Genomic DNA, 121896 nt, shown 5'->3' on the forward strand with positions numbered 1-121896 from the left:
GTGATCGACTGTCATCTGCTCAACCTCATGCACCCTGCCCCTAGTTGCCTTCACAGTTTCTGTCAAAGTCCCAATACTCTTTGAGATATCAGCCAACCTTGTGTCCACCTTCTTGCTTAGTGAGTTTATAGCAGCCAGTAGGTCACTTTGAGTAGCTTCTGTGGGGAACTCTTGGGAGCCAGCATCTTCAGCTAACTCATGGGTCGGTGATGTTGAAATTGGTTCGTTGTCTATCACATTCAAATGATCTTGTTTAGCGCCCCCTTTTTTGGTGCCTTTTCTCTTTGTCATATTGCCAGACATTGTTTCATGTTCTAGGTTGTGAGAGGTTAAGATAAATATTAATTTGTTTCAAAATTGAGCGGAGCTCTAGCAAAGCACGTCTACTACATACCACGCTCTCTAGCGCGGTAATATGTACATGTAGATTATTAAAGTGACTATGCAGAGATGATAACAACAGAGAGTAGCAGCGGTGTAAAAGAGTCGGAGGGGCAATGCAAATCATCTTGGCAGCCATTTGATTAGATGTTCAGGAGTCTTATGGCTTGGGGGTAGAAGCTGTTTAGAAGCCCCTTAGACAAATACTTGGTGCTCTGGTATTGCTTGCCGTGCAGTAGCAGAGAGAACAGTCTATTACTAGGGTGGCTGGAGTCTTTGACAATTTTTAAGGCCTTCCTCTGACATCGCCTGGTATAGAGGTCCTGGATGGCAGGAAGCTTGGACCCAGTGATATACTGGGCCGTAAGCACTACCCTATGTAGTGCGTTGCGGTCGGAGGCCGAGCAATTGCCATACCAGGCAGTGATGCAACCAGTCAGGATACTCTCAATTGTGCAGCTGAGAACCTTTTCAGTCACCTGACGGGGAATAGGTTTTGTTGTGCCCTCTTCACAACTGTTTTGGTGTCCTGGCACCACACGGCCAGGTCTCTGACCTCCTCCCTATAGGCTGTCTCGTCGTTGTCGGTGATCAGGCCTACCACCGTTGTGTCATCAGCAACCTCCGTGATGGTGTTGGAGTCATGCCTGGCCATGCAGTCATGAGTGAAGAGGGAATACAGGAGGAGACTGAGCACGCACTCCTGAGGTGCCCATGTGTTGAGGATCAGCGTGGCGGATGTGTTGTTACCTACCTTTACCACCTGGTGGCAGCTTGTTAGGAAGTCCAGGATCCAGTTTCAGAGTCAGGTGTTTAGTCCCAGGGTCCTTAGTGTATTGATGAGCTTTGAGGGCACTATGGTGTTGAATGCTGAGCTGTAGTCAATGAATAGCATTCTCTCATAGGTATTCCTTTTGTCCTGGTGGGAAAGGGCAGTGTGGAGTGCAATAGAGATTGCATCATCTGTGGATCTGTTAGGGCGGTATGCAAATTGGAGTGGGTCTAGGCTTTCTGGGATAATGGTGTTGATGTGAGCCATGACCAGCCTTTCAAAGCACTTCATGGCTACAGACGTGAGTGCTACTGGTTGGTAGTCATATAAGCAGGCTACCTTAGTGTTCTTGGGCACAGGAACTATGGTGGTCTGCTTAACCAGTTGCATCTCTAGGGGCGCTATTTCATTTTTGGATAAAAAACGTTCCCGTTTTAAGCGCGATATTTTGTCACGAAAAGATGCTTGACTATGCATATTCTTTTGGAAAGAAAACACTCTGAAGTTTCAGAATCTGCAAAGATTTTGTCTGTAAGTGCCCCAGAACTCATTCTACAGGCGAAACCAAGATGATACGTCAAACAGGAAATGAGCAGAATTTCTGAAGCTCTGTTTTCTAATGTCTCCTTATATGGCTGTGAATGCGACAGGAATAAGCTTAGACCTTCTGCCGTTTCCCCAAGATGTCGGCAGCATTGTGACGTATTTGTAGGCATATCATTGGAAGATTGACCAGAAGACCACATTTTCCAAGTGTCCGCCTGGTGTCCTGCGTCGAAACTGGTGCGCAAAGCCATGTGCAAGTATTTTTCCATTTGATTGAGAGGAGAAACCATGCTTCCACGAACGATATATCATCGAAGAGATGTGTGAAAAACACCTTGAGGATTGATTCTAAACAACGTTTGCCATGTTTTCAGTCGATATTATGGAGTTAATTTGGAAAAAAGTTCGCGTTTTGAGGACTGAATTTTCGGGTTTTTTTTGTAGCCAAATGTGATGTACAAAACGGAGCTATTTCTAATACACAAAGAATCTTTTTGGAAAAACTGAGCATTTGCTATCTAACTGAGTCTCCTCATTGAAAACATCCGAAGTTCTTCAAAGGTAAATTCTTTTATTTGAAGGCTTTTATGTTTTTGTTGAAATGTTGCGTGCTGGATGCTAACGCTCAATGCTAACGCTAAATGCTACGCTAGCTAGCTACTTTTACACAAATGATTGTTTTCCTATGGTTGAGAAGCATATTTTGAAAATCTGAGATGACAGTGTTGTTTACAAAAGGCTAAGCTTGAGAGATGGCATATTTATTTCATTTCATTTGCGATTTTCATGAATAGTTAACGTTGCATTATGGTAATGAGCTTGAGTCTGCATTCACGATCCCGGATCTGGGATGGGGAGATCAGAAAGGTGGTAAAACATGTTGGTATTACAGACTCGGACAGGGAGAGGTTGAAAATGTCAGTGAAGACACTTAGCCAGTTGGTCAGTGCATGCTCGCAGTACACATCCTGGTAATCCGTCTGGCCCTCAGCATTGTGAATGTTGACCTGTTTAAACATCTTACTCATATCGGATGTGGAGAGCGTGATCACAAAATCTTCCGGAACAGGTGCTCTCATGCATGTTTCAGTGTTATTTGCAACGAAGCGAGCATAGAAGTAGTTTAGCTCATCTGGTAGGCTCGTGCCACTGGATAGCTCTCGGCTGTGCTTCCCTTTGTAGTCTGTAATGGTTTGCAAGCTCTGCCACATCAGACGAGCGCCAGAGCCGGTGTAGCACGATTCGATCTTAGTACAGTATTGATGCTTTGCCTGTTTGAGCGCTGGGCATAGCGGGGTATCTTATAAGCTTCCGGGTTAGAGTCTCGCTCCTTGAAAGAGGCAGCTCTAGCCAGTATATCCAGCCAGCTGTATGTTGATAATGTCGTCGTTCAGCCACGACTCTGTGAAGCATAAGATATTACAGTTTTGAATGTCTTGTTGGTAGTTTAATCTTCCGCGTAGGTCATCGGTTTTATTTTCAAAAGATTGCACGTTTGCTAGCAGAATAGAGGGGTTTATTAAATCGCCTACAAATTCTCAGAAGGCAGCCCGCCCTCTGGCCCCTTTTTCTCCACCTTCTCTTCACGTAAATGTCGGGGATCTGGGCCTGTTCCCGGGAAAGCAGTATATCATTCCCCTCGCCGGACTCGTTAAAATTAATAAAGGAAAAAAAGGATACTGCCAGCCCGTGGTGAGTAATCGCAGTTCTGACGTCCAGAAGTTATTTTCGGTCATAAGAGATGGTAGCAGAAACAGTATGTGCAAAATAGGTTAAAAAATAAGTTACAAACAACGCAAAGAAACTAACAAAAAACACAATTGGTTAGAATATGTAAAACATCAGCCTTGTTCTCCTGGCGCCAACTTGTCAACTGCTCAATATATGATCGCAGTGCTACTGAAACACATGTAACTCTGCATAAATGATTATGTTTATTTCATAACCAACTCATTTTTACACAACATGATTAAGTTGGCAAGCAACACTGAGATATTTGTTTCTCATATCATGTTCCTCAAGGCAGCTGGTCTATGAAATAACTTTATGACATTTCACTTCAGATGGCTTTTTTTTTTTAAAGCTACAGGATTTGCAGGCTTTGGTTCTAGCCCAGCATTATCCAACACTATACAAAACCGGACTCCACAAATCACTAACCGGGACCAGGGTTGAAGACCTGACCACTGCTTAAGATGTTGCAATCCCCTGACCTTTTCATCCAGCATTCAGCAGACTGGAAAGAGCATTGGGGTAAGCATCTGTCTGGCTGTCACATCACAACAACTGCTCCTATCCTGTAACACATTATATTAGATGGACAGCAACAATATCCAGTAGTAGATTTAGTACTTGTTATTTGTTTGTTGTATTTAACCAGACTAAGGACACTTAGTTAATTAGAGGAAATGTATTTACAATGACTGCCTGGCAAAACTGAAATGGAAAGCTATAAACATTGCCCCGACCACATTTTAAGATCCTCCAAAAATACCTAATCTAGAACCAAAACAACTGACAACAGCAAGCATAGCAACACCTTGGGCATTATTAACAAGGAATGCATCCCTGATTCAGGAAATAAATACCAACACCGACAATGGCACAAGCAACAATCACTCCATGCTCCCACTCACAGTGGTACAATCTGCACGTCCTCACAGATAGTCCCTAGTTAACCTTCTCACCCATGACTGGCCAGACCAAGACCCACACTGCAACCTGGACCAGTCATACCTAACGGGAAATCATACTGCACCATGAGGGAGCCCAGAAGAAGACTCTTTAGCCAACCTCTTGAAATATGTGGTTTAATAGATAACAATTCTATCATAGTATACAATTCTGTCATGGGGTACGAATTGGGGTCCTGGGAAACCAGCGATCCAGTCACAAAATGTTTCTAACTTCATCTGAGCCCAGTGACACAGTACTTATAATGGGAATGTAAATATCAAAATGGATTGTTTACTTGACAAGCGACTGAGAGCCACCTCTGAGCCAGATGGGGAGTTAGGGGCCAGTAGAGTCTACCAAGTATTCCCCTCTCTAAGGAGGATCTCATTTACTAAACAGAGCTTAAACTAATCAGTGCTATGTCTAAATAAGGCTAAATGTTTACTGTTTGACATCAAATCATGCTGTTTTTGGACGCACCAGCCATTTGGTATACACGCTCTAATGCCAATGACGTTGGATTCAAAGGGGATTTTGTTACATTTGCAATTTCTCATGAACCTGTTTGATAAGAATCTAATGCAATGGAAAAAAAAGATGAGAAATTATTTTGAAATGGGATGTTGGCATAATAAAGTTGAAACATATGCAGTTCGTGATAGTTAGTGTGTGTGTGTGTGTTTGTGCGTGCGTGTGTGTTTCTGTGTACCTACGCATACATGTATACATTCGTGCATATATGCGTTTAAATCTAATCCTAAACCAATTGAATACGGTGCAGACAGTACAGGATAGCAAATGTGCGTGTAAATCTAATCCTAAACCAATTACTAAGGTTCAGACAGTACAGTATTGCATATGTGTGTGTACATCTAATACTAAACCAATTTAATAAGGTAAAGACAGTACAGTATCCGACGAGCATCAGAGCTGGTGTAGTAGGATTCAATCTTAGTCCTGTATTGATGCTTTGCCTGTTCGATCCTCCATCTGAGGGCATAGATTTCTTATAAGCGTCCGGATTAGTGTCCTGCTCCTTGAAAGCGGAAGCTCTAGCGTTTAGCTCGGTGTGACTGTTGCCTGTAATCCATGGCTTCTGGTTGGGAAATGTACGTACGGTCACTGTGGGAATGATGTCGTCAATGCATTTATTGATGAAGCCGGTGACTAAGGTGATATACTCCTCAATGCCATTGGATGAATCATAGAACATATTCCAGTCTGTGCTAGCAAAACAGTCCTATAGCGTAGCATCCGCGTCATCTGACAACTTCTGTATTGAGCGAGTCACTGGGGCTTCCTGCTTTAGTTTTGCTTGTAAGCAGGAATCAGTAGAATAGAATTATGGTAAGATTTTCCAAAAGGAGGGCGAGGGAGAGCCGCAAGAGCTCCGGAACACTGTGGAAAGTAGACGGATCGGAAGCTGTTTGAAGTAACATGAGTATTCCAGCTATCTGACAAGCCCATCCTCAGATAACAGCATGAATCAGCAGAGATAAGTCACATTTAGTCTGAGATGAACTATTCAGGGCTGTCTGAACCAGCATACGCGTGTGGTGCAGATTGCCTATGAAGGGGAAACAGTGATTTGGTTTACTTTGACACTTTCTGCATGATCATATCCTGGATCATTTTTGGTCTACATTTCTGAAAACACATTTGTCAAATTAACTGATAACTTGTCGGATGTGGAATGCTATTATAGATGCAGATGGAACATTCCGAGAAAAGAACAACCAATATTGCCAGTGTCCTTGCCCAAGGCTGCATACATTACCTTGTAGTGTTGTATTGGACATTTAATGACCCTTGTGACTATTGCTTTATAGTAAAAACAGAACATGTCCTTTAACCTTTCATGACAACGGAAATTGCATCTTCTATTTCTCCCCATCCCCTGAGACAAAACCAGTTCAGTCCAGTTCCCAGTCCAGAAAATATCAAAACAAATACAATCAATCTCCCACAAAGTAGCAGTGGATCCCACATGCCATACAAGCCTATCGAGAGCACCAAATGTTCTATTTCTTAATCACTGCAGTGGCTCTGAGACCTGAGACTGAGATTTTGGACAGCCGGTGGAGAGCACAGAGGGAAATTAAGACAAATAGCTTGAATGGGATCAAATTCTGCATTCTATGTCATTATACTATTTGCCCCCAAGGCCTGAAACAGAATCTGGATTATTCCAGTGTGTGCTGTACATGCACAATGAGGGTGTGCACTTCATTCCCAATCTACGTTAATGTTGCTGCTGCAGGAAATACATTTGTGTGCCGACATCCAAATCCACTTTTTTAGACCTATTCAGTCGATACTCCAATATCCTCCAGTCTACTGGACAAGGCCACACAGGTCTGTGAGAATACAGTCTTCTTTAATGATCTCATATCAGTGCCTCTTCTATGAGAGAAGTGATTATATTCAATGGTATATAGAGTGACTTTGTAGAGTACAACATTATTTCATAAATCGAAATATATGCAATTGAACTAGTACACATTCACAGTTTATGCTCAACGTGCAGGGTTAGGTCGAAAAGGGATTATGTCTGTCAGTCATTTATGATCATGCTCTTCATATCAAATTGATGGACTAAGAAATGACTCAAAGGAAAGCAAATAGGCATATTTCCTTTGACTTCTGTTGTTTATTATCTGTACACTTTTCAAGGCTATGACACGGGCTTCGATTCACTTCAAATCGAATCAGCAGAGAAGGTAATATCCCTGAAATCCTCACAAGATTGGAGATAGATATGTGAGCTACTGTATGTTGTAAATCTGGAATTCCAGAGGTATTAATCATTGGATTGTTCCTGAAAGCATCTGGTAAAAAGGTGCTAGCATGGTGCTTGTTAAATGGACCCAAAAACATCTGGTACAATGGGGAGCACACTCAATTATTTCCTCGTTATGAGCCTCAGTGTTTGGCATATGATGTGATTATGATTCCGACAGCCTTCCAACCTCCCAATCGTAATTAGTTTTACTCCAAATTAAAAATAAAAATATACATTAAAGAAAAGTATAAAAGCAAACATGTAAAGTGTTGGTGCCATGTTTCATGAGCTGAAATAAAAGATCCCAGAAATGTTTCATACGCACAAAAAGCATATTTCTCTCAAATTTTGTGCAGAATTTTTCAGGTACTTCTACACCTGCATTGCTTGCAGTTTGGGGTAGTAGGCTGGGTTTCTGCACAGCACTTTGTGACATCAGCTGATGTAAGAAGGGCTTTATGAATGCATTTGATTGATTGATTTAACTCCTCATATCAAGCAAACCAGACAGAATGATTTTTATTTTATTTTTTATTAGCAGATAGCCAGGGGACACTTCCAACACTCACAGGCTGACTACACGTTGCAAAATAAATGTAGAAATCTGTTAGCCCTTGGCAATGAGCATCTGCGTTGCCATTGCTAAAATAGAAATCAGTTCTATTTCTGACGGATTTCTGGCAGATCGCGCTGCAAATCCTGCCTCTCCCATTTCCTCATTTGTTTATTGAAGCAGGTACACACATGCCATCTCCTCAGTGGTTATACCCACGTGGGTGACTGAAAGACGAAGGAGGTCAGTGGCGGTAATGCACCTAATTTATGAAAGTTGACAATCGCAATATAAAGTCAAGAGAACAAAAAGCCTGGAAGGAAGAGAGATGACTAGAAACGATTCGGTTGACTGTTTTATGTGTGGATTAATTGGCGGAGTAGAGGACCTTGTGCATTTCAGGTAAAATAACAACTCAATGTTTATATCCCAGGACAAATTAGCTAGCAACAGCAAGCTAGCTAAATAGGACAAATTAGCTAGCAAGTGCAAGCTAACTAGCTAAATTGACATAAATGTTTAAAGCTTTTCAACCTGTCCCCAAATTAATTGAATTGGTTCAGAGTTTGTGATATTTTAACCTGCGTGTTGTAATCGCGTTTGGTGTGTGGGGACAAAATAAATGTATGCACAATGGCGCACGCGTGCAGCCGGTTTGGGTTCTCTGTTAGACATAATTTACAGTACAAACAAAGCATTTGTGTTTAGTGAGTCTGCCAGATCAGCGTCAGTAGATCTGTATAGTATATTTCCCCATAGGAAACAATGGGAATACCACAGAGTTCAATATATTTTTGTTGTTGTTTGCATTTTAACTAAAAAACAAGGTGAGCAGGTCTCATTGCCAACAAAAGCGAAGCAGGCATTGTGACATTGAACAATAAACTGTGAATAGAACGTTCTGAAGGCGAGTTGGTGCCACGGTGCGCAATAGAACTAATAGAGGCTGGCAGGGTGAAAAATGCCCTAAAATAAGGCAGCTGGGAAATATTGTCATATTATGAAACTGGGCTCCACGGCGGATTCAATGAACTAGTTATCAGAAAAGAACGTTGTTAAAAATGTCATGTGTCAAATCAAAGTTTGTCACGTGCGCCGAATACAACAGGTGAAATGCTTACTTACGTCCAGCCTACTATCTACACGGATTTCAGAGCACTCTCGTCTAAGTGTACCAGAGCACAGAATAATACATTTACAAGCGCTCAACACCCTTTGAATATGGCCGGTGTCAGTAAACATTGGGAAAAAAGTGTATTTAAATTGTTTCCAGCAGCACATTTACAGTCACCAACACTCTGGTTAACACAAAACTGGCCTTGCCAGCTCTGCTAGGGCAAGTAAAATGGTCAATTTGTGTCTGGAAGCATCTAGCAAGCTAGCAAATGTTAGCTTGGGTGCTTGACTGCTGTTGTAAGGCCAGAATGCTCAAATCAACCCTACTCCTCTGCCAGAACATCCAGTGTGCGCTCCGAGAGCGAAACGGTCTGAATTTACAAACTGACAATCTGACAATGCTCTGAATTTATGAGTGTCACGTTGTACAGCTCCATATTTTCTGTTCCATCCTAACGGAAACCCAGAGGGTTTTTAATTTTTCATGGAATAGAAACACCATAATATTACTCAAATGAATTAAGCAAGTACCAGTCAAAAGTTTGGACACAACTACTCATTCCATGATTTTTCTTTATTTTTACTATTTTTATAATAGTAAAGACATCACAACTATGAAATAACCCCGGTCTCCCGTGTGCCCTGCATTCTGTAGTACAGACATGACCTGCTCTCCCTTATGTAAGGAATTAGTCACTTTCCCATGTTTACTACAGTAACTATAGTTACTACAGGATGAACTTCCGGCGCCGACAGAGATGGCCGCCTCGCTTCGCGTTCCTAGGAAACTATGCAGTATTTTGTTTTATTACGTGTTATTTCTTACATTGGTACCCCAGGTAATCTTAGGTTTTAGTACATATAGTCAAGAGGAACTACTGGATAGAAGAGCAACGTCAACTCACCATGATTACGACCAGGAATACGACTTTCCCGAAGCAGATCCTGTGTTTTGCCCACCACCCAGGACAATGGATCGGATCCCAGCCGGCGAACCAAAACAATGTCACCGTATAAGGGACAGATGAAGTGGTCTTCTGGTCAGGCTCCGGAGACTGGCACATCGCGCACTGCTCCCGAGCATTCTACTCGCCAATGCCCAGTCTCTTGACAACAAGGTTGATGAAATCCAAGCACGGCTAGCATTCCAGAGAGACATAAGAGACTGTAACGTTCTTTGCTTCACGGAAACATGGCTCACTCGAGACACGCTATTGGAGTCAGTACAGCCAGCTGGTTTCTTCACACATCGCGCCGACAGAAACAAGCATCTTTCTGGTAAGAAGAGGGGCGGGGGGGGGGGTGCCTTATGATTAACGAGACGTGGTGTGATCATAACATACAGGAACTCAAGTCCTTCTGTTCACCTGACTTAGAATTCCTCACAATCAAATGTCGACCGCATTATCTACCAAGAGAATTCTCTTCAATTATAATCACAGCCGCATATATTCCCCCCCAAGCAGACACATCGACGGTTCTGAACAAACTTTATGTGACTCTATGTAAACTGGAAACCACATATCCTGAGGCTGCATTCATTGTAGCTGGGGATTTTAACAAGGCTAATCTGAAAACAAGACTCACTAAATTCTATCAGCATATTGATTGTGCTACCAGGGCTGGTAAAACCCTGGATCTCAAAAGGATATTCAATGTCTGCTTTGTTAATTTTTACCATCTACTAATAGGTCCTTTGCAAACTATTGGAACACCTCACTGGTCTTTGTGGTTGAATCTGTGTTTGATATTCCCTGCTCAACTGAGGGACTTTCTACAGGTAATTGTATGTGTGGGGTACATAGATGAGGTAGTCATTCCAAAATCATGTTAAACACTATTATTGCACACAGAGTTTGTCCTCGCAGCTGAGTATTGTCACGGATCCCCCGGTACTGCAGCTCATTCTATTCACCTACTCCGGAGGTCTACTGTACGTCACCAGCCTTCTAGGCATCACTGAATTGGATTCATTAACCACCAACCCCGGACTGTCTTGTCTCATTACTCATACCTGGTTCCCATTCCCCCTGATTAGTATGTTATACATGTGCCCTCTGTTCCCCATTGTCCTTGTTGGTTATTATTACCATATGGGGGTGGCCCTGTGAGTACCTGTGCTGTTGTATCGGCTTCCATAAAACGTGTTATTATACATTGTTTTATGGGTCTCGTCCCGTGTATTATTTAGAGGTTTTTACTCCTCGCTCTTTTGTTTGGCTGGAGAAAATAAAACCCCCTATTAGGTATTTCTGCTCATGTCTCCTATCATTTTACCGTGTGACAATTATGTGGCTTGTTAAGCAAATGTTTACTCCTGAACTTATTTAGGCTTGCCATAACAAAGGGGTTGAATAATAATTGACAACACTTTTCAGCATTTCATTTTGAATTAATTTGTAAAAATGTGCAAACATGCAGTAATTCCACTTTGACATTATGGGGTGTTGTGTGTAGGCCAGTGACACAATCTCTATTTAATCCATTTTAATTGAGGCTGTGAATACTTTTTGAAGGCACTTTTTGAAGGCATATACCTTTTATCCCTCCAGAGGGGTGCTGATTCAATGGGCCCTGTCACATAAATAAAGTGCTTTGTGAGCCATCAATTTACATAATGTCCTTTTTGATGTTGGGTGCTCTTGAGATGCTCTTTCTAATGGTCTCGTGAGTGGTATACCTACTAGCTTGCTGCTTAACTGCTTTATATTATTGAAAGAAAACAGTTAATTCTCCTTCCCTGCCTATGTAGTTGTCAGACTCTGGCATTATTACGGAGGAAAATTGGATAAGTGGGGCTTTTAATCAGCGTTTATCTCGGCATGCTTCTTATTTAAAATGAAGTGTTTTAATTTACCCTGGTCAGTCGTCTGCTCTTCCCTCTCCAGTTGGCTCGATGGAAGATCAGTCAACTTCCAGTGAATCTTTGTTTTGCGGTATGCTAGATGCCTTAAGATTGTTGTAAAAAAAATAAAAAGAATCTTGCTGCAGCTTTGTGCTCCCCTGAGTGTCACTCATGGTGTGATTGAAACAACGTACAAAAACGGAAGACCCTTTGCTCTCCTGGTCTGGAATACCTCACCATCAAATGCCGACTCGACAAGAGAATTCACATTGGTTATTGTCATGGCCGTTATCCCCCCTCAAGCCGACACCACGGCGGCACTCAAGGAACTATATGGGACTTTGAGCAAACTAGAGACCGCACATCATGAGTTTTCATCTGTTGCAGTGACTAGGTACTACAGGAACATTTATATTGCTCCACTAGAGACGGATCATGGGTAATGGGTTTGAGTCGGGCTGCCAGTTGCTATGGAAATGAGTGTCCAGATATTACCTTTACTGAAGGTTCCGGAACAAACGCCGGAGGGACAGTTCTGTCTGCTCTGCTTTCTGGGAGAAAATAATACTCTGTAACATAACAGAAGGGAACTAACCGCAACAGTCAGAGGCTTCCAAAATTACAATTGAAAATGTTTATAGTCTAATATTGAGGTTCAGTAAAGAGACATTAGGATATACTTTTTTCAATTACATGTACAGAATTCAGTTGAACAAAAGTCTTGTAGTTGACATGTTACATTTGAAATAAGCCTGTTAAACCATGAATACACTGACAGCTTGGAATGTCTTCTGCCTCAGCAACAAGTGTCCTTTCTCTTTGATCACCTGAACCACATGAAAAACACATGAACACTTCCTGTCTTAGGGTAAGAATTTACCACAGCGGACTCAAAGACATTGCAGTGTCTATCCATCACCTCATTGTACTGCTGCTGCTGAAGGTAGCCCACATGTTCCCATGCACTTAAAGATCTGCATAGAAGTACTGTAGTGATGGAGCCTTCTGGATGTTTCCATGCGTGTCCTCTTCCAGAACCTCTCTGCTTTGTTCCCTTCATCTCCTGAAAGACGCCTGCTCCTGAAAGACATTTCACCACAATGGCGTTAGGATTAGCATTGGATGCTTAATTTAGTGTGCCAGGACAGGAGGGAAATCGAGCTTAAAATATCACCTATTCAACACTGTCTTTCTCCATCTGATTGCAGCGTGAAAAAAAAATGTTGTTAGCTACTGACTAACTACAGTCTTGACTGTGTTAAGAGAACAAGTAAAACGTGTAGAATTACAGAAAGTATCAATATTATTAGCAAGGTATCAGTGAAGCTACAATCCTCTTCGACTGAAAACAGTGTTGCTGTCCTCTGTTACGCTTCTGCTACTACACACAGAGTTGCTGCAATCCCACACATACAATATCCTCATGGGAAGACATAGTGTCAGGTAGAAGGAATTAAATGTAGTGAAAATCAGGGGTCTCAAAATGGTATGTCATCTTTAATTGTAGGTAAGAGACCGGCAACACACATTCCTTTTCTTCACGTCCTCCATGCACAAATCTGTTTAGCATAGACTCCTTTCAATATAGCCCATTATACACTGCCAAGTTGTTGAGACAATATTGCCATGCAATTTTGCAGGCTACAGGGTATGAGACACTTGCACGATGCTGGGCAACAGGCAACATGGAGACACAATGTAGTAAGAGGCAAAGGCTCTGATCTCATCCTACCAAGACGGCAACTCAACACGTGTGTTTCATGCGCTTCTGTTTGTTGGTGTTTTTTTGTTATAATCATTCCAAATACTCTGTAATGGTAAGGTATGTGTGTCTACCTCTATATTGTGTTTATGGTGTGTATGTCTGTTATGGTATGTCTAATATCTGCTGTCTTGATTGGACCAGGTCTCTCTTGAAAATTTTTTTTTTGCTCAATAAAATATTTTTGCTCAATAAAACGAACATAAATGTTAAATAAAAATATGCATTTCAAAAAAACGTGCACATGTATTCGTCTCATATGGCTTATTGCCTGTTGACTGGCACATCTGTACTGAAATTGACTATCTAAAAATAGGACTCTGTTATGTTCTGCAAGTACACAAACTTCTGGCAGGCTAACCAACAATGGCAATGCAGACACAACAGCACAACTGGCTTAATTCTATAGCAGTGGAGGCTATGGAAAGCCAATACCACGAGCCCACCCAGCTATTACCACGGGGCCATCCTCCCCAATTTAGGTGCCACCAACCTCCTGTGTTCTATAGCTAGAGGACTCCTGATATCTCCAGGAGTTATGAGTATATCTCTTTTTTTTTCATCTGTTGTTGTCTAGTACTGTCTTTTTGCTAGCTAGGGCCATCTACTTTAAGTGCTGCCTGTGTTCCCAGTAGCTTACCTGGTGTGTGAGCTGACTGCTCATAACTTGCAGAAGGTTGTACTTAACACATCAACCAGGATTAAGGGGCAAGGCAATTTGTGACTGTTGTTTTTGTAATCAGTGGCTGTACTGGTGGGGGAGGGGTTTCTCCTCTCCCAGGCAATCAGCAATTACTTCCGGGAGGTAGGCTCTTCACCTCTGCAAGGCAATTAGTATGAGTTCTTCAGTCTTCCCCTGTTTTCTCAGTGGCGGCTGTGTCAGCGGCGGTCTTGTAGCAAAACTGAGACAGTTCTGTTGAGTTGTTCTGCCGAGTTATTAGAGTAAGGAAAGAGAGGAAGGCCCCACGCCACTCTCTCACTTCAGTATCTTACCTAGTTATTTTCAGATCATCTAATTAATCTCTTTTGTAGCTTTGGCAACTATGTGTGTGTTTTCTATAAATATTTTCTCCATCCCTGTAGGCTTTAGAGACACTCCCACCCCTTGGATGCAGCAACCCTTCTAATTTAGTGTACACAAACCATATAGAATTGCTGGTCTCTGGCAGCCTATGCTGCCCTTCAGCCTGGTCGTCTCAGTGGTGGCACAGGGCTACTCATTTCTTCTAAGTGGAGATGTTTTATTTCCTCCCTCATTCGCCTCATTTGAATTCCAAGTTGTCACTGTCATTTTTCCACTCAAGCGTAGCATTGTTGTCATCCATCACCCACCAGGTTCCCTTAGAGTTCCTCAATGAGCTTGACACATTGATTAGCTCATTTCCTGAGGATGGCTCACTCCTCTTCATACGTCGACTTAAACTTCCCGACGTCTGTCTTTGATTAATTTCTTTCCAACTATTTTTTTTCTCCTCCCTCCTTGTCTCTTTTGACCTCACCTTTTCCCAATCCTCTTCCACTCACAAGGAAGGCAATACGCTTGACCTCACCTTTTCCCAATCCTGTTCCACTCACAACGAAGGCAATATGCTTGACCTCACCTTTTCCCAATCCTCTTCCATTCACAAGGAAGGCAATACGTTTGACCTCACCTTTTCCCAATCCTCTTCCACTCACAAGGAAGGCAATACGCTTGACCTCACCTTTTCCCAATCCTCTTCCACTCACAACGAAGGCAATATGCTTGACCTCACCTTTTCCCAATCCTCTTCCATTCACAAGGAAGGCAATACGTTTGACCTCACCTTTTCCCAATCCTCTTCCACTCACAAGGAAGGCAATACGCTTGGTCTCACCTTTTCCCAATCCTCTTCCACTCACAAGGAATGCAATACGCTTGACCTCACCTTTTCCCAATCCTCTTCCACTCACAAGGAAGGCAATACGCTTGACCTCATCTTTACTAGAGGCTGTTCTTCTACTAATCAAACTGTAACCCCCCCTCCCTCCAGGTCTTTGATCACTATTTTGTTTATTTTTCTGTCTTCCTCTCCTCCAACCCTAGCTAGTCCTCCAACCCGAGCTAAACCCTTCTCCAACCACCTGATTCTGCCTCTACGACCCTACTCTCCTCTATCTTCCTCTGTATCCACTGCTAAAGCCACTTTCTATCACCATCAAGATTTCAAGTTTCTGTTTCTGACCCTAGTAAACAATTTCCTCCCTCTCTGTGGACAACTTTGTCAACCACTTAGAAAAGAGGGTTAACGACATCCACTCCTCATTCACTCAGCCTTTTGACTCCACTGGTCCCACTCAGACAGAACTACCCTACATGTTACCTCTTTCTCCCCTCTCCTCCAGATTAAATCCTGAAACTAGTGAGGTCCGGCTACCGGATAACCTGTCCATTCGACCCAATCCCCTCCTCCCTTCTCCAAACCATCTCTGTGGACCTTCTCCCATTCCTCACTTCCCTCATTGTCATGCCTGACCACTGGCTGTGTCCCCTCTTACTTCAAAATGGACCGAGTCACTCCCCTCCTCTAGAAACCAACACTAGACTCCTCTGCCATCAAACTACCGACCAGTATCCTTTCTTTTGTTTCTTTCTAAAACACATGAGCATGCTGTCTCTGACCTGGCTATCTCTCTGAGAGTAATCTTATTGACCTTAACTAGTCAGGCTTCAAGACGGGTCACTCAACCGAGACTGCTTTTCTTACGGAGGCTCTCCACACTGCCAAAGCTGACTCAATCTCTCTCTCCTCTCCTCCCAAATCTATCCGCTGCCTTTGACACCGTGAGCCATCAGATCCTCCTCTTCACCCTCTCTGGGCTGGGTGTCTGAGGCTCTGCACATTCTTGTAATGCATCCTAGCTGGCAGGCTGCTCGTACAGTACCAGGTGACGTGGAGAGGATAGGTCTCTGCCCACTCCAATACCTTTCCACCATGGTTGACAACTCCACTGTGTCCTCCTCCCAATTGTTGTTGGCTGGGCTCCCCACTTGTGCCATCAAACCCCTGCAAATTATCCAGAATGCTGCAGCCCGACTGGTGTTCAACATTCCCAAGTTTTCCCATGTCATGCAGCTACACTGGCTTCCAGTTGAAGCTCGCATCCACTACAAGACCATGGCACTTGCCTACGGAGCAGCAAGAGGAACTGTCCTTCCCTACTTTCAGGCTATGCTCAAACCCTACACCTCTAGTCTCTTGGCCCTCCCACCCCGCTCACCATGTCCAAGCTCTTCTCTGTCCTGGCACCCCAATGGTGGAACCAGCTTGCCCCTGGAGCATTAAACTTATCTTATAAAAAACAATCAATCAATCATAATCACTAGTTAACTACACATGGTTGATGATATTACTAGTTTATCTAGCGTGTCCTGCGTTGCATATACTTGATGCGGTGCGTATTCGCGAAAAAGTACTGTCGTTGCTCCAACATGTACCTAATCATAAACATCAATGCTTTTCTTAAAATCAATACACAAGTATATATTTTTAAACTTGCATATTTAGTTAATATTGCCTACTAACATGAATTTCTTTTAACAAGGGAAATTGTCACTTCTCTTGCGTTCTGTGCAACAGAGTCAGGGTATATGCAGCATTTGGGCTGCCTGGCTCGTTGCGAACTGTGTGAAGACTATTTCTTTCTAACAAAGACAGCCAACTTTGCCAAACGGGGGATGATTTAACAAAAGCGCATTTGCAAAAATAGCACAATCGTTGCACAACTGTACCTAACCATATACATCAATGACTTTCTTAAAATCAATACACAGAAGTATATATTTTAAACCTGCATATTTACCTAAAAGAAATCCAGGTTAGCAGGCAACATTAACCAGGTGAAATTGTATCACTTCTCTTGCGTTCATTGCACGCAGAGTCAGGGTATATGCAACAGTTTGGGCCGCCTAGCTCGTTGCGAACTAATTTGCCTGAATTTTACATAATTATGACATAACATTGAAGGTTGTACAATGTAACAGCAATATTTAGGGATGCCAACCGTTAGATAAAATAAGGAACGGTTCCGTATTTCACCGAAATAATAAATGTTTTGTTTCTGAAATTATAGTTTCCGGATTCTACCATATTAATGACCAAAGGCTCATACTTCTGTGTGTTATTATGTTATTATTGAGTATATGATTTGATATTTGATAGAGCAGTCTGACTGAGCGATGGTAGGCAGCAGCAGGCTCGTACGCATTCATTCATACAGCACTTTCGTGCGTTTTGCCAGCAGCTCTTCGCAATGCTTCAAGCATTGAGCTGTTTATGACTTCAAGCCTATCAACTCCCGAGATTAGGCTGGTGTAACCGATGTGAAATGGCTAGCTAGATAACGGGGAGCGTGCTAATAGCGTTTCAATCGGTGACTTCACTCGCTCTGAGACTTGAAGTCATTGTTCCCCTTGCTCTGCAAGGGCCACGGCTTTTGTGGAGGGATGGGTAACGATGCTTCGGGGGTGGCTGTTGTTGATGTGTTCCTGGTTCGAGCCCAGGTGTGGGCGAGGAGAGGTACGGAAGCTATACTGTTACACTGGCAATACTAAAGTGCCTATAAGAACATCCAATAGTCAAAAGGTATATGAAATACAAATGGTGTAGAGAGAAATAGTCCTATAATTCCTATAATAACTACAACCTAAAACTTCTTACCGGGGAATATTGAAGACTCATGTTAAAAGGAACCACCAGCTTTCATATGTTCTCATGTTGTGAGCAAGGAACTTAAACGTTAGCTTTCTTACATGGCGCATATTGCACTTTTACTTTCTTCTCCAACACTTTGTTTTTGCATTATTTAAACCAAATTGAACGTTTCATTATTTATTTGAGACTAAATTGATTTTATTGATGTATTATATTAAGTTAAAATAAGTGTTCATACAGTATTGTTGTAATTGTCATTATTACAAATACATTTTAAAAATCGGCCGATTTGAATCGGTATCTGCTTTTTTTGGTCTTCCGATAATTGGTATCGGTATCGGAGTTGAAAAATCATAATCGGTCGACCTCTAGTTACAGCCTTATTCTAAAATAGATTAAAATAATGTTTTTCCTCATCAATCTACACACAATACCCCATACTGAATGAGCGAAAACAGGTTTATGGATGTTGCCAAATGTATTAAAAACAGAACTACCTTAATTACATAAGTATTCAGACCCTTTGCTATGAGACTCTAAATTGAGCTCAGGTGCATCTTGTTTTTATTGATCATCCTTGAGATGTTTCTACAACTTGATTGGAGTCCACCTGTGGTAAATTAAATTGATTGGACATGATTTGGAAAGGCACACACCTGTCTATATAAGGTCCCACTGTTGACAGTGCATGTCAGAGCAAAAACCCTGCCATGAAGTCGAAGGGAATGTCCGTAGAGCTCCGAGACAGGATTGTGTTGAGGCACAGATATGGGGAAAGGTACCAACAAATTTCTGCAGCATTGAAAGTCCTGAAGAACACAGTGGCCTTCATCATTCTTAAATGGAAGAAGTCTGGAACCACCAAGGTTCTTCTTGGCCAAACTGAGGAATCGGGGGAGAACGGCCTTGGTCATGGAGGTGAACCTGATGGTCACTCTGACAGAGCTCCAGAATAAGGCTGTATTGTAACAAAATGTGGAAAAATGAAGGGGTATGAATACTTTCTGATTGCACTGTTGATGAGAATGACATTCAAATCGATAGCCAGGTAGTTAATCTCTCTGGAACCAGTGTGACGGTAGCGTCCCACCTCGACAACAGCCAGTGTAATTGCAGGGCGCCAAATTCCAAACAACAGAAATCCCAAAATTAAAATTCCTCAAACATACAAGTATTTTACACCATTTTAAAGATAAACTTGTTGTAAATCCAGCCACAGTGTCCGATTTCAAAAAGGCTTTACAGCGAAAGCATACCAAACGAGTATCTTAGGTCAGCACCTAGTCACAGAAAAACACAGCCATTTTTCCAGCCAAAGAGAGTAGTCACAAAAAGCAGAAAGAGATGAAATGAATCACTAACCTTTGATGATCTTCATCAGATGACACTCATAGGACTTCATGTTACACAATACATGTATATTTTGTTCGATAAAGTTCATATTTATATCCACAAATCTCAGGTTACATTGTGTTATGTTCAGTAGTTTCAAAACATCTGGTGATTTTGCAGAGAGCCACATAAATTTACAGAAATACTCATAATAAACATTGATAAAAAATGCAACTGTTATGCATGGAATTTTAGATCCACTTCTCCTTAATGCAACCGCTGTGTCAGATTTTTTTTTAAATTACGGAAAAAGCACACCATGCAATAATCTGAGGACAGCGCTCAGACACAAAAACAAGCCATATAGATATCCGTCATGTTGTGTCAACAGTCAACAGAAGTCAGAAATAGCATTATAAATATTCACTTACCTTTGATCTTCATCAGAATGCACTTCCAGGAATCTCAGTTCCACAATTTTTGTTTTGTTTTGTTCGATAAAGTCCATAATATATGTCCAAATACCTCCTTTTTGTTCGCGCATTTAGCCCAGTAATCCAAATTCATGAGGCGCGATCACTAGGTCCAGATGAAAAGTCAAAAAGTTCCGTTACAGTCCGTAGAAACATGTCAAACGATGTATAGAATCAATCTTTAGGATGTTTTTAACATGAATCTTCAATAATGTTCCAACCGGAGAATTCCTTTGTCTTCAGAAATGCAATGGAATGCAGGTCGATCTCACGTGTGCACGCGTGATCAGCTCATGCCACTCTGGCAGAGCCCTTACTCAATCAGCTCTCATTCCCCCCTCCTTCACAGTAGAAGCCTCAAACAAGGTTCTAAAGACTGTTGACATCTAGTGGAAGCCTTAGGGAGTGCAATATGACCCCATAGACACTGTATATTCGATAGGCATTGACTTGAAAAACTACAAACCTCAGATTTCCCACTTCCTGGTTGGATTTTTTCTCAGGTTTTTGCATGCCATATGAGTTCTGTTATACTCACAGACATCATTCAAACAGTTTTAGAAACGCCAGAGTGTTTTCTATCCAAATCTAATCTAATCTATCCATAATAATTATATGCATATCCTAGCTTCTCGGCCTGAGTAGTAGGCAGTTTAAATTGGGCACACTTTTCATCCAAAATTCCGATGATGAACCCCATCAAATGGGGTTTTCAAGCTTTTTTTGAATGGGACTTTGAAGCTTCTGAATCTGCCGGGTAGATGCTACCAGTAGATGGCGATGTTTCAGGAAGGCCTAGCTTGTGCATCACTATCACTAGCTATCACTAGCTAACAGGGAAGAAATTTGAGGGCGAGCGACAGAGCGTGACTGGGCCAAACTAGAGCAGTTTTTGAAGTTGCTGGAGCCGTTTGTGATCCACACCGACCAACTTGCTGACCAGTGAGTGGGCCAAGCCAGAGCATCTTGTGGAGTGTGTGTGCAAAGTTTCAGATGAATCCAGTGGAGCATTGCAATACTGGACAATATTTTTTGATACATTTTCAAGTACATAACTATAGAGAACATACAACATTTAAGTTTACACACTTCCAGGAATGTCATACATGATGGACCATTAGCTTATACACTAACTTTCAAACATCTAGATGTTGGGGCTGGGTGGGTATGGAGCCAGAGACAGCAGGGGTTCAAACTGTAGAATCCAGTGCCTACATTTTAATATAAAAATTGATTTTATCAAACAAAACTATGCTACATTTTATCTCTGGGACCCCCAGGAAGACAAATTAGAGCAATATTACTGGATGTAAGTACATTGTTTACATTCAGAGGTGAATGTATCAAACCAGTTGCCAGGATAAAAGGTTTTGTTGTTGTGCACTCTCCTCAAACAATAGCATTGTATTTTTTTCACTGTAATAGTTACTGTAAATTAGACAGTGCAGTTAGTTAGATTAACACGAATGTAAGCTTTCTGCCCATATAAGACATGTATATGTTCTGGAAAGTTTGCTGTTACTTACAACGTCATGCTAATCACTTTAGCGCACGTTAGCTCAACCATCACAGTATAGGGACACCGATCCCGTAGAAGCTCACTAAGTAAGTGAAACTGAAAGGGAAAAAAAATTACTTGCCTTTCCTTCATTTTGGAAGAAATTAATTTGTTCAAAACTATTCAACTATTATCTTTCTCTCTCTTTGAGTCAACTACTCACCACCTTTATTGCACTGCAGTGTTAGCTAGCTGTAGTTTATGCTTTCAGTACCAGATTCATTCTCTGATCCTTTGATTGGGTGGACAACATGTCAGTTCATGCTGCAAGAGCTCTGATAGGTTGGAGGATGTCCTCTGGAAGTTGTCATAATTACTGTGCTAGTCTATGGAAGTGGGTGATAACCATGAGCCTCCTAGGTTTTGTATTGAAGTCAGTGTACCCAGAGGAGGACAGAAGCTAGCTGTCCTTCGGCTACACCATGGTGCTACCCTACAGAGTGCCGTTGGGGCTACTGTAGACCTTCATTGCAAAATCGTGTGTTTTAATCAGTTATTTGGTGGCATGATTATATTTAGTATAGTTTTATCTAAAAAAGAATAACTTTAATGTTTTACCATTTTTATTTTTATGAAATTCACTGAGGATGGTCCTCTCCTCTGAGGAGGAGGAGCCTCCACTGATGCACGCACACGCTGAGACACAAGCTGGTTGTGAACTGATAGAGGTTTTTGCTGTTGTTCAAGCTGTTTAACACTCTAGTCTGAATCCTCTGGGTCATCATTATTAGTCAAATACAGAGGGTGTGAGTTGAAGGTGTATGTGCTTGCACTGAATGTGCATGGAGTGGAAGATACAGTATGGAGAATGTGCTAGTGTATAAGCTAATCATTAGTCTTAGCTCATACTCGTCACATTCTCCAATGTAATATATTAGTATAGGAAGGAAACAGCACTTTTATCATCAGTCTTCTCCAGTAATATCAGCCGACAGAGGAGCCAGGGTTTAATTTGCTGTGCGTTTGATGCAGAGTGAAATAATTCATAATTCATAATTGGTGGATGAAGAGTATGGATGGAGGGACACATCCAGGTTAAAGGTGATTCATCTTTATACCTCAAAGTGAATCCAACAGCGTTTTAGCAACATGAAATCTCATTCAAATCTGTTCATATACAACCCCAGGAAAAATATAACACATCCATTTTCTGACAAGCGAGCACTAAAGATATGGCCGTTTTCATCAATTCATAGAATGTTTGAGAATGACATATAGTAAGGCATTTGTGAAAATTCTATAGCAATATAGAGTGAGAAAGCGCCTGTGCATTTGGACAATTAATAGAAACTGCAGTAAATAAAACCTAATAAAAACATCTTGTCCAGGACCGGAGTCTAGTCAATCAGAGCTACAGTAGGCCAATATATGCAAATAAGCCATTTGCCACATGGGCCTGCCATCATTCAGTTTGAACTGGACTGTGTGTTTACAGGCAGTAGCAACAGCACGACTTTAGATCACCTAAATGTATTTGCAAAGAGCCACAAAATACACCTGAATGGATTTCTGCAAATACCACTGGAGTTCTCTTACATTTGGGAACTTTACAGTTCTACTGATGAAACAACCATGAAAAGGTAGGCTCTCTCTCACTCAGTTGTTTATGCACATCAACAACAACAAGATCAACAACTAATGCTAGCCAGAGCAAGATGAGCTCAAATCTAACGAGGGAACATTAGATACACCTTCTCAAACTTTTTCAGCTAGTAGGCCTTCTGCAGCTTGCCTCCCAATACATGCTTGTCCCAACCCGCATTTTTCAACTGAATGGAAACTTGCCAGCCTACCCGCCCAATTGATCAATGCCAAATACATTTGATTGTCAACTAAGATATATGCTAAGTGTGGATAGCAGTCATTCAAGTTAAGCATAGCTAGCTAGCCAGCAAAATGATTCACATTTCTTGCTATCTAACCAAATGACACCTGCACCTCCAGCTGTAGCCACCGAAAAATGATGAGGGTAAAAAGTCACCCACTCCTCCAATGACATAACAGGCTCCAAGTTTTTCCCTGCTAAATAAATAGCAAGCTACATAAATAGATACGCTAGCTCAGGAGTGTCAAACTCAATCAGCGCATGGGCCATATTGAAAAAAACAATGAATTCGTGGGCCAGACATAGCCTATTTGATTTTACAAAAAAAACTTGCAACTGTGACCCAAACGTGCCATTGTTTTATTTGAAATTGTCCCTTTATAACGTTTACTTCTGTACATAGGTTGCTGTATATAGCATTTCAACTAATTGAAACAAAAGAAGAGAGAAATAATGTGTCCAGCTTTTGCTGCTTGCAGATGTACATAATATGCTGTGACTCTAAACAAAAAGTATTTAATAACTCTAAATTTAAAAAAAGTAGCTATTGGTTTTGTAACATTTTATACACGTTTTACTTCTTTTTTTGCAGTGCATGGATCACTGGTGCGGTTGAATGCATCATTGCTGTATGGTCCACTCAAAATGTATTGTTGTTGAGTATCCAGCCGAGGCTACTGCTCAGATGTATTGTTGTTGAGTAGCCAGCCGAGGCTACTGCTCAGATGTATTGTTGTTGAGTAGCCAGCCGAGGCTACTGCTCAGATGTATTGTAGTTGAGTATCCAGCCGAGGCTACTGCTCAGATGTATTGTTGTTGAGTAGCCAGCCGAGGCTACTGCTCAGATGTATTGTAGTTGAGTAGCCAGCCGAGGCTACTGCTCAGATGTATTGTAGTTGAGTATCCAGCCGAGGCTACTGCTCAGATGTATTGTTGTTGAGTAGCCAGCCGAGGCTACTGCTCAGATGTATTGTAGTTGAGTATCCAGCCGAGGCTACTGCTCAGATGTATTGTTGTTGAGTAGCCAGACGAGGCTACTGCTCAGATGTATTGTTGTTGAGTAGCCAGCCGAGGCTACTGCTCAGATGTATTGTTGTTGAGTATCCAGCCGAGGCTACTGCTCAGATGTATTGTAGTTGAGTAGCCAGCCGAGGCTACTGCTCAGATGTATTGTTGTTGAGTAGCCAGCCGAGGCTACTGCTCAGATGTATTGTTGTTGAGTAGCCAGCCGAGGCTACTGCTCAGATGTATTGTAGTTGGGTAGCCAGCCGAGGCTACTGCTCAGATGTATTGTAGTTGAGTAGCCAGCCGAGGCTACTGCTCAGATGTATTGTAGTTGAGTAGCCAGCCGAGGCTACTGCTCAGATGTTGCTGCATTAGGCCTACATGTTTCTCCTTTGCATGATGTTTTGTTGCATGTTTTGTTTTTTGGTTATTAATGTCAAGCTTTAAAAGCCCAAGCCAGACTGCAACATTTTAGTAGCCTAGCTAGGACTGTGGCATGTGTCTGTGTACACTATCCGCCGCACGCTGTAAACGGGACACACAAAAGCAGCGCAATTGAAGTTTAATTAATTGATGCGAGTGCGTCAGGCTGTAATTTCATGAAGTAGATGACCCATCTGTTGACTTATTTGTACTCGCTTGTGTGTCCTATATGGATCGCTGGCCTTGTTTGACACATGTGCGCTAGCCCATTAGCCACGTTATGACTGACTTGTGATCATTGCCCTTGCTAGTTTGAGTGTATAGGCATTCCTAGCCTTAGTTGTATGTACCAGTGTACTAGGCCAGCTGTGATTTACAACACGATATACATTTTTGGGGGGACTATCAAGAAATGCATTGATTAATTATATTATTCATGCATTCATCTATTCTGCCAACAATGCCTTACTGTATGACATTGAATTTTGAATCAAATATAACCTATTTTTAAAACCTTTTATAAAGTTGTTTTAAATCATAAACTGTGAATTTGATATTTTTGACTGATATTATGATTGACTGTTTGTTTCATATCTGCCAAGTAGTTAAAACGCTCTCATTTCCACTTTAATGACTTGTGTGGTGTTCTCAGCACCCACAATTAAATCTCGGTCACAAAAGACTGGAGGTTATGTCCCAAATGGCACCCTATACCCTTATATTGCACTACTTTCCCATAGGGCTCTGGTCAAAAGTAGCGCACAGCAAATATATAGAGAATAGGGTGCCATTTTGGACTTAGCCTTTAACATTATACATTGTGGAAAAATGTGATGAAACGCTCCTGCTAAATGCTGTCTTTTAGTTTCATCTCAGCTAACTAAAATTGTTGACTGTAGTTTCTCACCACGTTACTGTGCAAACCAATTTCAAGGTGAGAAAAGATAGAACTAAATCTGTGTTTCTATCCATTCAGACAAAGGGATGGAAGTAGAAAGCACAGTAGGAAAGAGAGGGAAGACGGTGCATCATCTTTAGAAGAAAACCGAGAACATCAGATCTCCGATACATAGAGAAGGTAGGTGAAGGAGATGCTGTGCTTTTGGGAATCAATCTGTTTTTATATTTTTTTATGTTTTCATATAATCATTTTCAATTGAACCACTTTTATTTTGCTTTAGGTATTCTACAAATAGATGCAGTATTCGTATTCGTTCTTCTCCCCAGAATGACTGGAGTTATATTTCAAATGAATATTTCTCACACGCTTAATACAAATAAAAATAAAGCCAGAAATAATTCATTATAATCTATTTATTCCAATATAATGAGGTCAGGGCTGACTAGATATCACAAACAGAGATACAGTATCAATCTCAAAGTGACTTCCCTGGCTAAATAAACTATAAAAGCAATGAATAAACAAAGGGAAGGATGGCAACACACCGTTGGGAGAGTAACTGAATGGCAACTGGTTCGAATCACTGAGCTGACTAGGTGAAAAATCTTTCGATGTGCCATTGAGCAAGGCACTTAACCCTAATTGCTCTTGTAAACCACTGTGGATAAGATCATCTGCTAAATAAATGACAAATGTAAATGTAAATGAATCACTGGACTCTGTTAAGGATGCGTGACAGGAGGAAAAGATAACTGTTAATAATTGTTTCATCTTTCAGATAATGAACATAACACTGTTTTTGGTGCAAGCGGGAGGAAAATGCCAGAACAGCCAAGGTTGGGTCTAACAAAATATTTCAGAATTTGTCATTTCTGTCCATTCTGTGGCAACTTTATTGATTTTGATTGTTGACAACTGTCTGGTAACCACTACCATTACAATCAAGCATTCCCGATAAGTGGGATCCTGTTGAATATCAGTTGGCCTATCAAGATAAAATAACGTGTGTTCAACACAAGGGTAACACTGATTCTCGTGGGAATGACCACTCAGAGCCTTACATGACACCTGATTGCAGGGGTTCACGTTTGAAGGTAATTTCCGATTGAGGCGACATATGCAGTGTTTACCGTAAATGCAGTCTCTGCGACCCCGGGAACATTGCCTTTAATTGTCAGTCGCACTATAAAGTGGATTAAATTGAGCCTGAGGTCAATCGGACTTTCACTGTCATGCGACGTCTTGTAATCCGGCATCAATAATAGCTGAAAATGAGATCAATTCATCAGGCCCTCTCAACTAGCTCTACAAACCTTTGAGTCCCCTCTGAATAGCTCCCTCTGAGTTCGACACATTTAGTCACACTGTTTCTGTAGGGCAAGGCAGATGAGGTTTCTCCCCTCGCTATGTGACTATTGGTGCGTATTCTCACAGCAGAAGAGGGGATTCGGATTGTAACTGGATTGGCTGTTAGTCAACTTAACAAGCCACTGTTATTCCGGCAATAACACGTTGTCCAAATTGTTGTGTTTCTAACTGTAGTTGGCTTGGCTATGCCTTTAGTTTTTTTCCCATAGGTTTGTGCTGCATAGTGTTTACGACGTTGTTATGTTACCTTAGCCTCTTTGTTTTTGCTTATAACTGTGAGTGTAACGAATGCGATGTGAGTCGGGATGCAAGTACAGGGAGTAAGTGTTTAATAAATAAACGGGAACAGAAAACAAAGAACACAAAAAAACGTACCGACATGGAACAGAGTCAATAACACCTGAGGAAAGAACCAAGGGGAGTGACAAATATAGGAAAGCTAATCAAGGAGGTGATAGAGTCCAGGTGAGAGTCATGAAGCGCTGGTGTGCGTGATGGTGACAGGTGTGCGAAATGATCAGCAGCCTGGTGACCTAGAGGCCAGAGAGGGATTATCCATGACAGTACCCCCTCCCTGATGCGCTGCTCCATCTGCAGGATGCTGACAAAAGAGAGGATCCCGGGGATCAGGAGCGGACCGGTCACCTCTGCTGAAGCGCGGGAACCTGTCAAGCCGGCTGGTGCGCGGGAACCTGGCGACCTTGAGTGCCGAAGGACCAGACGAAACAGTACCCCCACTCCGACGTGCAACTCCAGTCACAGGACGCCGACCAAAGGGACGATCCCGAGGATCAGGAGCAGACCAGTCGCCTCCACCGAGGTACAGGAACCTGACGAGCAGCCTGGAAAGCTGGAGCCTGTTGAGCCAGCTGTGGCATGGGAGCCTACCGAGCCCACCGAATCTTGAGAACCTGAAGAGCTAGCTGAGGCATCCTCGGTAAGACGCTTGACCCGCCAACCGAGTCTTGACACCCCGAGGTACTGGCTAAGGCATGAAAGCCTGGTGAGTCGGCTGAGGCATCCTCGGTTGCTCCGGCCGCAGAACCTAGACCCGACGTCACCTTCAAATACAAAAAGCCCTCCCTGATGCTTCCCTTTGGTGAGGTGTTGATCTGTAACGAATGCGCTGTGAGTCGGGATGCAAGTACAGGGAGTGAGTGTTTAATTAATAAACGGACCAGAAAACAAGGAACACGAACAACGCACAGACATGGAATGGAGCCAATAACACCTGAGGAAAGAACCAAGGGGAGTGACAGATATAGGGAAGGTAATCAAGGAGGTGATGGAGTGCAGGTGAGTGTCATGAAGCGCTGGTGCGCGTGACGATGGTGACAGGTGTGCGAAATTATCAGCAGTCTGGTGACCTAGAGGTCGGAGAGGGAGTATACATGACAGTGAGACTTTCCCATCATCTCTGTCCGCTATTTCCTGTATTCCTTTGGTAATCGCCTTACACTTTGTAACACTGCCGACATCATGGTATTCCTATTTGATTTTTTTAATATATCGAGGCATTGTTGAGAATGTAAGGGCTATTAGTCAAGGGCCATGACCTTTTCATGCTGTACCAGTGGAGATAAACCCTTGGTGGGCACATGTGGAGCATTGGGGAATCGTGTAACATAATACAACATACAGGTTACCTGTACACCTCAGTTGTCATCGAAAGAAAATGCCACGTCATGCCATAAGTTCAACATTCTAAATATGTCTGAACAGAACATACGTTTGAGCTGGTACACCTGGTGTTTGACTGAGAGCTTTCCTCTCTTTATTTCCTTTAGGGACTGCTTGTCTCCTATAGAAACAGCTCTGCTCTATCTCATGTTGCTCTCCACCTCTCCACATATTGGTTATTACCCCTCACACACACACACACACACACACACACACACTGTGGAACCCTATCATGACTATGTCCATGGAACATTAGGAACACCAGTGCTGCGCGTAACCTTGATCGATACGTAGGCAGAGCTTCAGCACACGCATTATCACATGAACACATGTGGAGACCTGGTGAAGAGTACGAAGACACAGATTTCAAAGATATGAACGCACTCACATCCTTGCCGCTGCAGCAATGCTAACCTAACCTCTCCAGAGCGGATTTATATGAGAGCAAATAGGACCTGAAACATTACTCTCTGATTTTTTCTGGGTTTTGGAACAGCTTTAGGGGCCAAGCGGTATTAGCAGCATGTGGTTGAACACATGGAGACTGACAGTCTCTCGTTAAGACTAGTTGGTCCAGCAGCAGTGAGAGCGGAACACAGGCTGAGGAGATGTGTGGGTCTTATTACCGTCAGGGGGAAAGCTAGTCCATGTCTTGTCTGCCAATTATTTGTAATAAAGCTGAAGGAGCCTTGTCCAATGTGTGGTGGTGCCACTGAGGAGAGAGAAGAAGAAGAGGGTCAGTCTCATAATATAGTGCATTCGGAAAGTATTCAGACCCCTTCACTTTTTCTATGTTTTGTTACGTTACAGCCGTATTCTAAAATGGAACAAATGTATGTTTTCCTCATCAATCTAAACACAATACCAACATAATGACAAAGTGAAAACAGGTTTGTGGAAATGTTTGCAAATACCTTATTTGCCTTGTGGGCATCCCGGAAGGGAGAGTAGCAGTATTCAAGTGTTTTACAGTCAATGTGTTGATAGAATTTTGGTAGCGTTTTCCTCAAATGTACTTTGTTAAAATCCCCAGCTACAATAAATGCGGCCTCAGGTTATGTGGTTTCCAGTTTACATAAAGTCTAGTGTAGTTCCTTTAGGGCCGTTGTGGTAATGGCTTGAGGGGGAACAGCCCTTGAGGGGCTGTGATTATAACCAAAGAGAATTCTCTTGGGAGATAATATGGTCGGCATTTGATTGATAGCTATTCTAAGTCAGGTGAACAAAAGGACATGAGTTTCTGTATGTTATCACAATCACACCATGGGTAGTTAATCATGAAACATACAACACCGCCTTTCTTCTTCCCGGAGAGTTCTTTATTCCTGTCTGTGCGATGTACTGCGAACCCAGCTGGCTGTATGGACGGGGACAGTATATCCATAGAGAGCCATGATTCCATGAAACAGAGTACTGTATGTTACAGTCCCTGATGTCTTTCTGGAAGGAGATCCTCGCCCTGAGCTTGTCTACTTTATTGTCCAGAGACTGAACATTAGCGAGTAATATGCTCAGAAGCAGTGGATAGTGTCTCCTGAGTTGGACTAGAAGTCCACTCCAAATGTTTCTTCTCCGCTGGCGGTGTCTTGGAGCAGCCTTTGGGATCAGATCAATTGCTCTGGTGGGTACAAACAAAGTCGTATTCCTGGTCGTAATGCAGGGAGTTAATGCCGCTCTGGTATCAAAAAGTTATTTCCAGCTGTATGCAATAACAAAAAAAACATTCTGAGCTAATAATGTACATAACACACAAAAAAACGAAATACTGCAAAGTTGCTTAGGAGCTAGAAGTAGAGCTGCCATGTCGGTCGGCGCCAACTTGCCATCTTCTGTAGATCAATGGAAACAGGATGCACCTGATGCTCAATTTCGAGTCTCACAGCAAAATGTCTGAATACTTATGTAAGTGAGGTAATTCTGTTTTTGTTTTTAATACATTTGCAAAAAAATCTAAAAACCTGTTTTCACTTTGTCACTATGGGGTATTGTGTGTAGATTGATTCTATTTTTTAATCAATTTTCGAATAAGGCTGTAACGTAACAAAATGTGGAAAAATTCAAAGGGTCTGAATACTTTCCGAATGCACTGTATACACTGTCAAGTCCAAAAGGATTGGCACCCTTCATAAAGATGGGAAAAAAATATTGGCACCCCTGTTTTGAATGCTCCAGCACCCTCTCCAATCGAGAATAATGACACTGATTATTTTTTCTAAAACGTTTTTTGAGATTGGAGAACATATTGGGAGGGATCTTAGACCAGTCCTCCATACAGAATCCTTCCAGATCTTTGATATCCTTCATCTGTACTTATGGACTGTCCTCTTCAATTCAAACCACAGGTTTTCAACAGTGTTCAAGTCCAGAGACTGAGATGGTCAATAGAAATTCCTTTGTGGATTTGATGTGTGCTTGGCGTTATTGTCTTGCTGGAAGATCGACTTGTGGCCGAGTTTCAGCCTCCTAGCAGAGGCAACCAGGTTTTGGGCTAAAATGTCTTGGTACTTGGTCAAGTTCATGACACCATTGACCTTAACAAGGGCCCCAGGACCAGCGGAAGCAAAATAGCACCATAACATCATAGATCCATCACCATATTTGAGAGTATTTTACACCAGTGGTAGGTTTGGTGTGGGAAGAAAGATGCAGAAAATATCCAATAGTGTTACTGTAATATTTGTTTGACCATAAAACAACAGTACAGTGCATAATTGTAATCTTATTTTGGTAATTGTAACGAATGGATGAATTAAACTCAATAAGGGCAGATGGGGTTTGTATTTTACAGTATTTTACCGTAATTGCGTGGGATTCGTGAAAGTATGTTGGCTGCTAGGTAATGTGTTTACATATTACAGAATATCAATGAATGCCGGTTTGGAAGCCTTGCTAAGGCCTCTGAAAGTGCAAGTGCTATAAAATACCACCTTTTGATATTCCAAACTGGAGGTGACCACAGGGCAAAGGACATGGCAAATACTGTACTCAACCATTAAAGGTTTGAGACTTGCTGCCACTTCAATCTGTCCCCAATACACATTTAATTGTTGTGGTACTACTACCATACATATATCAGTTAAATTGGTAGAGAACTCTCACTAATGGGTAGCACAAATGTAGCTTATTTCTGGCTTGTAGCTTCTTTCTGTAGCTTCTTTCTGGCTTAAAATAGGTTAATGAGCCAGAAACAACAACACCATGCAACCACGAAATAACTTGTTATAGCCACAAAATAACTTATCTTAAACCAATTTCTTTGTAATTAACGGTAACATACTGTAAAAAAAAAAAAAAAATGTTTTAATTAAATACAGTAACTTACAGAACTGGTTGCCAATAAGTTACCGTAAAAACTAGTTACAGTTTTTACAGTGTGGTCAAATGGTTTTTGGCGCTACAAAAATATGGTACAGTATTGTATTCTGTGGGGTGGAATTAAATTACCCTTTTGTAATACAGCAATTATTTCCCTGCCCACATTTTCCCACAATGCACCATAATTTACAGTATGCTGGAGTGTAGTGCTTCACAGTATTTACTGTTAATAAATGTAAAAATGTACCATGTAGATCACAGTTTTCCATTAGTGTAATGTTCAGACATCTTTCAATCCTATCACTCAGAACTGTTTGAAAAGTTGCCAGTTGCCAATCCAACAATGCTGTGCAGTTACAGTAATGTACTGTTAAACCAAAGTTTCTTTGGAATTTAAAGTATAATTTACTGTTTACGCCTAAAATCACCCAGAGTGCATTGTCATTTATGGCAATTTGCTGAAAATAATGAATATGATACATTACTGTTAGTTTTATTGTATAATACTAAACAACAAGACAGTTTTACAGTGTGGTGAGAGAGAGGTGGTGCAGGAGGAAGGGTTGGGGGAAGTGTTGCACTTTGCATGTAAATGGTTGTAAAGACTGCTGCAGGGACCTGTATAGAGCCTGAAAGAGAACAACGAAGATGACATTTAAACGCAATTGGAAAGAGAGTTGAGGACACAGAGGTAATCAAGGACAACCATTTGGCGTACTGTGGCCTGGAATGATGTATGATCCGATCTATGACGTGTCAGACAAAGAAGAAAAGGGTTTATTTCTGTTGGGAGGTGATGAGAGCACTTTGTACACCCCACCAAGACCTAAAGTGAGAGGATTATTTAACCCTGTCAGTCCCGAGACCCCAGCAAAAAACACATTTATGTTCAGCCCTTATATTTAAACTCACAATTAAATGTTTTACCATTTTCTTTTCAGGACAACCAGGGCTACAAGTAGAACACACAACTATTTGACATAAACCGTCACAACAGCCCCTGATAAAAAAGGAATTGATGAACGCTGTAAGTACAGAAATGGTTTGCTCAGTGGGAAATGAATATCCAACTAGTCAGTGACAACTGTATTGAGTTTGGAGTTTGTGACAGCAACAATGTAAGCTTATTACAGTATTAAAGATACTATGTCCTGGGATTTACAATTATCTTCTATATAGAAGTGTCCTAGAGCAAACATGTGAGTGTTCGTGAGAGTCTCAGCCTTTTCATAGATTTTAGACCTTAGACCTCATAGACCTTTTATAGTTTTTAGCTCAAATCATTCAGACACTATATACTAAATAAAAAGAACTGTCCCCGGGCCCCTTTGGGCGTCCTCCCTCGTCTCACAAACACCGCTTTAGCTCAGCCCCTGTTTCATCACACAGACTAATGGTACCAACAGATGCGGAAGAAACAGACAAATCAAATGTTACAACCCAGAAGTCTGCTCAAACGCACAAGGTTTAAAAGGAGTTAGAAGTCCAAAACGCGCTGGCGTCGTGGTGTGACTCATTGGGTTAAGGACACTTTAATGATTTATTTAACCTTTATTTAACTAGGCAAGTTAGTTAAGAACAAATTCTTATTTACAATGATGGCCTACCCTGGCCAACCCCTAACCCGGACGACGCTGGGCCATTTGTGCGCCTCCCTATGGGACTCCCAATCACGGCCGGTTGTGATACAGCCTGGAATCTAAACAGGGTCTGTAGCAACACCTCTAGCACTGAGATGCAGTGCCTTTGACTGTTGCGTCACTCAGGATCTCAATGCAGCGTCTGAACATATTCCTGTAATCTGAGGTTTGCCAGTGCAATAAAAAGGTATTTGGTGAAGCAGAAAGAAAGTTCATCAACAGAAGGTGCTATCAAAAGGTTTCCAGACAAATCTGTCTGTTGTTTAATAGTTGGATTTAAATTCTCATCATTTGGATACAAAAGAGTGACAGACTCTAATGTCTCATCAAGATGACTCAATCGATTTTGTGCCACAATCATGAGATTACCTTTCTCAAGCAAAAACCCATCAGGACTTCAAATTTGTTCGGTTTTCCTGAAATTCAGAACATCAATCAATTTTCTGTGAAATGAGTCTGATGCCTCATTTTAAAAGGTCACCATTGTAATTGTCTTTGTGATTGACTGAACACGACTATAACACAAGATATCACACATCATGCAAAAGACAACTTTGTTAGGATAAACTTCACATGGCTTCTGATAAATTATATTTTATATTGTTGGGACAAACTTCATATTGCTTCTGATAAATTATATTTGATTTTGTTGGGACCAACTTCACATGGCTTCTGATAAATTATATTTTATATTGTTGGGACAAACTTCACATGGCTTCTGATAAATTCTATTTTATATTGTATTTTTTAAAGAGAGATACTATAAATACAACATTTTATTTAAATAATAAATGACGAATGAAAAACTTTAAAATGTCACTTGAATAGATAGTTACCTCTGTTTGGTTTCCATGTCTGTAGTCCGCCCAGAGCATCTTAGCATGCTTCATATTCCAGTTAGTTCTGTTGGGTTTCCATGTCTGTATTCCACCCGGAGCATCTAATGAAATATGTTCACAGCATATGCCATGTCCAGAGAAGGCATCAGGAGGCCGGGGAGTCAGAATAAGTTAATTAAACGCTGAGGTGGTAACTAGGCATGGCATTGGGCTGCCCTTCGGCTATTAGACAAAGTCACTCATACTACAATGCTCGCGCACGCTCTGGTGAGAAAACAAACCTCAACCCGGACCAGTAGAGGCCAAAGAACACCCATGTGGCCATTAGTTTTTTAGGATTTGGTTTTAGATTACATTAGAAAACTTTATTATCCTCTTATTTCCCTCTATGGGTTGAAATGTCACATTTTGTCGTTCTCAAATAATTCTGAAGTGTCATTAAAAATTCCCTGTGAGTCAATGTATTCCTGACTGTTCTCATCCGTCCCTGTCAGTAATTTAGTGGCCGATCTTCAGTGCCTACTGCATAAAAGCCAGACATGACCAGTATCTCTCTTTGGGGTTGGAACATGGTTTGCCAATCACACATAGAGACTTTGGTGTGAGCCCAGGGGAATACTGGATGAATACTGGATGTGAAAAGACAGAGGACTTTGACATCTCTTCTGTTTCCTCTTTGGCTTCTAACCAGCCTTGCCTAGATTCTGTCTTAAGGTCCTAGAGGGCAGAGGGTGATTTAGTTAGAGTAGACCTTTCATGCAGACATACAGTATGTAGGCTATGTCTTATGAGTCTATGAAGTTTATGATGGAAGTGATTTGTTTTCGATAGACGTTTGTGCCATTTAGGATGAAAGCTTGTGACAGAGGCCTAGGGATCATTGTAGAAATAGTTCTGTCTGATGAGACAAGACAGAACCATCATATCCACTTTCGCGTTTCCTCATCTCACATGTCAATAAGCAACACTGATCGTTGCTGATTATTCTCCAGTGTCATGTGACCACGTTGCCTGCGGCTTCAGGGAGGTGCTTTCATCAGCTCCTGCCTGTCCTTTGTGGATTATGATGATGCATAGGAACCATCTATCTGGACCATCATAAACTCCACACTTCTTCAATTTGAGCTATTGTCATTTTTCGAAGTGAAAGAAACTAGAGGAGCTGGGATCATATGAAAAGATCTGTTTTTATATCTGCAGGCATCCTCAACCGTGGAGGGGTTCGAGAGAAAATGACTCGCATCCCGCTGAGGTAGATGATCTGTCAATGGAGCTCCAACTGTAGTTTTTACTTCATAGCATGTGGTGCAGAGAGGAAGTGCTTAGGCTGTTAGCAAGCTGTGCTGGAATCAAACAAGCCTTGAATGACATACAGTTGAGGTCGGAAGTTTACATACACCTCAGCCAAATACATTTAAACTCCGTTTTTCACAATTCCTGACATTTAATCCTAGTTGAAATTTCCTGTCTTAGGGCAGTTAGGATCACCAATTTATTTTAAGAATGTGAAATGTCAGAATAATAGTAGAGAGAATGATTTATTTCAGCTTGTATTTCTTTCATCCCATTCCCAGTGGGTCACCAGTTTACATACACTCAATTAATATTTGGTAGCATTGCCTTTAAATTGTTTAACTTGGGTCAAATGTTTTGGGTGGCCTTCCATGAGCTTCCCACAATAAGTTGGGTGAATTTTGGCCATTCCTCCTGACAGAGCTGGTGTAACTGAGTCAGGTTTGTAGGCCTCCTTGCTTGCACACGCATTTTCAGTTCTGCCCACAAATGTTCTATGGGATTGAGGTCAGGGCTTTGTGATGGCCACTCCAATACCTTGACTTTGTTGTCCTTAAGCCATTTTGTCACAAATTTGGAAGTATGCTTGGGGTCATTGTCCATTTGGAAGACCCATTTGCGACCCAGCTTTAACTCTTTTGATCTATTTTGTGAAGTGCACCAGTCCCTCCTGCAGCAAAGCATCCCCACAACATGATGCTGCCACCCCCGTGCTTCACGGTTGCGATGGTGTTCTTCGGCTTGTCACGGCTCTTCTAAAGCCATGACATCATTTTCTGGAATTTTCCAAGCTGTTTAAAGGCACAGTCAACTTAGTGTATGTAAATTTCTGACCCACTGGGATTGTGATACAGTTAATTATAAGTGAAATAATCTGTCTGTAAACAATTGTTGGAAAAATGACTTCTGTCATGCACAAAATAGATGTCCTAACTTGACTGCCAAAACTATAGTTTAACAAGAAATTTGTGGAGTGGTTGAAAAACGAGTTTTAATGATTCCAACCTAAGTGTATATAAACTTCCGACTTCAACTGTACAGTTTCAAACACATCTACATTGACTGAACCTGGGAACTACTTCCATCATCCTTGATAGAAAAAATGTATACCGGTATTCTATTTTTATAAATTGCAGGAAGCATGTCAGTGACACTCGCAGTTATATTGTCTTTAATTAGTGCATCATAAAAATGTGTGTGTGTGTGTGTGTCTCGGTGTATCTCTTTGTGTGTGTGTGTGGCATCAGTTCCATCAACACTAATCAACTTAGTTAAAGTAAAGATTCACCCATTTTGAATGATATATCGTATTTGTGCATCTTTGAGCTATTCACCATGCAAGCAGGCAGGAATACAGCCAGTATGATGCGTCATACCGGCTGTATTTCTGCCTGCTTGAACGGCGAAGCACTCAGATGCACATGAAAATATGAAGTGACCCCGGGAATCGATAGAACACATATACGATATGACATTCCGTTATCCACCACGTTTCTATTGTATCGGCCCACTGCTTCTCCAATCTCATCCCCCAAATCTATAATATGATGGACCCCCCCCCCCCGAGATCTACGGCTCTGAAAGAGCATTTGTCCTCGGATGGGGCCACAGTGTCTCCTGACCCCTCCTGTCTCAGCCTCCAGTATTTATGCTGCAGTAGTTTATGTGTCGGGGGGCTAGGGTCAGTTTGTTAAATCTGGAGTACTTCTCCTGTCCTATTCGGTGTCCTGTGTGAATTTAAGTGTGCTCTCTCTAATTCTCTCTTTCTTTCTCTCTCTCGGAGGACCTGAGCCCTAGGACCATGCCTCAGGACTACCTGACATGATGACTCCTTGCTGTCCCCAGTCCACCTGGCCGTGCTGCTGCTCCAGTTTCCACTGCCTTATTATTATTGGACCATGCTGGTCATTTATGAACATTTGAACATCTTGGCCATGTTCTGTTATAATCTCCACCCGGCACAGCCAGAAGAGGACTGGCCACCCCACATAGCCTGGTTCCTCTCTAGGTTTCTTCCTAGGTTTTGGCCTTTCTAGGGAGTTTTTCCTAGCCACCGTGCTTCTACACCTGCATTGCTTGCTGTTTGGGGTTTTAGGCTGGGTTTCTGTACAGCACTTTGAGATATCAGCTGATGTACGAAGGGCTATATAAATACATTTGATTTGATTTGGTCTAATGAACTGAAACTGCCATGTAGAAGCTATGTTGTGCTGATAGGCTGAGCGGTTTGCTGTGGTGTATAGTGTCCCAGAGGCATGCATTCATGGCCGTTGATTGAATGATAGTCAACATTACATTTTTTTAAAGCGATAATCCTTAGTTTAGCTTTAAAACAATATATTCTCCCTGATGTCGCTCATTCTTTTATAGCAGGTTTCCAGGTGCATTCTCTCTAATTCTGGTGTCACGTCTACTCCCGATTCCCCCCCTTCAGCGCCCGACGTTGCGGTCTACTAACCACCGGTCCTGGCAACCAGAATTGCGCACACCTGGCAACCAAAATTGTGCACACCTGCTCCCCATCGTTACACACACCTGGACTTCATCACCACCCTGATTACTCTCCCTTCATATAGCCCTCAGTAAGTCTCATTCATCAGGCAGTATTGGTTTTTGGTTCCTGTTTGGTATTAACTTCATGATTACTATTAAACACACCTTCTGTGCCTGTTTCCCTGCATATATGTTACATCTGGTCCTGGTAGTGGGTACCCACAGGGATGAATTTTAACCCAGCACTAACATACTAGATTCAACTAACCAACAAGCCCCTTGATTAGCTGAATCAGGTGTGTTGGCTGCACAGGATTAACAAGTGTGTATGCTTCAGTTTGCCATGTACTATGTATTTAAATACTGTATTCTCGACAAAGCTCATTGTAATTTCTACTACTGTACATTGCATTGTAGTTACACTGTTTATACTGCACGTATAGATTGCATTTGGATTACTGTTACAGTGCTATTTAGGACATTTCTAAGTGACCCCAAACTTTTGAACAGTAGTGTACATTACTATTCAAGTCTATGACAGATCAACTTGTTTGTGTTATAAATTAGAGGCAGGAAATCTAACTGGCTGCGATAAGGCTGATATGTGTGAAATAGAAAGATGGGAAACTGTGATGTCGCTATTCTCAGAGGAAATATTCTGGCATCTGTCCGTATGGTGAGGCGGACAGAGCAGGGAGCAACCTCCCTGGTGTAGTGTTGACAGAGACGTAGTTTTGACAAGATGGTACACAGCTTATTTCAGAAATGACTTTCGTTGTAGATTAGGAGAATTTATGAGATGTACAGGAAGCTAGGGATATGAAAGCAATAACATACCGCTCAGTCCATACTGCTGTTTGTCTACAAAGTCTTGCCCCCCCCTACAGATTTGTTGTGTGTGTGTGTGTGTGTGTGTGTGTGTGTGTGTGTGTGTGTGTGTGTGTGTGTGTGTGTGTGTGTGTGTGTGTGTGTGTGTGTACAGCAACTGCAAAAATCAATAGTTCACTACAAGACTTTGTCATATCTGTACGAGAGTATGGACATGAACAAATCACTGACAGATATTCCATTGTGCTTCAGAGTGGAACATTTATCATCCACTGTTGCTAGTTTCTGACTGTCGACAGTTGTATAAGGCAGCCCTATCACAGAGAGCAGCTCAAACACAACACACTTTATTTACACAGTAGTGGCAGAAACCTTCCCAATCAGTCAGTGCTATCTGGGACCCTTGAGACGTCCCTACTCTGATTTGAACACAATGAAGTTGACATTTCAAATGGTTATGGGTTAGGTAAGGGTTAAGGTTAGGGTTTAGGGTAGGGACATCCCAAGGATCCAAAACACCACTAACTTTTCCCAATCATACAGAAAATCAATTTCAGCGGGACAAACCACAGGTTAGAAGGGATAGCACTCACAACCTAGTTTCTCTCCTCTTTTAACCTCCGTATTTTTCTTCCATTAAACTGTTGACTGTGGTTGGTGTTGCTGTCCCCCTCCTTTGCCTTTATTTCACCATGATGGTTTGCTTTTCCGCATCAGTTTAAGGATCGATTGGCATCCAATCTACAGGCTGGTTGAGGTACTGCCACCACACACTGGACACAACATGTACAAGAGTCATGAATTATTAAAGGTTTTGACTGTCTTTTATTTAGTTATTCAGACAGATCAACCCAATGCATTGTGGTCCCATCACAGCGTGTACATCAGAAGGTCTCAATCTCCCAGACAGCAAAGGATAAAATGTAGAGACAGTGAAACCCAATCCATAGTCTGGGACAGGCATGTCTTAGCTCCATTTATTGCATTACAGAGAAGGCTACATTACTGTATGTGTGCAGAATAGCATCAGAGGGATAAGTCGCAGAAGAGGGAAGCATTCATGTGATTGGGACAGTTCAGCGATTTTACAAAACAACATATTTGTTTCCTTACTTTGAAGTCGTCTAAGGGAACACATATCTTGCTATGTAAAATCTCAGAACTCTCTCTTTAAGCTCGTGTGATTGTTATGTTGAGACAGAGAAACTGAGTAAATCACAGCTGGCCAATTAATAGTAGTCATAATTGACATTGGCGCCGTGTCTGTAGGAACCGGGGTCCTGGGGCCCGATGGGGGCGTTCTCGTCATAATGGTGCTGGCGACCTTGGTCTGACGACCGGGCCAGGTCCATCCAGTAGGACAGGTCAGTCTCAAGCCTCTGTGGGATGGATGTACAACAAGAGATAAAACGTTAACGGAATCAAGCTAGAAGACTCGTGAACTTGTTTGAATGAGAGTGATTAGAGACAAGTTGTTAGACGACACAGTGTGTGTGTTTGTGTGACAGCTGCAGTTGGAGAGATCCAACTCGAGGACAACTGGAGATGCAATGAAATAACATCATAGCAGATGCTTTGATCCAAGGTGACTTGCAGTACATTGAGTGCATACATTTTTGTTGTTGTATGTAATGTATGACCCCAGCGGGAGATCAACTTAAAGCAGTGTAAACATGTCTGAATTAGGTGAAGTCTTGGAAGGGACGGTGTGTCAGAGTTAGAGTATGACTGGCGTTAGTGGGCAGCCGTACGTTTGTGCATGCTTTGTCTTGAACAATTAACTGACACGTTTTCTATTAGGCTTCATGTGACGAGAAGGTTTGGACAGGTCCGCCGCTGTTGGACGATGGACGCAGATGTGAGGGAAATATTACGGCCCCTCGTCGACTGATGTCGGAGCTGGGGTGAACTGACACACACACAGGGGACAGCTGCGGAGCCCGGGTAAGAGACATGTGTTACAGATACCGGCATTAATCCAATCACACAGCCTCGCCGGCTGCCACATAAATATCAACACACACCGTATAATAGAGCTGTCTAGACGGCGGAGAGTGGTTGCGTTGTGTTGCTAAGACATTGCTGTAGACGGGAAGTCATGTCTCTGTACAGCCTGGATGAGTCTGAAGCAAACACAAAAGACTGACCTTTTCATATGTTCACCGATCATTCCTGTAAATGCCACCATGGGACTTATACAAGGATGGAGATATAGTCAGAGGTTCTATAACCATATTAAAGGGAAAGAATTCAGATTAGATGAATGGTGTAAGGAACATAACTAGGAACATAATAGGAATGTGCTGGTGCTGTGCTGTACATTCTTCCTGTAAGCCAGTTGTTTGTAATGTTACATGGATTTGTATATTTAAGAAATAAGGCATGAGGGGGTGTGGCATATGGCCAATACACCATGGATAATAGCTGTTCTTGCATTGTGCCTGGATACAGCCCTTAGCCGTGGTATATCGGTCATAAACCACAAACAACCGAGGTGCCTTATTGCTATTATAAACTGATTACCATCATAATTAGAGCAGTAAAAATAAATATTTTGTCATACCTGTGGTATACCATCTGAAATAACACGGCTGTCAGCCAATCAGCATTCAGGGCTCAAACCACCCACTTTATAATACATGATAGTATATGATGCAGTTGTAGTTTACCAGATCGGATCACTCTCAGGACTGTAGGAATGCTTCACTGACCAATGGGTAAAGCGTCTGTGTGTGCAGAGTGCAGTGCATTGTGAAGGGTGCAGTGCACCTACCGCCTCGTCATACCCCATGTGCATGAACTGCATGATCCATTGCTGCACATCTGGCCTGCTGCGGTCCCAGATGTTCCTCTTGGGCCTCCGTAGGGAGGTCAGGAACTCTTTGGCCTTGGAGGGGGCCACCGCCACCCCCGCAGGCTTCGTACCTCCGCCCACTAAGGAAATACAGGTAAGGAGAGGTCATGGGTCAAGGTGTGGCTGTAAAGAAGTTTATAAGCACACCTGTTTACCCACAGCAGGGTCGGAGGCAGGGGGAAGTGTGTAGGGAGCAGGGGACCTGTCAGTGACTGAGAGACAGAGTGGTTCTGACCGACCAGCAGCAGCCAGGAAAGACAGGAGAGGAGCCTAAAGGCTACATCAGCGACACTATAAATATCAACGGGTGTTTTTAGATTATTAATAAGACTCATGAAGCCATCATCATCTGAGACTGTCACTTATCAGTCCAGGCACTCATCCCACAGAGGACTGCGTGTGTTGCGTGCCATGGAGGTCTGTCTGAACATGACAGGGCTATTCAAAGCTAGACAAGTGTGAAAAGTTTACCGCCTGAGGTGGATTTGTCGATAAAGTTATTTATTTTTATTGAACCTTTTATTTAACTAGGCAAGGGAAAGGTGAATTGTTTTCCTGACATTAATGATGCAGACATGCGGATGTAGTTGTAATGAATACGATTGGAGACAAGAGTGCTGGTTTAAAGCGCAGGGCGCAGCAAGTGTTTGTTAGCGACCACAGGAGGAGGCAGGTAGCTGGGTCCAGGGACAGGCAGAAGGTCATACACAGGGGGGTCCAAAAAGGTAACAGTACACACAGGGAAAAGGCTAATAACGTAGTCAGGGAGATCAGGCAAGAGGTTGACGACAGGAAATCTGACAGGCAGAAGTACAGGCAGGGAATAGGCAAAAAGGTGTCGTTAGTGAGGATGGCCAAAAACTATGATACACAGGAGGACTAATATGGAACTAAACAGAGCTCCGAATAGAATGTGTATCAAAACAAACAATACCTCACAATGATGGGGTGCAATGAACTGAACTAAATAGTGTGTGTAAATGACATACAGGTGTGTGAACAGGTGATCAGAATTCAAGTGATTAGGATCTGGAGAGTGAACTGCGTTCAGGGGGATCTATGTGTTTGAGAGCGCGAGCTGGAAGCAGACGTTACAGTAGCGTGGCTCAGTGTAGTCAGTGTGTGTGTAGTCTCAGCTGTGAGATGTTTCTCATGAGAAACAGCCATAATCCATATTACCATCTCTTTTCTTCAGTAGTCTGTGGAGCTTGTTCTCCCCTGCGCCATCTGTTGGAGACGCACAGACAAAAGAGGTTAAATAAAGACAAATCAGATATATTCTACTTGATTTTAACATTACATCAGTTTGTATCAACTGTTATATCATTACTATGAAAGACGTACAGTGAGTGAACAACATGTTTGTATTAAGTTGCACCCCCTTTTGCCCTCAGAACTGCCTCAAATCGCCGGAGCATTTACTCTACAAGGTGCTGGCCCATGTTGACTCCTATGCTTTCCACAGTTGGGTCAAGTTAGCTGGATGCTTTTGGGTGGTGGACCATTCTAGATACACACGGGAAACGTTGCAGTTCTTGACACACTGCGCCTGGAACCTACTACCATACCCTGTTCAAAGGCACTTAAATCGTTTTGTCTTGCCCATTCACCCTCTGAATGGCACACACACACAATCCATGTCTCAATTGTCGCAGGGCTTAAAAATCCTTCTTTAACCTGGTTTAACAAGTGACATCAATAAGGGATTCTAGCTTTCACCTGGATTCACCTGGTCAGTCTACTCTATGTCATGGAAAGAGCAGGTGTTTTGTACACTCAGTGTGTATCGTTGTTATGCCCTATGACAGAGAGAGAGTTCATGTAAGGAGTGTCTAAGAAATCTAATTGTGAAACATTCAAGTGTTACAATTCTCCTATTAAGACGCCAAACCAATGCAGTATACAAAAAACCTAGTATATCCCTCCCTTCATACCCATCCACCATGTCAATACTTGAAAAACACTCGGAAGTTAATCGAAGTGTTACCAAAGCAGGGATGGCAGGGGCGCAGGGTTGTGTTCCAAATGAAAGAACTGCAAGTATGCTTGCTGTAGTTCCTCAACGGCACAGCTAGGAGCGCAAAAAAAAAAAAAAAAAAACATAATTGAAGACTCTTCTTTTAGTCATAAAAGTGCATTGACATTGCTTAGGAACTGTGCACACTTTGGAGAGGTGTGTGACCACTTGGAGACACCAGTTAGTCCTCTCACTCAAACCACTTCAAATGTTTTTGTTGCACCTACCCCACATTCTCCAGAAATATTATCGTCACGTTACAGAATATATCCAGAGTATTTTCAGATTTTGTTTTCAACAAATGTGGCGAAAAGTACAGTAAAATGCACATAAAATCAACAGTGTAATGTTTGGATTCAGTCTTGTGTCAGGTGTGCCCAACTTTGGTCTAATCACCTCCCCATTATCTCCAAAACGGTTCCCTTTCAATTGTTACCATGATTATGCATATGCTTTTCATATTTATTCTGTAAGAAACATTTCCATGTAGCCCTATCCATACAGGCCCATTCCCACAAGTGTAAAGGGTAACGGATGTGTTGTGTCAATGTGGTTATTTGATTGTAGTCTGGTTTGATGTTAGACGGCCGGTTCGAGAGGTAGAGAACGGAGACCTTCCTCTAGCTAGCAGACAGTAGACAGTAGGAGGGTGATATTCACGGACAAACAATGTGACACGAGGGTGTGAAATCCTCCCTCCAGGAGCTGTGGTTTGGTTTGACCTCCTTTTGTCCTCCACACACAAATACTTCAATCCACCCTCCCTTATTTTTTTACTCTCCCTCCCTCTTGCTATTCTCTTGGTTTTACCTCTCCTTTTTTTTCTCCCTCTCTCTCTCTCTCTCTCTTAACCATTATTCTTTCTCCCGGTGAACTTCAAAAATCAAAGCTTCCGACAGAGCATCCAAGATGGTGGCTACAGGGCGGATAGAATAGCCACGGAACTCTTTCAAAATCAGATGTCACACTGTCCTCGAGAAGAATGAAAAAATCCAGTCTCTGCTGATCTCAGCAATTAAACATTTAAAAAAAAGAGAGATGGGAAAATGTATCGAGACAGGCGTGCAGGCACCCTTTTCCAAATCTCTGTTCTCTGTAACAGTTTTTTTCACGTGGCAACATACTATGACATATGAATGCATCAACCTGCAAATGTACAGTATAAATGTGATGGGACAGTGAGTACACTCAATCACAAATGTACAGTATAAATGTGATGGGACAGTGAGTACACTCAATCACAAATGTACAGTATAAATGTGATGGGTCAGTGAGTACACTCAATCACAAATGTACAGTATAAATGTGATGGGACAGTGAGTACACTCAATCACAAATGTACAGTATAAATGTGATGGGACAGTGAGTACACTCAATCACAAATGTACAGTATAAATGTGATGGGTCAGTGAGTACACTCAATCACAAATGTACAGTATAAATGTGATGGGACAGTGAGTACACTCAATCACAAATGTACAGTATAAATGTGATGGGTCAGTGAGTACACTCAATCACAAATGTACAGTATAAATGTGATGGGTCAGTGAGTACACTCAATCACAAATGTACAGTATAAATGTGATGGGTCAGTGAGTACACTCAATCACAAATGTACAGTATAAATGTGATGGGTCAGTGAGTACACTCAATCACAAATGTACAGTATAAATGTGATGGGTCAGTGAGTACACTCAATCACAAATGTACAGTATAAATGTGATGGGTCAGTGAGTACACTCAATCACAAATGTACAGTATAAATGTGATGGGTCAGTGAGTACACTCAATCACAAATGTACAATATGGATGTGAGTGACGGAAGGGTTTTTACCTGAGTGAGCGCAGTAGGAGAGGAAGGCCGTTAGCAGTAGAACCTGCAGACAGAGGTTGTGGAAAGCCATGGTCTTCGTCTCTGTCCCAGGCGTCTCTCTGAGTCTCAGGAAGCAGTGGGTAGAGGAAGCAGGAGGAGAATCAGGAGCAGTGGAAGCAGGAGTCTCCCCACAGGCCCAGAGAACAAACATTCCTTCCTAGAGGAAAACCTGCTTGTGCCGGTTCAGGAATGTCGGAAAAGGAAGACCCAGCCAAACAGAAGCACTCGGTCATTCTCTCTCGTTTAATGTGTAGGTGATATGTTTGTTGGATGGGTAACACTTTCTTTGGATAGTCCATCTGTAGATACTCTACAGACCATCTACAAGCTATCAGTAACACTTCAACTAACCATAACCTAACCATAACATAACCATAACCTTATTATGTCAAACAACTGTCAAGCCTGACCAATGATGTCATAGAAACACTGAGAACAGAAACATTTCCTCAAAGACAACACAGAAAACCTCCATATCATATTTCCTCCACACAGTCAGCAGTAAATTATCATTTTCCTGTGTGCGTTTTTCCGACCAAGTAGTAACTTAACAAATAGCATCATGATGCTGCAATCAACAAATCCGGGACCATGTTTATGGAACACCACTTAAGGAAGTTTTCCCCTGGGGCATGTTTCCATGCAGAAAGAGCAAAATATCTCAAGGGAAGTACAGATGTTTCTGAACATGAAAAAACACATCCCCACAGAGAAAAAAAAACGTTTGAAATAAATTTAATTTCCTTACTTTTCTTTGAAGTTTGTCAGAGCCCCAATATCATGGAGACTAGTCCTCTCTACACAGGTAGGAGGCAGTAGATTTGATTTGAAATTGTCCCAATTCTGCACCCTTTTACCAGTACCAGTGAAAAGCTTGAACACACCTACTCATTCAAGGCTTTTTCTTTATTTGTACTATTTTCTACAGTGTAGAATAATAGTGAAGACATCAAAACTATGAAATAACACATATGGAAACACGTAGTAACCAAAAAAGTGCTAAACAAATCTAAATATTATATACAGTATTTGAGATTATTCACAGTAGCCACCCTTTGCCTTTGCACACTCTTGGAATTCTCTCTACCAGCTTCATGAGGTAGTCAATGCGTTTCAATTAACAGGTGTACCTTGTTTAAAGTTAATTTGTGGAATTTCTTTCCTTTTTAATGCATTTGAGCCAAATCAGGTGTGTTGTGACAAAGTAGGGGTGGTATACAGAAGATAGCCCTATTTTGTAAAAAAAAAAAAGTCCACATTATGGCAAGAACATCTCAAATAAGCAAAGAGAAACGACAATCCTTCATTACTTTAAGTCATGAAGGGTAGTCAATGTGGAAAATGTCAAGTACTTTGAAAGTTTCTTCAAGTGCAATCGCAAAAGTGCTATGATGAAACTGGCTGTTATGAGGACCACCACAGGAAATAAAGACTCAGAACTACCTCTGCTGCAGAGGACAAGTTCATTAGTTACCAGCCTCAGATCACAGCCCAAATAAATGCTTCAGTGTTCAAGTAACAGACCAGTGGCGACCCGTCATTCAGGGCCCCACATTTTTAGGCTTGCCTGTTTTGCTTGTTATTTTGACATTAATACGTGTCACATATCAGTTTGCAAACAATATAAAAAAAATAATTTCTTTTCATTAATAAAATCATACAAACATGGTCTCTTTTTTGCTTTCTTGAGTAAGGCAGCTCCAAAATGCAGGTGTTTCAGCCTAGCTCAGTGCTTTCTGTGGTGGTGGGGCGAGCCAGCAGAAAATACAGAGCGTTGCGCCTGATTGGCTCAGTTTTCTGTCACTCATGGGACAGTACGTCACCCCCAAGTCTAAGGTTAGAGCTCGAAAATGTTTGCCCCTTGGGTTCTGCCATAGAGTTATATTAGAAGTGCCCATCCAAGAAGGCTTAAGGTCATTGACCACAGATAGAATTACATCAGATCACGTTATATCTACAGTAGCTTTGATTGGACTGATCATGTCAACATCTTACTTTCAAAGTCTTAGCTAGCTGTCATCATCATGAATCAAGTCGACAATCTACTGGCAAATCCTTTTTAATCCTTGTCATGTGAAGAGAAATAATGAATAGAAATTATACATAAAATGCCTCGGTGTTCATCTGCCATTGGACATAAAGATTACACAACAAATTCAACAATGAGTCATTTGGAAGGAATCAGTGGCTAACTGCAAGCAGTGCAAAGCAATCAGTAACAGTAGCCTGCTATTCAATGGAGTGGCTGTGTGTGTTTTTTTCTGAGTTACCACCAGAGAATGCCAGACTTTGATGACAAAACCGCCGCGCCACCTTCATGTTTAAGTGAACACATCACAAGCCAAGGAGCGAGTCGAAAAATGTACTGTATGCAGCTGCATAAATGATGTACGGTAGCTAAGAAAGTAATACTAAGTGTATGTTGTGTAGTAAGCTGTTAGTAGCCAATGTGCCTCACCCTAATAATTTGGTCTATTTTCACCTCTCAGTTTCGTCTAACATTACTGTTCTGACTCATGTAGCCTATAACCTGTTTTTGAGAAATGCCATCATCTAATATCGTAAGAGATTTTAATGTCTGCTTATATGCTCCCCTTATCTGACTTGGTGTACAGGGAAAATACTGTAAGTGTCATGTATTGTCATGTTGTGTCCTGTTCCTGTTCTTTCTCTTCACCCTGTCTCCCTCTGCTGGTCGTATTAGGTTACCTTTTCTTCCCCTCTTTCCCCCAGCTGTTCCTTGTCTTCTCTAACTACCTCGTTCACCCCTTTTCCCACCTGTTCCCTTTTTCCCTCTGATTAGGTCTCTATATCTCTCTCTGTTTCTGCTTCTGTCTTTGTCGGATTCTCGTTTGTGTTTCTCATGCCTGAACCAGACTATCGTCGTGTTTGCTGCAACCTTGTCCTGTCCTGTCGGAATCTGCCTGTTCATCTAACCTTGTCCTGTCCTGTCGGAATCTGCCTGTCCATCTGAGCCTACGTGTGTTTCGTCATTAAAGAAACTCTGTTTTGTTAATTCGCTTTTGGGTCCTCATTCACGCACCTGACAGTAAGAGTGGCCCTTGTTCTGCATTCTGTCGCTGTACATTTCAAAAGTGCTGAACCTACACTGTAGTTATATTGCCTACGTCCGTCGTCGCTCGCTCATTAATGTCTTAATCGAAATGACAGAATGCCTCTTATCCTCTCATTGTTCCCTTATGCCATGGTTTGTACATCTCAATTGTCAGTAGAAACCACATTTGTTTAGGCAAGTCAGTCAGCTATGTTTTTTTTTAAGGCAGTAAACGAGGCTGAATGAACTGTTTCGCTGCCAGACAAGGCTCCGCTGATAGCCAGGTGTAGCGGTGGTAAGGATTCACTCCGTGGTGCTGGAAGGAAAGGCCTGCTGTTGGGACAGCTTTAACAGTTTGTGGGCACCGCTTGTCGCTTATAAAGTGCAATTCATGTATTGTTTAGAGTTGTATTGTTTAGTGTTGTGTTGTGTAGTGTCTTTGCTGGCATGCATCAAAAAAATGTACATGCTAAAATCACCACTGTAACAGACATCTCAACATCAACTGTTCAGAGGAGACTGTGTGAACCAGGCCTTCATGATAGAATTGCTGCAAAGAAACCACTACTAAAGGACACCAATAAGAAGAAGAGCCTTGTTTGGGCCAAGAAACACAAGCAATGGACATTAGACCGATGGAAATCTGTCCTTTGGTCTGATGAGTCCAAATTTGAGATGTTTGGCTTCAATTGCCCTGTCTTTGTGAGACACAGAGTAGGTGAACGGAGGATCTCCTCATGTGTGGTTCCCACCGTGAAGCATGGAGGAGGAGTGATGGTGTGGGGGTGCTTTTATGGTGACACTGTCTGTGATTAATTTAGAATTCAAGTCACACTTAACCAGCAAGGCTACCACAGCATTCTGCAGCCATACGCCATCCCATCTGGTTTGGGCTTAGTGGGACTATCATTTGTTTTTCAACAGGACAATCACCCTAAACACACTTCCAGGCAGAGTAAGGGCTGGGCTATTTGACCAAGAAGGAGATTGATGATGATGCATCAGATGACCTGGCCTCCACAATCACCTGACCTCAACCCAATTGAGATGGTTTAGGATGAGTTGGACCACAGAGTGAAGGAAAAGCAGCCAACAAGTGCTCAGCATATGTGGGAACTCCTTCAAGGCTGTTGGAAAAGCATTCCTAATGAAGCTGGTTGAGAGAATGCCCAGAGTTTGCAAAGCTGTCATCAAGGCAAAAGGATGCTACTTTGAAGAATCTAAAATATATTTGTTTAACGCTTTTTTGATTACAACATGATTCCATATGTGTTATTTCGTAGTTTGACGTCTTCACTATTATTATACAATGTAGAAAATAGTCAAAATAAAGAGAAACCCTTGGATGAGTAGGTGTGTCCAAACTTCTGACGAGTACTGTGTATATTTCCCTACTTTTGATTTCTGTCAACCAAGACATTCTGCAACCTCCTTGTTCCTTGTCCGCTCAATGAAGGTAGGAGAGGTGTTAAAAGGCATTATATGTGAAATCAATAATTGGATATTTACCATCGGTTCTCTTTCTCTTCATTGCTGATGGAGACAGGAGGCAAGGCAACAATGTGCCCTCTTTTGTTGTGTTGAATACCTCATTGATCCTCTCTGCTGCTTGCAAATCAAGGACTGCTGTGTTTGTTAGTGTGGCATTGTGAAAAAGTATACGTGTCTATTCCAGATTATGGACAGACCATCTTTGTCCTTGTCCTTAGGAGAGATGGTACAGTTGCTGGTCTATTTCTTATTGTGGTGTACAGACAGTATATCAATAGTAAATAAAAAAAACACAGGACACAACTTAAAAACAGAACAAGACTCACCTCTAGGCCTGTTGTCTGTCTCAATCCCAATATGTATTTATATACTGAATATATACCATACGTCGGTGAAACACACTAATTGGCTACCAGTCTGTTGTTGGTAAATACAGTTGAAGTCAGAAGTTTCCATACACCTCGGTTGGAGTCATTAAAACTTGTTTTTCAACCACTCAAACAAATTTCTTGTTAACAAGCTATAGTTTTGGCAAGTCGGTTAGGACATCTACTTTGTGTATGACACAAGTAATTTTTCCAACAATTGTTTACAGACAGATTATTTCACTTATAATTCACTGTATCACAATTCCAGTGGGTCAGAAGTTTACATACACTAAGTTGACTGTGCCTTTAAACAGCTTGGAAAATTCCAGAAAATTATGTCATGGCTTTAGAAGCTTCTGATAGGCTAATTGACATAATTTGAGTCAATTGGAGATATACCTGTGTATGTATTTCAAGGCCCACCTTCAAACTCAGTGCCTCTTTGCTTGACATCATGGGAAAATCAAAAGAAATCAGCCATGACCTCAGAAATTTTTTTGTAGACCTCCAAAAGTCTGGTTCATCCTTTTCCAAGCAATTTCCAAACACCTGAAGGTACCACACTCATCTGTACAAACAATAGTATGCGAGTATAAACACCATGGGACCACGCAGCCGCAGATATATTGAAGCAACACCTCAAGACATCAGTCAGGAAGTTAAAGCTTGGTCGCAAATGGGTCTTCCAAATTGACAATGACCCCAAGCATACTTCCGAATTTGTGGCAAAATGGCTGAAGTACAACAAAGTCAAGGTATTGGAGTGGCCATCACAAAGCCCTGACCTCAATCCTATAGAACATTTGTGGGCAGAACTGAAAAAACATGTGTGAGCAAGGAGGCCTACAAACCTGACTCAGTTACAAAATTCACCCAACTTATTGTGGGAAGCTTGTAGAAGACTACACGAAACATTTGACCCAAGTTAAACAATTTAAAGGCAATGCTACCAAATACTAATTCAGTTTATGTAAACTTCTGACCCACTGGGAATGTGATGAAAGAAATAAAAGCTGAAATAAATCATTCTCTCTACTATTATTCTGACATTTCACCTTCTTAAAATAAAGTGGTGATCCTAACTGACCTAAGACAGGGAATTTTTACTGAAATTAAATGTCAGGAATTGTGAAAAACTGAGTTTTAATGTATTTGGCTGAGGTGCATGTAAACTTCCGACTTCAACTGTATATATTATTGTCTATGGGATCAAATATTTCTCTTTACCTTGTTAGTAAATATGATCTAATACATTTACCAACGCAAGCATTTGATAACATTCATTTGTTTACTAGGGCAAGATAAAATGAAGGAAAGTATTTCCCTGTGCTTCAAAGCAAGCCATCCTTGAGCGGGCGATGTTCAGTTAATGGTCGATTAGGCTTTCAGGAAGCCACTGCTTCACCAACCAACAGAGGACGATATGGCAAACATCTGTCAGCGTGCAAACTGACTCTTCCTCAAGAGTCAAGACACACAGAGATCTCAGCTGCTGTGGCTTGCATGGGAGTCACACGACAGACCCCTCTGTCTGTAAGGCACATACACACAGGGGAGATTCCCCTTGTGATAATCTGTGAATAGCATTATAAACTGTGATGGAACACACCTTAACCTTGGGGTTTGAATGGTTTGCCTGGCACGTACCCTGAAAGTGAGAGGCTCAGTCTGCATTCCTGACTGTGCTCCTGGGAGAGGAAGGAACACCTGCACTCAGCTCAGGGCAGGTCTCTAGTGTGAAACAGGGTTCAAAGAGAAGTCACAGAGATGGGCAAAAAAGCGCTCTTTCACTCTCTCACACACACACACTGGGGGAATAACTAACACTTAAGCTGGGTAGATTCGAAGAAATAGGAGAAAGGTCACGCTTCATGAGATTTGTACACAACACAGAGCTTCTCAATGCTCCTTTTGTGCGTGATTTCTTAGAACCGGCAGCCGTAGATAAGTGTTTAGGTGTATTGTGTATCTATGGCTATAAGGATGATACACACCATCTTAACCTGACGTCATCCCCTTGGGTCTGGGGCCCATCCTTTATAACCACTCTACATCCACCTATCCTATGCCCTCCGTCCACCTGTTACCATGGCAACTGGGGGAGAGCTTCTTCTTTAAAGTGTGTGTTATTAAGGAAAAAGTTTCCCCCCATGTTGCGTGATCACTCCGCACACCACTACACAGCATGCCCTGTTCCCTGCCACTACACGCCGCTACACAGCATGCCCTGTTCCCTGCCACTGCACGCTGCTACACAGCATGCCCTGTTCCCTGCCACTGCAAGGCACTACACAGCATGCCCTGTTCCCTGCCACTGCACACCACTACACAGCATGCCCTGTTCCCTGCCACTGCACACCACTACACAGCATTCCCTGTTCCCTGCCACTGCACACCACTACACAGCATTCCCTGTTCCCTGCCACTGCACACCGCTCCACAGCATGTCCTGTTCCCTGCCACTGCACACCGCTCCACAGCATGCCCTGTTCCTTGCCACTGCACACCGCTCCACAGCATTCCCTGTTCCCTGCCACTGCACACCGCTCCACAGCATGCCCTGTTCCCTGCCACTGCACACCGCTCCACAGCATGCCCTGTTCCCTGCCACTGCACACCACTACACAGCATGCCCTGTTCCCTGCCACTGCACACCACTACACAGCATTCCCTGTTCCCTGCCACTGCACACCACTACACAGCATTCCCTGTTCCCTGCCACTGCACACCACTACACAGCATGCCCTGTTCCCTGCCACTGCACACCGCTACACAGCATGCCCTGTTCCCTGCCACTGCACACCACTACACAGCATGCCCTGTTCCCTGCCACTGCACACCACTACACGGCATGTCATATTCACTGCCTCTCTCTGATCTCTCTCAACATGCAGTAGCTGCCTGCCAGGGGAAAGAACACACATATGAAGAGATAAAAAAATGAATTCTTGGCGTATTCAAACACGCCCACATCACTGCTCTTTGAATCACTCAATAGTTACAGACATCTCTGGTATGTGGATTTGCATAGGGTTGATTACATGGATTAAGCCTAGTAAGCAAGTTATTTTTAGTCCAAAAATAAACCAAATCTGTGTTCGGGAAACTAGACCCGAGTAGTAGTTTCAAGCGAGCCAGGATTCTGACAAACATGTTGATAGCTGCTGCACGATTGTACTTTTCCATGAATCAATTGTTTAACAACTTTAACTTCTGCGCCACGCACATCTTTTGGGAGGAGAGCTTAGCATGCAGCGGCTGTTCAAGACAAGTTTAAAGAAACAGACTATTCACAAGAATTAAATCTCCAGGGCCCTGGGAGTTTAATTGGGTCGTGGAAAAGCAGTTTCACACACAGAACGCAGGCAGATTTATTGTTCTTGGACACAAAACAAGTCAAGTGTATGAGAGGCCTGATCTGGTGTCAGCGTGTGTTCTCTGTCTATCCCACGTACAGTACTGAGCATCACATGACCTCCATGCAGACATTCCATCCATCCTTTTCTCCTCTTTGGTGAGTGTCAATGCATGTCTTTTCCAGGGTCCTCTGAGGACATAGAGTAGGCCTCTATATTCTACACTACTTGCATGCAGTAGAGAGATGTTGGTTCTAGTTCTGGTCCTGTAATCATAAAGCGTCTCAGAGAAGGAGTGCTGATCTAGGATCAGTTTCTTTATTTTAGATCACAATTCATCAGATTACATGGACAGTGGGGCCTGATCTTAGATCAGCATTCCTACTCTGTCCCCCTGTCCATATACACTTATTATTTTAGATCTAAAAAAGGCTAAACTGATCCTTCACCAGTTTTTATATTTGTGGTTGTGGTCACTCCTCGTCAGGGTCGGACAGCTCATAGCCCAGGCGGCTGGCGGATGGGAAGTGTGCCCAGAAGGTTCTGGACAGGTCTTCAATCTTCTCATAACCAGCGTACTCGCGCAGAGCCTCCACCCAGCCGAAGAAGTCAGAGGAGGTCAGAGCCCAGTTGGGCATGCTGCGCTTCTCACGCCCCAAATCTGCTGCTGGGAACCAATGAGAGCACAAGAAGAGAAGAGGACGTCAAAAGGGAACCAATCAGAGGCTGAGTGAATGATACTGCACTTCACTAAGACTGGTCACATGACACAACTTGACATGGAGTTATAGCCGTTTACTACATACATTATTTTCAGTATAATACACAATCAACACACAATCTGTATTCATTGATTATACATGTGTGTGACAGTGATAGAACCACTGTACGGAACCTTTGCTGAAGGGCAGTCTGCCTCACCAATGGGAAAATCTACTCTGCCAATTTTCCCACTTCCCAGCCTTCCTCCCTGCTACACCAACCATAGCAGCCTCGTTCATTTCTCTGTGTTCACCTCTCTGTCACCCCTTCACTACAACCTGAGCTTAAGCCGCATTCCTTTAACCAAAGTCAATATAATACCTTGTAAAAAAACGTCTCGTCTTCGAATTGAAACCAAATCCCCCGTTGAGCATCTCAGGCTTATGGTTGATTAAAGACCAGTCAGGGGCGAGTGGCGCCGGACATCCCCTAAGCCCAGAGACAGGCCTCTCACTGTGGGGTGGTGGGAGAGAGGGCCTGGTCCACGTTGGGAAAGCAGGCTGGGACAACAACACTCCACAGCTCCCAACTCAAACATAACACAACGGTGTGAGTGACTGTAGGAATATGATAAGGAACAACACCATGTAGTGTGGAGGCACCAAGGAAGTCTTCTCTCACATCTGTCCCTCTGACCTCTCTCACAGCTGTCCCTCTGACCTCTCTCACGTCTCTCCCTCTGACCTCTCTCACGTCTCTCCCTCTGACCTCTCTCACGTCTGTCCCTCTGACCTCCCTCACGTCTGTCCCTCTGACCTCTCTCACGTCTGTCCCTCTGACCTCCCTCACGTCTGTCCCTCTGACCTCCCTCACATCTGTCCCTCTGACCTCCCTCACATCTGTCCCTCTGACCTCCCTCACATCTGTCCCTCTGACCTCTCTCACATCTGTCCCTCTGACCTCTCTCACATCTGTCCCTCTGACCTCTCTCATGGTCTCTTGCTGTGTGTGTACATACACTGAATGCACAAGACATTAAGAACACCTTCCTAATATTGAGTTGCGCACCCCCACCCCATTCCTTTGCCCTCAGAACAGCCTCAATTCATCAAGGCAATGACTCTAGAAGGTGTTCCACAGGGATGCTTGGCCCATGTTGCCTCCAATGCTTCCCACAGTTGTGTCAAGTTGGCTGGATGTCCTTTGAGCGGTGAACCATTCTTAATACACACGGGAAACTGATGAGTGTGAAAAACAGCAGCGTGGCAGTTCTTGACCAACTGAAACCTGTGCACCTGGCACCTACTACCATACCCCGTTCAAAGCCACTTAAATATTTTGTCTGGCGCATTCACCCTCTGAATGGCACACATACACAATACATCCATGTCTCAATGGTCTCAAGGCTTAAAAATCCTTCTTTAACTTGTCTCATCCCCTTCATCTACACTGATTGAAGTGGATTTAACAAGTAACATCGATAAGGGATCATAGCTTTCACCTGGAATCAGTTGGTCAGTCTGTCATGGAAAGAGCAGGTGTTCCTAATGTTTTGTCCACTCAGTGTATGTCTTCAAGCTATAGTTGCACAACTCAAAATATTGAATCAACATCTCTAGGGCTGGTTTGATTGAATCCAACCCCATCTTGGTAACCCCTGGTTACCCAGTCTCCCACACTCACCTTTGCCTTCTTCTCCTGCTGTTTCCTCAGCCCCTGAGTTCGAGGGAGAAAAGACAGGAATTATTCAGACCGAAGGCACCATATGGGTCTTCATGGTGACTCACACAGCCCTGTTGATGGGTGACTTGATACAAAACAGAGATAGTGAATAAGTCTAACTGAGGAGTGCTTTTTTTTTTATTAATCTCTGTCTATCAACTCTCTCTCCCTCCTTGTCTCTATCTCTGACATTGCCCAACATGCTGGGCAGGCAGCAGCAGATTAGCAGACGGGGGTGTTGCGGACAGAGAGAGGGAGACAGAGGCAGTGGGGTGTAAGACAGGGGATGAAGAGGATATGGAGCGGCTGACTGCTAAGTGCCATGTGCTGCGCCTGGCCCTGGACTGCTCTGACATTCAGACATTCACAGCCTTTATTAAATCTCCTCAGAGGATAGGAAGGTCGCGGCAGATCAAAGAAGAAGGTAAAGCCCAGTGGAGAGAAACAGACCTGGGTTCAAACACTATTTGAATACATTTCAACATGGTTTATCTGGGCTTAATTGAGCTTGCCTGGCACAGTAGAACCAATAGAATAGTCTGAAAAATACAAACCCTGCCCATCTGGCACTCCAGGCAGACCGAAGCAAACGCTAAACGTGTTAGAAAAATCTTGAATAGTATTTGGACCCAGGTCTGGGAAGATACATAGGGGAGGGGAAAGATAAACGCTCAGCTTGGTCAACAGAGACTAGAGAGAGCTAAGCAAGGTAGGCACACAGTGTAATACTTCTACCGTCTCAATGAAAACAAAAGAGGGAGAAAGCAAAAGAAGGGAATGAACTGCGACTGGTCTATTCTGACCCACAACCAGACGCTTTTCATCAAAACAACGTCATTTCCACTCAATCAAATATCTTGGAGGGATGTTGTGACAAAAGATCTATGTCTCTGAATAGCCAATACTGCACATGCATTGTGTTGGCAAGCAGGAAGAAGCGCTGCTCAATTAAATATACAGTATTGTGGTGTGCTGTTGAAGAAATGGTACCAACTGTCCTCATACCAATATAAAGAACACACGTATATCATGGGAGGGCATCCGTTTCATTTGAAAGAAAAACCTTCAAAACTTTCTCCTCACATTCCACAGTAAAATCCAAGTTGACAGACAAAATGTGCGGCTATAAACAATGTAAAGAGACATGTTGAGGACTAAACTTCACAGCGGATGCAGTGAGACAGAACCCAGTAAAAACACTATAATCAATACCGTTCTTTTATCTGCTGCTGTTGACTGTACCGGCTGTTGAAATGTCAGAGTAGTTTGTCAGAAGGTTACATTCCTAGTGAACTAATGGACAAGATTCCCTCCAGGGAAACAAATTGACTGACTGTCCGGCTGCATCTCCGAGGTAATTAGTTCCAGTTGACGGTTTCCGAGAGATGCTCCAGACTGCGGTAAGAGACAACAGCGGGCCAATAACAGTCTCCTTCAGATGTAACATTCAACATCTCAATCGTGGAGGATTCCTCTCTCCATCTCCTCTTATCCATCTACAGCACACGGAGCCGAGAACCCAGGAGAGAGCTAGTGAACTTTTCTCCGTTCTTTCACACCAGGCCCACAGAGATATTGGAGAGATGAATTGAAGAGAGGAGGCCACCACCACTTCAGACTTGAGTTTTATCCAAGTACACATCACAATCCAATACTACCCTTATGCGCAAAATAGGTTAAAATGACACTGAAGAGATTTTGGATTGGGTGCCTTCCATTATCACTGAAAATGAAAATGGCACAGGCTCGGAGGCTCTCCGCTCTGTAGAGGGCTAACAGGCTGACTTACCTATTAGAGAGAGGAGACCCAGCAGGACGACCCAGAGCAGCATTGAGACACAAAGACGAGGCATGGTTTTGCACTGTGGTAGGCCGCACAAAGACAGAAACACAACCACAAACTGTGAGAAATTGTCACAGCTTTTACCGCCGCATGGTTTTGCTTGTTCTGTAACATCTTAAGGTTTCTCTCGGGGAGAGGAGTTGTGTCAGAGGACAAAGAAGGTTTGAATCAAGTAAGAAGACTAAGAGCTACATATAACATTTGAAGGTACATTTCAGATTTTGTAGCAGGTGCAATGTTGGCACCCCCCCCCCCAGTAAACAGATAAAAAACACCCAAAACAAAATCAATAAACAATCTTCATTTACACTGATACAGGTACCTGGTGCTGGATCCGGGCTCTTGGTCCTCTTGCTCTGGGCGAGTGTGTGTGTGTGTGTGTAGCGTGTGTATGTCCAGATATACCCAGAACCTGGATGGGAGGACAGATACAGTTAACAGAGCTGTCCAGGATATGTTGGTCCTTCACACTTCAGATCCACATGCCATACCTTACATCCGAACCCACCGCCCTCTCTTTCCTACCCAGTCTCCACTTCTCACACCTGAGGCAGACATGTCAACGGACTGAAAGGCTTCCTTTGTGGACGAAGGGGAGAGGGGGGAGAGGGGGAGCAGGGGAATGTCAACACTCTCTTACCCCTCACCAACTAGGTCCGATGCAGACAAATTGTACCCGTCTAGATAACTTGCCATTGCTTATGCTCCCGAGCATGGCAATATTATGGCTGTGAAAATGTGTCCATTCATTTAATGAAACACAATCATCAATCATCCTTTCATGTACAGCAAAATGTTCGATCAATACCTGCACATCTTGATCTTGAAAGTGACAAAAGTTCATGACCTACATTGTTTTTGTAACCCCCATATTAAAATGTATGCAATTTGTGACGTTGGATAAAAGTGTCTGCTAAATGGCTAGATACATTATAATATTCTAAAAGACAAACTATACAAACCCTACATGGTCTTTCACATATTGTATCTGGGAGCCAAGGATTGTGTTCTCTCTTGGTTCCCCTTTATGTAGGTCTCCACTGCCTCAACCACAGACGACCACAACGGGGGCCTCAAATACAGTCCACATTTACCTCCGTTTGTCCCTGAGGAGCTGTACAGGAGCATTACGCCTCGGCAACACCTGTACTGGATCTGGCTAGCTAAACTCAGCAAAAAAAGAAACGTCCCTTTTTCAGGACCCTGTCTTTCAAAGATAATTCGAAAAAATCAAAATAACTTCAGAGATCTTCATTGTAAAGGGTGGAACGGTCGTTAAGATCTTAACAGCTTACAGACGGTAGGCAATTAAGGTCAGAGTTATGAAAACTTAGGACACTAAAGAGGCCTTTCTACTGACTCTGAAACACACCAAAAGAAAGATGCCCAGAGTCCCTGCTCATCTGCGTGAACGTGCCTTAGTCATGCTGCAAGGAGGCATGAGGACTGCAGATGTAGCCAGGGCAATAAACTGCAATGTCCGTTCTGTGAGATGCCTAAGACAGCGCTGCAGGGAGACAGAACGTACAGCCCGTTGTCCTCGCAGTGGCAGACCACGTGTAACAACACATGCACAGGATCGGTACATCCGAACATCACACCTGCAGGACAGGTACAGGATGGCAACAACAACTGCCCGATTTACACTGGGAACGCACAATCCCTCCATCAGTGCTCAGACTGTCCGCAATAGGCTGAGAGAGGCTGGAATGAGGGCTTGTAGGCCTGTTGTAAGGCAGGTCCTCACCAGACATCACCGGCAACAAAGTCGCCTATGGGCACAAACCCACTGTCGCTAGACCAGACAGGACTGGCAAAAAGTGCTCTTCACTGACGAGTCGCGGTTTTGTCTCACCAGGTGTGATGGTCGGATTCGCGTTTATCGTTGAAGGAATGAGCATTACACCGAGGCCTACACTCTGGAGCAGGATCGATTTGGAGATGGAGGGTCCGTCATGGTCTGGGGCGGTGTGTAACAGCATCATCGGACTGAGCTTGTTGTCATTGCAGGCAATCTCAACGCCATGCGTTACAGGGAAGACATCCTCCTCCCTCAGGGAACCACAGTTCCCTTCCTGCAGGCTCATCCTGACACGACCCTCCAGCATGACAATGCCACCAGCCATACTGCTCGTTCTGTGCGTGATTTCCTGCAAGACAGGAATGCCAGTGTTCTGCTATGGCCAGTGAAGAGCCCGGATCTCATTCCCATTGAGCACGTCTGGTACCTGTTTCCTCCCAGAAATATCCGGGAACTTACAGGTGCCTTGATGGAAGAGTGGGGTAACATCTCACAGCAAGAACTGGCAAATCTGGTGCAGTCCATGACTCAATGCAGATGGCGGCCACACCAGATACTGACTGTTGCTTTTGATTTTGCCCCCCCCCCCCCCCCCTTTGTTCAGGGACACATTATTCAATTTCTGTTAGTCACATGTCTGTGGAACTTGTTCAGTTTATGTCTCAGTTATTGAATCTTGATATATTCATACAAATATTTACACATGTTAAGTTTGCTGAAAATAAATGCAGTTGACAGTGAGAGGACATTTATTTTTTTGCTGAGTTTATATCTACACTCATTTATCTCTCGGAAAGAGACAACGTGGCTACCATGGGTTAGTTTGTATGGTATCAGAAGCAGTGTCTGCTTCCCAAATGACATCCTACTACCTAAATAATCCACCACTTTTGACCAGGGCCCATAGGGTGCCATTTGAGAAAAACAATACACCCCCCCCCCCCCCCAGATCTCATGCCGTATCAGGATTAAGGAGACACATTCCAAACGATCTGGCAAGACGTAAAGGAAGCAAGCACTTTTGTGGTTACCGAAAGCTCTTGCATCAGGATGGGCCTTCAGGTCCTGAAATGATGAAATCCTACCTGCAGTAACATTGCCATCTGTTGGTGGAAGAGGGTAAATACAGAAACGCTATTTGAATGTTCAATCGTGTTCAATTAGAATACAATCTTTTAAAAAGGTGAAAGGGAATAAAATGACACACGGCAGACAAATGCAACCAGAAAACTTCTTTTGGAAAACCTTTTAATTGAACAAAAGTATTTCATTCCTCAGTCACCACACCGTCTTGGAGTACAGTACCTTTTAGCTGTATCTAAATTCATATAATATTCACCTTATTCTTCTTTTTAAATATACATACAGAGCTGAAAACAAGATTTAAATAACAGTGCTCAGTAACATTAAGACAGTTTTTCTTTTTTAAAAGCAGGAAACAAAATGTTGAACAGACTTTCACTGGCAAACAGACAACCCACAAAACGTTTTCTTATCGCTCTTGAATCTCCGTCCTCGGTCAGCGACGTTTTCACCCGGACGCTGAGGAGAGATTCGAAGAGAACGTTCGGGGGGAACATTTGAGCAGTAGGAGGGTGTGGCTGGTACACATCCACGGACATTCCACAATACACCTACAGAGGGCGTCCTTTCCTCATCTGGTTAATGCAGTGCCAGTTGTGGTGCCTTTCTTTCTGGTACAACAGTCTTTATGGAAACGTAATACTACTTTCTGCAAACGACGGGTCGCTCGATAACGACAGACAAAGCAACAACACCTACTGGAGACAAGCAAAAAGAGAAGAGCTGTTTCTCTACTCCCGTTTGTCCCGCCCCCCCCCCCAAAAAAAATCCAAAAGGTCTCCAGTGATAATGTGATGTCAATGTCAACACATTAAATATTCACGTTCATGGTGTATGTAGCTGTTGTGAAGGAACCATTGACTGTAAATCCCCATCCGTGCTCACTCCTAAAACCTAGGAGGCTCCGGCAGGGCTTTACTAGGAGGTGGAGTTGTCAGCCAAGGCCGAGAGCAGATGCTTACAGACGATGCCTTAGTGAAGGCGTTCTCTGGACACTTCTGGACAGGACTCCATGTCACTATTCTGACAGGAATCTGAGCTACGGTGGCCAACATGTTCCATTTGAGTCTCTCTCTGTGCTAACTGTTGTATTGAAGGGGCATGGGCAGAGCAGTGGATTTTGCTGTGCTCAGATCAGTCAGTGGCAAGTCCAGTAATAAGGCTTGTTGTTAGGCCAGGCCGAGCACCGGGGTCCGGATTGTGTGTGTGTGTGTGTGTGTGTGTGTGTGTGTGTGTGTGTGTGTGTGTGTGTGTGGTCACAGCAGCGGTTTGACCAGGTAGAGTTTGTCTCCATGTTCGCTGGTGAAGATCGGGGCTTTTTTGTAATGCTCCACCAGTTCGTCCATGCTGCTGAAGCGTCTCTGGCCGATACAGTAGACCCCCTCCGCCAGCGCAACCTTGAAGTGCTTGTTCTTTCCCATCGCCTTGAGGGACACGGAGAAATCACTGGGCTGGGAGAGAGAGAGAGAGCGAGAGATAAGAAATGGATGATTATTGCCACGGAGTTTCATTCTTAAGCCACTAGAGGGGGATATAAATCTACTGTAAAGTCCACCCATCCCACTGAATTAATGCAGTTTCCCTCAAGAAAGCTTTCCCAATAAAAACAGCTCAAAACACAGTATGATAAGGCTATTGTAAACCATAGAGTACATCATTATATACATAATCAGGAACACAAATCAACTGTTCTTCCCCCATTTCCACCAATCACAATTCTCTCTCGACCACTCACCGATGATTCGCTGTCTCTGACCAGGAAGTCTCCCTGACCTCCTCTCTCGTTGAGCGCACACTCTGCCTGATGCCTGGTCACTCCCCCATAGTACCAGTCCTTCCCGGCAAACTTTCCTACGCGGGCCGGCCCTGTGTAGTTGATCTGGGGCGAGTGGGGGCCCGAGCCCATCCCACCCCCGGGGGCCGGATCGTCGCTAAGTATAACCACATAGTTCTTTGGCACCAGGCCCACCTGTCCACGGGCGTTCCGACACCGCCACCACTCAGGGTCGTTCTCCGGTTTCTCCAGCACCTCCATCACTTCGCCCTTTTCAAAGTTTAGCTCCTCGTCTGTCACAGAGCTGAAAGGGTACAGCGTCTGGACAGTGTGGAGCGCCCTGGTGGTCCCGTTGATAACCCCTGCCGACCCTGCCCCCTGCCCTGGGTAACCTCCGCTTAGGTCCCCCGAGACGGCCTCCTCCTCTCCCTCCTCCAGGACATAGTTAGAGGGGAACCAACCTACCCGACCTTCAGAACTCCCTCGCCACCAGCCGTCGCTACACTTCTCCATGACAATGACCCTTGACCCCTTCACCAGTGTCAGCTCGTCTTCCCGCTCCGCCGCGTAGGCGAACTTGACCAGGGCTGAGATGCTGAGGTCGTAGATACGCTCGGCGCTGCTACCTCCGCCACCATTGGACGGGTACTCTGCGTCCGTGCTGGGCGTTGGCGAGGCATCGCGGGCACTCGTCTTCCTCTTCGTCTTCCCCAGGCCTTAGAGAGGGAGAGAGAGAAATAACTATTTATACCACAAATTGAAGATCTCAGCAGTAGTTCCACAACAGAGCAGAATAACATAGTAAAAAGTCTCCCTTCGACATATTAGGTTAAAAGTCCTGAGGCTAGAGTGTAGTACATCTAGAGAAAATGGCTCCAAACAGAAAGCCCTACGTGGTCATTGAGATTGAGCAGGCAGCTACGCTACTCAAAAAACAGCCTGCAACTGAAGTGCAGCAGCAAGCTGAGTTAATTAGCTCCTAGTACTGCTGGTAGAGGACGGTCCGGGGTTAGGAGGTCACCACCTCTCTCTGAGGCTACAGCCAAGGAGGCAAACACTTCAGAGTTAAGGGGGAGAGAGGGGTTCTGGGTAATTAGTGCTGGAAGGAAACTGGAGGTAAGGCCAGAGGAGAGACAAGGGGGGTTCTGGGTATTGACAGGCGATGTTAATTCCTCTCAGGCAGCTAATGACCAGACCACTGTGCAGGAAGGTTGTTTAGGAGACAGGAAACGCAGATCGGATGACACTGAGGTGGTCGGAAGGGTGGACGTTGATTGCATCCAAAATGGCACCCTATTCCCTAAATAGTGCACTACTTCTGACCAGAGCCCTATGGGCCTCGGTCAAAACACAGGGCTCTGGTCAAAGGTATTGCAATATGTAGGGAATAGGGTACCATTTGGAATAGGGTGCCATTTGTTCGGTTGGCTCTCTTGCTGGAAAATATTAACCTTTAACCTCTTTTAATAACAACCCCCCAAACCGGTCCCCCACTGTAAACTACTCCCGGAAAATTAGACTACTCCTTTCACTTCAGACTCTCAATCCCTCTAACTCGCTCTCTGAACATTTACACATTTATTTAAGACAATATAGAGAATCACTAATGCAAGCAGAAGGAAGAGAATCCTTGCCATTTAAAGCCTAGTGTCGGAGAGAATTAACCTCAACCCTCTCAGCCAGGTAGGGGAGCACTCCGAAAGGTCACAAACAACCCCTTTCCTCCATCTCCCCCATCTCTTCCTCCACTCCCCATCTCATGCATGAAACAACGAGGCTTTCTGACCTTCTGTGTTCTTGACGCTTAACTGGCCTTCTGCTCTGACGGAGCACGCAGCCAACCAAGGAGGGTCTTTGTTGTGAGTGAACAGCAACACTCCGTTCTTAGCAGACATACAAGAGCACGCAAACCTGGAGATGAGATGGGCTGCACGCACACAGAGACATACACTTGTATTGAAATGTGGAACTCATCTCACAATTACAAACACACCTGCTCACGGGAAGCATCACATAGCTTACACATGACCAGTTACACGCAACACAGATAACATGATGACACAAAGCCGGTGGGACCAGAAAAACATGATTAAATCATAGACCTCCTCCCGGGTCTCCTGTAATAGTACTACCCTCATGGAAAAGAGGAGTCGATGTAAATGACGAGATCTCCTCTCTGCCCAGAAAGTTACCATTCACACGGTCTGCAAGCGCTAGAATGTTAAAATACATGTCACTCACTAAATACGGTTTGCCTGCAACTATTGTCATTTACTGCCGTTACGCCCGGTATGTACTTCCAAAGAACTAAATAAACATTTCAATGTATTGTTTTGGTCCGGAAGAGGATCCTTTGCCCAGATACTGGTTCAATCATAGGCTAGCCTAGATCATCATACTGAGAAACACACACACACACACAAACACACACACACACACACAGCATGGAGACGAACAGCATAACGGACCAACTGAGTCAAATAAGACCCACAACAAACAGAATAATACACCCTCAGAGTTGAAATGACGAGAAGACAGCCCTCGTCTCCATGAATCAGCCTCCATCATGACACAGCAAGGCCAGTGGCAGCGTCACAGGGAAAACTGGGGTAAGAAGCTGCTTCCGTTTCAGTGACCTTGAGAGGTGGGAGGGGAGGGGGGGGGGTGAAATACCATCACTTAGCCCCTGTCACAACTATCCCCCATCAACAGGCCATTCCACCCCTCACACAACAATCTGTGAGGAGGAGGCACAGTCACTATTTATAGCTTTCACAGAAATAAAGGAAATAGCTAACATTCGCTTTACATACTGGAGCGTACTGGGCTGTTGTTTTACATGGTAGGGCCGATGGCATTTCAAGGGTTGTAGATCAAGTGGCAGGCAGGGAGATTGGCATTTACACACACATGCTTGTCTATGAACACACACAACTTTTCTAAGCGATGACACACCTTCCTTCCTTAGCAAACTGACATCTGATCCATGACTTTCATGCTCATTCCTCTGCAGCATGCAACAACAAACAAGGTACTCTGTGTTGCGCTCACACACCACAACAGTAACGACACACTAAATCACAGTCGCCCCCACTAAGCAACACAGTGACAGTGACAATACTAATTAGACAACAACAAGCGCTAATTGGAACCTGAAAGATTTTTTTTTTAATTAAGTAGGCATAAATCGTGAGGAAATGCCTTGAGAGCCTAAAGCACAATTGTAAAGCACAATTGGCCCAGCGTCGTCCGGGTTAGGGGAGGGTTGGCCGGGGGGAGGGGCTTTACTATGCTCATCGTGCTCTAGCGACTCCTTGTGGCGGGCTGGGTGCCTGCACGCTGACCTCGGTTGTCAGGTGAACGATGTTTCCTCCGATACATTGGTGCGGCTGGCTTCTGGGTTAAGCGGGCGGGTTAAGGAACGCGGCGGTTTGGTGGGTCTTGTTTCGGAGGACGCATGACTCGACCTTCGCCTCCCGAGCCAGTTGGAGTTGCAGCGATGAGAAAAGATTGAAATTGGGGGTAAAATACAAAAAAATAAAGAGTGGGCCCACACCAAGTCATCCATTCAACTGGGCCCAATCCAAGTCATCCATTCAACTGGGCCCAATCCAAGTCATCCATTCAACTGGGCCCACACCAAGTCATCCATTCTACTGGGCCCACACCAAGTCATCCATTCAACTGGGCCCAATCCAAGTCATCCATTCAACTGGGCCCAATCCAAGTCATCCATTCAACTGGGCCCACACCAAGTCATCCATTCTACTGGGCCCACACCAAGTCATCCATTCAACTGGGCCCAATCCAAGTCATCCATTCAACTGGGCCCACACCAAGTCATCCATTCAACTGGGCCCAATCCAAGTCATCCATTCAACTGGGCCCACACCAAGTCATCCATTCAACTGGGCCCATACCAAGTCATCCATTCAACTGGGCCCAATCCAAGTCATCCATTCTACTAGGCCCACACCAAGTCATCCATTCAACTGGGCCCACACCAAGTCATCCATTCAACTGGGCCCAATCCAAGTCATCCATTCAACTGGGCCCACACCAAGTCATCCATTCAACTGGGCCCACACCAAGTCATCCATTCAACTGGGCCCAATCCAAGTCATCCATTCAACTGGGCCCACACCAAGTCATCCATTCAACTGGGCCCACACCAAGTCATCCATTCAATTGAGCCTTCACCAAGCCATCAATTCCACCAGGCCCAAGGCGAGTCACAGTGTGGACCCATACAGCTGACTCATGGATGCTTAACCATACGCTCTTAATTTACGCTGATTAAGGAGAACAGGCCAGGGACAACCCCATCCAGCTCGCTGCAGGGAAGCAATGTGGAGGACCTGGGGACAACTGTTCAATGCAGCACAATGGTGATTGCAGAGTAACACTAATCATGTATGGCTACTGCAGTGGTACTGGGGGAGTGAGAAAAGAAAGTCATTTGATGAGAAGTGAATGCCAAGCTATTCAGTATCAATCCCAGATATAGGCCCATTTCATGGGCTGATGAATGGAACAGGCCGTGCTTAGTCAGAATGTTCTCTTTGGAATATAAAGCTGATGGTCTCTAATAATAGATAATGGCATGGTGGGCGGTGGACCAATTAAGTAGCAGTGTGATCCACAAGAAGAATGTGAGCCCAGGTGGCACTTGGTGTCCATGAAAGCAGCGATGCTCTCTTCCGCTCTCTCCCGGTCTGTCTCGCTCTTTTCACTCGCTCCCTCTTCTCTCTCCTACCTCCTCTCTCTCCTCCAACGATGTCTCTCTCTCCCTCCCTCTTCCCACTCTGTCTCTCTCTCCCCCTCCTTCCTCTCTCTCCTGATGAGACACTTCACTTAAGGTGTGGTATGAGACCAATGAATCACTCGCCAACAACTTTCGCTTTATTCAATTTTCATTAAGCTGATTTTCTTCTCCGTGCCTCGGTCTGAAATTGAATTCCAGCACAAGGAGGATATACTGTAAACGAATACCTAGGCTATTTCTACCTATATCTACCCCACAATCACTGATGAATAACAGAGTAAGATGATTATCTGAGGTTTGACGGGAACTCATTTTCTGTAAATGGCGGGTGGGGGGGGGGGGGGGGGTTCTGGATGATAGCTGGGAAAGCTGTGTGGGTGTACTTAGAGGAAGAGCGGGATGGAGGAAGATAGTTTGGTAGGATGGAGGGAGTAGAGGAGGCGAGAGTGCTCGTCTCCCAGACAATACTCTAGTCGTTTAACTCTACACCCCTCTACGGCTCCCCGTCGCTCTCTGTCACTTGTCAAATCAAGCCTTAGCCATTCTTGTCTGAGCAGCCATTTCTCCGTCTGTTCTACTGTCCTCAGATCGCCCATCACAGACACAATTCCCTTGACAACTCTCTTCAATCAGATAGGAAGAAACTTCAGCAGTAGCTGCATCTGGCTGGGAGTAAGCCGAGTGTTTGTCAAACGCATCTCACAAGTTCCCGACAAAACACAACGTAGTTTGATCTTTATATCAGGCCTGCAATGCGACCAGCTTGAAAATACACATTTTCAAAACGCTAACATTTACCACTGACCAGCAACCCTCTGGTTAGCTAGAAGTCACGTCGTCTCCCCTACCTGAGCAGCATACTACATCGGGCCCCTGAAGTTGTAAGCAAAGACAACGTGACCATATACCTCGCATGGCAACAAATCGATCCGTAACAACAATGTCCATCTGCCAGCCCTGAATGGTCGAACAGCGTATTGATAGAGCCATTGGCCAGCGACCTATAGCTTTTACAGTGGCCTGAACACGACCCGCAATACGATGACATTATGAGAGAGAAAACATCAAATCAAATGGAAGTAGCACACCAGAATGAGGTCTGCAGAGTGTCAAGACTCATAAAGAATGTAGTTAATCAAGAGGAAAGGCCTCTGTTAACCACCTTGTTCACAGAATCACAGATAAGCAAGAGTCATTTCTTAAAAATATCGTCATCAGACAACTGTACTTGAAGGGTTCATTTAAACACAATTAAATCTACTTGACTGCCTTAAGTCAACCAATTTTAATTAGCCTCATCTTCGACAAACATGATTTATTTTTCATTATGAACAGGGTGGTTCAAGCCCTGGATGCTGATTGGCTGACAGCCGTGGTATATCGGACTCACACCACGGGTATGACGAGAATTACGTTGGTAACCAGTTTATAAAAGCAATAAGGCACCTCTGCGGGTTGTGGTATATGACCAATATACCACGGCTAAGGGCTACTACAGCCAGGCACTCTGCGTCATGCTTAAGAACAGCCCTTAGCTGTGGTATATTGGCCATAAACCAGACCCCCTCGGGCCTTATTGGTTCATTACCCAACTCATGTTTGTTTAATGTCATGATTATTCAATAGCCCGTAAAGAAACATTAAGATAGATTATAGTTTTAGTTGTTTTGAAAGGTTCCTGTTGGCAAGACTGTCTGTGTCCCAAATGGCACCCTATTCACTACATAGTGCACTACTTTTGACCTGAGCTCTGGTATATAAAAAAAAGTAGTGCACTATGTAGGGAACAGGGTGACTATTTCCGAGGCAGCCAATGTGAACTGTTCCATTGAGATGAACTGAGGACATGGAGTTGAGTTTCATCCTAGCTGGGTTGGTTGGCACCAGGCCATTCTCTGTGGGAAGGTGAACGGGGCCAACGTTTCCACAGGCAGAGCACTATACTGACGGGCACCCAGTGGGGGAGCTAAGAACACACTGGATGCCTATCAGTAGACCCAGCTCCAACACAGAAACGGAGCTCTATCAGTAGACCCAGCTCCAACACAGAAACAGAGCTCTATCAGTAGACCCAGCTCCAACACAGAAACGGAGCTCATTTCAATCACTACAAAGGGCTGCAGTTGTGTTGGTAATTATAACACCTCGGTGGTTAGAGATGATTATGTACTGCACAAACCTGATTACTTAGGATGGAACGAACGAACACACACACACACACACACACACACACACACACACCGCTTTATGAATGACTAAATAAACATAGAAAATAAGTAAGCTTACACTAGATAGGATTCAAATCAACTGGTGACTAAAGCTAATATTGTCTCTCAGGTTATTCCAGTGAAAACAAGGCACACCACCTGCCTTGGAGAAGGCATACGTGTCACTGGTTGAAGTAACCCTGGTAATAACCAATCAGAAAACAGATGGAGGTCCAGCCACACGCATACAGGGGTTGCCCTTGGAGGAAGCCAAGGTTGTAGCAGGTGGCTGGAGATGATTGGTTTATGTTCTGACATTTCTACTCATCCCCATTGGGGATGCAACCAATTCTATACAACAGGAACACAGCCGTCGGCAAGTTCACGTGTGTGTGGGTGCGTTCAAGGCGTGTGTGCGTTTAAGCGTATGTTTAAGCGTGTGTCCGCATTAGAAATCACGGTGTACAGTAAGCCTGATGGTATTTGAGTGTGAGGAATGCACAAAGCAGTAACACTCGCCTCCCACCTCACAGCAGTTCATCTGCCTCGATCTCAAAGAGAGATAACCCTCAATAACTATTCCAGCTATGCTCCTGTGATCTGGCTTTGTGTGTGTGGCGTGCGTGCGTGCGTGCGTGCAAAGCCAAAAAAGCTCTTTGTCTCACTACAGGCCTGACAACATTATTTCAGTGCTCTCAGTGCTCTGGGCCCAGAGAACAAAGAGAGCTGTAGTGGATTTAGAGTTCCCCCTTTAAACAGTGTCTCCGGGGTTATATTAATTGATCAATAGTTGGATTGATAGGGAAGAGTATGTGTCACTGTTAGCAGCAGAAGTCACCCTCAGGTTGCTCACTATTTATACATCGGGAGGCTCTAATCTTGGACGCTGATTGGTTAAAACCGCATTCCATCCGGTGTTAATTCCACAAGTTACCACCGGCTAAAGCTATAACGTGGAAATGCCTATTTACACTGTTCAATCTCACTGTCTCGTCAGCCCAGCCAGACAATTTATAAACTCGATCTCCACTGTAAAAAGCATCTAGACATGATCTCCCATTTCTTTCAGAATAGCAATAGGTTTTCAATAGCGGAGATCTGTATTTGAACTAGCTGTCTGTCTCTCTGACATTTGCAACATTGTTTCAATATTGACATTTGATCTCCAGCTGTCCCCCATAGTAATGAACATGTTGGCGGGGTCGGGAGTCAGGACAAGACAGACAGGCAGCTTCTCTCAGCCAGTCGAAATCATGAATCAGCATCATTTTTATAGACAAATACAAAGAAATGTCAACAGAGAACAGGTCAAACGAAACGTAGTGTTGGCTGTGTTGTTGGCTAGCTCCTCTGAACAAGTGTCCTGATGAGAGAGCACCTTTTCTATGCCAGGAAATTGTGCATCATTAGCTCATTGTTATGGATCTACCCAAATAAATGTCACTAGAAAACAGCTTAAACAAAGCAAATGCAGCTACTACGCTGTATTTCTCGATGCACTGTTTGACGTGACTGTAAGTTAACCGTAGTTGGCTAGCTAGCAAGGAAGGGATAATGCCAGCCAGTATGGCAATGGAACATTTACAACAAACAACTAGGTCTGTGTGTGTGTGTGTGTGTGTGTGTGTGTGTGTGTGTGTGTGTGTGTGCGCGCGCACTGGGAACAGGCAAACTGCAGGTTTTTTTAAATGCATTGTCTGTCAAGACCTCTGACAACTAGGCAAGGCAGTGGGAGAAATCCTCTTGGCTAGTTATCCTAATCTTTCAGTGCGACGTCTCATCTATCTTGTGCATTTCTGATACAGGCGTCTATTCTTCACTGATAACATTGGATGGCAAGGTTCCGTCTCATCACAACGTCTAGTTCCCATTGCCTAGTATCACTCTTGAGTGTCGGCCATTATCTTGCCCTTCCGCGCCATTGGAAATTATCTCCAATTCTCTGCGAGTATGAACATCTTAGTTTCCACCAACAGAGATTAATTCATTAGCCTAATAAGGGTGAGAGTTCTACCCTATTATTCCACAGTGAGAATTACCAGAGATCAGCTAATCCTAGCTGTTGTCCATCCAAGAAAACCCCTGCACTTCATATTTAATTAGTCCTTACCTCCTCCGACCTTGGAAAAAGACGCTTCAATGCCTGAACAAAAGCTGCTTCAATACCGGAATTTCTCCTGATCGATCACACCAGCTTTCCCTTGCCTGATAATGAATAGCCTAAGGGATGCCGTACAAAACAAACGTCTCCTGTATTAAACATACTGTTTACAAATCACCATCCTTGAGAAATCATTGCTAACTGGAGAGTGTAAGTGTGTGAGGTAGTCAAGCATTTAACAGTGTTTCATCCGCATTAATCACATGAGGTGAGACGCCTCTGTGGAGGCACCCCTAGAAAACAGCAGAAAACACACGCACACACACACACACACACACTACTTAACCCAATGTCGAGATTGCGTGTGCCGCGCCGCCTCTGTGCACCCCTAGGAAACAGCAGAGAGATGCCCTGTCTTACACACACGTATATACACACACACACACGCACACACACCCACCCACCCTCGTCCACCCACCTACACACTTAACCCAACTCACCGAGTGTGTCTTTGATGTTTTTCACCAGCGAGGCCTTCTTTAAGCTGTTTTTCCTCTCCACATAGTTAGAGGGGACGTAGCCGGTCCGGTTGGAGGTGTTCCTCACCTTCCACCACGTCTTGCTGTCATCCAGGAGCCACAGCCGCTCGTTTTTCCGGATGTCAAGTTCTTGTTCCTGCTGAGCCGAGTAGTCCCACTTGGCTATAACTATCACCTCCTCCGTCATTTTTCATGGAGTCCTTCTGGAACAGAGAGAGACACACAGAGAGACATACTGTTAGGGCAGGGTGGGGTTAACAGCAGGGCTGTGACGATGCCCTTATCGCAATATTCTTTACATGGCAAAAATGAAAAACACAAAAACTCTTTAAAAACGATGTAAAATATTGTGTGCAATAGCTAGGAAAACAAGGCCCTTTAAAAATGATGTAAAATATTGTGTGCTATAGCTAGGAAAACAAGGCCCTTTAAAAATGATGTAAAATATTGTGTGCTATAGCTAGGAAAACAAGGCCCTTTAAAAATGATGTAAAATATTGTGTGCTATAGCTAGGAAAACAAGGCCCTTTAAAAACGATGTAAAATATTGTGTGCTATAGCTAGGAAAACAAGGCCCTTTAAAAACGATGTAAAATATTGTGTGCTATAGCTAGGAAAACAAGGCCCTTTAAAAACGATGTAAAATATTGTGTGCTATAGCTAGGAAAACAAGGCCCTTTAAAAACGATGTAAAATATTGTGTGCTATAGCTAGGAAAACAAGGCCCTTTAAAAACTATGTAAAATATTGTGTGCTATAGCTAGGAAAACAAGGCCCTTTAAAAATGATGTAAAATATTGTGTGCTATAGCTAGGAAAACAAGGCCCTTTAAAAACGATGTAAAATATTGTGTGCTATAGCTAGGAAAACAAGGCCCTTTAAAAACGATGTAAAATATTGTGTGCTATAGCTAGGAAAACAAGGCCCTTTAAAAACGATGTAAAATATTGTGTGCTATAGCTAGGAAAACAAGTACATGCGACTCTGGATGATGACATGATGATGTTTGTTTACAATATTAGCTCTGTTTTCCTAAAGAAGTCAAATCCACTTTGTGTGTTGTTTCCTTGCCACGATACTAAGGAATTGTCCCTGCCCTAGTTAACAAGGCACTTAACACGCAAAAATGGCACACACAGACGAACACCAGCAATACACACACATGAATAAAATGATGAGGTGAGCCGTTTCCGTGCAACCCTAGAAAAACACGAGAGAGAGAGAGAGAGAGAGAGAATGTTTCTCACACACACGCACATTCACTCTGAAGCCATTCTCAGAGGGATGGTGCCATCCACCACTATGGTCTGTGTGTGTGTCTCAGACGGACTGTGTGCAGGCCTCGTCTTGGCACTCGCGTGTCTGTCACACAGCTGTTGTTGTAAGACATCTGGCAGAGCGGAGCCTCTCTGCCCTGTAATCCAGGTTGGCTGAGACCTACCATGTGTGTGTGTGTGTGGGTGTGTGTGTGTGTGTGTGTGCGTAAATGAGCATGTGTGACACTCAGGACTCGAGGTAAGTAATCAAAGGAACCACTAAGCTGGGAGTTCACGCTTTACTTCCAAACCACACGAGCCTCCTCTCCTTTTTACCAGCTTCTCTTATTCATCTTAAATGTACTGAATTATTCAGTGACACACTGAGCAGAGCACTGTTCTATGTTAAATGTGTCTATAAAACATGGCTTATGGAAAGAGAGAGAGAGAGGTAAGGCAGCCAGCACCTGCAGGCCTAATAAGGAATAAATCAAACAAATCCAGGAGATATCTAGTGCTGCTGCACACTGAGGGTAAACAACACAAGGACTGGTGTCTATTCATAGAGGGAGGGAGGGAGGGAGGGAGGGAGGGAGGGGGGGAGGGAGGGAGGGAGGGAGGGAGGGAGAGAGGGAGGGAGGGAGGGAGGGAGGGAGGGAGGGAGGGAGGGAGGGAGGGAGGGAGGGAGGGAGGGAGGGAGGGAGGGAGGGAGGGAGGGAGGGAGGGAGGGAGGGAGAAAAACAGAGTGAGATACCAAGATAGAGACATTAGGGACATGAGGGGAAGTAAAAGAGATGAAAGGGGGAGTAGAAAAGTGAGAGAAAGAGAGAGAATGAGAAAGCCAGAGAGAGGCGATATGACAATAGAAGTGCAATAGACAATATGGAGTGCTCTTTTACTGGATGGTGTCTCCAGCAAGACTGTGTGGTGTCTGAGAGATATTGCAGTGACAGGCCGTTTTTCCTTCCAGGGCCAGTCAGAGGTGCGCTCGCACATCGTCCTGACACCCTCCACGGGGATGAGGCTGTGAGCCAGCCGGCACCGGAGTCCCCAGCCCTCTCACCCATCACCCTCCGCGGGACGGCCTCTTGACAAGTCAGGGAGGGGGGACTGGGAGGTTCCAAGCGCCAAGCAAAAATTATAATGCACACACCTCAGAGCTGTCACACTAACCACTGGCCACTTCTCCGCCTGACTGAGACCGTCTTATTCACCGATCATACGGTCTTTCTTTTCAACGTGGAAGGACAGTTTCGCAGACCCAGATCAAACTCTTTGAATAAAAAGCACGCGCGCCTCGATTGAAAGTGCTCTTTAGTCTAAGAATAGGTTTAACCAGAAACAAGTATGTGGGGCTGCAAGGGCTGTCTCTTTACTGATTCGCTGTTATTTCTACAGCCCATTGAGATCGATATGACTCAGTAAGGCTACAAGTAAAGAACCTCAGTGACCCAGCAAGAGAAAGCCACTATTGTCTGAGAGTGTTGATGTCACACGACTGGAATTCTTTCCTCTCTCATCCATGAGCGTAGGGCAGGAAGAGCCTGATAAAGGCTGTCAGTCTACTCTCATCAACTGGCAGGGTTAAAAACACAAACAAGTACATTCTTTTCAAGCAAAAGTTGCTTTTGTGCACTAATGCTGAAAACAGATATGCAAATTGCAAAGCCATAAAACATATTAACCTCAACGCATATTAAACCATTTTGATTGATTATACAGTTTCAGTTAGTCAACTTGACTTCTGTCTGATTGTACCCTAAGCTCCTTTTCTTAACCCAAGCATTGGATGATTCCGTGGGAAAGTCAACCTAAGCATATACACTAAAGTTAGGCATTTCCAAACGAAACTACATTCACAATTATGCTTAAGGTCTATACGTTGCAGTTCACCATTTTTTTCATGTAGCAGTTTAAAGAGGAAATTGCATGAATTTTGACCATTACAGGGCCAACTCTCAAAAAATGTTTTTTACAACTTTCGTATTTCATGGCTTTAATAAAGGGCTCACAGAGCTTGTTTTTCCACCTCACAGCTGTCAGCCAGTGTTAGTTATGGATATGAGGTGTTCATGAAGCAATACAGAACAAATGTACGTGTCTTGAGTTGTGTTCGCGTGTTCTACTGTCTTGTAAATATATGACATTATCGCGATACTTAGGTGCCTATATGATATGTATTGCAAATCTCACAATTCTATATGTATTGCGAGTCGATACTGTGATTTGATTGCGATTCCACAGTCCAAACATATTGTTCACCATATGTCTGCTGCAGACAAACAAGAGACAGGTAATGTAACGGTCATGAGAAAACAAGTGTGGCTCTCTATTTAAAAAAAGAAGATGGAGAACAAGCTATGAAGGAAAAACATTGTGGTTCAGGTCCAGTCAACTAGCGCAAAAAATAATATTGCGATAGTCAAAACGATACAATATATCGTCAAAAATATTCTCGATATGTAAGTGCATCAATTTCCCCCATCACTATTGATGTGATATCTTAACTTCCGAAGCTTTGGCATTCACCAGATTTAGTGTGCTGGTTCTGAGAAGTAGTCTTTAGACTTTTCCTGAAGCAATTGTTGAATTCTTGAAATTGTTGATATCTTGAAAATGTATGTGTTCTAGCTAAGATTCTCTTGCCAAATATAATATATGCTGAAGTGCATTTCTCCTACTTGGCAGTACTGTTTTTTAGACAGAAAGATGAGAAGAGTATTTATCAACAATCTGTTAAAAGCCCTGGAGTGACTTTTCAAATGAAAGCACCCCAAAATATAAAGACTTCATTCAGTGTCCAGAAAAGTGGATACAAATCATATTGATAAAGAGAAAAAAAGATCATGTATTAGGTTGTGGTGCCTGGCCTTGTACACTATATTCAGACTGCCTGTAATTATACAATCATGATGTACTATGCCTACTGCTGATTTTTTTTAACCTCAAAATGACAAACGCGTTAAGATAGATTTTGAGCCAAGAAATCATTAAGATTTGATTGTCTATATAAGAGTTCCATAATGGCGGGCGTAACATCCCTAACGGAGGGCGTAACATCCATAACGGCGGGTGTAACGGAGGGTGTAACATCCATAACGGAGGGCGTAACATCCATAACGGAGGGCGTAACATCCATAACGGAGGGCGTAACATCCCTAACGGAGGGTGTAACATCCCTAACGGCGGGTGTAACATTCATAACGGAGGGCGTAACATCCATAACGGCAGGCGTAACATCCCTAACGGAGGGCGTAACATCCATAACGGAGGGCGTAACATCCATAACGGAGGGCGTAACATCCATAACGGAGGGCGTAACATCCCTAACGGAGGGTGTAACATTACTAACGGAGGGCGTAACATCCCTAACGGAGGGCGTAACATCCATAACGGCGGGCGTAACATCCATAACGGCGTGCGCAACATCCATAACGGAGGGCGTAACATCCCTAACGGAGGGCGTAACATCCATAACGGTTGAAGTAACATCTATAACGGAGGACGTAACAACCTTAACGGAGGGCGTAACATCCCCAATGGAGGGAGTAACATCCCTAACAGAGTGCGTAACATCCATAACGGCGGGCGTAACATCCCTAACGGCGGGCGTAACATTAATAATGGTGGGCGTACCATCCATAACGGAGAGCGTAACATCCATAACGGCGGGCGTAACATCCCTAACGGAGGGTGTAACATCCATAACGGAGGGCGTAACATCCATAACGGAGGGCGTAACATCCATAACGGAGGGCGTAACATCCCTAACGGAGGGTATAACATCCCTAACGGCGGGCGTAACATTCATAACGGAGGGCGTAACATCCATAACGGCGGGCGTAACATCCCTAACGGCGGGCGTAACATTAATAACGGCGGGCGTAACATCAATAGCGGCGGGCGTAACATCCATAACGGAGGGCGTAACATCCATAACGGAGAGCGTAACATCCATAACGGCGGGCGTAACATCCATAACGGAGGGCGTAACATCCATAACGGAGGGCGTAACATCCATAACGGCGGGCGTAACATCCCTAACGGCGGGCGTAACATCCCTAACGGAGGGCGTAACATCCATAACGGTGGAAGTAACATCTATAACGGAGGGCGTAACATCCCTAACGGAGGGCATAACATCCCTAACGGAGGGCGTAACATCCCCAATGGAGGGCGTAACATCCCTAACGGAGTGCGTAACATCCATAACGGCGGGCGTAACATCCCTAACGGCGGGCGTAACATTAATAACGGCGGGCGTACCATCCATAACGGAGAGCGTAACATCCATAACGGCAGGCGTAACATCCCTAACGGAGGGCGTAACATCCATAACGGAGGGCGTAACATCCATAACGGAGGGCGTAACATCCATACCGGAGGGCGTAACATCCCTAACGGAGGGTGTAACATTACTAACGGAGGGCGTAACATCCCTAACGGCGGGCGTAACATCCATAACGGCGGGCGTAACATCCATAACGGCGGGCGTAACATCCCTAACGGAGGGTGTAACATCCATAACGGAGGGCGTAACATCCATAACGGAGGGCGTAACATCCATAACGGAGGGCGTAACATCCCTAACGGAGGGCGTAACATCCCTAACGGAGGGTGTAACATCCCTAACGGCGGGCGTAACATTCATAACGGAGGGCGTAACATCCATAACGGCGGGCGTAACATCCCTAACGAAGGGCGTAACATTAATAATGGCGGGCGTAACATCAATAGCGGCGGGCGTAACATCCATAACGGAGGGCGTAACATCCATAACGGAGAGCGTAACATCCATAACGGCGGGCGTAACATCCATAACGGAGGGCGTAACATCCATAACGGAGGGCGTAACATCCATAACGGCGGGCGTAACATCCCTAACGGCGGGCGTAACATCCCTAACGGAGGGCGTAACATCCATAACGGTGGAAGTAACATCTATAACGGAGGGCGTAACATCCCTAACGGAGGGCGTAACATCCCTAACGGAGGGCGTAACATCCCCAATGGAGGGCGTAACATCCCTAACGGAGGGCGTAACATCCCTAACGGAGGGCGTAACATCCCTAACGGAGGGTGTAACATCCCTAACGGCGGGCGTAACATTAATAACGGCGGGCGTAACATCAATAGCGGCGGGCGTAACATCCCTAACGGAGGGCGTAACATCCCTAACGGAGGGCGTAACATCCATAACGCAGGGCGTAACATCCCTAACGAAGGGCGTAACATCCCTAACGGAGAGCGTAACATCCATAATCGAGGGTATAACATCCATAACGGCGGACGTAACATCCATAACGGAGGGCGTAACATCCATAACGGCGGGCGTAACATCCATAACGGAGGGCGTAACATCCCTAACACAGGGCGTAACATCCATAACGGAGGGCGTAACATCCATAACGGAGGGCTTAACATCCATAACGGAGGGAGTAACATCCATAACGGCGGACGTGACATCCATAACGGAGGGCGTAACATCCATAACGGAGGGCGTAACATCCATAACGGAGGGCGTAACATCCCTAATGGAGGGCGTAACATCCATAACGGAGGGCGTAACATCCCTAACGGAGGGCGTAACATCCATAACGGAGGGAGTAACATCCATAACGGCGGACGTGACATCCATAACGGAGGGCGTAACATCCATAACGGAGGGCGTAACATCCATAACGGAGGGCGTAACATCCCTAATGGAGGGTGTAACATCCATAACGGAGGGCGTAACATCCATAACGGAGGGCGTAACATCCATAACGGAGAGCGTAACATCCATAACGGCGGGCGTAATATCCCTAACGGAGGATGTAACATCTATAACGGCGGGCGTAACATCCCTAACGGCGGGCGTAACATCCATAACGGAGGGCGTAACATCTCTAACGGCGTGCGTAACATCCATAACGGAGGGCGTAACATCCATTGCGGTCGTTTTTCCTCTCTAAAGTAATCATGTAAATGACAATCTTTTCAAAATGATCGTTATCGATAGCAATGGCTATCCATGTTTTGACCTGAGACGTACAAACTCCGCTAGGTTGTCGTCTTGTTCCATCACCACTCTGCTCTGTCTGCTCACACCCTGTTCAGCTCGGTGTGCAGTGGAAACGCCAGCATGGTGCCGTGGTAAGTTCTTCAAGAGATGTAATATTTCATAAAAGGGAAATAGAACATTGTAACCGTAAATAGAACATTGTAACCGTAAATAGAACATTGTAACCGTAAATAGAGCATTGCTCACACCTTAAATCAGTCAAAACAGTTATGGTAGAGTATAGGAATCTGACAACATGGAGAAATAACTATAATGCATTTTCTTCTCAGAAGATGGAGGAGACAAGCTGTCCGAGGCTTATTCAGGAGGGTTTGGAAGATCGCGACCTGCTCTGGCATCTCAGGAGAGAACTGAGACAGAAGGTCAAGATCTCAGCCTCATCTAAACACATACACACACACACACACACACACACACACACACACACACACACACACAAAATCACTTTCTTATTGTGCATCTTGTGTATATTGTGCATTTCCACAAATATAATACTGAACTGAGAGGAAGGATAAGAAGGTATTATTTAAAGTTATTATTAAAGTCTTTAATAGATCATTAGGGCACAAAGCATGTATTAACCAATAACAGAGAGTGATTATGGTCAGGAGAGCAGGGATTACCCTAGAGGGGATAGGATCAGGAGGCTGGGGAGGACGTGGACCAGTTTTCAGTGTAATTGCATAAATGTGCAGCAGGGTCGGAGCTGCCTGTAGAGAGAGATTCCTAACGAGTTTAACCAGGCCCAATTTAGCCAATTCCTTCATCTCCATCTCACCTAGCTCTGTAATCCAATTTGAGGATCCTTTTCATTCGTCTGAGAACCAGGAGAGAAGGGGAGGAGAGGGGAGACTAAGAGAAAGATGGGGGGGTGAGAGAGAGGGTTGGGGTGAGTAATACAAAGGGAGCGAGAAAGAGAGGGGGCAGAAAGACAGAGGGAGAAAGAAAGAGTGATGTATTTCATTAGAGAAAGGAGGACAGGACCAGGAGAGAGACTGGAAGAGAGGTTCGTCACCATGCCACTGTATGACTCAGTGTGAGAGCAGCAGAGTGCTATAAAGACAACCACCTCAAACAGGAAACCTGTAGACCCAGACGGGGATGCAGTGCAGAGCTTCCAGTCCCGACCTGATTAGAGTCTGTAGGAGCAGGCAGTGCAGAGCTTCCAGTCCCAACTGGATTAGAGGCTGTAGGAGCAGGCAGTGCAGAGCTTCCAGTCCCGACTGGATTAGAGGCTTTGGAGCAGGCAGTGCAGAGCTTCCAATCCCGACTGGATTAGAGGCTATAGGAGCAGGCAATGCAGAGTTTCCAGTCCCGACTGGATTAGAGGCTATAGGAGCAGGCAGTGCAGAGCTTCCAGTCCCGACTGGATTAGAGGTTATACAAGCAGGCAGGGCTCACAGACGCCCAGTAAGGCACAGAGGCTCAGGACAGTTCCCAGTGCCAGCTGTGCTCTCTGCTCCCCCTTCAACCCCCCCTGCTGGCTGGGTGGCATGTCTCAGCTCACCTAGGCCTAACCAGCCCTGACAGCAGGGACCACTGCCAGGGTACCATGTCATGCCATGCCAAGGGGAGGGCATGTGAGAAGTGTGGAACTAATAGACTAATTTTGTGTGTGTGTGTGTGTGTGTGTGTGTGTGTGTCAGTGTTTCTGTAAACCTGTAATAGCAAAAAAATACAAAAGCTGATTTTTGGCACAAGCCAATTGTCCAGGAGAAGAAGAAAAAATCCCATTGTGAAAGAATGTTTTCTATCCTATTGATTGATGGAAATACCAGTCGATGTAAATACATTTGACTGGTCATGCTTAATGGTCTATAGGTTCATTAGCATAATTTAGTGGTATTAAATTGGTGCGCGTGTACAGTATATTCGTTACGTTTCCCATTTATTTAATGCGTACAGATACAGAGTCTTTGAGCGGGAAATCTGTCAGACAGTGCGAGGCATCGGAGGGCAGGCTTCTTCAGCACGTCACACACCACTTTGCAATGAACTGGAGGGAGTATGCATTTTGAAAACATATTCTTTATTGTTTGAAACCTGAACGTTCTCCTACATATTATGAGGCATGCCTTACCTTGCTTTAAAGTAGCCTAGCCAAAAATCTGACCATATCCGTGGAGGCAATTATTTTATATCAACTTTATTCCATTATCCAGTAGGCAAAGGCACAATCCTAGTTATATTAGCAACCCATGCTAGTTGTTGCACACCAGATCTCCCCTCTTTCGAACGGATATTTTCATCTCGGTCACTTGACACTGCTTGCACGTGCGGTGCGCTTCTGACAATGGTGTTTTCCAGCTAAATATTATGCTTTGTGCGCATTGCTGCGCGTATAATGTATATAAATAATAGTTCATCGCCATTTTAAGCTAAACGTTCTGATCTGTTGCATTTATGTCGCCTGGTTGTATGACTTTGGAATCTATCATCCTACAACTGTCCCAGAGTCTGTTTGGAATAGGCCATTTCTCTCTCAACAAACTGACCAATAGAATACGTCAATTTTCCTACTATGGGGGATAGTAGATTAAAATAGGCTTGTGATTTTGCAGTTTGTTACTCATCTCGTTGGCTGAGGAAAAGTAACTGTGTGGACAATTATTCTACTTCAAAGTGCACATCAGAATTTGGTAAGGAGGACCGCACATTGTTGAATCCTATAGACTCGCAGGTTCTGTTAATGTGAATTACAATAATCTCAATGTGATTCTGAGCACCGTGGGTGGACGCCCTAATCAGATTACGCACCCAATGCATATGAGTCCGGTAATCCGGCCACATTTTCCTAACTGAAAACCCTGTTGTGTGTGACAGGAGACAGGTAGTCCCCTAGGGTCCACTCTTCCTCAACCACTACATGAACTACTCTCATCCTCTGATCTCTAATAGGTATCCTACAGCAACCATGTCTGATGGGACACCAGAGTTGAAGTAGAGACTTCAAGCACACCATTACCCATCATACAGTTAGTTATACAGACATGTTTAACCTATTTGAAACATCTGCTATTGAGCCACCCATCAACCCCTGCAGACAGCCTAGAAGTCAGCTAAGCTTCTCTGGGCCTCTCTCAACACAAGGATGAATAACTCATGTCCTTGAGGGCCAGAGTCTGCTACCTTTCCTTATTGCCTTTGAATGAGTGCTACATTTACACTTTGCCTGGGAGCAACAAAAAAACAGGATTGTGGTCCTGGAGGACCGGAGTCTGTTGCTGTGCCTCTGTCTGAACAAACACTGGGCCTACAGCTAGTCTACACAGACCAGCAGAACAGAAGGATGAGACATGCAGAGCCAGAGCTGAACACAGCAGTAGCCCGAAAGGCGGCTTCCATTTTTATTACAGCAACATAATACTCAGAGCATGGTGTTCAGCAGCCAAAAAACACTGCACTGGGGGGGCAAAGAGAGGGAGCATTCTACATCTGGAAAAGCGAGGGGGGGGGGGGGGGGGGGGTGATAGAAAGAGGAAAAGAAGAATTGAGAAAATTATCCTCCATCCATAAATGTCCATTGAGCATGAGGGAAATGACATTTAGACAGGCTGAGTGTGCTGATGCCCAGACAGACAGAGTAATCCCCATCGTCATCATCGTAATAATAAATGCCCTTGGATATGTCAGCCTGGGATGTGATGAATTCATTTCGGCTCTGCTGTCCAGACCAGTCCAGAATCCCGTTGAGGGGCTGATGTGTAGTTGTGTATCACTAATATAAAGACGCAGATGGTTAAGCTAGCAGAATGTGTGTAGATTACAAAATCAACACATCTGACACAACAGTTGAAGTCGGAAGTTTACACACACCTTAGCCAAATACATTTAAACTCAGTTTTTCACAATTCCTGACATTTAATCCAAGGAAAAAATCCCAGTTAGGATCACCACTTTATTTTAAGAATGTGAAATGTCAGAATAATAGTAGAGAGAATTATTTATTTTAGATTTTATTTATTTCATCACATTCCCAGTGGGTCAGAAGTTTACATACACTCAATTAGTATTTGGTAGCATTGCCTTTAAAATTGTTTAACTTGGGTCAAATGTTTTGGGAAGCCTTCCACAAGCTTAAATTGGGTTAATTTTGGCCCATTCCTCCTGACAGAGCTGGTGTAACTGAGTCAGGTTTGTTTGGGCTCCTTGCTCGCACACGCTTTTCCAGTTCTGCCCACAAATGTTCTATAGGATTAAGGTCAGTGCTTTGTGATGGCCACTCCAATACCTTGATTTTGTTGTCCTTGAGCTAAGTATGCTTGGGGTCATTGTCCATTTGGAAGACCCATTTGCGACCAAGCTTTAACTTCCTGACTGATGTCTTGAGATGTTGCTTCAATATATCCGCATAATTATCCTCCCTCATGATTCCATCTATTTTGTGAAGTGCACCAATCCCTCCTACAGCAAAGCACCCCCACAACATGATGCGGCCACCCCCTGTGCTTCAAGGTTGGGATGGTGTTCTTCGGCTTGCAAGCCTCCCCCTTTTTCCTCCAAACCTAATGATGGTCATTATGGCAAAACAGTTCTATTTTTGTTTCATCAGACCAGAGGACATTTCTCCAAAAAGTCAGATTTTTGTCCCCATGTGCAGTTGCAAACCATAGTCTGGCTTTTTTGTGCCGGTTTTACAGCAGTGGCTTCTTCCTTGCTGAGCGGCCTTTCAGGTTACGTCATTATAGGACTCGTTTTACTGTGGATATACTGTAGATACTTTTGTACCCGTTTCCTCCAGCATCTTCAGAAGGTCCTTTGCTGTTGTTCTGGGATTGATTTGTACTTTTCGCACCAAAGTACGTTCATCTCTAGGTGACAGAACGCGTTTCCTTCCTGAGCGGTATGACGGCTGCGTGGTCCCATGGTGTTTATATTTGCGTACTATTGTTTGTACAGATGAAGGTGTTACCTTCAGTTGTTTGGAATTTGCTCCCAAGGATGAACCAGACTTGTGGAGGTCTACAATTTATTTCTGAGGTCCTGGCTGATGTCTTTTGATTTTCCCATGATGTCAAACAAAGAGGCACTGAGTTTGAAGGAAGGCCTTGAAATACATCCACAGGTACACATCCAATTGACTCAAATGATGTCAATTAGCCTATCAGAAGCTTCTAAAGCCATGACATCAATTTCTGGAATTTTCCAAGCTGTTTAAAGGCACAGTCAACTTAATGTATGTAAACATATGACCCACTGGAATTGTGATACAGTGAATTATAAGTGAAATAATCTGTCTGTAAACAATTGTTGGAAAAATTATTTGTGTCATGCACAAAGTAGATGTCCTAACCGACTTGTCCAAACTATAGTTTGTTAACAAGACATTTGTGGAGTGGTTGAAAAATGAGTTTTACATAAACTTCCGACTTCAACTGTACATCCCTCCAATTTGAAAAATAAAGATGAAGGCCTACAAATTATCAAAATGTTGCTTCTTCAAGGCAAAGGGGGAGGGGACGACAACCCTACGTGAGTGGAATCAGCTGCTAGCCTACAAGTAAACTACCATTTACACAAACAGAACTTGGACCGTACCCAAAACTGTCTCGATAAAAGGTTTGCTGATTTGGCTTTAAGTCTGCGTATTCTTGCTGTGCAGGCCACAGTAGTAGAATGGTGTGCACTAGCTTGTGGCTCCCCAGTCTAGGAGAGATACAGAGAGCCGGGTTTAGCCATGCTCTGGTTCACAGAGGAGCAGAGAGACTGGTCCACTCTGGTGTGCTGCTGCTGTAGGCTTAATTGTAGGTATGAGGGGTAAGTGTGTGCAGACTGTGATGTTCAGCACATGAATACGGTTGTTGGCATGAGTGTCAACAGACAAAATAAGTACTCTGGGAAGAGCCCCGAGTCAGACCTACATCAGCACTCATGTAGGCAAGTCCACTAAAAACATACCCTCACATCCCGAAGTACCGTACTCTAGGGACATACCTGCTAACGTAGGGAAGGCTAGTCTTGGACACGCACATGGACACGCACATGGACACACACATGGACACACACACACACACATAGATACAGGCACTGGTGGAGGTGTTGAGTGGTTCATTACTTTGTGCAGATGGGTCTGCTGCTCTCTGAGCCAGAGACTACTCCACCACTGAGAGACTCAGTGAAGCATTAGACCTTATTGGACAGGGAAACGCATTCTCCATTGTTCTCACATGGTTGAGGTTGAAACACTATAGGCTCTTCTGGATTGATGTCATACTACAGATTTAAAAATGGTTGTTTTATATTCGACATTCATGTGAACACCAATTTAAGTGCAGGCTATTTCTGTGCTGGCTTACAGTGACTGAACTGGGAACCGTCCCTATACTCACTGCTGCACCATGTGCTCTGCTCCCAAACTGCACTTCTCTAAGAGAGGCAGATGAGCGGTTGTGTTCAGACTCAGAGCAGTTTTGACCTGGTAAAATCACTACATTTCCCCATGCAGTTGAGACCCGGAGACCAGCCAGTTTTAAAGAATAAGGAATAAGTAATGTGATGATACAACAGTATTCAGTTCCACTCAGCCCACAGTACCATGCTGAATGGCTTTTTGAAAAAGGTCAACGTTTTTAATACAGCTCCTCTCTTTCTCTCTCCCTCCCTCTCCTCACCGCGCAGCAATTTCTTAATTGAAGTGAGGTTCGGTTTGGCTTTTATAACCCATAAATGTCTCTGAGCGCTCCCATTTGCCTTACTCAGTTGTAGCCTATTAAAGATATGGATCTCACTACCAGCTGTAATGGGAAGGTATTATCTGTTCTCGGTTCACGCCGACTCTCTTTGAAATTCTAAAGCCTGTCCTTGAATAAGAGGAAGGCCAAAGACTGCAAATTAACAAATGATGTATGGTTTGATTCTAATGGTTATTTTTGTATTAATCATTTTCCTTTAGGGGCTACATTGTGGTGTTTTGTAATATTAGTTTGTCGAGGCTGTTTGATCAGACACAGCCAACATATCTCAACACTAGGCTAGTTCAAGAGGATTTTTTATTTTTTATTTAACTCGGCAATCGAACCAGGGTCTGTAGTGACACCTTTAGCACTGAGTTGCAGTGCCTTAGATCGCTGCGCCCCTCGCAGACTGACAACTGTTTTTGTTGCTGTTTAGTAACCCTGTCTATCTGTTGGTGCCTGCCTGGTTAGCACTGGTCTGTAGAGGCTGTTTGTGTTATGACAGCTCCCATGGTGCTCTCTGGACCGGAGGTCACCGAGGTCATGTTTCTGACTTCCTGTGTGCAGAGGTCCGCTTGTATTGCTGCCACGGTCACTTCCTGTCTCCCCAGGGCCGTCTTCTCCCCTCCTCCAATGAATCCCTACTTCCCTCCAGGGTCAAGTCTTTCCCAGCAGCTGGTTCATGGCAGTCAGGTGTCACATGGTTGAGCATGTGGCCAAGAGAGCACAGTGCAAACTGACACCACGGCACTGTTTACACAGGCAGCCCAACTTGGATATATTTTTTGGGGGTCTTTTGACCAATCACATCATATCGGATATTTTAAGAGCTCATCTGATTGGTGAAATGACCAAATCAGTAAAAAATAATAAGAAGAAGAATTGGGCTGCCTGTCTAAACTCAGACCACTAGTATCAGAAGACAGACCAGAAGAGGCTTGCAGACACACATTGGCTGCTATAGGGCCTAGGGCTATAGGGCCTATCTCATGTTGGCACAGCTGTGGTTTAAAACACAAGCATACACACTTTCATTAGACCTCTATCGTAATATTGAAGAGGCACAGAAATGAAAAGAGCCGAGATTACACATATTTCTACATCTAGTCTCTCAACAGAAACAGAAGTATACTAAAGGGATTTATAAAGGACTTTGCTTTGCTTGACACATAAACACACATTTTGATCTCAGTGTAAGTGTTGAGGAATGTTCTCGGCTTCGCTGCCTCACTTGCCTGCTTCCTTAATGACAAAGATCCTTAAGTGAAAGCATTGCTGCCAAGAGGCAAATCAATTCTAAAGCTGGGGACATTTGTTTGCATGCCAGCCAGCCGCCAGCTCCTCTGTGATCAATCTCACTGTGCCTTGTGTTGATTTTACTACCCAGCCGATGCCATTCCCCTCAACCTCAATAGAACGGACAGAGTTCCAGCTCGTTTGAGGAACAGAATGTCTATCATTGTACAGTGCTGTTACAACCGCTGCCAAACCCAAATAAGTTGACCTTGGACTCTGTCTTATATCGTGCTCTAGGGTAGTGGAGGGGAAGGAGGATTCTCTCCCACTCAGAGTCACAGCATTCCCATGATTTCTTTACACCGGGGACCAAAAACCAAGACCAATAGTTTTTCATGACCGTGTGGCCTGACCAGATATAGCCGCTAAAATATGGCTATTCCGGCTATACTTTGAGGGAGAAAGCAGCAGTATCCCCTTAAAAGGAGGTAATCCAGTGACATCAAGGGAGTTTACTGTTATTGCACTGTGAGGCTGAACAAGTATAAGCCATTCAAATTGCCACTGTGACTGTGGAGAAATGATTATACACAGAACAGAAAATATAAACAACGTGTCAAGTGTTGTGTCCCGTGTTTCATGAGCTGAAATAAAAGATGCCAGAAATGTTCCATGCACACAAAAAGCTCATTTCTCATCCCTGTTTGTCAGCATTTCTCCATTGTCAAGATAATCCATCCACCTGACAGGTGTGGCAAATCAAGAAGCTGATTAAACAGCATGATCATGATCACTTTAAAAGGCCACAAAAATGTTCAGTTTTGTCACACAACATAACGCCACAGATGGCTCAAGTTGAGAGATGTAATCGGCATGCTGACTGCAGGAATGTCCACCAGAGCTGTTACCAGAGAATTGAATGTTAATTTCTCTACCATAAGCCGCCTACAACTTTGTTTTAGAGAATTTGGCAGTGCGTCAAACTGGCCTCACATGTAGCCACGCCACCCACATCAGACTTCTTCACCTGCCGGATCGTCGGAGACCAGCCACATGGATAGCTGATTAAACTGTGGGGTTGTACAGCCAAAGAATTTCTGCACAAACTGTCAGAAACCACCTCAGGAAAGCTCATCCGCGTGCTCGTTGTCCCCACCAGCAACTTGACCTGACTGCAGTTTGGCGTCGTAACTTGGCGTCGTAACCGACTTCAGTGGGCAAATACTCACCGTCAGTAGCCACTGGCACGCTGGAGAAGTGTGCTCTTCATGGAATAATCCTGATTTCAACTGTACCGGGCAGATGGCAGACAGTGTGTATGGCGTGTGGACGAACAGTTTGCTGATGTTAACGTTGTGAACAGAGTGCCCCATGGTGGGGTTATGGTATGGGCAAGAATAAGCTATGGACAACGAACACAATAGCATTTTATCTATGGCAATTTGAATGCACAGAGATACAGTGACGAGATTCTGAGGCCCATTGTTGTGCCATTCATCCGCCGCCATCACCTCATGTTTCAGCATGATAATGCACTGCCTCATGTCGCAAGGATCTGTACACGACTCCTGGAAGCTGAAAATGTCCCAGTTCTTCGATGGCCTGCATACTCACCAGACATGTCACCCATTGAGCATGTTTGGGATGCTCTGGATCGACGTGTGCGACAGTGTGTTCCAGTTCTCGCCAATATCCAGCATCTTCGCACACCCATTGAAGAGGAGTGGGACAACATTCTACAGGCCACAATAAACAGCTTGATCAACTCTATGTGAAGAAGATGTGTCACGCTGCATGAGGCAAATGGTGGTCCACGCCCCTACCTTTTTTTAAGGTACCTGTGAATAACAGACACATATCTGTTTTCCCAGTCATGTGAAATTCATAGATTGGGGCCTAATGAATTTATTTCAATTGACGGATTTCCTTATATGAACTGTAACTCAGTTAAATCTTTGAAATTGTTGCTTGTTGCGTATATATTTTTGTTCAGTGTGAATTGGCACACTGAGCAGTTGTCACACATCAGAAGGCAGAATGCCTGCAGATAGGAATGGATTATTACAGGTATGTGCGTGTGTGTGTGTCTGCGTACGTGCCATGTGTGTCCCCGTGTGTGACAGGATTGGGCCGGGCTTGCATCATCCCTCCACACAGAGAGAGAGAATGTTTATGGGAGCGAGGCGCTACGGGAGAAACATCCTGTGTAGACTGGGATGATGATGCGTTGACAGTACGGCAGCACAGTGGAGATCAAGGTAGTTTGGAATCACCGTCTGTCCGCTTCCACACAGCCAGGCATCCATCCAGCTAACAAGGCTTCCAGCAAACAGGGACAAGGCTATGCTATCTCCCGACACTTGGGGAGGTAGAATCATTTTTTCTTCAAGCTCGACTAGGGTTGCACATCTTGGGGAATATTCAGGAGGTGGAAACTTTCTGTGGGAATTAATGGGAACATATGCAAATGAATGTAGATGTTTTTCAGCATTGGATATAGTCACCATAACATATGGAGACAGAAACATAAACCTTTTACCTTATCATAAGTAGACATAATTGCAAATGATTCAATTCTTCCAATATAAATAAAAAACACAATTTAGTTATGAATTTAATTTAAATTAAAAAAACTATTTAGTTATGAATTGAACTTCAATTAAATGAGTTGACTCTTCACATGGGATGACTTCACTGAACAACAAAAGAAAGGGAATATTGAAATATCCCAATGATCCATCGCATCTCCCAAAAACATTTTCAACAAACATCTGTAAAACGATAGTCTAGAAACAAAAGCTTTGGTTGTCTTCCTCTCAGGCTTCCATGTCTTCTCCCTGGACCTCCTCTTGAACATCAGACTCTGAGGCCTCATCTTCACTTTCACTTTCCAACCTCGTCAGGCTCAAAAAGCTTAAAATTTGCCCGGATGGCTACCCATTTCCAACCCTTTTATTGGTCAGCCTGTTGCGTGCTTTGGTGTGTGTTCCCAAAGAAGGACCAGTTGCATTCTGAGGTGGCTGATGTTGGTGGGATTTGGAGGATGATGGAGGCAACAGGGGAAAGAGCCTCAGATCCACAAAGACCCTTCCACAAGGTGGCTGATGAGATATGTTGGCACAACTGCCATATTGCTCTCCATCCCAAAGCCCTTGCTTGGAAATGTACTGCCCCAGACTGCCAAGAACCTTGCCCTCATCCAGGCCAAGGTGGCGAGACACGGTAGTGATGACACCATAGGCCTTGTTGATCTCTGCACCAGACAGGATGCTCTTGCCAGCAAACTTTGGGTCCAACATGTACGCTGTGGCGTGTATGGGCTTCAGGCAGAAGTCTTCACGCTTTTTGATGTATTTCAGAACTGTATTCCTCTGCTTGGAGCAACAGTGAAGTGGGCAGGGCAGTACGTATTTATTTTCTTACATCTGCAAGCAGAGTCTGAACATCAGACCGGATGGCATTGTCTCCCTCAATCCGTGCAATGGCTACTGCTATAGGTTTCAGGCTGCTTACCACTCTCTCCCAAAATACATCATCCAGGAGGATCCTCTTGATGGGCCTGTCCATATCAGCAGACTGTGATATGGCCATTTCTTGGAGAGAAATGATTTAAACGCACTTTGCTGTAGGCTACTATTTACTAGTTAACAAAAAAAATATGTCATATGAAATATATTCAACCCACCCAGTATTGTAATCAAAACTTACCAGAAAGCATGTAGTCCTTAGCTCAAACAGTGTAGTAGTGTGGGCTCAATAGCATCTCGTTAGTGTGCAAGATCTTGAGAATCAGCTGTTCATGTGATAGAAGAGTTCACTGCACATGTGATGTAAGAATGCACTGTGCATGCAGAGGGTTGCAATTCCATTGAATTGGGGAACGTTTAACCAAAATATGCCACAAGACCTAGAATTGTCTTATGTGTATCCCACTAAAAAAAGGTCCACTGTTATAAGCTATGTTTTTTGATGAATTTAAGCAAAATTCCCCAAATTCCAGGGCTTAACTTCGCATGAAAAATTTCCAGAAGAATTCCCGACCCTTTGCAACCCTTAGGTTGACCCACTTAACTATAGCCTGGTTCCAAATCTGTTGTGCGTTTGGCTTTACAATGACCATACGTGAGTTGGCAAGACAACACAAACAGATCTGGGACATTCAGGCTACCATTAAACATGGTAAGTAGGGCTGCACTACAATTGTTTTTTAACCATATATTGTGATTTTACCAGCGATTTATATTAAAACACTTGGATGAACTGTTGTAATCATATACATAAAATGTGTATTCTGATTCTATGGCTGGTGTTGTTTGGCATGATAACTAATGACAGCCAGGTACAGTAGAAGTTGTTGTGACGGGGTAGGAACCAAAGTGTTTGGTCAGTTTCCCAGGGGACCCTTACTACATTTGAATGTTGCATTCATGACATTTTAAAAAATTGCAGCCCCGTGCGATATTGATATGGCACATGTCTATATTGCAATTTAAATTAATTGTGCTGCCCTAACGGTAAGCGTCACTTAATTTCACTATTAGCCTACAAATCATTAATTTATGTAAGAGATTGAGTACATAGGAGCCTATCAGACCACAATGATGTTGACCTGTCCCACATTTCACCCAAGCCATTGGAGGACATGTGAAAACCTTGGTGTCTCTGAGAAAACAGTAATTTAATCCCAAACAGATCTCTGAGGCAGCTGTGGGAAGATTAGCATTGACAAACCACAGTGTGTGTAGCCTGTTGGGATGAGAGCAACAGTTAGGAGGATTGTTGGGTAATAATAGAATGGGAGTGAAGGGGCCTAGGGGTTAAAGGTCATAGTGTTGAGGAGAGACAGGAGAGTGAGTCCCAGTGGCTGTCAGAACTAGGGCTGGGTGATATTGGGATATGAAATTTTGGCCATGTAGATCATTTCATATCCCGATAACAATACATATCATGATATAGCACATTTTCTGTAAATTCAATGAATAAATAGGCCTTTACATGTGGTAATTTTATATAAACTATTTCTTATTACATGTTGAATTATTCTCAACAAATAAAAGGTACTTATTCAAGTTTGATTATTTCTCCTTTTATTTAGAACCTTGGTGCAAATTTTCAATTAAGCATGTAACAAAATATAAAATATTAATGTATAAAATCTAAAAAAGGTAAATAGAAAACAATTCAACTATAGTTGCAAACTAAATAAATATAGGCCTAAAAAGTGTATATATTTTTGGAGGCTTGCCTGTTTGCATGTTATTTTGTCATTAATACGTGTCACATGTCAATTTGCATTTGGCACCTTGGGTCGAGTGTTAGCACCAACTCATGAAACCCCCGTTTCTCGACCGTGGAAATTGGAGTCTTTGCAGATATAAGTTGGAACGGCAGCTGTTATCTCCTATCTTTGTGATTCTTTGCCATATGTTGTGCACTACTTTTTTTAGGTCTCATCCGTAGACTTTCTCCATACTGTTTCACATGACTCTTGCGTAGGTGGTAAAAGGTTAGTGGTGTTTGGGCCTGTCGTCGGGACCGGCCTGCGGCATATTTTGCAGCGGACGGTTTTCTAGTCCGTGTCAGACTTTTCATACCAAAACCACGTCCATGCGACCGAAGTAGCCCCTCTTTTAGCTACGAGCTCCGTGTCTCCGTTCTCCATGTTTGTTTGTGATGCAAATCTACACAAAGTTTCGTCCAATTGACGAAAACTTTGCTGTAAAGTGTGATTTGCGACACAACGAAATAAACAATAGAGCATAATATGAAACGATAGACGTTTTTTCTATAGTCACGCGATATATATCGTCATATCACCCAGCCCTAGACAGAACCATGTTGGCTAGTCAACAAAAAACACCCGAGTAAACCTTTTGGATGCTTTAAAAAGTTTTTTTCAAGCCAAAATAAACTAAACTGAGAACAAACATGTCCACGCTGACCCTGTTTGAAAAGAGAAATCATCCAAGTTTTACTGCCAGGGCTCCAAGTACAAAGAAGGATGTAAAAACAGCTAGTCAGTGGGTGCTTGGCCAACCCCCCCCCCCCCTCCCCCGCCATTTCTTTCCTCTCTATCCTCCCCTCCTCCCCTTCTCGCTTTCCCTGAATGCCCCTAAGTGTTAGTCTTTGATCTGGAGGAGCTGCCCACAACTTGTGACGCACAGAGCGTTATTGGCTCTGTAGTACCTCATGCTCCCTGTAACGGTCCTTCCTCAGTCTAACTCTCCCCTCCGACACGGACGCAGGCAGAACTCATAAACACAGTACTCATAAACACACAGTACTCATAAACACAGTGTCCGGAGGTTGAGGATGTTGGAAAACCGAAAGCAAGATGGCACAGCAGAGGTGTGGAGTGATGAGGATCGTAGGGAGAACTAACGCTACTCTTGTGGTGTGCTTTCTGGCGCCAGGTGACTGCCGTAGCTTCACCCAAGCGGGTGCTTCATGTTGGTAATAGTGAAGGAGCAGCTAGCCTAGACCTACTCCGGAGTCCATGAACTGAAACGGCTGAGCTCAAACTTCATCCGAGTCACACAGAGGGGCGGGGCAGCGAGACACCTTGATGACACAGGCGTGCTTTGCTCACTCCTCCCCCCTATGACCACTTCCCTCCGATGATAGCACTTTAAAAAGTTTAATAAATAATGTATTATTATAATAAACAGAGCCTTGCACAGTCAATGATATTCACCCTCAGTGGCAGAGCTCTCTCTCTCCCTCCACACTGTGTGAATCTGACCCCAGTACCACCAGAATGTCATTAAAATAACTCTGTCAAAGCTGCTGCTGCAGATGCATTTTTATGACTAAAACAGGCCTGTTTTGGAAGCGTTTTTTTTTTTGGGGGGGGGGGGGGGGGTACATAAATGATTGATCACATAATATTGATGTGGTTCTTGAGACGTTCCCTCTTTTCTCCAGGCATTGTAAATATTCTATGCAGATTACAGAACTATGTTTCTGGAACACTCCGGACTTCACCTGGCCCGTGGTCTGAGTTGCCTGGTCTAAGGACGGCATTGGTACTAGAAGCAGCTAGAAGATGCTATACAAGGTATGTTGGTTCATGAAAAGGGAACTAGCCAGTTAGAATTATTAATGCATCGTACTTGAGACAAACAAATGAATTCAAACAAAATCCTTCAAGCCTTTTCTTGAAAGCCGACATTTTACCTATGTGCTTATCGTCTTCGTCCAAAGCGCCTTAAGTCGTCTTCTGCTCAGTTTAACAGGGACAGTACTACCGCTACCCTTCATGATGATAAAGTCCCACCATTACTACTCTCGGTTATGCAGATGACTGCAGTAGTCCACCACATTAAAACCAGGCTCCTGCAAGATAGGGGAGAGCAATAGGTGTGCTCCTTCCACACAAAATAGGAAAGCACACATATCATGAACATGTGCACACATGGATTAAAAAGTGTCTCCTTAACTCGTCAACACTGAACACAAAGTGTGCTCTCTCTCTCTCTCTCTCAGCAGCATGTGCTTCCAGTGCTCCCTCTCTTCCCCTAAACCTCTAGGCCGACGTCTGGTTGCAGTTAGCGCTCACAAAAATGACCCGCTACAGTAGCAGCTAGCTGAGCACCTGTCAAAACAACTGGGCCTCCTCCTGATGGCTTTGACTACAGGCTCTCATTCATTCCTTCTCTACTGTACAGTCGAGCAATTCACTCACCTGGGACACGGACCTAGTTCCAATTCTAAGCCACAGACCTTGAAAGGCCCACTCCTCGGGAAAAAGGAGAACTCGTACGCACCCGTTGGCCCCTGCTTTAAAGGGGATATGTATTCTGTCCTTGCATGTACACCGATAAGCTAGTGGTCGGTACTCCTTTTAATGTCAGCGTATTTCCCTACGACTCAATGCATTTGCATGTTTAATCCACACTGACACCATTAAAAGTAGATCAGACCCCGGCCAGATCATTAATGTACCTACAGACAGTTGAGATTGCAGATCGTGACTATCAGGGAGACGCATGCCCGCGGGCAGCCAGGGACACAAAGAAACACTCCAGAGCGTTCACTTGTTGTGAACATACATCCATTCACAAGCAAGGACCGGGGGAGCCGGGGCCCGTCGGCAGGCAATCATTAGCCTGAGAGAGACTGGCACGGATACAGCAGTATTCTTCTCAGGCCCATCACAATAAATCCCTAGCCTAGCCCTGAGCGAAAAGAGAAGAGACGGGCTGTTGTGCAAGAAAACAAGCATCTCCCGTGAGATTATATAGCAGGCATGTGTGTGCGCTGTCAGCAGATCCAGAGCTTCACACAACATCTTTTAAAATGCAGCTGTTCTCCCAAAACATGACAGAACACCCAAGTGGCAGTTGTAACCAATTGTAACTGTTCCCAGAAGCTGGGCCAATTGTAACTGTTCCCAGAAGCTGGGCCAATTGTAACTGTTCACAGAAGCTGGGCCAATTCTAACTGTTCCCAGAAGCTGGGCCAATTGTAACTGTTCCCAGAACCTGAGCCAATTCTAACTGTTCCCAGAACCTGAGCCAATTCTAACTGTTCCCAGAAGCTGGGCCAATTCTAACTGTTCCCAGAACCTGGGCCAATTCTAACTGTTCCCAGAAGCTGGGCCAATTCTAACTGTTCCCAGAAGCTAGGCCAATTCTAACTGTTCCCAGAAGCTGGGCCAATTCTAACTGTTCCCAGAAGCTGGACCAATTCTAACTGTCCTTATCTTGTGATTCTGCAACAGATCTGAATCTCATTAGATTGCTATTATGCTATTAGCTCCATTTGAGCAATTGCTGATTGTTAATTGGTATTCATTGGTTTAATCTTGCGATCCAACTACTATGCAGAAACAGACAGACGACACATACAGTCTTTCTACACCCATAGAATGGGGCTCCCGAGAGGCGCAGCGGTCTAAGGCACTGCATCTCAGTGCAAGAGGCGTCACTATAGGTTCGAACCCAGGCTGAATCACATCCGGTCGTGATTGGGAGTCCCAAAAGGCGGGCACAATTGGCCCAGCGTCGTCCGGTTTTGGTCGGGGTAGGCCGTCATTGTAAATAAGAATTTGTTCTTAACTGACCTACCTAGTTAAATAAGGGTTATATTAAAAAAATGTAAGAGAACATTCCAGCATTACTCTTCTCATTACTTAATATAGGAGAAAGAGAGAGGTTTTTCTGAACTACCAGGTTCATTCCCCAATCTCATTAAAGGATAGAACTCAAAATGTAGGTCTCTGCTCTGCCCCCTCTCAGATTCAGCATTACCTCCTCCTTCCTTTTCAATTACTGTAGATTCTGCCCCAGAGAGTGAGCCATGTTTATCCTGGCCAAGGATGTCATTTTGGATTTCTTTTAAAATGGCAAGTTTTTGGTCATTTTTCCCTCTCTGTCTTTTTCTCTCTGCCTCTTTCTAACACTCTCCCACACACAATGTCTGTTCTGGAAGAGGTTGTGTCGTCCAAGTGAATAAGAGCCCATTTGTTGCCTGCAACTTGGAAAAGCCATATTCTTGACAAAAAAAGTAGCCTGTGTGAGATATCACTTTTATCCAAGAAAATAGGCTACACAAGGCTAAACACTACAAACTTGTGACTCGGTTTCTGTCTGTCCAGTTTGCTTGGTGTTCCTAATATGACTCGTGTCACACTGTCGCCCAAGAGCCACATAGGGAGGTTATGGGGAGATGAAGAGGTAGTCCTACTCTGTGCCGTTAGCAAGACAAGTCACAGCTGTCACCTTCTGTTCTGCAAGAATTTACAATGATGTTTGTCCCCTCAAGCTAACATCTCACTGCTCAATATCACACAACACTACATCACACAACCCCGCACAATATAAATGTATTTCCCAATGTTTCTCCTCACTAGTTGAACAATAGGTCCAGGCTGATGTGGAATGTTCCAAAAACAGGGAGAGAGAATAGAGAGAGAGAGAGAGAGAGAGTACAGATAATTGGAGGCAGAAGAGGCAGCCTGACAAAGGGAGCAGAATTAAGTGATATACAAGCCGGAGGACACACAACTAACACACGTTAGCTACTTATTACAGAGAGGAACGTAAACAGTGATAATTAAATTAGCCCATCGGCTGACAGGGACAGGGGAATTCTCAACAGTTAAACAGTTGCTCTCAGCTTATAAAAGTCAATTAAACTCAAGATAATCCATTCCAATTACTCTGATTTTATTTTTATTTTTAAATCTTTCTATTTTCATTTTTGATATTTTAAGCATAGCCTAATACATTCAGGAGTTTTGTAGTAGCCAATCTTAAGCGAAATCAGGAGTTTTCATCAAAGAGATCACACGGTCATTGATTGTTAGTCAAAGAGGACAATATTTGCATTATCATAGTAGTAGTGATTTAGTCTCCTTCGGTAGTTAGTATGGACCAGGGAGCTGCTGAGTGGGAGGCAGTGGGAGGAGTATACACATCGCGGCCCTCACGGTACCCACACAGTGACGGCCCAGTTTGTACATCTGCATCAGAGGGTAAACTAGAGTGCAGGAAGAGTCACGGCACAGAGAGAGTGAGAGAGGGGGGAGCTGGTCCAGCGACATCTGTTGATCTGGCCTTGGCCCACAGTGGGTGAGGGACGCGTGTGTGTGTCTGTGTGGCTGCCAACTTACCATCTAGGTTCTAATCATCCGACTAGGCTCTCTGACAACACAGCACGGTCACAGGTGGAGAGACGAACTACTCTCCTGAATTCTGAAATAGACGACGGAGCTCAACGCCCCACTAACGGTGGACTGACTGGCACACGCACGCGCACGCTCCTACGCTCACACTGTGTGAGCAAGGAACGGTGTCATCTTCGGCCATCCTTTTGCCTGCCCGCTTGGATATTTTGGAGCAGCCAAATATCCATGCTATGCACAACTTGCTTCAGACATATGCTTTATCTGATCTAGGGCCTATCTTTATTTAACTGCTGACTGATCGTCAAGCCCCGTTAGAGCAATAAGACAACCACAACCACAGGCATCCACTGGGCCTTTCAGTGTTGTCAGTTACACAGTCAAGGGTGACAGGTTCCCGAACTAAAAGACATGAAACAATGAATCCTTGGTAATTCTGTTGGACATGCAACAGCATGGATGAATGATGGATGGGTGAGAGAGAGAGAGATGGAAGGAGAGAGAAAGGAGAGCGCAAGAGAAAAAAGACGAGCGAGGGAAAGAGAGAAAGCTTTTAAAAAGCCTTATCAGAGCGAGGATGCACACGGTAATTGCGTTCCACTTGATTTGCTCAGAGGGGCCTGGTGACACCCACACCTCAGAGTGAACCCATCCCATGGACTAGCTAGCTGCCTGCTGCGTTAAAGAGAGAATAAAACCTGTCTTTATGCTAATCTCCGCTATCGGTCTCTGCCAAGCAGACTGGAGAGCTGAGGGTTTCAAATGAGACCACATTCAATCAACACATAGTCCATATTTAGACTGGGCCTTTCGCTCTCGTGTGATCTCCAGCTTCCTCAACAGGTCTAGCAGAGAGCGATGATGAGATAGCGAAGCCACCAGAAATGGAAAGTTGTGGGATCCATCATGTTCACAGAACGGCTCTTTCCAACAGACAAGAACTGATGACATCGGCTACCGCTCAGACATGGAGATGAAATATGCATGATAGCATGACTGAACAGGCCTATCACATCAGATCAGCAGTCTGGAGAGAATGGGAGGGAAGAGGGACGAGATCCATGAGCTAAACAGGAAGGAGGAGGGGTCAAAGGTTACCACAACAGCTGGAGACTGTGCCTTAGGGAGCCTCAGGGGCCAAGAAATGTCCCTCGCTCTCCCATAGTATAGTCACGATACAGGAAGTACAGGCTCCCTAGGCCTCTCTGGAGACTATCACTGGCTATTGGAGCAGCAACGACACCTGGACATGCATATTAATATCATATTAACATAGGCCTACATGCTAACTAAACCATACGGTTCACGGAAGAGGCCTGGGAACCTGTACTTCCTGTTTCGTGACTGGGTCCATACATGTTAAAAAGAAGAGATAGAACGAGGATCAGAACTGGAAGGAAGAGCTCCACCGTCTCTCTTTGCAAGTCTATTGACCAAATGTCCCCTCCACTTTCAGAATTCACCTTCGAAATCGTGATTTGTCCAAAGCACCGGAAGTAATACTGCTCGTTACCTCACACATCTACCGTCAAGATAGAACTGCCAAAGGGGGAGGAGTTGCAGTCTACTGCAGAGATAGCCTGCAAAGTAATGTCATACTTTCCAGGTCCATACCCAAACAGTTCGAACTACTAATTTTGAAAATTACTCTCTCCAGAAATAAGTCTCTCACTGTTGCCGCCTGCTACCGACCTCCCTCAGCTCCCAGCTGTGCCCTGGACACCATTTGTGAATTGATCGCCCCCCATCTAGCTTCAGAGTTTGTTCTGTTAGGTGACCTAAACTGGGATATTCTTAACACCCCGGCAGTCCTACAATCTAAGCTAGATGCCCTCAATCTCACACAAATCATCAAGGAACCCACCAGGTACAACCCTAACTCTGTAAACAAGGGCACCCTCATAGATGTCATCCTGACCAACTGGCCCTCCAAATACACCTCCGCTGTCTTCAACCAGGATCTCAGCGATCACTGCCTCATTGCCGGTATCCGCTACGGAGCCGCAGTCAAACGACCACCCCTCATCACTGTCAAACGCTCCCTAAAACACTTCTGTGAGCAGGCCTTTCTAATCGACCTGGCCCGGGTATCCTGGAAGGACATTGACCTCATCCCGTCAGTTGAGGATGCCTGGTCATTCTTTAAAAGTAACTTCCTCACCATTTTAGATAAGCATGCTCCGTTCAAAAAATGCAGAACTAAGAACAGATACAGCCCTTGGTTCACCCCTGACCTGACTGCCCTCGACCAGCACAAAAACATACTGTGGCGGACTGCAATAGCATCGAATAGTCCCTGTGATATGCAACTGTTCAGGGAAGTCCGGAACCAATACACGCAGTCAGTCAGGAAAGCTAAGGCCAGCTTCTTCAGGCAGAAGTTTGCATCCTGTAGCTCCAACTCCAAAAAGTTCTGGGACACTGTGAAGTCAATGGAGAACAAGAGCACCTCCTCCCAGCTGCCCACTGCACTGAGGCTAGGTAACACGGTCACCACCGATAAATCCATGATTATCGAAAACTTCAATAAGCATTTCTCAACGGCTGGCCATGCCTTCCGCCTGGCTACTTCAACCTCGGCCAACAGCCCCGCCCCCCCCGCTGCTCCTCGCCCAAGCCTCTCCAGGTTCTCCTTTACCCAAATCCAGATAGCAGATGTTCTGAAAGAGCTGCAAAACCTGGACCCGTACAAATCAGCTGGGCTTGACAATCTGGACCCTCTATTTCTGAAACTATCCGCCACCATTGTCGCAACCCCTATTACCAGCCTGTTCAACCTCTCTTTCATATCGTCTGAGATCCCCAAGGATTGGAAAGCTGCCGCAGTCATCCCCCTCTTCAAAGGGGGAGACACCCTGGACCCAAACTGTTACAGACCTATATCCATCCTGCCCTGCCTATCTAAGGTCTTCGAAAGCCAAGTCAACAAACAGGTCACTGACCATCTCGAATCCCACTGTACCTTCTCCGCTGTGCAATCTGGTTTCCGAGCCGGTCACGGGTGCACCTCAGCCACACTCAAGGTACTAAATGATATCATAACCGCCATCGATAAAAGACAGTACTGTGCAGCCGTCTTCATCGACCTTGCCAAGGCTTTCGACTCTGTCAATCACCATATTCTTATCGGCAGACTCAGTAGCCTCGGTTTTTCGGATGACTGCCTTGCCTGGTTCACCAATTACTTTGCAGACAGAGTTCAGTGTGTCAAATCGGAGGGCATGCTGTCCGGTCCTCTGGCAGTCTCTATGGGGGTGCCACAGGGTTCAATTCTCGGGCCGACTCTTTTCTCTGTATACATCAATGATGTTGCTCTTGCTGCGGGCGATTCCCTGATCCACCTCTACGCAGACGACACCATTCTATATACTTTCGGCCCGTCATTGGACACTGTGCTATCTAACCTCCAAACAAGCTTCAATGCCATACAACACTCCTTCCGTGGCCTCCGACTGCTCTTAAACGCTAGTAAAACCAAATGCATGCTTTTCAACCGATCGCTGCCTGCACCCGCATGCCCGCCTAGCATCACCACCCTGGATGGTTCCGACCTAGAATATGTGGACATCTATAAGTACCTAGGTGTCTGGCTAGACTGCAAACTCTCCTTCCAGACTCATATCAAACATCTCCAATCGAAAATCAAATCAAGAGTCGGCTTTCTATTCCGCAACAAAGCCTCCTTCACTCACTCCGCCAAGCTTACCCTAGTAAAACTGACTATCCTACCGATCCTCGACTTCGGCGATGTCATCTACAAAATGGCTTCCAACACTCTACTCAGCAAACTGGATGCAGTCTATCACAGTGCCATCCGTTTTGTCACTAAAGCACCTTATATCACCCACCACTGCGACTTGTATGCTCTAGTCGGCTGGCCCTCGCTACATATTCGTCGCCAGACCCACTGGCTCCAGGTCATCTACAAGTCCATGCTAGGTAAAGCTCCGCCTTATCTCAGCTCACTGGTCACGATGGCAACACCCATCCGTAGCACGCGCTCCAGCAGGTGTATCTCACTGATCATCCCTAAAGCCAACACCTCATTTGGCCGCCTTTCGTTCCAGTACTCTGCTGCCTGTGACTGGAACGAATTGCAAAAATCGCTGAAGTTGGAGACTTTTATCTCCCTCACCAACTTCAAACATCAGCTATCTGAGCAGCTAACCAATCGCTGCAGCTGTACGTAGTCTATTGGTAAATAGCCCACCCATTTTCACCTACCTCATCCCCATACTGTTTTTATTTATTTACTTTTCTGCTCTTTTGCACACCAATATCTCTACCTGTACATGACCATCTGATCATTTATCACTCCAGTGTTAATCTGCAAAATTGTAATTATTCGCCTACCTCATGCCTTTTGCACACATTGTATATAGACTCCCCCTTTGTGTTCTACTGTGTTATTGACTTGTTAATTGTTTACTCCATGTGTAACTCTGTGTTGTCTGCTCATACTGCTATGCTTTATCTTGGCCAGGTTGCAGTTGCAAATGAGAACTTGTTCTCAACTAGCCTACCTGGTTAAATAAAGGTGAAATAAATAAAAAACACATCCGGTTGTATCATGACAGATCTACGGTACCATTTATGTTTACGTAGTCTGTCCACAAGAGATTATGAGAGCAATTAAGGCAGGTGTATGTCAAAATGTCTGACTACCCCCTCTGTCTCAGCAAGGGTTACAATGGGGTCGGAAACTTTCCAGTAAATTTCCTGAATTTTTAAGCCAGTGAATTTTGGGATTTTTCCTAAATTCATAAAAAAAAGTTGGCTTATAATAGTGAACCTTATTTGTTTGATACACATAAGACAATTCTAGGTCTTGTGGCATATTTTGGTTATACTATCCCCAAGTCAATGAAAATGCAACCCTCTGCATGCACAGTGCAGTCTTCCATCACATGTGCAGCTGATTCTCAAGATCTTGCACACTACCGAGATGCTATTGAGACCACGCTACTACACTGTCTGAGCCAAGGACTATGCTTTCTGGTAAGTTTTGATTACAATACTGGATGGGGTGAATATATTTTATACGACATATTAGATTTTTTATTAACTAGTAAATAGTAACCTATGGCAAAGTGTGTTTAAATCATTTCTAACTTGTTAACCATTTCTGCTAGTTAGTTTTTTCTACCATGTGGGTTTTAGCTTCCTTGAGCCTGCTAATTGAGGATCGTTAAGTTACCTGTTCCCATACAGGTTTCATTTAAAAACATTTATCTTACAAATTAGTTGTTTAATCTAACTGCTTAACTATTTATCAGTACATGGAATTGTATTTGGATTTTATTTTTTACTAATCAGGAAAATGCCACGGGCACTATCTGATGTGTGGAGACATTTCACTGCAGCTAATGTAGAAGGAAAAGCTGTGTACATTTGCAAATAGTGTGCCAAATCATATGTGAAGAATGCAACAAATATGCAGAATCATCTGGCCAAGTGCATAAAGTTCCCTCAGCGCTCACAACAAGCAACCTTTGACAAAAGTCTCTCTACTTCTATTCGAGGTGAAAATGAATCAGACACCTTATCGATAGCAACAGCTCATGGTCCTCCTGGATTCAGAAGTTGTTTTGACTCAATGGAGGAACGTAGTCAGAGAAATGCTGATGAATGTCTTGCTCGAGCTGTGTATGCAACTGGTTCACCTCTGATGCTCACAGGCAAAGTGTATTGGAAGAAATTTCTGAATGTTCTTCGCCCAGCATACACTCCTCCAACCAGACATGCTTTATCTACTAATTTGCTGGATGCAGAGTTCAAGTGAAGGTCAAGCAAATCATAGAGAAAGCAGACTGTATTGCAATCATCTCTGATGGGTGGTCGAATGTTTGTGAGCAAGGAATAATTAACTACATCATCTCCGCCCCTCAACCAGTAATCTACAAGAGCACAGACACAAGGGACAACAGAAACACCGGTCTCTACATTGCAGATGAGCTGAAGGCAGTCACCAATGACCTTGGACCACAGAAGGTATTTGCACTGTTGACAGACAATGCTGCAAACATGAAGGCTGCTTGGTCTAAAGTGGAGGAGTCCTACCCTCACATCACACACATTAGCTATGCTACATTGATTCTGCTCCCCAAGGACATCATGTCACTGAAAACAATGGATACACTCTACAAGAGAGCCAAGGAAATGGTCAGGTATATGACGGGGCATCAAGTTATAGCAGCAATCTACCTCACCAAGCAAAGTGAGAAGAATAAGAGCACCACATTGAAGCTGCCCAGCAACACCTGTTGGGGTGGTATTGTCATCATGTTTGACAGTCTCTCCAAGATATGGCCATATCCCAGTCTGCTGATATGGACAGCCCCATCAAGAGGATCCTCCTGGATGATGTATTTTGGGAGAGAGTGGTAAGCAGCCTGAAACCTATAGCAGTTGCCATTGCACGGATTGAGGGAGACAATGCCATCCTGTCTGATGTTCAGACTCTGCTTGCAGATGTAAGAAAATAAATCCGTACTGCCCTGCCCACTTCACTGTTGCTCCAAGCAGAGGAAACTGCAGTTCTGAAATACATCAAAAAGCATGAAGACTTCTGCCTGAAGCCTGGGGAAGTACACTTCCAAGCAAGGGCTTTGGGATGGAGAGCAATATGGCAGTTGTGCCAACATATCTCATCAGCCACCTGGTGGAAGGGTCTTTGTGGATCTGAGGCTTTTTCCCCTGTTGCCTCCATCATCCTCCAAATCCCACCAAGATCAGCCGCTTCAGAATGCAACTGGTCCTTGTTTGGGAACACACACACCAAAGCACGCAACAGGCTGACCAATACAAGGGTTGAAAAATTGGTGGCCATCCAGGCAAATTTGAGGATTTTTGAGCCTGACAACGAACCATCCTCTACAAGGTTGGAAAATGACAGTGAAGATGAGTCCTCAGAGTCTGATGTTCAAGAGGTGGACATTGAGGAGGTCCAGGGAGAAGACATGGAAGCCTGAGAGGAAGACAACCAAAGCTTTAGTTTCTAGACTATCATTTCACAGATGTATGCTGAAAATGTTTTTGGGAGATGCAATGGATCATTGGATCATTCAATATTCCCTTTCTTTTGTTGTTCAGTGAAATCATCCCATGTGAAGAGTCAACTCATTTATTTAAAGTTCAATTCGTAACTAAATAGTTTTTTTAATTTAAATTAAATTCATAACTAAATTGTGTTTTTTATTTATATTGGAAGAATTGAATCATTTGCAATTATGTCTACTTATGATAAGGTAAAAGGTTTATGTTTCTGTCTCCATATGATATGGTGACTATATCCAATGCAAAAAAACATCTACATTTAAATGGTATTAATATTAATTTGCATATATTTCAGTTAATTCCCATATATTCCCGTTAATTCCCACGGAAAGTTTCCACCTCTGAATATTCCCCAAAATGTGCAACCCTAGTCTCAGCTCCACCCTCCACTTCACCTCGTCATCCTAAATGTCCTAAACTGCCCCTTCAGTCTCCACTTTACTCAAATTGGATTTCCAGTGTAGTCTCTGGCTCCAGATCATGGTCTGCATACTGAGAGCTTTAGAAGGACCTTTAGGCAGTGTGACAATGTTCACGTCTACTGTTGGAGCACATACTTTTAGTCTTATTGGATCTATAACACGTCTTATTTCCCCAGTGAGGAGAGAGCGAGACAGAACACTGCAACAGTCTGGTTCACCCCAAGGCTCTCATTCAGTAGCGAGGAGAGAGTCTAGGCCTGATATTCAGAAACAATGTTTCTTTGCACTCACTGTCTGGTCAGGGAAAGGGTTTGCAGGAAGCAGATACAAAGAGCAGAGAAAGTAGCCTCATTCAAAGAAAACCCATCTTTCTTCTATGAAAAGAAGAACATGGAGACTGAACGGCAAAGTGGACAAAACAACTCAGGGCCTGCCCAGAAAGTGCAAGGGAGCAAGATCCTGCCCTTCTGAATTGAAGAGCCTGCCCTTCTTAGAAACCAGTGGGAAAAGACATATTGACCCGTCAACAACAGCAAGCTCTCTTACATAAACCAATCCTTTCCAATATTTTTTTTTTTTTACATAACCAACCTTTCGGAACCACTTCTCATATTCAAATGTGGTCCCGACTCCTGTTCAGCCTGTCCATGGCTTGTGCCGTATCCCTCCCTGCTAGCTGGTAAAAATAGCACTGTAACATGCTCCTGTTGGGAAAGAGCTGCTCGGAATGGAGATTTGAGTGGATAGATAGTGGAGAGAGTGAGAGAGATAGGGAAAGAGGGTAAGAGGAGAGAGAGGGAAAGGGAAAGGGAGAGAGAGAGACAGCTCTAGAACATTCTCGAGAGAATAATCACTCAACAGTTAGACTCAGAGGCAGGCTCTGCCTCACCCTACCCTGCTGCCTCTGTTGACAGTGAGGCATGGTGGCACACAAACAGAAACATAACTAGGTATTTAGTTATAGCCTCCAACAGTAGACCAAAATGTAATCTTGATGTCTGTTCGATTTAGCTTCTTCCATGGCCAAAATAACACAGTTGTATTATTGTTCTCACACACTGTTTACACGGAACCCAAACCGTCTGCGTGCGTGGACCATCGTGCGCTATCGTGCATAAATGTATTTTGTCCCCCTACACCAAACGCGATCATGACACGCAGGTTAAAATATCAAAACAAACTCTGAACCAATGACATTAATTTGGGGACAGGTTGAAAACCATTAAACATGTAGCTTGCACTTGCTAGCTAATTTGTCCTATTTAGCTAGCTTGCTGTTGCTAGCTAATTTCTCCTGGGACATAAACATTGAGTTGTTATTTTACCTGAAATGCACAAGGTCCTCTACTCCGATAGTTAATCCACACATAAAAAGGTCAACTGAATCATTTCTAGTCCTCTCTCCTCCTTCCAGGCTTTTTCATCTTTGAACTTATATGGTGATTGGCATCTACACTTTCATAGTGTTACCACGACAACCGGCAAAACATTTAATCTTTCAATTACCCACGTGGGTATAACCAATGAGGAGTTGGCACATGGGTACCTGCTTCTATAAACCAATGAGGAGAGGGGAGAGGCAGGACTTGCAGGGCGATCTGCGTCAGAAATAGGAATGACTTCTATTTTAGCCCTTGGCAACGCAGACGCTCGTTGGCGTGCGCGAGCAGTGTGGGTGCAATAATTGAACAACATAGATTCCTAAATGTATTTTGCAACGCTCACGCACGCGACGCGAGCGGTGTAGTCAGGGTATTAGTGTCATGAACACAGTAGGCTATTAGAGCCATCAGGTAACATACCTACAGAACAATGTCCCCAGTTTAATTTTCACAGCAAGCATCCCATCTGCTCAACACTGGATGACCAGTTCCATGAGGCATTCTGACATTCCGGTAAAGGTCACATACTCATGACTCATCATGATTGAATGGATAGTTTATGAGGTCAGGCGCAGGTCACGACTTAGGCCTATTCTAATCGATGACAAGCCTGCTGCAAAGTATTTTTCTCAGTCCATAGTCACAAAACAACCATCTAAAAGTAGTGTGTGCTGTCAGGTGCTGCATCTGAAAAGTGAATTTGCCATCCCGTGGTTCAAACTTCGGACGAGCATTGAGACAGTAATCGAAAAATTGCTGGTTTGAATCCCAGAGCCGACTAAGTAAAACAAAACAAAGATTCAATGTGCCCTTGAGCAAGGCACTTAACCCTAATTGCTTCTGTAAGTCGCTCTGGTTAAGATTGTCTACTTATTAAAACGTCAAATGTAAGGGTAGTCCTATTCTACTTGTTGGGGCCGCGGTCAATGACTGCAAAATCTCTGAATAACTTTGAGCAAAAGGGCTTTTAAGTGGCGATAAAAGTAATTACGATGCGTGATATTAGTGTATTAGCCTAAACCTGAATTGCCGGCTGCTATGAAGGGTAGCTAGCAAGATTATGCTTTTCAGATCCTTTAAGCTCATTCAAAATGACACAGCAGTGGAATCTAACATCCCATCTCCACAGCAGTTAGCCTAAAACAAGCTCAGAAAGGGCTTGTTTTAAAAGACATTATGAAAGTCCACATGAATCTGTGCAATTCGCCACCATAGCAGGAAGCTGTGGATGCCTCGGCAGGACGGAGGTTGTTTTGGTGATGACCAGGACCTGTCTGACGTTTCCTGGAAGAAGAGGAATCCCTCATTTGACCGTACACAGCGGTCAGTTTGGAGTTAAAGCCCCTGTACTCTCTAGCATTCATCAAATGAACCTGAACTGAAAGAACTGGAGCTCGAAGCATCTCCGTTGCCAGCATACTGGGTTAGCAGAGACTGTGGCCGTCTGACTCTGACAGGCATCTTCAGGTTCTCATTGATCTCTCCCGTGATTGAAATGTGCATGTTTCAAACCCTGATTTACTTGAGGTAACAAAATAGATGTTGGGGAATTCGTCTTGGCCCCAATTCCTGAAAAACTCTATAGTCATTCTTCCAGGTACGAACTAAGATGTTGAGATTTGAAGTGAAGTGATTGTTGTGGAAATCTGGCATCCACTGCACATCCTGAGACTGTTGTGATAGCAACCGCCTCCAAAATGGTGTTAAAATCTGTCATACTGAGCTGAGTTGCTGAGAAAACAGAGACAGTGAGAAACTGTGAAATCTATATTCCAGAGGAAAAGTGGGACAAAGCAGGTAAAAAGACATGAAATATTCAAATATCTCACATTGGTGGAGTCGGCGGAGCCGTTACTATTCGCCTAGAGACAGAACAGAAGCAGATGCCGTACGTCTCAGAGAATCACAGATGGGAAAATCATCCATTTCACAAACATACCGGTGGAAGATAGAACAGATGGAGAATTTTCAAATGACTCCTTATCCAAACACAACAACTGACATTTCCACCACCACATGAAAGGAGAGGAAACAGTGCAAGCTAGCAACAAGGTTTCCAGAGACACTGTAACCTACCCATGAGCCATCTTCTAGTGAAAATCTTTTATTAGCTCAGACCAATTAAGGAATAATGCTTCTGAGGTCAGCACATCTTAATGAGATCAACTGCCAAATGCAACAACTTTTGGGTAACTGTCAGATTTTGTTAGACATCTCTACAGGGGCTGTTTCTCCTTCTCTCCCTTCGCCTTTCTCCCTCTCAATCTCTCTCTCTCCCTCCCTCCCGGTTTCACTTTGTCCCATTTAGCATCGACAGCCAGAGTCACAAGTGACAAAGGTGTTCTGTGACAATGATTATGATCTGGTGACACCAGGCTGCTTCACTGATAGAATTGCTCTTTGACCTTGGGAGTGTAAAATTCCTACTCTTGACAGAACCTCTCTGACACGCACACTCAACACAACAGACAAATGTCTCGGCATTATACTGTGCTCCTGTTGCAGTTCACATTACCACGGTAGAGTAATCTCACTGTCATCCAGCCTGTTGTGAGGCCTGCTCTAGTCTAGGTCAACACAAAGAAGTGTACAAACTGGAAACTGCATGGGGTGTGTATATATTAGCTGCATACGGCTTACTTAGTCATACACACTAGTCTACGTTGTTAGGCTACATAACATCCTCTTTCACGTTGACTATGATTCACTGGAGAGTCAATGTTGTAGATTCCCCTTTTCTCTTGGAATCTGCTCCCCTTGAAAAAGGAACAACCATTTCTTGTATGTTGAAAGGTTCCCTCTCCTGTTCTGTTTTTCCCCTCTGCATGAGTCTCTGTCTTGGCAAACCTGAACACACAACGTTGTGGCCCTGTGGGACGCGGGAATGACATCATTATGTAGCCGGCGCATGAAACAGAGGTACTATGATGTGTCAGAGTTCGGTAATGACTACCAATCTCAGAGCTCTGGGGTGGAGGAACACTGTCTGTCTTCAGGCTTAAACAGGGCAGACCAAAGATGCAGATGCAAACGCGTACACACACACACACGCTGCAATTAGGCTATCTTATTTAAGCTACAGACGCCTTCACAATCCAAAAAGTGGCCTCCCCTTGACAGCCCTTTGGTCTGCCTACGCACTACAGCCCATGGATTTCTTGACTGGCTTTGACCAGAAGCCAAGGTAATCCAACGTCTGCCTTTTTGACATCTGTCTACAAGCAGAGTCTCCCCGGTAGGACCCTTTCACACGATAAGAAACGGCAACAGTGGTGAGGATTTCTTTCCCAGCACAATGTTCTCTTCCGGCAAGCAGCCCTCGAGATCACAAGCATCCCAAGGATTTAGGCCTATGTTTCAAACCCGGTTGTATTCACGTACACCAACACATTCACCGTCTAAGCTTGCCCGCTTCAACTCCAAAATGGAGAATGCTCAAATAGCACCTTCACTCGAGAGGCGAGACTCCAACTCTAGCCCTGATACTGGAAATATTCCTGGCTACTGGAACTGTGTCAAAAACTCACTCTGTAAAGTATCCTCGTAACAAATTAGTAACACTGCTCCTCGCCAACTAGTGTCATGTTTTACAGGTACCCTAAAAGTTAGCGCACTACCAAGTTCCCACAGACAGAATCAAAGACTGGTTCAAATGGTGTTCTGAAAGATAGTAGAGAGATACAGGAAGTTGAACTCCTTCCTCTAGTAAGATGTGCTAGAGAATATTGTTGTAGGGCAGCCCCCGCAGTGACTCTTCTGATTAACACTCTATGCAAAAAGCTATTATCATCTTCTCAGGAATTCAGCCTCCTCTGTGTTGATCTCACCAACTCCCATTGTCACACCTCTGAGAAGCTGAGGTTCTGTTGGTATTACATCGTGTAGGTCTGATATCTGATTGGAGGTTAACTTCACAGTATGTGAAGATGTTATAAAAGGTCTTAGATTCATTGTCTCATTCTCTTTTTTGTTCCTGACCTGCTGTGGTGAGATTCAGTGTCTTGTAATGCTTTGTAACTTAAGCTTTATTCCATGTATAATGTATTGTTCACTTTTACAACGTAATTAAATACACTTAGAAAAGCATAATACTTGCACATGGTCTACACAGCACCTTGCATATTGCTAAATAATCTTTATGGAGTCCGATATACTTTTTAATAGATTCATTGCATGTGAGGTATATACACAATATAGCATATGCACACATTTCAAATATTACCACACTACATTCTCCAAGGTGAAGGACAAGTGGAGAGAGAGGAACGAGATACAATATAAAGACCAGGCGAAGTGACATAAGGTCTGGTAACTAGTGTTATACTGCAAGCCACGTATATGAACCCCTTTGCAATGGAGAAAAGAGAGAGCAAGTGGCGCCACACAGAAGTATCCTACTGCTGCCAGGGGCACTAGCAGTTCCGCATCCAAATCGGCTAGACATATGCTCCCAACGTGAGGGTCCGGGAAGTGCGTCAGCCCTCACTACCAAACAGAGCGGATCATTGTGCCTCCCCTGCCCATGCCTCCTCATGTTCAGAGGTTACAGCATGCTACTGGGATAATCTTTCATGTGACGAAAGAAACCATGTTTGAGTGCACTAGGGTAATCAAATGCCCTGTGCATAATCTAGACTACCATTGGGTTCGTTCTGGGTCATACTGACCAGGATGTGGCTCAGCCCGATTTTTTTCTTGGATTCACTGGTTGCATCCCAAATGGCACCCTATTCCCTATATGGTGCAGACCCTGAGCATTAAGGTTATGTTACAGCTCTGTCTCAGTAACCGCTGGCACAGGAGTTTGCTTTTATGTGCTGGATAACATTTACCTCGTGTAAAAGGAAAGTCAAAGTTTCCTCCAATACTTTAAAGTACCATTACCCAAACTCATTCTTGTTCATGGCATCGATGATTCACTGCACAGCGATTAAATATTAAAAGGCTACTTTTTCCACGTCGACCTCTAATAATAAAAAAAGACTTATTCCAGACATCCATCAGCATCACTCTCCTTCTCGTTCTGCTTCACCCAACTGTTGGGGAAATAAAGCAGAGTAGAGGGAGACCTTCTTATCGACAATGGCCTGCCTGATTGTGCTGTGAGCTGGCTTGGATTGGTCAAGGACTTTGCACTACACAAAATTTGCAAGCCAGTTGAGTGTAATTGCTTTGCTACAACTATGTAGCTAATGAAGTTCTAACAATATTTCTCTTGGGAGTTGGAACCAGTCTATTTTGTGAAACGTGCCGTCTGCTGTAGCCTGTTAAATTGACACATTGTGAACTAGCTGAACACTTAACTAGACTGTGTGCTAATATCACAGTCAAGAGACATTTCAAACCTGGAGCTTGGATATTATTTTTGGCATGCAGGTTCACTTTGGGATACGGTAGAAACACATAACTCTGTAGTACTACAAAGGTTAAATTCATTCCCAGATTTCATTTTCACAGTTTAAAGGGATAATTCAGGATTTTGGTAATCTACTTCCCCAGAGTCCGATAAACTAGTTGATATAATTTTTATGTCTCTGTGTCCAGTATGAAGGAAGTTAGACGTAGTGTCGCGAGCTATTGCTAACTAGCATTAGCAATGACTGTAAGTCTATGGGTATTTTCCAATAGTTAGCAATTGTGCTAGCACTAGTTAGCAATTGTGCTAGTACTGGTTAGCAATTGTGCTAGCACTGGTTAGCAATTGTGCTAGCACTAGTTAGCAATTGTGCTATCACTAGTTAGCAATTGTGCTAGAACTAGTTAGCAATTGTGCTAGCATTAGTTAGCAATTGTGCTAGCACTAGTTAGCAATTGTGCTAGCACTAGTTAGCAATTGTGCTAGCACTAGTTAGCAACTTCCTTCAAACCACACACAAAGACAAAAATGATTGACTCTGGGGAAGTACATAAAGGGCCCCATTTCCAAAATCCCAAAGTATCCATCTAAGAGTCATATCATTATTTATGTTTAAAAATACTATGATTGACCAAGTTTAACCATAATAATTTCACGATTCCTCTAGCCTACATTCATAGGTCTGGATGCCAATGCATGTCATTCAACAACTAGTCAGTCTACATCCAAAGACTCATTCTCTCTATTTATAGTTTAGACTGCTATTTTGATTTGCTTTTAATAGCAGTGTGAGAACTGAAGCAGAACCGTTGGAATGCATTTGAGAGTCAAATTATGTTACCAGTGACATTTTGCACCACCCTATGTGGTACATAACTAATTCATGACTTATTGGACTTCAATTATCCATTGTAGCAGACAGACGAAAATAGTATGTCTGTGAAGGATATTACTATTCTCTAAGTTAGTCCTGCACAGGTAGAGGAAATAATGTGCAGTGAGAAAAACAGAGAGTGAATTTCTGGTTTCTCTAGCACAGGTGCTGCGTTTACACAGGGAGCCCTATTCTGATATTTCTTTCACTTAGCCTTTTGACCAATCAGATCAGCTCTGAAAAAGATCTTATGTGACCAATTAGTAGGGAAAAAATATCAGAACTGGGCAGCTTGTACAAATGCAGCCATAGTGGTAAAAATTAAGTCTCCTACACAGAGATAGTGAAGATCAAGACTGAACAGACAATGAAGTTAGTATAGGTTAGTGCTTCCTAAATGCGGGTCAGGAGGACAAACTGTGTGTTTGTCACTCCTTTGTGGTGACATGGTTGTGCCCCCCAAAAATTGTTATGTTTAGGTCAGCGGTGGTCGGTGCTATTTAAGACTAGGGAGGACTTTTTTTTTTCATGAGCATTGCCTTATTTCTATTACAGCATATTGGATGACTGTCATTCATATTCCATTCACCCAATTCAATGTATCGTCGATAGGTTTAGGCTACTACATGATATTCTCATTTTCCCTATACCCATCATGAGGTTGCTACAAACTAGCCTAGGAATTAAAGTTTACAACATAGGAGCACACAGTTTGAAAGAAAGATTTTAGGTGACAGACAGTGACACATTCAACACTGCCTTGCACACTCTTGCCTGCATCTAGCTGATCTAGGGTGTAATCATTAGTCCAACAGTTGCAAACAAGAGTTTCTATTGGACAAATTCAGGTATGTTTATCCCCGTTTAATTCCATTTAAGAAATGTTTTTCAACAGAATCATCAGAATGGATACACCACTGATCACACGTAAACACAGTTCACTTTCATAGCAGCCACGTTGTATTCCTTCTCATCTATGTATTCACGTTGTATTCCTCTCACCTTTTCCCTTCCCTTGTGGACTTCAATGCAGAACACATCAGCTGTATGTGACCTGGCGAAAAAACCTTTACAAGCCAAACCATATCATAACCTCTACACACAGCCTACATCTTTGTCACCATATTAGCTAAAGTAACGTCATAGTCAAGATACCTAACATGTTAGCAAACCCACAACAATCATGAAGTAACGTTACAGTGTACAGTCAGTAAGCAGTTCAGAAAAACAGTTTAGTAATAAATTAGTCAAACCAAAAGCTGTTGGATAGTCATAGCCAGCTAGCTAACATAGTATCCCTCTGTTTGAGCTGGGTGTTTGAGTAGGCCAGGGGTGGGCAATTCTAATCCTCGAGGGCCTGATTGTTGTGTAGTTTTGCCCCAGCCCCAGCTAACACACCTGCTGCCAACACACTGAGTCAACTCCAGCCCCTATTAATAATGGGAATTGATGGAAATTGATGTAAAATATATCACTAGCCACTTTAAACAATGCTACTTTATATCATGTTTACATACCCTACATTATTAATCTCATATGTATATGTATATACTGTACTCTATATAATCTACTGCATCTTTATGTAATACATGTATCACTAGCCACTTTAAACTATGCCACTTTGTTTACATACCCTACATTACTCATCTCGTATGTATATACTGTACTCGATACCATCCACTGAGTGGCTGCTGCCAACACACTGACACTGACTCAACTCCAGCCACTTTAATAATGGGAATTGATGGGAAATGATGTAAATATATCACTAGCCACTTTAAACAATGCTACCTTATATAAATGTTACTTACCCTACATTATTCATCTCATACGCATACAAATATACTGTACTCTATATCATCGACGGTATCCTTATGTAATACATGTATCACTAGCCACTTTATACTATACTATGCCACTTTGTTTACATACTCATCTCATTGTACATACTGTACCCGATACCATCTACTGTATCTTGCCTATGCTGCTCTGTACCATCACTCATTCATATATCCTTATGTACATATTCTTTATCCCCTTACACTGTGTACAAGACAGTAGTTTTGGAATTGTTAGTTAGATTACTTGTTATTACTGCATTGTCGGAACTAGAAGCACAAGCATTTCGCTACACTCGCATTAACATCTGCTAACCATGTGTATGTGACAAATAAAATTTGATTTGATTTGATTTGATTTGATTTGCCTATGCCGTTCTGTACCATCACTCATTCATATCTTTATGTACATATTCTTTATCCCTTTACACTTGTGTGTGTATAAGGTAGTAGTTTTGGAATTGTTAGGTTAGATTACTCGTTGGTTATTACTGCATTGTTGGAACTAGAAGCACAAGCATTTCGCTACACTCGCATTAACATCTGCTAACCATGTGTATGTGACAAATACATTTGATTTGATTTACTCCAATAATCACCTAATCATGATCTTCATTTTAGAACGCAATTTGATTAATCAGCTGTGTTAGCTGGGGATGGAGAAAAAGTTTGACACCAATTGGGCCCACAAGGACTGGAGTTGCCTAAACTAGCTAGCTAGTTGCATTTTTTAGCTAAGTAAGTGAAAGTGAGAAAAAAAATACAAAATATAGCTTTCCTTCATTTTTTTTACAAATGAATTTGTTCAAAACTGTTCACATTTTATGCACTGCAGTGCTAGATAGCTGTAGCTTATGCTTTCATTCTCTGATCCTTTGATTGGGTGGACAATATGATGGGTTGGAGGAAATCCTCCGTAAGTTGTTAAAATTACCGTGTAAGTCTATGGAAGCGGGTGAGAATGAGCCGCCTAGGTTTTGTATTGAAGTCAATGTACCCAGAGGAGGATGGAAGCTAGCTGTCCTCCAGCTACACCATGAAGCTATCCTACAGTTGTTTTAAAAAATATATATATTTCACTAGGCAAGTCGGTTAAGAACAAATTCTTACTTTCATTGACGGCCTAGGAACAGTGGGTTAACCGCCTTGTTCAGGGGCAGAATTACAGATTTTTACCTTGTCAGCACAGGGTTTCAATCTTGCAACCTTCCGGTTACTAGTCCACCACTAGGCCACCTGCCGCCCCAGAGTGCTGTTGAGGCTACTGTAGACATTCATTGCAAAACAGTGTGTTTAATCAATTATTTGGTGACGTGACTATATTTACAATTTTATCTAAAAATTATAACTTTTAATGTTTTACTATTTTTAATTAAATTCATTGGAGGAGGATGGTCCTTCCCTTCCTCCTCTGAGGAGCCTCCAGTGGTTTAGGTGTGGCCAAAGAAAATGTAGGCCTAAGATCTGAAGGTGTTCATTGCACGAAAAGGTTTGAGTCCCATCTTGCGTACACCTCTTGGGCTTGCAAGCCTACACCCTCTGACATAGAGAGAATAATGGTTGCATCTTCTTCATCGCCACAGTTTTTCAGGTTGTTACAGTTGAGCAAAAACAGGTACACCACACCTTATCATAGCCATCAAAAAACTATCACCTCACTATGAGAAAACAACAGAAACAGATAGGCAGAATGTATTATATTTTATATATTGGGTTTGTAAATCAACAACTACACAGGGCATGTATGAGCACGTTTTACAGAGAATAAAAAAAATAACGCTTATTGCAAATAGGCCTACATGTTGCTCACCAAGACTGTCTAACTACAGTATGTAAACAAATGTACCACGAAGGAAAATCGAAGCGGAGTGATTATTCAAGAGATATAATGTTAAAGTTTGAAACATAACTAATACAATGTTGCAAAGAATATTAGCAAAAGCGCAAACACCCATCTCTGTCGTAGCCTACCAAGCGGCAATGGGCTATTGTATTGTACTGCCATTGACAAAGCCACGGAGGAGACAGAAAACCGCATGGACAAACACAACAATACTATTCTACTTTCTCGGCGCCGAATCCACGAGCATTATTCTGACTGCTGTATTTTAGCATCTAAAAAATAACAATCTGAATCCGCTCGTAACGGTGTCATTAACCAAAATCCACAAATGCCAGTTATTACCAACCGCACCTCCCGTCAAGCTAGCAACCATAACTTTGCGCTCAGTTCGTCAGCAGTGTTCTTACCTTGGTGGTTTCTCCAGTTGAATCTGATTATCAGCTCGGGAATTTGCAAAAGTAGTCTTCGATATTCACTTTCGAGGTCTAAAAGTTGACGTTTAAAAACCAATACGATTGGTTATCTTTTTTTCCTTCTTTTTTTCAACTCGCTGGGTTGCTCGTCTCCTCCTCTACCTCCAGCTCAACCAACTGCCTTGAAATGTGACGTCACGCCTGCCAAAAGCAGTGGGTAGGGAGCACAGAGCACAACACAATTATTGTACATACATTACATCACATTTGCATTGTCTTGTATAATGTATATCCCTCTCAACAGAGCAATTCATGACTCTTTGTGACTGATTATCACACTTTACACAAACAATTATCGTCACATGAATAATGACTATTTTCCTCAAGATGTGAGGGAGTAGTGGTACATAATGCCATCCACACACCACACAAACATCATGAATGCTACTGCTCAGTGCTCAGTAACTCTCTCTCTCCCTCAGCAGTGACCTGCTCTGTGAGGCTCCTCTGACTGAGTGCTGGCGTGTTTGTCAATGCCTGTCTGCCGTTGCTGTGACCCCCCTGATGAGAGATGCGGTTAGACGTATTGACTCGTGCTCAGCTTCCTCCCTCGCCACAGCATCAGCCACAGAGCTAACTGGATATTGGATAAATAGACAGGCAGGACCTTCAATATCATGTGAAGGACACCATCATGTTCTCTCCCTGGATTTCTCCCAAATGGCACTCTATTCCCTACACAGAGCACTACTTTTGACTAGAGCCTATAGGGCTCTGGTCAAAGGTAGTGCACTATGTAGGGAATTAGGGTGCCATTTGGAACACTCCTCTCCTCTCTCTGACAGGTCAGGCCCTGCTGTGAAGGAGCCAATAAGGAGAGCTGGTGGTGTGAAACAGTAGCTATGCTGACACAGTACCAGTCAATATTGTAATATATGGTTATGTATGTGTTTGGAATGAGTCATTTTATTGTATTGGCTGAGGGACGATTCTGTACTCTTTCTGGATTTAAAATAATGGACTGGTGTAAGAGAAGTATGGTGAGAACTTGCATGCTAGACCCAGCTTACGCCAATCCAATGCTTTTTTTTTTCTATCCATGAGGGGGAGAGAAGGGTAAGTAAATAGGGAATTGTAATTCAGCAACTTGTCCATCCATAACATACACATCATAATGAACAGCCAATATGAATAATTCATGTCTCTCGTATGACTCATAGATTAAAATGTAAGGGTCAAGAAGATCACTGGCTCGCACATAACCACTGAATCCCTTTGTTTTAAAACATGGCATTACAAATGGCAGAGCACTACACTGTTGAAATATGTTCCAAGTAAAGGGTATGTAAGGCTTTGTAAGATTGGCCTAAGCATGGGCTAAAGAGTTTCCACCATATTTCTTACCCCAGCTCGTTCCTTTTAAATTGAAACAATCTCAGGAATCCCAAGGATAGTATCTGTTAGGTTAGAATAGAGAGAAGCCTATACACCCTTTTTTCCCAACGGCACTCTATTTATTCCCTGTACAGTAAGTAGGCCTGTATTTTTCCTTGAACATCTGCCTCCCCTGCTGTTCAAACAGAAAACTACAAGCAGTTAACAAGAAGAAGAAAAAACAGTATTCACTTCATCCAGATTTAATCTTGAGGAATCAACAAAAATGCATAACATGTTTATAAAAAAAAAAAAGGATTGAAAGACTTAAAAGAATAAAGGATTTATTTAAATACGTTGTGCAAATGGTAGTAGTTTGGGTCGTTTTATGTAACTCTGCAAAATCAATGCCAGGAACTTGTGAATGAATGCTGAGAATCCTCCATCCCAGACCTCACCAGTGAAGCATATCGTTCATAGTGTGCCTTTGTGTTGTGTGGGAGCACATACAAATGCAACAGGGTCCACTTTTACTGATGGGAGATGAGAAACTGAAGAGGTGTGTCATCGCTGTCAGGAGGACTGAGCCAGTTTCAATCTGGTCTCTGTAATTGGTGCTTCGATTATCTCCCCAGACATAAATTCCTGCTGGTTAATAGAGAAATAGATTAGGCATCATGAACACAATAGTTACAATATCAGAGAAAGAGAAAAAAATCTATTCAAGGACAAGGGTGGGGCCATCAATACACTAGTCTCGCGAGGCCTCCTAATTCTCGTTTAGTCTCGTTGACTCGATCAGAACGTGAGACACCGAGGCTATCTAAACACGAACCTTGTCGTAGATTACTTTAACAATGAGCGAGCAGCTCGGACACGTCGCTACTTCTTCACCATTTTCCAAATCCTCCTGCAAGTAGAGATATTAAATACAACCATCACAGGCTAGTTGGCACAACGTGACTCGCAGGGGATGGCCTCACGCGGTACTTACTTTGGTTATGGCAAATCTGTCGCCACATGGGCAGGGAAAATAGTATGTCTCTTCATCCTCGTCATATTCAAAGTCCTCGATCTCAACTTCGTCGTGATAGACCGACATTATTAGAGTAAAATAATTTAATTCGTACCCAGCTAGCTAGCTAGTTGATGACATTACTCTGTTAAGTGAAAGTGTGACGTACCATCTCTGCGCAGTCGCACATCATGTCGTCATTAAAAGTAATGCCAAATATGACCATCAGGGGGTACCATAGAGTTCTGAATCCTCAACTGAGGACAATATTGTTGGCATGGTCATGTACACCTTCGCAATTACAGATGGTTATGCTCTTACAGTGTATTCGGAAAGTATTCAGACCCCTTGACTTTTTCAAATTTTGTTACGTTACAGCCTTATTCTAAAATGGATCAAATGAAATGTTTTTCTCATCAATCCACACAATACTGACAGTGAAAACAGTTTTTAGAAATGTTTGCAAATGTATTTGAAAATAAAAAACAGAAATGTCTTATTTACATAAGTATTCAGACGCTTTGCTATGATACTCGAAATTGAGCTCAGGTGCATCCTGTTTCCATTGATCATCCTTGAGATGTTTCTACAATTTGATTGGAGTCCACCTGTGGTAAATTCAATTGATTGGACATGATTTGGAAAAGCACACACCTGTTCTGCCTGTGGCTATGGAACCCTGACCTGTTCACCGGACGTGCTACCTTTCCCAGACCTGCTGTTTTCAACTCTCTAGAGACAGCAGGAGCGGTAGAGATACTCTTAATGATCTGCTATGAAAAGCCAACTGACATTTACTCCTGAGGTGCTGACTTGCTGCATCCTTGACAACTACTGTGATTATTATTATTTGACCATGCTGGTCAAACTGAGTAATCGGGGGAGAAGGGCCTTGGTCAGGGAGGTGACCAAGAACCCGATGGTCATTCTAACAGAGCTCCAGAGTTCCTCTGTGGAGATGGGAGAAACTTCCAGAAGGGCAACCATCTCTGCAGTACTCCACCAATCAAGACTTTATGATAGAGTGGCCAGACGGAAGCCAGTCCTAAGTAAAAGGCACATGACAGCTCACTTGTAGTTTGCCTAAAGGCACCTAAAGACTCTCAGAACATGAGAAACAAGATTCTCTGGTCTGATGAAACCAAGATTGAACTCTTTGGTCTGAATGCCAAGTGTCATGTCTGGAGAAAACCTGGCACCATCCCTACGGTGATCATGGTGGTGGCAGTATCATGCTGTGAGGATGTTTTTCAGCGGCAGGGACTGGGAGACTAGTCAGGATCGAGGGAAAGATGAACAGAGAAAGGACAGAGCGATCCTTGATGAAAACCTGCTGGGGCGAAGTTTCACCTTCCAACAGGAAAACAACCCTAAGCACACAGCCAAGACAATGCAGGAGTGGCTTCGGGACAAGTCTCCGAATGTCCTTGAGTGGCCCAAACAGAGCCAGGACATGAACTCGATCGAACACCTCTGGAGAGACCTGAAAATAGCTGTGCAGTGACGCTTCCCCATCCAACCTGACAGAGCTTGAAAGGTTCTTAACGAAGTACAGAGTAAAGAGTCTGAATACTTATGTAAATGTGATGTCGTTTTTTTTCTGAAAAAATTTGCAAACATTTCTACACCTGTTTTTGCTATGTCATTATGGGGTATTGAGTGTCATTTATTTAATTTTTATTGAACCTTTATTTAACTAGGTAGGCCAGTTGAGAACAAGTTCTCATTTACAACTGCGACCTGGCCAAGATAAAGCAAAGCAGTGCGACACAAACAACAACACAGTTACACATGGAATTAACAAACGTACAGTCAATAACACAATAGAAAAATCTA

At 43.7% G+C, this 121896-nt stretch overlaps 4 protein-coding genes across 10 annotated transcripts; all 4 read right to left on the minus strand.

The window, feature by feature from the left end:
• Positions 1-39881: 39881 nt before the first annotated feature.
• On the minus strand, positions 39882-45988 carry LOC110527467 (augurin-A). Its single transcript, XM_021608741.2, has 4 exons — positions 45785-45988; positions 43113-43160; positions 41853-42013; positions 39882-40458 (listed from the first exon to the last, which is right to left on the minus strand). Exons 1-4 carry the CDS (start codon positions 45972-45974, stop codon positions 40309-40311), a joined length of 549 nt encoding a protein of 182 aa, XP_021464416.2. The 5' UTR covers positions 45975-45988; the 3' UTR covers positions 39882-40308.
• An 8043-nt stretch (positions 45989-54031) lies between these two features.
• On the minus strand, positions 54032-58931 carry otos2 (otospiralin 2). Of its 4 annotated transcripts, none has more exons than XM_021608745.2 (4): positions 58683-58931; positions 58307-58379; positions 56479-56511; positions 54032-54757 (listed from the first exon to the last, which is right to left on the minus strand). In XM_021608745.2, the coding sequence occupies exons 2-4, from the start codon at positions 58368-58370 to the stop codon at positions 54567-54569; spliced, it is 288 nt and encodes a 95-aa protein (XP_021464420.1). In that variant the 5' UTR covers positions 58371-58379; positions 58683-58931; the 3' UTR covers positions 54032-54566. The 4 variants fall into 4 exon arrangements, with proteins under 4 accessions (XP_021464420.1, XP_021464421.1, XP_021464417.1 ...); XM_021608746.2 differs by having other exon boundaries at positions 58669-58824; XM_021608742.2 differs by having other exon boundaries at positions 54035-54760; positions 58683-58871.
• Positions 58932-61401: 2470 nt separating this feature from the next.
• Positions 61402-118233, minus strand: LOC110527469 (cytoplasmic protein NCK2). 4 transcript variants are annotated; one of them, XM_021608749.2, is made up of 5 exons: positions 118097-118233; positions 117666-117872; positions 72592-72830; positions 62980-63734; positions 61402-62695 (listed from the first exon to the last, which is right to left on the minus strand). In XM_021608749.2, the coding sequence occupies exons 3-5, from the start codon at positions 72815-72817 to the stop codon at positions 62501-62503; spliced, it is 1176 nt and encodes a 391-aa protein (XP_021464424.1). In that variant the 5' UTR covers positions 72818-72830; positions 117666-117872; positions 118097-118233; the 3' UTR covers positions 61402-62500. The 4 variants fall into 4 exon arrangements, with proteins under 4 accessions (XP_021464424.1, XP_021464422.1, XP_021464425.1 ...); XM_021608747.2 differs by having other exon boundaries at positions 72592-72833; positions 118097-118231; XM_021608750.2 differs by lacking the exons at positions 117666-117872; positions 118097-118233 and adding an exon at positions 106557-106660 and having other exon boundaries at positions 72592-72833.
• Positions 118234-119292: 1059 nt separating this feature from the next.
• On the minus strand, positions 119293-120277 carry LOC110527470 (DPH3 homolog). Its single transcript, XM_021608752.2, has 3 exons — positions 120040-120277; positions 119881-119955; positions 119293-119693 (listed from the first exon to the last, which is right to left on the minus strand). Exons 1-3 carry the CDS (start codon positions 120145-120147, stop codon positions 119619-119621), a joined length of 258 nt encoding a protein of 85 aa, XP_021464427.2. The 5' UTR covers positions 120148-120277; the 3' UTR covers positions 119293-119618.
• Between the last annotated feature and the right edge of the window lie 1619 nt (positions 120278-121896).

Source organism: Oncorhynchus mykiss, chromosome 7, assembly GCF_013265735.2.
Source record: "Oncorhynchus mykiss isolate Arlee chromosome 7, USDA_OmykA_1.1, whole genome shotgun sequence".
NCBI lineage: Eukaryota > Metazoa > Chordata > Actinopteri > Salmoniformes > Salmonidae > Oncorhynchus > Oncorhynchus mykiss.

Bases quoted from the DNA above. Each gene is read 5' to 3' on its own strand.
- LOC110527470 (XM_021608752.2), bottom strand. From the start codon at position 120,147: ATGTCGGTCTATCACGACGAAGTTGAGATCGAGGACTTTGAATATGAC. The intron at 119,956-120,039 runs GTAAGTACCGCG...CTCTACTTGCAG, and splicing joins ACAGATTTGCCATAACCAAA to GAGGATTTGGAAAATGGTGA. The intron at 119,694-119,880 runs GTTCGTGTTTAG...TCTATTAACCAG, and splicing joins TTAAAGTAATCTACGACAAG to CAGGAATTTATGTCTGGGGA.
- LOC110527469 (XM_021608749.2), bottom strand. From the start codon at position 72,817: ATGACGGAGGAGGTGATAGTTATAGCCAAGTGGGACTACTCGGCTCAG. The intron at 63,735-72,591 runs GTGAGTTGGGTT...TCCCTCTCTAAG, and splicing joins AAACATCAAAGACACACTCG to GCCTGGGGAAGACGAAGAGG. The intron at 62,696-62,979 runs GTGAGTGGTCGA...TCTCTCTCCCAG, and splicing joins TCAGAGACAGCGAATCATCG to CCCAGTGATTTCTCCGTGTC.
- otos2 (XM_021608742.2), bottom strand. From the start codon at position 58,370: ATGCCTCGTCTTTGTGTCTCAATGCTGCTCTGGGTCGTCCTGCTGGGT. The intron at 56,512-58,306 runs GTAAGTCAGCCT...CCTCGAACTCAG, and splicing joins GGGTCTCCTCTCTCTAATAG to GGGCTGAGGAAACAGCAGGA. The intron at 54,761-56,478 runs GTGAGTGTGGGA...ATTGGTTCCCAG, and splicing joins AGCAGGAGAAGAAGGCAAAG to CAGCAGATTTGGGGCGTGAG.
- LOC110527467 (XM_021608741.2), bottom strand. From the start codon at position 45,974: ATGTTTGTTCTCTGGGCCTGTGGGGAGACTCCTGCTTCCACTGCTCCT. The intron at 43,161-45,784 runs GTAAAAACCCTT...CGTCTCCAACAG, and splicing joins CTCCTACTGCGCTCACTCAG to ATGGCGCAGGGGAGAACAAG. The intron at 40,459-41,852 runs GTAGGTGCACTG...TCCATCCCACAG, and splicing joins ACATGGGGTATGACGAGGCG to AGGCTTGAGACTGACCTGTC.